The sequence below is a fragment of the Falco peregrinus genome, chromosome 6 (assembly GCF_023634155.1).
Source record: "Falco peregrinus isolate bFalPer1 chromosome 6, bFalPer1.pri, whole genome shotgun sequence".
Classification (NCBI taxonomy): Eukaryota; Metazoa; Chordata; class Aves; order Falconiformes; family Falconidae; genus Falco; species Falco peregrinus.
In genome coordinates this window covers 41,300,477-41,444,655 of record NC_073726.1, presented here as the reverse complement: position 1 = coordinate 41,444,655, position 144,179 = coordinate 41,300,477, and the positions used below count along the sequence as shown (strand labels likewise).

Below are 144,179 nucleotides of genomic sequence, written 5' to 3'. Positions count from 1 at the left end.
TCCAGGACCCAGTGCCTTTGTCTTGTGCACTGACATGAAAACCCAACATGGGGAGGAGGAAAAGCAACAACAAACCAGGTGACTGAAATCAAATTTGAGCCTTGGAGATATGTTCTAATAACCATGATACTGCTTTTTCATCACATCCCTCCACTCTCTCCCTGCTACCCCAGGATACTTTTAAAGCCTACAGTGAGATGCCAGACTGCAGTTTAGGCATTTTAGGGACCTAACTGCAAACAGATGCTGTGTGGCTGCAAGCTGGCTCCCCATGCTGGCTGCAGCATCTCTGGTGTCACAAGGGCTGCCAGCGCATGGGGTGTGCTGCCGGGCACATCACCCTGCCCTTTGCCTCTCCCCAGGGCCCTGGTTCTACTTTTTGTATTTGTTTGGTTTTAGTCACTTTCCTTGCATGAAGATCAAGGCCTTAAAAGGGAAACTGAGAGCAGCCTACAACTTTTTTTATTCCCCCTCACACCCTGCCTTAGTGTTTTGGGGAAAACAGAGCTGAAACAAACTATAATGTTTGGGAACCAGCTAAAATTACTACTTCTCATGAATGATGACACTCTCACCAAAGAGTGAATTAGTTAAAGTTTTGGGGGTTTTCCCCATAAGGCCTGCTTCTTCCTCGTGGTGCACAGTACTTTGTTGTGCGGCTGGAAAAAAGGTGTCCAAGTCACCTGCTTCCAGCCACGGCAGAGAGTTGGCTGCTGCTTCATTACAGGAATTAAAAAGGGAGTCAGCAACACAACAAACACATTTATCAAGTGAGTTTTACTCTTTACTTTCCCGGACTTTTTCTGCAAACACTGCTGGTATGAGATCCCTGCGAGGCCATGGGAACCTGCATCATGGTCCCTGCAGGATTTAGCTGGAGGGACCAGAGATGTTGTGGTCCCACCATGGGCTTGCCAGCAACAGCTCTGCTGTGCTGCGGCAAGGTCAGTGCCCATGGGAACAGCCTGTTCCTCTGACAGCAAATAAAACTTCAGACAGGGATGGCTGCTTGTGTCAAGCCATGTTGTTGTTTCAAGGTTTCATGAGCCTAAAGAAAAAGCGTAGTTGAAGGGAAGGAGGTGCCCTTTACGTATCTATTAAATAAACTGAGTTTGAGGGAGCTCTGCTATTGTGTCCTGAAGAAAAGAGGGCTGTTATGGAGAAAAGGAGCTGAAGTGTCTGCCAAAGTGTCTAATACGGTGAAAAGTCTTTAGACTTTACATAAAGAAACTGCACAGCTCAATTAAGTAGGCCGGTTAAAGCCAAGCAGCCTCTTGCACTTTAAACAAAAAACAGATAAAAGCTTCTCCCTGCCACGTGGCTGGGAATAATGGTGCTGCCTCCAGACTCCTTGAGCCTGACCTGGGGTGCACTAATTTATCTGTCTCAACTGGGCTGAACTGAAGAGCCCTTCCTGACTTTAGTAAATACAGTCATTATGAAAAATGCAGCTCTTGCTTGCACTACAGTAGAAAATGACAACGTGCTTAAAGAATACCTGACTCTGAGTTGACAAGTTTTGGAGAGCATCAATGCCAATCAAGTCTTAAAAAATCAACAAAAATATGCCATGGGAAAAAAGTAATGCTCTGTTAGGTAAAGTGTCTAAGTGTTTAAAAAGTGGTGTTTACTATATCGACAGTGGAAGAAATGGTGATACTGGCTGTATTTCTTCATTTTAACATGCTTTAACAAATAAGAAGTATTTTCAGATCTGGAATTCAGACACTGAGGTGGGTCTGTGTGGCCAGGGCCTGATTCCTTGCAAGTGGGACTGGACTGGGGTGCCAGGGGACCCATCCTGTGGCTCTGTAGGAAGGCCTTCTGATGCTGTTTTCCATCAAAATATTAAAAATGAAAAGTCTACTCACTTAAAATAGGGTATTTTGTTCATAGATGAGAAGCTGTGTGTGGGGGGGGCTGAGCTCATAATTTCCTCCAATCAGTTGTGTGTCAGGTAGAGTCAAGAAGTTCATAACATGCCCACTACACAGTGAAGCTCGACTGAAGCAGTGGCTGGGTAGAGAATGGCTCCTCCTGAGACAGCTGCTGGCATTAAAGCTGCCCTTTGCCTTTATGTCAGATAGTATCCTGGGCAGAACCATTGCTGGGCTGCAAAATTCACGTGCTTCTTTCATGACCCCATTTGTACATACATACCCTGCTTTTTCTGTTTTTTTTTTTCAGGGTGTTTTCCAAGCAATAACTCCAGTTTCTATTGCAGGGTGATAGATCTACAGAGGATGGGATGATTTCCCACTGGCATTTGTCAAATTAATGTAAAATTTCACTTTAAGCATACATTTGTTTAATACAGTTATGGAGTCTTATTTTAAAACATGCCTGGTTTTGTTTAGTAGCAAACTTAGTGGTTAGGAAGTAATGCTTATTACTGCTATTAAGTCAAAGCTTTGGAGTATGAATGGGTGAAAATAGAAGAAACCTCACATCCTAGCATGTCTTCGTCCCATGGCAGGGATTTTTTTCTTAAATCATGCTTGGAAATTGCATGTTTGTTTGTGTGTGCTGCTTCAGTGCATTTTAAAAAGGCTGGTTTTATTGCCTGCATCATTGGCTTTATCTTGGAAGTGAATGACATCAGTGTGAGTAAAATATGTGTGTGCCTGCTCTAGATACAGCTTGTTGGGGTGAAGGCATTTTTACAAGGGTGCCTAGGTATTTTTCCATCTTTCCAACTACCAAAATCTGTCTGCCCAAGAACAGAGGACCTGGTGTGGGAGATGCAGCAGGGCAGCGTTCTGCAGACCTGCCTGCTGATGTGGTGGGGAACCTGATTCTGTCTGCATGAGGGGTATGGACTCTGTGGGGACATAACACAGGGACTAAGAGATCTCCTTGCTCTGCTTGCCTTGTTTTCCCACTGGGTCTAGAGTTCGGTGCCCACAGTGTGTACAGATGCATGTACATAAAATAAGACAGAAGTTTCCCCTCTGTTCTGGGGACAGGGAAAGGAGGAAGCCCCTGGGTTAGGATCAGTGGGGATTTTGTAACTGTGAGTCTGGTCACTGTGAATCTATACATTGAAAAATGTTTTTGGAAAGCTTTTTATGTGGTGTGAAGCCTTTCTCCAAAGTAATTACAGGATTTATTATAAAATTTTACAAGACTACTTGATATGAAGGGAGTCTCATATATAGCAGGGACAAAAGAGGAGAGGTTCATTGGCGGGAGTCGTTAATAAACTCAAAGGGGAAGAGACTGTCAGAAAAAGGAAATCCTCTGGCACAGCAGAATGGCAGGTAATTAATAATTACTGCAATTACAGTAAATAATAACTAGTGTACATTCAAACTGTTCATCAGTGGCTTGCCAGGCTTCATTACTTGCAGATTCTTTCTGGTAAAAAAAAAAAAAAAGAAAAAAAAAGAAAACCAAGTAAATCTCATCACATTTTGGTACAAGTTCAGCTCTTCATGAAATCTAGAAGGTGATGTTTGATATTGAGCCAAAACAACTCTATTTTCTCAATTAAGGGAGAGGAGTCCTGCTGAAGGCTTCTACACAGCTTCACAGGGCTGTCACCAGGACTGTCAAAACCTGGGGTCCTGCTGCTGAGCCCACAGGCAGCACTTCCAGGGGTGAGGGAGCGCGACTTCTCCTTGGACCCACCAAGCCTGGAAACACCGAATGTATTTGCTTTCCTGAAAGACAACATGGCTCAGTTCTTCAGATTCCAGCACATCAGGATGGTCTCAGAAGACGAAACCTGCAAGGAAATGATTTGCACTTCCAAAGCATTAAGATAGGGAAAAACACAGGAGCTGAAGTCTGTTGTTGGAGGAGAGTCCTGTCTTGCAGCAAAAAGTAGATGCCTGGTATGCCTAATGGGTTAGTACTGCTGTTAAAAATGGTTAGGCTTTCAGGAATGTTTGCATCATATACAAGTTGCGTAAATGATTCTTGGGAAAACTGTCTTCAGGAAGCCAATAACTCTACAGAGACATTGCTTATATTGGGGAGTCAAAGCTGTTCAGAGGAAATACCATAAAGGGAAGTGAATATCCATACTCTAAGAGGCATAAGAACAGGAAAGCAACTCTGTGGAAAGACCTCCAATTTAAAAACAAATTGTGGAATAAGGGTGTAGTGATTAAAAAATCAGAGCTTTACGTAATGTTTAAAATGAGAAGCTCAAGTTGTTATGAGCAAAATAAATGCTATCATAGAATAGTGATCTCTGAGAACCATTAACTGTGTGGGGAGAATGACTTATTTATTTACATTCATGAAAACCAGAAAAATGGCTCTACATGTAGTGATCTAACGGTAGGGGTGAGAATGGATCGATCAGTTGGCTTTTGTGGGAGTCCAATGAAAAAGTGCCCAAAGATTTCCTAGCTAGGATGGGAGATACCTCAAAGAAATTAAGATATTTCTTGACCAGGAAAATACCAGCTACATTATCATAGCCACAGTGAAATGAGCTTGGAGGCTGCTATTGGGACAGTATGCACTGATAAGGAGGAATGTGCAGCTTTAGCAAATTAGATGTTTTGGGTGGGTACCTTAGAATAATTTATTTCTCTGACTAAGAATATCCACAGTACCCTGAATTATGTGCCTTTTATTTGGCTGTGTATAACTACTGTAGCATTGAAAAAGATGTCATTTTCAGTGACAGTCTTGTTTGAGCCAAGGCTGTGTTCAGTGTGTGATTGCTGTTGTGATGTGTGCTGTTTTCAGGTAACTGAGCACTGATGACCCAGGATAGAAACAGATTCCTTGACTGTTGTACAATGGATGTTGATACTTTTTGTAAAAAAGCCTTAATGATAAAGGATGACTTCTGGATACATGAAGAAATGCGGCATGTCTAATAGAAAATTTAAGGCTGAAAAAGTGCTTCAGATTATGAGACCAGAATAGCTATGTTTAGTTTGTAGCCCACACAGCAGTGATGCAAATATTATTCACTAATGGGTGTTGGAAAGAAGAGGATGCAGAATTCACAGGTGAGGAGGTGAACGTCAGAGGAAGATGCGAAGCCTTAAGCAGAACTTGTCACCTTGCTTGGCACTGTCTCTGGAGCTATGTGGACCTAAGGGAGGCCAGCAGTAATCCAGGCTTCTAGGCAGGAGTTTAAAAAATTATGCTATTTTGTAAATGATTATACAGCTGTTGATAAACCCAGAGGTTTTGGATATGAGGGATGCCATTTCCACATGAAAGCGTGCACAGCCCCATTGAGAAGTATCTGGTCATTGCTGTTACCATATTTTTTTCAGAAAAAGGAACTTTATAATTAGACCAATGTGGGGTCATGAATATGAAAAAGTAGATGAAGATCCCCAGCCTTTCATCAGAACAGAACTGGCTCAGCGAGAGTGTCAAATACTGCAACAGAACTCTGCCACTGAGCAACTGAAGGCAGAGGAACAGTGTCTTCCCCTCCCACAACTACATGTAACCAGCACCATTGAATGTGTTCCTGGCTTCCCCAGGTCCATCACGGTGCTTCTGGAAGTGCTTTGGGCTTGTGAACATGTGGAAGGGGGGAGCTTCTTTCAGAGAAGGAGGATGTCTGCCAGCTCCTCAGTGCTTTGCATATTCAAAATCACAACCAGCCTGTTGCATGTGGCAGCAAGAAGAGGCTCAATACTGACATTTGGCCCGTGGAAAACTTTTATGTGCCTTTTAAGAAGGGGCCTGTGTTTGCCAAAACTGTGTCGTTTGTGTGGTATTTTTCTCAGAAGGCCAGACAAGCTGCCTTCCTTAAATTACCCACTTGGCCCAAGCAAGTGCTATCAGGGTTTCTGTTGCGGTGGTTTGAAATGGGGAGAATAAATCCAGCATGTTATTGGTTGTTAACCAAGACAGAGGGATGAGGCTTCTGAGAGTTTGGTGTGGATGCTGAGCCCTTTCCAGGGCTGGAGAAACAAAACTGAAGGATGCAAGCTAGTTGGCATGGGAATAGAATAAAAACAAAAGGATGCCTTTAACATGGTGAGAACTAAAGGTCATCTTTGCATGGTCTCCTATAAAGTTATCTTGTGACAACATTTATAGGCACTGCAGAAGGCTTTAAAAAACCATCTTACTGCTTGTAAACTGGATAGCCTCTCCAAAGGTTTCAGTTGTTCTCATGGGATTAGGTGTCACAGGAGAAGTGTCTGCTGGTGAGGCACAAGCTAGAGGTTTTTATATTTTGGACATAATGAAGCAGGATGTCTCTTCTCTGACTCCTTTCTTGAATGTAGTCAGACTTCCCCATGTACTATTGACAGTGACTTGTAAAGCCCTTGGAAAACATACTGTCACTCTTAGGTTCCTGGTCTAAACCTGATGGTTGCTGAATCCCTCACCAGGAGCCACTGAAATGATACCAAGCTCCAAGGACTGCTTGTAAAGTCTCTGCAAGAACCCATTTACCAGCTGCTCAGAGGCAGGGAATTAATGCTTAAAGTTGAAAGCATTGCTAAAATCATTGCTTGTGAAGACACTGTGTGCACTTTTCCCCATGTCATTCTTTAGATATTTTGCTTTGGTGGCTACCATGTACCCAGTACAGGTTTGTCCCCCTGCCCATCTTTCTAAAGTGGTATTTGTGTGGGGAGCTGGCTGTTTTCAGATGTCCTTTTCCAAATACAGCTGTACTTCTCATGAAATTCGTGCTTATGGATGTCCATCATGTCTCCTGCAGTTCTTCCCACTGGACAGTTATGCAGCAGGTTGTGACCAGCCTGTGAACTGTGAGATGGCAACCTCCACCAAAGAGGACTAACAAAGTGCTGCAGAGATGGGATGCAGAGGGCAGTCATGTCTTGCTGCTGTCTGGCTGCTGAGCCTGAGAAGGTGATGTTTCACTAGGTCATCCTCCAGTCAGCAGAGACCCTGTAAGCCAGGAGCTGAGATACTCCAGGTCAATCTCCTTCCATCCTCAGTTGGAGCTTTATCAGCACAGTAAAAGTTTGTCATATTTGCCATTACCTTTTTTGACATTGGGAGGTTTTATTTCTTTTTTTTTCTTGTTATTTTTTTTTCTTTCTTTTTTCTCCTTCTACTCTTTCTGGTAAAACTCCCATAGTAATTCTCTCCCCCATCACCTTTTAAGTTGCATGCAAGCCTCTATGTCTTGATGATGGTTATATCCAGAAGGTTTATACTGTTTTAAAAAGCAATTTAAAAGCCTGCTTAAAATTCTTTTCTTTGTTTAATCTGTATTTTTTCAAAATAGTTTAAAAGGCCTTGGGGATTTCACTGACCATCTTGTCCTTTTAGGCTTAAGGCCCAGGCATTTTTTTGATAGGCTGTTTGTCTCACTGCATATGTACTTTGAAGCACAGTTTTATTTGGAGAGGTGCTGCATACCTTCACCCTGGAATCTCCCAATGTGCATCTGTAGCTGACCCCTCCCACTGTGTCTTATAAAACTTAGTTTTGCTGGTTTAGGGAAAATGTAAGCAGTCTACAGTTAGAAAGCTGTGTTTCTACCTGCCTTTGAATTATGATTTCTGGCTGCTGCAGAAGATTTAAGCCCTTTCAAGCCCAGAACTTCACTGGGGCTGCGATAAATCTTGAGATCATTCACTGTAGACATGTCTAGTAGCTGTACTGTCACCTGCTAATGTCAGGATGGAGATCTTGCTCACACAACAAACACTGGCATCACGATAAAGCACGTTTTTATTAAGCACTTGGTGAAAGATAACATTTCACAGCAGTCCCAGAACTAGAGACACCTGTGCTGTTAGAAAGTTAAAGGCAGAGTCACTTAAAGCTGCACTTATTTAACATGCCCTCTTAAAACAGCCATGGCACAGGTGGGGACAAAAGTAGCTGCTAAATGAGTAAATACATGTATGGATTTAAAACACCTCCAATTAAGTTTTACATTCAATGTGAAAAGATTAAAAAAAAAAATGAGGCTAGTGAGCCACAGTATTGGGTTTGGACATGGCCAGGATCATTTCCCAGCTGTCTGCATTTGCTCCTGGATGCTTTTTTTTTTCCTGCAGAACCAGAACCCTGTAGTTCAAAACACAGACTGAGTGGTCCCAGCGTGGGCTGCCAGCCTGTCCTCTGTGCTCATTTGTTGTTAGCTCATTAGCTAATGAGCCACTGCCCTCTCCTTCCCCTGCTCATATCCTTGCTGCTGCTGCTCTCCTGCAGTCAGATCCAGCTCCCTTTGTTCCAAGGTGTCCCTGGACAGCTGCTATTGGTCTCACAGCTCAGTGTTTGAGTATGTGCTTGCATCCCACTGAAGACTTCTGCAGAAGATCAGCACCAGGACACTGCTTTCTGCAGCCACCCCAAACTTATTTCCTGAAGGAAGAAGGGTTGTGGTAGAGACTGCAAAGGCAGGATCTTGAATGTACTTGGCCTGTACCATATTACTAGAGCACATTGGTTAGCACGAGGCTAGGAGGTGTATAATCTGCTGAGGTGTTTATATACATCAGACCAGGCATACTCTCTTATTCCGTAGTAAGTTGGGTTCCAGTCTTGTACTCTCAAAGCTACACTGAACTCAACTGCAAGCTGGTACACATCTGTGGACCCTCTTAATAGATACTGCTAGGAATGAGCCTGTCTGCAGATGAATGAGGCTACCTGGGGCGTCAGAAGGGCTGTAACCTTGGAATTAATGATCCTTGATAGAAAAAAACCTTGCAATATGATTTGAGAAGGGGGAAGGAAATCATGGTTGGTGGCTGAATTTATGGTGCAGCCAAATAGTACAATGTCACAGCCATAGATAACTTTTATTTCTACATGCAAGTTCCCCTTGGAATAAAAATAAAACAGGATATATTTATTTTTTGTTCATTTCAATCTTTTGGCGTGTTTGAGGACATATTAAACACCTATAGTTCAGTTCTTCCAGGTTGTTTTCTGGTTCTTTAGTTTTGGAGCTATGACAAACAACACCAGTTGGAACTTGTTATGCTTTAGCCCACCAGTGTTTCCAAATGGTACAACACAGTTAGAAAGGTAGCCCACTGCAAGGACTTTGAAACTAAAAGGTTGGATTACTTATTTGTAACCAGAGCCACTGTTCAAGCCTATTCTCCACAACATACTTCCACAAAGAGTAATTAAAAAAACCTAACTTATTTGAGACTTTTATAATATCTTTAACATACACTCTAATAATATATCTGATGGTCGTGTCTGAAAGCTTGACTATAAATCAGCTGGGATTTTCACAACTTATTTCATTAACATAAATTCTGGGACAAGCGGTGAATGAATAATCCTCCTAATTTCAAGCTGGTGTTTTTGATTACAAAAGCTCATCCCATAACTGTATACTTCTGAATCTCTCTTAAAATCTGCTGCTCATGGCTTCTGAATATGCATGTAACTGAGATTGTAATTGTGCTGCAGCATTGTAAGACTGTTCAGTTTGGGAGTCTTTGAAGTCTTGTACATCTCTATTTTCTAAAACAAAAATGAAATCAGAACATAAATTTTTTTCCATCAAAATAGCCTGTTCCAGTTAGCATACTTTTAAACAAGTGTTGGAATAGGATATCAATATGCTAGTGCTATTTGAAACTGGTTGTATTTGCTTTTCTATTATGAGCTTGCAATAATTGAAATTAGGCAGAGGGTGAATACAAGCAGGTGTCCTAATTTCAATTCATTTTTTTAAAATAAGCCAGAAATGAATACTAAAAAATGTGTACATTTGTGCTTCTAGGAAGATGTTTGGTATATTTGATACAACTGTTACCTTTTAGAAGTTGTGAAACTTATTTTTGGCTGCCAGTTATCCCTATTTCAGGTATGTGAATAACAGAAGAAAATTAAGAAGTGAAAGTGTTTTGATAAAATGAAATGTCCTTTATATGTTAATGTTATTTTCAGAAGTTTTGTGCAGTTTGAATGTAATACTTACTGGGCAACTGCTGTTACTGAAATGGGCTGCAATAACAAGAGCTTAATAGTTAGCTTTGGTACAGAGAGACTTGCAGGAGCCAGGAACTTCCTGAGAGCACAAGTCAAAGGGGCAACTTTTTAGATTTTTCTCCTAAATATAGCTCTTTCGAGCAATCCCAGAAGTTAAACAAGCATTAGATGTTGTCGTTACAGTCGCTGGAGTGAGACTTGAGGTATGCGAGCGACTCCACCTTGAGCTCCCCTGGACCTCAGGGCCAGAGAGCAGAGGTGAGGGGTGGGTGTGGTGGGGGGTGCACACACATAGAATGGAGTAATGCAGTTTGAATAACTTAGCAGGAGTCTGTCTTGATACAATCCTGAGGGATGGGGATGGAGAGGTGAAATAAAGTATGAGTTACGTCAATATGGGATTTATCTAGACTCCTTCCAGGCTCTTGATTTTGGCCGTGCGTCACAAGGATGTGCAGCCCCTCCTGTCTCATGCTGTGATTTAGAGCTGTATTCTTTCCTCTTGGTGACTGTGAGGATTTTGACATAAGCAAGTTTTCCAGAAACTTATTTCTTAAAGTCTCCCTCTTTGTCTGTGTTTGAAAAAATAAATCACTGTTGCTTGTCTTAAAATCCATTTGGATATTAAAACAAACTGGATTTTGGGTTTTTTTCTCATCAAATAGTTTGTGGTCTGCAAATAAGATTGCAGCTTAACAGTGGGTGCCTATGGATTGGGGACAAATTTGGCAACAATATGGATGAAGAGAATAGGGAAGAACTTAGAATTGTATGAATGATTTGGTTTGATGTTTCAGAAATAAAGCAAATCTGCTACATAGAAAGCATTCAAAAAAGAAGCCAAGACCTTAGGGGTTAACTGGTGGAGTCAACCTTTTTTATTCCCTCTCCCATCAAACATCCTATAGTCTTCTGGCTGGGATGCTTCCTGAGACGGTGGTTTGCAACCCTTCTCTGAACTGGACCTGTTCCCCCACTGTGAGCTTGTCCTACCTGCTGGGAAATAGGGAATTTGGAGGAAGGTCTCCTTAAGCTTCTGCGGTGACTGTGTTGTCTAGTGGCATAGAAAACACATTAACTGAGTAAATATTAATGCTTTTCAGCAATTAAAATATTTTAAATTAATTTCTTCTTCCATTCTGCTGTTCTCAGTGTACCTCAACTCCTGTCCATCATGAGAGAGGCTGTAGGTAGCTGCTGAGGAGAACAGTTCTGTTCCCATGCTCCTACTGCCCTTCCCTATGGCAAGTTTTAGTAGTTGGAGATGTTTACCAATAGCAATATTTAGTGCAATGACTGCTGTACTGTGCTTAATGGTGAAGAACAGGAACTGGCTCTGTCCTAATGTATTTGTTCAAAGAAGGAGAAGGTACAGAAGTGTCATAAAGGACCTTCTATTTCCAAAAACAGCTCTGAGGCACTCTGTGCCCACCACAGTGCTATGAATTCTCCCACAAACTCAGCATGGGTTTTCAAATGAGGTCCCAAGCAGACAATCCTCCCTCCCATTTGTAGCACTACCAGCATAGCTACACTGTGGTGTGGTGGCCGTACCCTCCTACATGCACATGTGTTTATCCCTTTCCACTGGCAGGGCCCGTGTCATGCTTTTTTTGATGGAGAACCTTTCTATTCTCCTCTCCCAGAGATGGTGGTGCTGCCTTGGTGTCATTAATGAGGTGATTTAATTTTGGTGATGGGTCTCAGCAGGCTCCTGACCACGTGCCTTGCCAAGGTTTTGCCTGGAGCTGGCCTCAGCCTACCCTTGAGGGCACCCATCCCTTGCAGACCAGAGCTAGGCTGTGTCTGCGCTGAGAAGGGAGAGCTGTTGGGAAAGATGCAGCAAGGTAGCAAGTTCATGAAGAGAATCTTGGAAAGCCACAGATCCCCATTCTAAGGGGATCTGTGGGCAAGCAGGGTTTTTTCCTGCAGCAGGGTCATGGTTCATTGTGATAGCTGCTAACTCACCTGCCTCACCTTCACTTGGCATTAGCAGCTACACTAGCTATCTTGAGAAAGGCCAGGTAACAAGGAAGCCTGGTCCATTTTGCTCACCTCAAGTAGTCTTCTGCCTGCTCTGCCTACATCAGGAACCAGCCCTGCTTCTGATACACCCTTGTGCTGGTGTTGGCATTTGGTGCAGACCCTTCCAACTAGACACCCCCAAGAAGTTCCCTGGATCCAGCTCCTCACTCATGAATGGTGATACTTGTCACAGTCCAACAGCTGTGGCAAAGGTAGCTGGTCCCTTCTGGGAGCCTGCATGGACAGTTATGGTTTGCTGCCTACCATTAAAGACATTCTGCATAACAAAGAATGACTTATGTGTCTGAAGTACTTGGACTTCTCAGACGCTGGTTTTAAAACAGCAGAAACGCATCTACATGCTGTCATCCTGTACTCAGCACTCCCCTCATGCCCATGAGTAGATGAAATTTTGTACAAGCTGATGAGACTTTGTTCTCTTGAAGACCAAGTCACAACTTGCCTAGGGCAGACTTCATGACTCTGTCAGCCTCATGAGCCTAAAAGAGCCTTTGCAGCCCTTTCTCTCCAGCTCCTTCTGCAAGCTTGATCTTTACCCTTTGATCTCCGGATCTACAGCCTTAGAAAAACAACAGTTTCACTGGGGTTGGGGCAGAGCCGTCACATCTTCCAGGCTGTAAATCTAACTATTGTGTTTGAGCATTGCCTGTGATGCTTCTTATCGAGATCATTGTTCCACCCTTTCCTGTTTGGTTTCTTTCACAATTCTTTTTGAATGGGCTCCCTAGTAAAAAGCCCATAATAAACAAACACATCAAGCTTTGCACAATGCAAACCAACATTGATTTCCCAGTTTTGCTCCCCCGCGGCACAAAAAATGCACCCCAAATATAAAATGAAAGAATCCCAAAGGGATGGAAAACATCTAAGAAAGTCAGAGCTTCGAGTGGCAAACCGCCGCTGGAGCAGCTGAGAACCCTCCATCCAGTCTCCAGCTTTCCCAGGGTTTTCATAAATGGGAGATGGCAACGGTGTGGGCCCAGAGAGCCCCCCGCCCAGCACCCCCTGTCCAGCCCTCCAGGAAGGTCTCATGTTGATTCAGTGTCCTCTAGTGGCAAACCTGCGGCACAGGCACGACAGCAGTGGGAAATAAGGACCCCTCTCTGCCTGGCTTCAGGAGAACCGGCAGGATGTGGCCTTGGAGGGCTGTTACAGATGTTGTCTAAGCCACGGGTATAATGTGTAGCACTCATATGTATTAGCCAAGTCAGATGGTCACTGCCATCTGCTTGGGACATTGATGTTAGACGTGCCAAAAAGGCTTCTGGAGAGTGCTGTTATTGCAATACTTCAACATATTCTTACAGGTGAGCAAACTGTCCAAAAATTTTCAGGGTTGTTCACTGTGAATGACTGAGATACTTTCTTAAGAGTAAAATCTACAGTTTCACTTGGATGAAGGTAAAAAAGCTAAGCTGCAATAGCGAGGCGGAGCCCTCTCCATCCCTGCAGCTGGCCTGGAGCCAGGTGCATTGCGCAGCATCAGCATTGGTGCTCAGGTGGGCTAACGGACTGGCCCTGAAACCCCTCTCCCATGAACACTGGGAATAGAGAAGCCGTTCTGGGTGTTTTCAGCATGTTGGCACGTTATTCTTGTCACATTCAGTAGCCTTTGATTACTTAAGCTATCATAACAAATCTGCATTTGAAGTTTGTAATTGATCTTTTCTAAGCTCTGTTGCAATTTCTTGCTCTTGGTTCCCCCCCCCAACTCCCCTTCTAATTCCCATCCTCCCAAATTCTTCCAGACTTTGCTGCTGGATGCTGTTTCATGTCCTATGGTTTAGTGATTTCAAATCCCTTCAGACTCTGGGTATGTTTTCTGTCTGGAGATGAACTCTGGCTAAGCTTATTTCTAGTGGTGACATGAAGGCATGACTTGTTATTTTGGCATGCAACACAAAGTCGATAGAGAAATCAGAAGAGCAAATGGATCTCTGCATTAGGCTAGCTTCCTGGAAAAGATGATGCACTTTTAGTTGTTATCAACACAAGCTCCCAATTAAAAATATGTCATAACACTATCATTGAGGAATAATGATTCAGCTTCTCAGATAATGGAGTGTTTATCTGCACCAGAACACATCATTTTAGTGGCTGCAAAACCTCCCAGAATATCGTTCTGTGTTGCAAAAACACATATTGAACCTTTGGCTGTAATCATTCTCCCACAAATGTGAAATCAAGCAATATCTAATGTTTTCCTTAAACAGATGTAGAAAAGCTTCTCCCTGCCACCCCGTACTTTTGCTGTCCCTAAAGGGGGCAAGGAAAACTCTTCCTTCAAAATCTCTGAGGTTTTTCAGATGACACTGGTTGGTGGGTTTTATTCACTGTATTGGGAGAAATCAAGACTGCAAAATTACTTTATTTCTACTTCTGTTTGCACAATGTTTTGCATCAAACAAATTGCTTTTGATCATTTCCAACAGATTTTTTTCTTTAACAATCCATACTGTTTTGATAAAATGCAAAGCTGGTTCTTGGAGGTGGTACAGGAGCCCAGACCTTCCCCCTGCCTTGCTAAGTGCTGAGAAGCTACAAAGTCCACCGAGGAGATCATCCCTCTCTGGTCTCAGTGAAGTTTCCCTGCAAAGTGGAACTACTTCAGAAAACATTCTTAAGAACATCAAAGTGAAAGGCTACTCTCTGGATGCAGCTAGAAGGGAAGCAGCAGTTGCTGTCTTCTGGGAGAAACCCAGACCTGGCTTTACATCCAGGTGAGGCAGGCACTGTCTGAGGACAGCAGATCCCTAGGATGGTAAAACGCCTCTGGTCTTATTGCCTGCCTGGACCATGCCACAGTCAGCTTTGGAAAGACAGGTTTGCTGCTTTCTGTCACTGAGTGATGTGTTGGGATAGATGCTGAGCTTGTATCTGGCCATTGCCAGTGACAGCAGTCACCCCATCACTGCTCCATCACAGTGGGCTGTAGAAGTGGACAGCCTGGCTCTTCTGCCCCATGCCATCTCTTCCTCATCTTCTCGCATCAGGAACATGCCCTCAAACACAATGTGGACAAACCCAACTTTGCCCTTGTGACTAAAAGCCTGGAGCTGGTTCAGATGTGTCCACCATGTTACTCCTGCTCAAGGAATGTGTGGAAAAGGCAGGACTCACACTGGGAGAAGACAGTGTGGTTGGTTTAGGGTTCTGCTGGAAGTTTTGTCTAATTGGAAGTATTTTGATTCAGATGCTCGTAGCTCCTGCTTGACATGGCAGCCCAGGGGAGCTGGGAGTAGCTGCCTCTGTGCTAATTGGGTTGGGCTTCTCCTCTATGTCTGCAGAAATAATATTCCTTGTAGCTCTTGGCAATCTTCCCTCCCCCCCCCCCCCCCCCCCCCCCCCATGTTCCTTAAACCTATCTATAGCACCCTATCCTTTCCCCTAAATGCTAGCTGGGCAAGAGGCAAGACATTTTGTGTCTGGCTGGAGATATGCTCAAATGGCCAAACAGGCCAGAGGAAGAAGTCTCAGTTTGTAACCTTTCCCCTGGCAAAGGCCCTGGTTTGGATCTCTCTAGATGCTGATTTTCATGCAACTCCTGAAAACATTGATTTCTTCAGAGCTGCAAGGTTCTGTCAGATTGCACCAAAACGGGCCAAAAGTCAGTCCAGACAACAGCAGGAAGAGCTAACAGAAACACAGTGAAAGAGAAATTGCATAATCTTCATTTCCATGGGAACCCAAGCTAACGTGAAGATCTTTATCCTATCAGTCCACTCTGAGCAGTGAAAATAGATAAAAGATAATATGATTTGTGGACCTGCAGGCTACAACTTCCAGCATGTCTTTATGCCCTCACACCTCGCCATCTGCTGCTTATGACAGCCCCACCCGGCCCTCACCCCCGTGCCAGCAAAGCGCTTCCTGTGGCCTCGCAGGGGACCAGCCTGCGGAGCAGCAGTTCTCTGGTCATCCCTCTCTCCAACTCACTTTGTGTATGGCAGGGTAAGTGGAAGGTCGACAGAGATGTGAACAAATGTGTTATGTGACTGAAGTGTCTAGATCCTACTTTTATGTGCCCAAATCCTTTAGTTGTTGGACTGGAAGACAAAAGCTGCTGAGAAACTTTCCAATGGATCCTATGTGAGAAATTCTCTGAGTTGAGGCACCCTTTCACAAATAGTACTGATGGACCATGGTTTTCATTTGATGTGATCTTTTGCTTCAGACTATTTAAAAAGTTTACGTGTTTATGTTCTAAATAGTTATTATATAAGACAACCTAAATGATCATTTTTTGTTTTATCCTTCCAACCACCTCTTTTTTCTGTACGCTAAAGGAGGTGAACAACAATTTGATACCCAGGAAGTTTCTGCACTATTCTGCTAGCGTCGTGTCACCTTTCTTCTTAGAGAGACAAGGTGATGTAGTGATAGTGCATATGTCTTCCCCTGAACAGGGGTTTTGACAAAAGTCCCCACAATTAGCTATTCAGTAAAGAAGTGGATAAAAGTCAGGCCTGACTGTGGGACTGGTTAGATAACAGGAGAAACTGACTTGATAATACCTAATCTGTCTTGCCTGATGTTTCAAAAAAATTCTGAAGCTGGTGGAAGAGGGAGTGAAGAAGATCAGACATAAATCTTGCAGGTAATGGTTTATCTAGGTTAATAAAAGTACTGTGTGACTCGCTAATCAGAGGGGCCAAACTAAGCCACGCTACACAATGATAGCATATTAAATACTGCATATGCATGTGGGAAGAGAAGTTTGAGCTGGAAATGATTTGTAGTCACTTAGGAAATCAGATGTCATTGTGGATAGCTCAGTGAAAACATCTGGTACAGAGGATCAAAGGCAAATGCTATTTTGGGTTGGCGTAGAGTGCTATTGAAAGTAATATGATAACATAATGCTTCAATCGATAGTGTTTGGTAGGCTGTGTTCAGTTTCAAACATAGAAGTACAGCTAAAGAAGCACATTGGAAAGGATTAGATTTTCAGAAGTGGTGGTGTTGAAGAGAGGTGGACGCTGGGGCAACAAAGCAGCTGGGCTCTCCTCCTGATACTACTGTTGGATTATGGGACACATATCAAGGCATCATTTACTTATCTGCTATAATGCAGGCGTCCTTGGAATTGCTTGCTTGTGGCAGTGGTAAATACTCCAGCATGAGAAATCTTTACCTCAGGGCTTGATTTTTGTCCCCACAAGAGTTCAGGGAGCCTTCTGATCTGTGCTTTTGTGAGGTGAAGGTAGATAGTGGTCCTTAGCCTTTAAATACATCAGTTATGATGGAGTAAGGGGGGAAAGAGAACTTCAGGAGAAAATGAGTGACAGTTTACAGATGACATAAAAATTCTAGAAACACATTTGAAGTAGAGGAAGCAGCATGTAGATTAATTTCTTAATGAGGAATACCATTGAACTGTAACAGACCCAGAAGAATACCTGTGTTCCTAGTTCATCCACACTGGTGTACCTGGATTATCCAGGTTTAAAATCTTCAAATCTAAAATCTTTTGATTATGTCTTAAAACTTCTCCTTGTCCTAGGAAGAAATACCTCCTTGTGTGCCAAAACAACCCCTGGTTTCTTTTTTTTTTTTTCCCTTGATGAGTCTGTAAAGAATAAGAAGAGGCTGAAATATTCCGTGTGTTGGGGTTTTTTTTCCAGACTTCATTTTCTGTTGCAGTTTTACCCATGAGGGGCTCAGTGCATGGACTAGAACAGCAAACATTTTGATAAATTAGTTCTTTTAGCAGGGGCTGATGAACTTTATCACAAGGTACTGGAGAAATGCAAGGCCTAAGCAATCTAAGAGGGTGGGGGATTACTGTGGAGAGCAGGAGAACGCCAAATTAAATCAGCTGGGGAAGTGTCATTATTAAACTTAATCGGATTGATTTCATTTCAAGTAAAAAGTTCTGTGTCTAGTGAGGCAAAATCAAATGCAGAATTACTAATAATGTGCAAGCATTTAGGCAGCAGCAAAGCAAAAAAAGGAATCTGGGTGTTATAATGGAGCACAAACTAAATAGCAGTCAGCCACATGCAGAGACAGAGTAGGAAGCATGGGGAGGCATTGCCCTTCCTCTCTGCCTGCTGTAACCTAACTTGAGCATTGAGACAGACTGCTTACCTATTCTCCCATTCTGTGGACTTGCTGTATAAAGCTTATTCTGCTATTGCAAAGATTGCACATGTGATTCTGGAGCATATGAGCAAGATTTGGAATAGAAAATGCAGACAAATTAGGTGAATAGCAGAGGCAGGCAAAAGAGAAACTCCTGAAGGCTTAGAAAACAGCCCCTGTGAAAAAGACTGAGGAGAATACATGATTCTTTGGTCTGAATGTTCTGTTTAAGACAGCTGAGAGAGAAAACAAGTAACACAGTGGACATTTTAATAAACCATGCTGAATATTTAGCTTGGGTAGAGCGTGCCTCAGATTTTCTTGTTGCAAAACCTGCTTCGTGTTTGATGTCATGTGGCTGTCTAGGGCATGTGTTTCAGAAGGGCATACCACCTTGAAATAAAATATTGGAAGGAGGACAACTTTGCTGCTGTTGATGGTATGATCCCTGTGTTTGCTCTGGGGTTCTGGGTTTCAGATCTTGGATGGGGATGAGCAGGGCAGGTCCTGTGGCCCCTGACAGCACATTGCACCTAGTACTCATGACAAGGAAATAAAAAAGTGAATTTCATAGTGTTGTGCCATATTACTGCATCAGTAAATGGAGACTCTTTGGCAAGGGTTTCCTCCCAAGGCTGTGTCATTACATACTTGGTAAACAGAGGCCATGGCTAACCCATGGGATATTATCTTCAAAGGCTCTTCCTAGCCTCCTTTGTGCAGTGAAGTCTAGTAATTCACAAGAAAGACATGTAAAATCTAAAGGGGTTGTCTTGGTAATTACATGCTGTTTGAAGACTGTTTAGCAATAGCCTGCTCTGGAGTAACCAACATTTCATGGTCTGGAAACCATGGAACGGAAAGCCTGGAAACAGAAAAAATGGGTGGCACTAAAGGGCAATGGGTCTTGAAGTGCTCAGTTTATGATTTCATGGATGTTATGAGTATACCCCATGCTATTCGCTTGATCTTTCTTCAACTCTTTTTTAAATGTTTGCATATATCTGCAAAATCCTGTTCTTACAGCAAGCTTATCAGTTCTAGTTATCCAGAGGCAGAACTACAAAGTGAAGGCATCTAGGATTAGTTTCTCTGTGACTGTTTTGTGCTACCCTGCACCACTCATAAGGCTGAAGCTCGGCACTCGTGACACATACCGCTAACCCCCAGGTTCTGCAGCCTCTCCTTGAAGTTCTGAGACCCTTCATCTTTGTTTTCAAGTACACAAATAGCAAAAGGCTTATTTTAGAAGTTCCCAGCTGCTGTAAGCCACAGTTTCCACTGCTCTCCAGCCTGAAAGAATAATCCCTAGATACCCAGCCAAATACAAATGCAGTGCAGAACAGTGCACACTCAGATGGCTTTCTGTGAGGCTGACCACTGCCAAGGTGCAGCACAACTGCAGGTTGCAGCAGAGGCGACAGGAGTTATGAGGCAGCAGAAGCATGCTTTCCCTCAGGACTCCGCCAGGTATTTGTGGTCAGAGGGACCAAGTGGCCAAGCAAAGTCAACTCTAGAACTTCAGTGCCTCAGATTGTGCCTTTCGGTGGGTAAAACATGGCCAAACCAGGCAGGCTTGTAATAGGTGGTACTGTGGAGAGGATGCACAATTTTTTTCTAGTCACATTGGGGATGTGCCAGTCCAAGCATCTGAGGAACGTGACTGAACAAGTTCAATATGGGGGCAACAGTCAGCAAATAATAATAAAAAAGCCCCATGTGTTGCAGTGGTTGAATTTACAACTTTATTACCCACAGTGAGCAAAGCCAGTGTGAAACCAATGGTGCGGACACAGTGGGCTGTTATCAGGCTTTTTAAAAGCAGTTGCTGCTGCACTCAGGAATATGTTGTAAAGATGGTTGAAATTTCCCCCCATTCTGCAAATGCCTGTTTATACACGGGGAGTGATGGACCTCTGTGTTCAGCAGCAAGGCATACAGCTCTGAAGAATGAGATGTAGAAGTCTGCACAGACCGAGGCTTTCACTTATTTTTCTCAGATTTGGTCCCTATTTCAGAATGAAAGGTGTTGAGCTGTCAGTGACCATGCTGCCTGTTGGAACAGCCCTCACCTGGGAACATCTCCCTCTGTGCCCCTGTTTCCTGGCTTAAAGGACCAGTGAGTCACCTTTCAGCTAAGTAAAATGCCAGTGATCTTGGGCTTTGGGCTACAGGCTGAACTGGAGCCTTGAGCTTCAGAGAAAGTCATCAGTGTGGTACTTAGCCTAGTGGAGCCCAAGCTCGCTGGAGCCTTTTAGCACAGCAGCAGTACAAATGTTAACAATAAATCAGTGAATGGCTGAGAGATTTGCCCTAAAAGGAAGTCTCTCCAGCTCTATTCTTTCCAGCTATGTTGTTTCTGGGAGGTTGGTGTGCTGTTTTCCTACAAAAAGAGGCCTTTTTTTTAGCTTGATGCAAGATGCCAAATCTTGAGGTCCCACTGCTCTGAATAATTAAGAACACAAAGTCCTTTCCTACAATGTGACTTAGGACTTGTGATCTGCTATGATCTTCTCATTTCTGATTCTGACTTTAAATGACCAGATTTTGAATTCTATATGAGGGTGAATAAGTCATTACTCATATGTGCAACCTGATTTCATTGAACGGATCTAGCTGAGCATGACTGCTTAGCTGCTGGCGTATGACTTCATGACCTGCCTGAAGTGACCGTATGGTAATTTTTAGCAACAGCACTTTTTCCTTCCTTTTTGGACTTTGAGCAAGTATGTTCCTGGACACAGGAAAGAAACACAGTGTGTGAGGTCCCTTGTGAAACAGAGGAACTGACTGAACAAAAAGAGGGTGAAGAGTTCTCAGCTGAGCATGTCAAACCCATGAATCAAGTTGTATTATTACCTTTTGTGGTTTTTTTTAGCCAGCTTGCTAACACAGTGAGTCAAGTGGATCTTAGGAGGCAGGGGAGGGCAGTCTGACCTCTTTAGCCCCTGAGGGATGGCATGGCACTTATTCCAAAGCAGCAGGTGTTAATTCCAGAGCCCATGCAAAATGTGAGCCCTGGATTAGAGCCACCGTTCTTGAGCAACTACTACTGAATTGGTAAAAGCTTTTCTTCAGTAAAAACTGGATGCATACCATAGACAGTCTCAAGATCCGACCATGGAAATTTTACCTATAATTCTTTCTGTTTACAGTTGAAAAATCTGTTTTGTGGATGTTTTCCTGCCTGTAGTTTTGTTGTTGTGTAGTTCTGTGTTTCAGTCCAGAAATGGTAACATTTACTAGTGGCCGAAATACCTCATCTGTTACCTCATTGGTTAAAGAGGTGTTAGAAAGTGATACCTTGTCAAAGAGCAATTCAGGACACTTTGGGTTTCATATGAAGATATTTTTGTAGACGTTAAGCCTGTTGATCAGGCTTACTTCTGTGGGCCTGATTTGATTGTAGAAGTAAGTTATGAACAATCAGAAGGTATGGAAGGTAATGCACTCATTGTGCAGAACCCTGTGAGAGACGGGGAGGGAGACAGCCTGACAGAGACAAAACAGGACAGAAGTATCTGGGAGTTACTTGGTATAAATTCCCTCTATTATTACATTTCCCTGTAGCCTTCACAACCAGAAGAAATCTCTCTATCTATAGAAAAGCTTATGGACAGCTGCCAGTAGATGATGCCTGGAAATCAGGAACAGGACAGCTGGTGCCTGACCTTGCTTTACATGATCCTGATTTATAAAGAAGGCTGAAAATCTCAGGGCTCCCATGACTCTGGTGGGAATCAACCTTTCCCTGTGGAACAGCCTTCTCAACAAGATCTGTAAGTCACAAATGAAATTTTCCATATCCCCTGGAGCCTTCCCCTGGCTAGCCATTGATTCACACCCCCAGTGGGAGTTTCAAAGATGTTTATTGGCTGTGGTTGAATTTTTTTTCCAAAACTCTCATTGGAATTCTGGAAGAAGCCATGTAATTTCAGCTTGAGAAAATCTACCTAATAACCATGCAACAGATTCAGAAAATTGCATGCACATGAGAGTTAAAAAATCTTGGCATATAGCCTGAGTGGCGTGAGAGTTTTCAGAGGTCCATTGATAATTAAAATAATAAACATGCCACACTGACTAAAACTTGGATGAAAGAGAATGAGTTATATAGAGACTCCCCAATGCTTTAATCCAGGGCTAAGAACCAAACAAAAAAATTCTAACACCCTCTGTCATCTTCTTTGTCCCCTGCTCTTGTGGTCTGTCTCCTCAGCCTAGCAAAAGTAGCTCAGAAAAATGTAACGCTTCACAATTTCCAGAATTCTTGAGCCTTCCAGTAGAGGGAAGTATTGTTTCATTTCCTTTGGCTTTGAAAGGTTTTGCCAGGGAAATAAGGCAAAAGTACAAAGAGTTGATCAATATTATACAAACAAGGAGATGGAAACAGTCACTTAGGCCTTAGTCCCGCAAGCACACGTAATGCCGCACCTTCTTGCAGGAGCAGACACTCAAAGTAAGTGAATGCAAGAAAGTTTCAGGATCAGGCCCTATATAATTTCGTATGCACATGAAGGACAAAGAAACTGTACCAAACAGAAGTCCTGCAATGGAAGCTAAAAGTGCAAAATAAAGTTTTGTTTGTGCTGTTATAAGTGCTTTCCTGGATGACAGTCTGTAGCCTAAGCTTTTGCTTGGTTCCTTACTGCTGTTTTAGCCTGTCAGCTGTTATCCAAGGGAAAGCAGGGCTGGAAGACCTGAGTAATACAGGTACTATGACTATGGCTTCCCAAGGTGGCCTCGCATAAAGCCAGCTTGAATTTCTGCATCATGCTGCCAGGTGCACTCATTCAAGGAGGGCTTCCCAGCTCACGCATGCTGCTGTGTGGGTGCTGGAAGCCAGCTTAGGTGGGATCAGAGGCATTGATCCTGAGCTCCTGGAGCAGGGAGCCGGAGGGAGCCAGGTATGGAGGTCCAGAGCAGCACAGGTTTACCAGCTCCTGGTACTGTGCTCTGGGGTTGTGGACATGCTGCTTCTAGCTGGCTTGTGCCTGACACAGATGAACTTGATTTGGATACCACAGCCATACTTGGACAGTGGGCCTTTGTTGTTCACACACTTCTTAGTATGATTTTCCCCTGTGCCAATTAACTCTCCTGCAGACCAAGATGGACAGGGACAGTTTGGAGAGCATGGGCTGGGGACAGCGTGCACATGCTTGGGGATGGAAGCGTATTTGTCCATGTGGATATGAGCTATATGGTGCTACTCAGATGCATTTTCTGTGCTAGCGGAGCCATAGCCACACTATGAGTCATGCCCTGAGTACAGCCAGCTTTGGTATTTCTGTTCTGGGAGGCATTACCCACAGAAGAAATAATCTGCTGACTTGTAATGGATTGCAGACTGAATGGATGGTGCTGCTGAGTATAAACCTGGTTGCAGAGACACTCTGCTCTACAGCATGACTTCAGCTTATGAGGCTTCATCTTTTCTGGTGCTGGTATCGGTGTAAGCCCCAGCAGCACAGGCTGCAGCACTGGCCTGGTGCCCTGGGTAGGCATTCAGGGGGGTGAACTGCTCAGGCATCCCTTCCGCTGCTGCTCCATCTGTGTGGCTCTTAGTATCCCCCTCCAAGCTTACCCTAGGATGCAGCTCATGGAAGGTCTTAGCATTGTCTGAGTGAATCCTCTCTCCTGAGAGACAAATGAGATGATGATCCTGCTTTGGTTTTTAGTAATATGGTTACTGTGATGAGCTTAGCCTTGGTTCCTTAGCAATTCAGTGCCATTTGCAATGCTTTTTTTTCCCAGTCAGCTCAGTGCTGCCATTTTTCCCAGTGAAGGCAAAGACAGGATTTTAGTGCACTTGAATGTGATTGCTTCATGCTCTGTTATCTTTCTTTCTACTCAGGGCAGCAGTAACTAAAACTATATTGACAGAAATTTTGAACTTACGGACCATCAATCTGTGGTTCTTTTCTACCTATATAACCCACCTAGAGTTTTTTTGTTCTGGTTGTTGTTGTTGTTGTTGTTGTTTTGGAAATAGTCAGACAAAAGCTGTCTTGTCTCTATAAAGTCAAGATAGCCACACCTGCTCCCTCCCAGTTCAACAGTATATTAGCCTAGGGACTAGCCTGGCATTTCCTCACTTATAATTGGGGAAACCTCGTTTTTTTCCTTCTAGCACCTATTGTGGGAAATTTTTCATTTTAAAGTCAGCTTTGTTTCTGCCACCCCAGCTCTGCTGACTGTCTGATGCCTCAGGAATTATGTGAAGTTATCCTGGATGCAGCAGTTCATGGCATCTTCCTCAAAACCTGAGTCAAAGGGTTGGACAGACAGCACCCACTGTTCTCTGCAAGGTGGCATAGAGCAGCATTGACTGTGTATGATCTGTCACCATACCAGGTTCTTATTCAATCAGTTGGAAGGTGATGTTTTAGAGGACAGGAGTGGGTAAAGCAGGAATTCCTCCTCAGCTTGTTTGTGGTAGTTGTGAGGATTAGTATGTCATGCTCTGCAGGAACTAAAGAACTGGTTACACTCTTTACACAGGCATGAGTAATCAGGAAACAACGACGTGTAGATTATTCCAAAATGCTCATTTCTTTTGTTCACATTGTGTGTTACTGAGTGCAGAGCTGTATGATGTTGCCAAAAACATCAAAGAGAAATTTACTTTCCTCATATGGAGAAGCAAGTGCAAATGGAAGCAGTTTTGTTAATTACAATAGACAGATTAGCTCAGAGAACAGGTATCGTTGATTTATTTTAACATCAGCTTTACTTATAACCTGGAAGTTAAAGAGTATCAGGCACCTGCCTTCAGCGACCCTGCATACGATGATGGACAGGCACACATTCACTGGAGAAAGGGTTTCAGCATTTGAAATATCACTTGCCTCCTGTGATGTTGCTGCCCTTTGTTGGAAATGCAGTCCCCACAGCAGAGCTGCTGGAAGGGACATGTGAGCAACCTTCTGTAGTTTCAGAGCACAACCAGCCTGCTGCATTCATTTCAGTGAGCTCTGGAAAGGATATCTGGGTGCTGCTAGGTGCAATGCTGGGGTTGGCGATCCTGACGGCGAGCAAGCAGCTGTGCCTGCTGTGGCTAGGTTTCCCCTCGTGTAGAAAGATTTAATGTCTGACTGTTAGCAGTTCATATTTTTTTGGTAGTGCTGAAAACTTGTCAAAGATACGGGTCTGGATGCTTCCTCCAGGCAGAAGTGCCAGTGCAATTGTCCACAGGCACCGGTCGGGACAAGTATCTGGCTGTTTCTGATTCCTGAGTAAAGGCAGTTGCTGAGGTTAACAGTTCATGGAGGCATGCCAGTGAGCAGTGCCAATTAGGAAAGGGCATTTAACACACAAAAAAGATCTAATTGGTGCCTAATAAACAAAGACATCTTGCCTTGTATCAACAATACACTGTGTACATGACTACAACTTCCTCCAGCCCTGTGACCTCTATGATATGTAGCTTTGTCCAACAATGTTTAAAATAGCTACCCACATAGATTGGTTGTCTTAAAAATGACATTGTTTTAGGCTGAGGCTCATCAGTGCAATGAGAGGCACTGAAAAAGAAAATGCAAAATACAATTCCTTATATTGCAGAAATCTCAGGACTGGATTCATGAGCTTTTTGCTGTCAGGTTGCATCCCTGCCTTCCTTCTGCCTGTCCTTAGAAAAGGGTATAACCACGCACAGATATGACAGAGGGTAGCTGCCAGAGATGCTTTCTGAAGATGGGACAAAATTTCAGCAGCTACTACTGCTACTATTACTACTGCTGCTGCTGCTACTACTACTACTGCTACTTTACATTTTTCGTTTCTGATTGGGATTTGATGTCACTGAGGTTAAAATCTATTTGAACTTTGGATGTAACTGAGCAGAATGCTTTCAAAGGACACATTAATATTATCAGTAGGTCAGTGGAAAGTGAATCTAAATGTATTGTTTGACATTCAACTCAATTCTCTGTGTGCAGGATACATGTAAATTTAAGGTGGTTTTAACTCAGAAGTTAGAAATATTGCACGTTTTGTTCTGTATGTCAGGTGCTTGACATGTCATGTTTTGTGTTCCTGATTTCAATGAATATCAGAGAACAATGACTCCCCAGGAAAAAAGCCCAGAGGATTATGCTGTAACTGGTATCTTATGCAGGGGTGAGAGACATGATGAAATGAAGTGCACACTTAGAGTTAACCTGTATTAGTGTTTGCATGATTTTCTTCCATTAAAATATAGTATATGGGGATCCTTAAAACAAAAGAAGGGAAAGTATTTCAGGAACATATTTAATATGTTCCTTCTTGTGATCTGGTTGCCACTTTTCTTTGGGTGCATGTGAATTTTTCTACTTAGTTTTACTGGAGTATCTTCATGCCAGCCGGTACTAGATATATGGTGTATCAAGTTTGTATACCTTACCAGAGGTGATTTAACTCTTCAGGGGAAGCCGTGAACTCCATATTTAATGATTGCTGTGCATTGTCATAGGAAGACCTGGATTTTTATGAATACAATTGTTATCTAGTTAGTTCTGATTGGTTTTACTCAGATGCTGGATTTCTTCACAAACTATTTCCCATCACTTGTTTTAGCTCCAAGTGATCAGTAATTCATGCAATACATGATGTGCTGGCCATCTCCATCTCACAGGACTGCTCATGCTCTCTCACTGGCAAGCTGTAAATTTGCATGAAGACTCAAATGAGTCCCTTGGGCTTGGACCTTTGTGCAAATGTGTATTAGTGTGAGTGTTGCCATAGCAACATGTGTTTGTGTATTATCCATCACAGATTTTGAGTCTCCCCAAAGTGGCAGCAATCATTCTGGTGAACTCATTTGCACATCAGTGCTCTGCACTTCATCTCCTTACATGAGAATTTTCATGAGCAATGTATTTTTGTGTTCAGGAATGAGGAGAGCAGAGCACATGGGTGATATTTAAGCAGATGCTGGAGAAAGGTTTGTGTTTTCCTAGTTTGCCACCTTCTGCACTCCCAACTGAGGAGAGAGAGGTTTTCCTGTCTCCCATCTGAAGTGAGGGTCAGATGGTGGAACCTGTCATTCTGGTGAATGTTTGTCCCTTGTCTTCTGTTCACCACCTTCAACATGGCTATATACCAATGTGAATGTACTGGTAAATTTGCCAGAGCAAATTAAAAAGTTTTTCTTCATTGTTCCTTAAGGGGACAGATATAACCAGTGATTTTTTAATCCCTGGTGATTTTTGCAATAGATGCTAAAATACAATGTTTAGATAGACCTCCAATGTGGACACTAGCAAATATCAAAGGATGACGATAGAATAAAAGAATCAGAGAAGATGATGGAGTAGTTTCTAGTGCTCAGATGAAACTGGGAGCACAAACACCACAGGTCTTTTTATGTGCTGAACATTGTATTGCAAAGGCTAAAAGTGGCTGTCTCCTCTCTCCTCCCCAGTCACTCAGTAATAATGTTTTAAAACTCTGAAGTTCTCTCCATTTCACTGTCCTTTGCTGGTTTTCTCCCCAAGCAGGTTTGTGGGAAAGCTATTTTTAGCTTTTGGGAAGGGAATCTGTACTACAATGAGAAATTTCTAGTTGGAGCTCCCAGAGAGATAAAGCCATTCCTGGGAGTTGCTGCTGAGGCTGGAGTGTGTGACACAGCCTTCTGTGACAGGCAGGGTGGGCTTGGGCATTTGGGATGACTGACTAGCTACTGGTTTCAAATGCTTGCTTGTGCGACTCATTGTTTTTTGCGTCCAACAGGGCAAAAAAGTTGTCTGTCTCACTGTTTGCTAATTAAAGAAGAGAAACTGCTCCGTGGTGCCAGATGGCAATGCTCAGCAGGCCCTGCAGGCCCTCTTCTCCTGGGATTCATATTTTATTGCTAGTACCCATACACTGCTTAGTTCATACTATTCACTGATTGTGGGGCACATGGTTAAAAGAAAAACTGAAAGTGAAACTGAAAAAAAATTAAATATCTCCTTTGGCATGGAAACAATCCAGTTTGACTGTAGGAGACTTTTCTTATTCTCATTCTAGTAGCTTCCTGGTGTTTACCATAATAGCCAATCAAAATGTTCTATCTGGTTGTACTAAGTACTAAGCTGTGAGGTCTTTCTTTGATTTGACCTCTGATTTGAATCTGGAAGATGCTGGCTAAGGACTTTGGCACTTAGTTGACCCCGGTGTCCTAGCAAACCTTCCCTTCTACTGAATAAATAACCTGGCCTTCATGGTAGCTGTTGTGCTTCAAAGCGGCTGGGGCACAGACTAAGCTGGTGTCAACTGCATGCTCTCAGCTTTTGAAGTTAAGGATGTTATCCCTTTGCTTCTGATGGCACAGTGTCTATGGGAGGGAAACAGTTTTGGTCCCATGGAGAGGATGCTAGTGATACCCTCTTTTTTTTTTTCAGAAATATCGATCTTGTCCCTGTCTTTCTTTTGTACTTGAAGCCAGGCAAAATATTCCCATTTGACTAAAATATCTCTTCATGGCTCTGGCAGTGTATATGAGCGTATATAAAGAAATGAGTTATCCCTGACTAGGTTGCCAGACTCACCCCACCATGAATGTTGTTAGAATGTATGCAATTTGATGTATTTCACATAGTATTGTGAGATCTTGGGCACTGGAGACAATTTCAGGGAAATTTGCTTTCTAAGTAATCTTGTCTTTGATTTCCCAATAGCTTCTAGGAGCATAGTTGCTTTAATTGTGTACTACTGTGTTAGCTGCATGTTGTACGGGTGGCTGCATAGCTTGCTGTGGGTGAGGTTAGTAGCAGCATTCAGTGTCTTGCAGATTCTTGATGAGCACTATAAGGAACCACATTTCCTGCAACAGCCTAGGGTTTGACAAAAGATTTCCTGGAAAAAATAACGGAGAACATAACTTTCTTTAGAACCTGTACCTGCCCAGTTACAGATGTAAAAGCAGGGGTAATTCAAATGTGCATTTTCTTTGAGGTTGGATTAAAGAAAAGGTCTGAATGGCATTTTGCAGAAGGTTTATAAAATTAACCGTAGCATGCTAAAGCATTAAGAGCAAAAAGATATATTAAGATAGTCCAGGCCCCATTGGAAGATTTAAATCAGTTCATTGCAGGTTTCACATGTATGTAATTTATATCACTCTGCAGCTGAAGGAGGGGAACAGGTGGCTCCTAACCCCTGCAATGGGCCTTTGAGGACATAAGCAGGGCACCTATTTCTGTCCACTGGGGATATATTAGGCTGAAGTGCCTCTGAGTGGTGAGGAGATATTGTTGGACCACCAAGTGACCTGTAGGAAACAGTAAATAAAGCAGGGTATGTGAAAAGATGTCTGCCTCAGCAGCTGTTTCTTCCTGGGGAAGTTCAGAAGTGTTCTGTGCTAAGCCATCTAAGTTTGCTCAGCATGGACCAAGTTAAATGTGGGGATTCAAAGGAAGAGTGTCAGTCCTAGTATGGGCACTTGTATTAACTCATGCACGTGAAGCTGGTTGTTGGGTTAATTTGACTGTGGCAATCTGGAAACTGGGTCAGTTGCTTGAGCTGTTCCTGTGAAGGTTAAACCCAGCCGTCTCAGAAAGAAAGGGTGTGAAGGGTCAGATGCTCTGCGGTGAAAAAGGCAGAAGTTTCACCTCAGTTAGAGAGGGAAACGGAGGCTGACATTGATGGCATGCAGCCATTGTTTCCTGCCGTCAGCAAGCTTCCCCGTGAAAAGAGGTAGGGACTCCCCTTTTGGGAATAAACAGCTAGGTAGTAATTTATGTGTATCTGTTACTGAGGGCAGGGTAACTTTCCCAAGCCTTAAGATAAATGTGGAGAGGTGCATGGTACATGTAAGGATAAATGAATGCTGTGAACACTTCCCGTTTGAGGATGTGAAACTTGAAACACCTGCTTCAAAGTGTCCCAGAGAGCTGTGGCTAAGCAAGCATCCTTTTTTATTCAGTTTTGCTTCTGCTGAGTGATAAACATCTGTTTCACTGTTAGTAATAAGGTCTCCATCTCATTTTATGTAGAAAAATTACAACAGTGTATTGATTTCCAAAGCTATTTATCATTATACAATGCATTTGGTTTAGAACTTGGCTCACCAGGTGGGCAGGGGGACTTAGGCTCCGCATGACATAACTCCTTTCAGTGTTATGCTTTGCTGGTGAAGGCGGCAGCTCTGCAGCGCATCAGATGTCTCTCAGCACCTCAGCATCCAGAGGGTACTGAGCTATCAGAGGTGTCTCCGGTGTAGCTGGAAACAGCAGCTCTTTGCAGGCTTTAGCAATTGTAAGACCAGTTAACACAGCAATTTCTTTTTTTTTTCCTGAACTTTACTAAATGTCTGAAATGAGCAGGTGGAGCCAATGTTGTTGCCTTCAAACACCAACCTAAGACTGTTATCTAACCTAGGGGTGGAATAGGAGGTTGCTTGAGATCCCTTCCAGCTTGATATCTCCCATGCTCTTATGAAAACAGTCTTTATCACCCAGGTTCAGCACAAGCTGTAAAGTGTTTTCTGTAAGTGATGATTTAATTAACTAAAAACATTCTCCAGGCAGGGTTCTTCTTTTTAGGATGCTACTGAACAGCACAATATACCATGGAAATATTGACAGGATTGCCACCATAGCACTGAGGCCAAGCTCCATGGGAGGAAACTCTGCGACCCGGAGCTCACCCTGACCCTCCAGCCAAAGCAGCTGGGCTGGGTGTCAGCAGGCTGGCCTTACAGTAGGGGAACCCAGCTTCCAGGGGAGGTGGAAGCCAGGAGTCGTAACCCCTGGGAGCCCCCAACACCTTGCCAAGCATGCTAATGGAAAAACAGGGTTCACCACAGTTTCATTGCAATAGCACATTTTCAATAAACTTCCATTGAAATTTAAAGTCAGATGAATGGAAATTTTCCACATACAGCATCAACTAGACCTCTCAGCAAGTAATTGCTGACTAGCTCTGATTACTATTATGTCAGCCATTGAGAGCTAGCCAGGCATGCCAGGCTTTATTGAAAATTAACACCAGAGCCAGCTGCTTTGTGGCTTATCTAGGCCTGCTGCCTTTCTTTCAGATAGGTGTTGTTTAACATCATCTTTGATTTTTTTATGGACTAGAGAGGACTTTGCCCTCTAGTGAGTGTCCCTTGTTCTGCCTCTTTCCAAATCCAGAGCTAAAATATTTATTCATTACTTCTGTTTTTTTCTATATCATTTCTGTCGTTCTTGTCACGTCCAGCTAACGACACACCTCTATGACTACCACAATTTCTAATAAATTTTCATTTCTTGCTATTTTGTCCTTGAAGACATACCTTTTTCTTTTCTTTAACTCCCCTCATTCACTTGCCATGATTTTAATTGTTTAATTAAAACAACCTCCTGCCACAAGTAATTTATAGCTTAAGAACCATCAATACAGAACAAAGGAGATGCTGCAGGGAATTAAGGATACCTAACCACAAGGGAAGGAGAAAATTGGAGAAGATGTTCATGTTGCAAGTGTTGAGCAAGCATCTGGGTCTGCAGTGCCTCCCTCATTAGGGGGCAGGTTGCAAATGCTGGCTGGCCGGGTCTGTGAGCATGGTTCTCACATGAGCTCACTGGTGCTGGAGTGGTGCGTAGACCAGTATATTTTGGGCTGATTATACATCGGACAAATATGTAACATCAGGAAAACCTACAGCTGCAATGATAGGAAGTATTTATATAGAGCAGTACCATCTGGTATGCACTCCTAATAGTGACTATACTTAGCTACTATACTGTGTATCCCAGCTAATCCCATGCTCCAAAGAACGAGGCGTACAGTATCTCACAGATCCCACTTCTAACACCAGACATTCTCTACCCAGTGATGTCTATGCAGCTCCATGAATAGAGACATGTAAACAGGGTACACAAAAGGGTTATTATATGAAGGGGCTGCCATCTTGCTCATTTGCAGATACATGGATATGCAAATTTCTCTCTTCAAAGGGAATGCAGTTTTAGTGATGCTTGTGTTAAGGATACCAGTTTGACTCTGATTGATTAAAAAAACCCCTTTCTCCTGCTAGCTTGAAAAAGAAGAAAAAAATATCTAGTCTTTGAAAAATTCATTTATTATACATCCATGGAGGGTTTTGTAATAAAAGTCCTCACAAGTCCTATTGTCGACATTACAAATGTTCAAGAAATGTTCCAGCATCCACCATTCCCAGCAGTGAGTGCTAATAAGTTAGTGTGCAATACCACTCTGGCTCCCAGTGTGTGCAGCAGCTGCATATCGCTGTCACCGACATATTTCAACTTGAAAAACTGACAGTTTACAGACTCTCTACCCTCTATTTTGGACACCGACAGTTTTGTGTTGTGAAAAGGCAGTGACTTATGCTGTTTTTCCATAGGTTTTCTGTTGCTTTTCTTGAGGTCATCTATATTTTAGGTGGGCTACATGAATTCCTGAGTCTCTACATGCAGCTGCAGTCACTGTCTGTGCTTTTGCTCTGAAGCAAAATGCAGTTACGTTTCAGTTCTTCCATGCGTGTAACTCTCCGTAATGGTAACAGGAAGAGAGGTGTGTGGGTGTGTTACTACTAACTCTAGTTCATGTTAAAGGCCTCTTCAGTAATAATTCAGCGTTATTTGTACTAATCTGCTTAAAACAGGTCAAAAGATTATTGACAACTTTTTTCTTTAAAACATGCAAGGACAGACTTATTCATGGGCAATTGTGCCCCTGTATATAAGGTTACAGTACTCAAGTGAGCATAAATACTGCTCAGAAAGGTAGCAGTTGACATGGAATAAGTATTTGATATGCTTTTCCAGTTAACCTGTAAGTATACACACATTGATATACACATACAGAATTTTGCGCAAAGCTGAGGGGTGAGCAGAGACAACTTTTGGGTGCTTTATGGTTTTCTGAGTTTACAGGTGGGTATTCAACTGATTTCTAAGTTGAAAAATGAAAACTCCAATTACATGAGCCTGGATTTGTGTAAGCATGTTAAAACCAACACTTGCACATTCCCACTCATTCCCTCTGCTATGGAGTTAATGTGACTTCTCTGACTATTTTTCCCTGGGGTGTGCAGAGATCATATATAGTGGGTACTCCATAGCACAGCTAAAATCACAGTCTGGAGGGTATTGAGTGTTAATTAAGCATCCATATAACATGGAACTTAACTTTTTTTTTTTTTTTCTGTCTTGCACAGCTGCATAGCCCGATACACTTGAGATTATTGACAATGTATTTTTCTTTGCATACCTTAATTATGTATGCTAGCATATGCATAGACAAGCAGCAGAGCAACTTACCAAAGTTTGTGGTGTACAACAGTAATACAGAACTTTGAGGTACCTATTAAAAATTCTTAAGAGGAAAACATCTTGCAATTTATTGTAATGTAAGTAGTAAACATCTGAATGTATTTTTACACAGGTAACAGGGTTTGCTACATGTATATTTCAAACACTGATGAATAAAAATGAACCTTTTACAAACCCACCAATCCAGTATGTTTTCTTCAAAACAATATTAAATGTGTGGCTATGAAAACAGTGACACATAAAAAAATTTTCAAAAATCATTTACCACAGGGTAACTTTTTTATACCTACAAGAAAACAAAAAATTATGTACATAAATACATATATTTTTATATATAGCAAATTACAGTTTTCTGCACTGAACATTTATCAAATACACAAGTACTGAACAATGTGCTTGGCCACACCTTGTGGTCTCCTTATATTCCTGTGAGAATGGAAGACAAGTTTCTATGGAGGATACAAATTGTTCAGTGATGCAAGCTCACACAAGAATTAAAGAAGTAAAGAAAACCAAAAAAACCCACAGCAGAAATGCTTGATGTTTCCAGCACAGGCAACTTTAAGAACAAAATGCAAATGCTTAACTGTTCTTCAAGCATACGCCCCAGCACAAGGTCTGTGCCAGAGAGCTTTATACTGTAGGACAGCCGTCACATGCCAAGGGCAATGAATTTGGGCAAAAAATCTGATGCTCAGCTTTGTCGACTGGCTTGTCAAAGCCATCATCTTTCTGATAGACAGGTTGTAGGGAGTGGTCACCTTTCAGATCCCTTACAGAAACCGTACCCTTTCTCTGGGACCTGGCCAGCCACTCCCACAAGCTTCAGATAGAAAACAAGGCACTAGCTGGTTTTCTGGCCATTATCTTTCCAAAGCTCTGTGGTTATTAGCATGATGGGAGAGTTTGAAAAGGGTGACACAAAGCTATTTTTGAGGACTATGTACACAGTTATTTTGGTTTTGAAAACAGAAAGCATTCACACCACACATTTCATTTCACCTGGCCAGAAATGCTAAGCTCAGGTTGCTAATGCATAAATAACGATCCTTAGTGAAAAGTATGGTGTAGACTCCACTGGGTTGTAGTGACCTTACCAGAAACTGTCTTCAAAATACTGCAGTTACTAGCTAGGAATAACAGTCCCTTTTAGGTGTCCTTTGGAGCACACGATACAAATATTTATGTTATAAAAAGCACTTGGTTGTCTCCACAGGTTAGTGATGTCCGGAACTTGAAGGATTGTAAATCCAGTCCATTACAATAAGAGTCATACTCACAAACATGAAGATTATGCCAAGTATGAGAAAAAGTACAGCCTGCAATTGGAAAATGAAATATTATTAATAAAGCACGTGACTGAGCAGACTGTAGTTCACAGACTGTCCCACTGGAACCGCATTTATTTAACACCCAAGGCCCAGGTTTGGGTCATTGGCTGTGACTAAAGCCCAAGTAATGTCATACAGGGCTACATGAATCAAAGTTAGCCCTATGTAAATTTCAGTCCAGGAGAGCTGGGCTTTACAAGACTAGGTCTGGACACCCCCCCCACCCCCCCCCCACCCCCCCCCGCTATGTTACTATGAACAATAATGCAAAACATGTAACAGAGAAACAGTTTTTTTCTTTAAAAACTGACCCATTTTCAATGAATGATCATTGTCTCTGATATCAAGAACAGCTTCAGTGTTAATCCTTTTCAGCCTTATTAGACAAACTGGTAAGCCCATCTCTCTTCTCTGAAGACATTTCTGCATATATTCAAGTGATTCAGGTGCTTATAGTCACCCTTTGCTTTAGTGGGGCTTTAGTTTACCATAACCCATCCACACTTAACAATATTCTGCCTCGCAACACAATGGTGAATAGTGTATGATCTCAGTGCAGGCTGTGAAATTTTAGATGTGACAGCAACATGAAGAATGAACAGACAGACATGAACAAATATGCAAAATCTCTCTATAATAACAGCTTCAAAAGTCATAATCAGAAATAATTTTATAACAAACCTTTTTCTTTGTACTTGCAGTATGTGTCAGTTGAATTTCCACTTCCTTGTTGTGAACATGCATATAAATGTATAAATGTACATCTGTTTACATTATGTGCCTGCATATATATTTCATTAACAACTTTTCTGATTAAATTTCCAAAGTACATCTCCTTGGTGATACTGTTAAATGTGCAGGTAGCTATTGATGTTCAGGATGAAAGGTGCTGCTGCTGCAACACTCCAGCATGACATAAACACATGCTGTGTATAAATGATAGACCTTCGTGTATGTCTCCTGTAGGTGTATGGATCTATGTCAGAGGGGAACTCAATTATCTCTGCAGTACAACTTTCTTCTTAACCTTGACCTCAAATCTTCCTGTTACTCCACAGCTGGCCTTCTAGCATGAACCAACACCTCCTTATAGTCTTGGTGGTATTTATGCAAGTGCAGGTGTCAACTAGAGCTTAGATTGGATTAAATAAATGCCTTTTTCTAGTTATTTAAGGCACACTTTAACCTAGACATTTACTGTTGCGAATCAGTAGCAGCAGTGGGCTAAAGGCTTTGGCTAGTTGAAGCCTGGCTTTCCATGCTAGGGTGAATCACACTACCTGACCTGTTTTGAGTGAGACACTACCATTTATAAGCAAGTGCCAGATACTGCAAGTCAAAGGTCTGAGTATTTGTGACCCCACACCCTCCCATCCTTCCTTTTAAAATTGCTGCCAGCTTCCTTACCCCGATCTTCTGGGGAGACCTCAGGGGCTCCTTCTCAACGAGCCGCAGGTAGAAGGCAGCAGGGAGGATGAAAATTAGCATGGTAGCAGAAGAAGCACCTGGAAGAGAAAGCAAAGCTGAATACCCTGCTGTCTGACACATAAGCAACGTGGTGCACATGCAAAAGACGGCGTGTGGGGAGGCAGCTGCTCATCCAAGCGAAGCTGCAGAAAGGGCTTTCTCTGAGGCAGCATTTGTGCAGAGCTGTAGATGTCCAAACACTTATTTGATGCTTGGGGCCCAAAGAAGCACTCGTTACTGAGAGGATTTGCTCAGACCAGCGTGGCTGCCTGTGATACAGATGTCTGCATGTGAGCTGGTGAAGCAAGGACAAACAGGCATTCCCGGAGCATGTGACAGCCCTGGAAAGCTGGTGTCAAAAAGGGTGGATGGAAAAAGCAGAGGGTGGATGACCTGTGCCCTGGAAGTGCCTACTCGTCTCCTCTCTGAAGAGCCCAGCATGGTGGCCCCGGTGTAAAAGGCAGCAAGGAGCAAACTGCCTGCCTGCATGGACCATAACATATAAAAAAGGCAGAAACCCCTTTGAGTGTCTTTCTCAAGGGCATCTGCATCCCTGAGTCCACAAGTAGCTCAGGGCATGGAGGCTTTTCATGAACCTCTTTGGTTAGAGGCCAAAACTGAGCAAAAGAAAGAGGTAGGGAGAGAACTGTGAATGTCAAAAGAATGTGTCACTTTTCTGCTTTTTCCAACATCACAGTTTGGAAGTCAGTACATTGTGTCCAGTCTACAGATGCTTGAAAACCAAGGATGATTTTCCTCTCCTCCACATGCACTAAGTGCCCTTTTTTGTCAAATGGGATTATTATTTTTTTTTTTTTTTACTGGGATTACTTGTGCTTCAGGCAAGGTGGCAACAAAGTTGGGTACTGTTTAGCTTTGTCTGTCAGCTGTTTGGGAATTTTTATTTCCATTTTCACTTTTATCTGTGTTTATATTACTCTATTGTAAGAGCCAAACTGAGACTGCCATTCAGTCCATGAATGTGAATTCGTTGTGGAAAGGATTAACAGAGTAAACAAAAAGTATTTATGAAACCTACCAATAAATCCGAAGATGTCTTTAATAGTCGGGACAAAAATGACAAGCAGGTTATTAGAAGCAAGAATTACTGCTGCAATCAGGAAATGTCTTATCCAGCTGAATGGCCTTTTGGGAAACAGCAATGTATAGATAGAAGAACGGATCTGTAAGATGAAAACCAGCAGGGAAAATAAAAGAGCAATTAATTTATCTTTGCTTTTCACTTTTTAAAATGATCTATGCTAGTTACTTCTGCTGTGACAAATTCTGTCTGAAGAAATGTGTTTTCAGTCTTTGATTCCCTTAATGTAATCTCACTCTGATGTACGTTTTTGAGATCTGTGTTCACAGTTTAATGCAGAAACTAAAATATTTGCAGTGTAGAAGAAATTCAGGTAAATAGGGTGTAAAATAAGGGACATTAAATCTGTTCAACTGAAAGATGCTAACATCAGAAAAAAAAAAAAAACCCACAAAGAAACCCCCACTATGAATACTAATAAGCAGGCAAAAAGTGCACGGGTGAAATATGAGTTGCTGTATTCCTGAACCTGATCCCTCTGAAAATCCCACAGGAGTTCTGTCATTTACTTCAGTGAGAGAAAAAGCAAGCTGTTGTTTCACTTTCATTAAATATACATATATATGTATCTCTATCTCAAAATAAAAGCATATTTTTCAATTCCATTTGGAAATTATAATCCTAAAAGCTATTTCAGAGGATCCTTTTTGCTCTGCTGCCTTTCTCACACAACACAGAGAGAGTTTTTTTGCTTTTTCATCAGCAAAGATGGTAAGTAGGGAAAAGGTCAAGAGCAAATCCCTTTGATGGCTGGAGATAACATTACTCTGAATTACCGTGATTGACTTAAAAGATTTGAAATCTAGAAGTTGAATAAAGATGTTTTTACAGTGAAAAAATCTCAAACCCCACTTCTGTTTGGTTGTTTTAACATAACAGACAACGGTTTCTGGATGAGTTTGGCAATTCTGTAAATGTATGGGGTTCTGTCAGACTTGAAGCCCATCATTGGAAACCACAGCATGAATTTTGCATTTGATGTTTTTCAGGTTGATGTGAGCCAATATTAGGGAGAGGGAGGCAGATTTCAAAAATTTTGTTCAGCCCCTGAGTTGGTGTGAAACAGCTTTATTCCACCAAAGAACTGCTGCCTGCATTCCTGTTCACTTATTGTCAGCATCTTGTGCATTTCTCCTGCAGTGACGTAGTCCTTAAAATAAAACTATGGAGTTTTATATCTTGGAATCATATGTACACTATGACTAGTGGTACATAGACCTATACTTATTTTTTTTAGCGATGCATTTATTTCCTTTTTTTTTTAAAGAATAAACTAATAAATCTGACTAAGAAAATACAAATGTGGTAGTTCATAGAAAATTAGTTGATAGAGCTATACTGTTTATTTGGAGTAATTAGATCTGCTAAGTTGGTTGTCCTGATATGCTGTATAAAACTGTTTGATATGCTGGCTTACAAGCAAATGATATTTTCATGGGAGTTCTTTCAATAAAGCAATTAGTGCTGTGGCATGTAACTGCTATGCCTTTGGACAGTATTCATATATAAAAATGATTATACCAAAAGCTAAACATGCAAAATGCTACATCTGACAGAGGCTTTTGCAATGCTCTTGTTTTCCCATAAAGAGTGATCAGTTAGTTAAGACTAATTTAAACATTTAGTCACTGGTTTAAACACGGCATTTAAGGCAGAGCACCAGAGTGCACCAGGCTAGACGGACTGATCACCCTGGATGCTTTATACCAGAATTTTTTTTTTTTTTTTTAGACAACCTTGAATAGTGATTGCTGCTCTTAGGTGTTTGTCAGCAAGCCTGGAAACTATACAGAGCTTGTGTTTGCATCCAGGACAATGCAGCCAGAGGACCCCAAGGTTACTGCTCTTATCGCATGTGAACACTATGGTGTGATGTGGATTGCTGGCGTCCGCCAGCAGCGTAACATGCCATACAAATGGCAAAACAGCCTCTCAAAACTTAATGACCAGGATCAACTATTTTCTTCCCTGCTGTGTAGCAGCTCGGAGAATGTACGAGGGACAGTCCTGTACATTCAGGAGCATGGAGGTCTGTTCTTCAGGTGGGGATTGATCCCTGAGGAGGGTCACTCCCTCTGCAGACCAGTGCTTTTAGCTAAGTGTCTTTCTGTTCCTGCTACTGTGGATAGTGTGTTTTTCCCTGTGAACATTACCTGGAAGCTCCAAACTTTGCTCAGACATCTGATTATGTGGCTGACTTGACTGCCTCTGTTTTCTAGCACTTAGCTTCCTCCCCTGTCCATAGACTCAAGCACCTAAGATGTGCACAGGGCCTTTGGTTCTCTACCTTGGCAGCCAAGCCTGGCAGTCCTGCACAGCGCATGGCCTGAGTTGCACATGTCTGTCTTGAATTTGGATGCTATAGTAGGTGCCTGTATTAGGAAATCTCGTAAGTGATTTCAGTATACTCTCAAGTCTTTGGTACTTACGCTGCTGCTCTGATAAATATAGCACAGAGAGAGCCAGAGCGAGCCAGGGCAGTTGTTCCTGACTTACTTATATTTATAAAGAATAATTTATTTCAGTCTTTCAGAGTTTGCAATTGTAGCTACCTAAGGTCCTTGCTCTGGTCCAACTGCATGTGAGAAAACAGGCCCTCCAAAATAAAAACACAGGCTTACTTTTCTTCAATGTTAAAGTATGTCTGTGCTGAGTACATACAGTGAGTGGATATGGGCTAGCCCTGATTTCAGCTTCAACAGCTGTGCTACTTACAGGGAAAAGGACAAGGGGCACAGTCAGGGTTACAGCCACCAGCACTGCCAGGCGAACTGACAGCAAGAGGGTGTCAAAGGTGTACACTTTGATGTATGTATGAAGTAGCTCATCTTCAACTTCTCCTACAAAAGGAAACAGAAGGGAATTAAATCACTTAAGCAATATCTGCACTGCAAAAAGATCTTTATACTGCAGCTAGATAAGATTAGCTTTGGCCCAGCTGCTGTCATCAGATACAAGTTATGGGCTAGGCACAAAATAGTTATTTTCCCCGTACAACAGGTACAAGTTCATTGTTCAGAGACAATGAGGGTAGTAATGGTCTGAGGTGATGCTTTGTACTCCAGTGTCTCAAACGACTTTCTCAAAGTCATTAAGTGGATGTCGAACCTAAGGTAAAAATAACTTCTCTGATATGAAATAGGAGACAGCTCACTGAACTAGGAACACCTCTCTTCTACCTCCACGCAGGTGTCCCAGCTCTCAGACCCTCTGGCCCCAGCAGTAGAGAGCAGATTGTGCTGTGTCATTCACTTCTCTGCTGTAATGGAAGAACTAACGAGGTAAAAAGAGGTGGTGTCTGCATAAAAGTGTGCTAATACAGGGGCTGCTCTGTTTACCTACTGATTAGTCTAGCTCATCCATATTTTTTTTACACTAGAATGATTTGCACCTGTTTTTCAGCATAGGTGAAGCTTAATTAGTGGTAGAGCCAGGGTGGGTAGCACTTAATAATGTCATGTAAAACTGTTGAGCACTAGCGTATTTTTAGTACGGTCACTCTAGGCCTTTGCCAAGAGCCAAGTTTGCAGCAGCTTGTTGTCCAAGTTCAGAAAACCAAAAGATACGCAACTGGTCCTCCTAGAAGGTGCCTCTGAGCCTCTCATGGTAAGGAACTTGTGGCCTGACAGCTGGATAAGTCTCACTGCTTATTCAGGAGATTACATATACTGCATATTTTGTTTGAATAATGCTTACACCTGGATTCAGACCCACAGAAAATATGTTAATACTTGAGGTTTAATGTGATACAACCATCTCACCTGCTTTAAAATGAGAGGGAAAATTCTACAGAGAACAGGGCTTTGACCTACCATAGAAAGTAAGGTATCCAAAGAGGGCAGCCAGAAGATACATGATAAGCATGCCAGTGATGGAGATGTTTGAGACATTCTGCATCCGCTTTCGGGAAGGACTGGAGTATGAGAGAAAGACAGTAACAGGGCTATTCTTAGAAAGTCTCTATTTGTACAAGAAGTAGTCTGAAGAGTCATAGTTCTACTGACATTCCTTCACTGGCTAGTAAGTTCATAGCAACTATACTGGTTACACAGAGCTCTTGAAGCTTTGCAGCTCTGTGCAGAACAGCACAGACGTATAAAAGTATGTTGAAACTCCATTTCTACTACTTACTTAGTGCCAACATATAAATGTGTCATGTTATTTTGTACATCATTATTTATATACAATGAATCTCAAATGGTATATTTTAAATAAAAAATGGAGTGGCTAAAATTACAGAGTTGGCTATAATAATAGACAAGAGATTTCAGTAAGCTCTACGTGAACATACCCCTATAGCTACATAGGGGTGTTCTGGAGGTTCAAGAACCTCTTGCAGGTCAAATCCTTACTTTAAAAATCCTTTGCTTAAAGATTTAGTGTGAGAAAATCTTCAGCTTATAGGACCTGGAAGCATGGTCCCATGTTATCTGAGAATTTTTATTTCTTCTGGGATTAAACCTGCTGAAATAGGAGGTAATGGGTCTTGGCCTTCTTGAGTTTTGCAACACAACCTCCTGTAATGTAATTCTTGCTGTTGAACAAATGCATTTTCTTAGCCCTTCCCAACTGTCAACTCTGTGCTGATTTAAGCAATTGTATTTGATTTTTGATATTTGATAAGCAAAACAGGCTAGATGAAAAGTTTATGTAAGATTCCCAAGCAGATGGCATCCCAAGAAACCTTAAGAATAAGCAGCAGCTGACCCAGACACAGAACTCATTAAGATGTTATTGGAAACCAGAATTATCTGTTTCAGTGCAAACAATTTCCCCAGTATATTTCACATCCTTCAAAGGACTGTCTGGATTTCTCCTTTCCCAACTAAATATCAATCAAGGTGGTTATCCGAACAGAGGTTCTCTGTCATCAATATCTGACTATTATGTCAAAGCAAAGCCATTATCTGCTTAATATGGAAAGCAATAAATCATTAGCAGGTGGGTGTCCACACACCAGCAATCAAGGCAGAACACGTAGAAAGTGATCTCTAGCTATAGTTAACTGGAAGGATGGGACAAAATTTAAGAACCTTACTCTTTCAGTTCACTGTATATTGGTAGCACCTCAGGGTGGCATACGAATGCAAATGCCAGGATGGGTATTGCATAGGCAGTCTGTAAAATAAAGCTCCCATTAGTAAGAATGGTCACTGCTGTACCTCTGACTTTTGGCAGGCAGCAGTTTAGCTGTGGTATGAATGGCTAAAGACATATTCTACAGAATCTCACTTACCCGTGAGTTGAACACAAAGTATTTTGGCTGACACATGTCACTACTGTCGCTGTGTGCTTCATATTCTACACCACTTTTGGGGGAGGTATCTTTTGGCTCGTCAAGGACCGGCAAGTGTTCAGCTGTGTTGTCCATCATGAAATTCACTCCAGAACTGAGAGACTCGTTTGGTAACATGACCATGTGCATTGGCACTGTGCTGTTGGTGGCGGTCCAGTTTTCAACCCCATGGTCCATGATGGGGAGAGGACAGGGTATTTGGGATTTCTTGAAGATTACCTACAAAAGAGTAGACAGTGTCATCAGAAAAGTACCACCATAGGAGATTACACTTAAATCCAGGGTATGTCAACGGAAATATAAACACAGGCACACAGAAGAGAGAAGGAGAGGGAGTAAGAAATCAGGTGCTACCACTTCTGTTTCTCCTACAAGTATTTGTTGCTACTTTGCCTCTGCTGTTGTCCTGCTTTATTCTTTGCTCTCAAGTGTTGTTTTTTAGGCTGATCTTTTTTATTCTGGCTTCATTCAGCAATAGTCTTGTTGATTTCATTCACTTGCAGGTGCTATTCTAACATCCACATTAAATTGTCATGGTAAGAAATATAACAGCATTGCACAGTTTACAGGCTTTGTATTTGCTTAGAGACAATACCCAAACGGTCACCTACCACACTAACAAAGAAAACCATACAGGTCAGCGAAAAACCACTCGTATAACCAAGATAACCTGTGCAGCAAGAAAAAAAAAACACAAAACAAACAGTTCAGCTACATATAAATTCACAGTCCTAATAGAAATAAAAAATAAAGTGGGGCATTAAGCTTACCTAAGCTCTTTAGAAGGGAGAGGGGAAGAATAACCCCAACTGTTACAAGTATGACGAGGTAGTTTCCATTTAGGTACCATTCTCTAAAGTGGAGGAATAAAAGGTAACAGTCATTATTACTGACATCAAAGTGAAAAATTTTCATCTGAGGTTCAGGTTGGGCAAAGGTACCTACCCAGAACTCTCCTCAAGTTTCATAAATGCTCTGATCACTTCAGGAAGTTCATATTTAATAATAAAGAGGTAGCTTGACATCGCTGAAAAAACCAAAAAACACCTTCAGAGAAAACAGTGTAGTTCCAACAAAAAGAATTTGTGTTAAAACCCCTTAATTCTGCATGAAAAACATATTGTTTGAGAAACCATTTTTTGCTAAAATAGAGAAATGAGTTTTGTTCAAATAACAGTGTGACTAAATAGATGGTATGTTCCCTTGACATTGTTATAAGCATGTCCGGAATGCCATCTAACATTCAGTATTAGAATACCATACAGTTATTACTGGTTTAACAACATGCTTTTAACACTGTTCTAATTTACACTCAACTTTTCCTTTTGCTTTTCTGTTGTAAATGTGGTGGCTTTTCCCAATGGACACTGTCCATCCACATTCTGTAGTAACTTGTTACTGCCTCTAAACCTCTTCATCTGTCTTATCCCTTCTATTTTCAGCTTCTTTCTTTCAATACTCTACTTCATATCTATAAAAAACCCCAACTAGTTGTCAAGATTCCTGATGGAAGGGTGGACTTTTATATATCTCATTTAAAGTTACTGCCAGAAGGCATGCTTTTTTCGTTATTTTATGTTCTCCACAGAGAGGTCTCTGGAGGCCTATGGATCAATCTAGACAAAAGGACTAGAAGAACAGCTATTCCTCTCTAACAGAGAAGCGTAATTCCTTCCTGAATTCAACCACATTTGATATCCAGGCTTAAGGAAGGGAAGGAAGACCATGGAACAGGACCTTTTATGAACAAAATCAAAAAGTCTTTTGCAGTAGAGAGACGCAAACCACCCCTGTCTGGGTAGCAAAGTTGTCTAGAAAGGTGGTAATGTTCTGTTGATGGAGATTTGCAAAGTATACCAAATTCCAAGACAGAGATCACAAAAAAGTCTACATACATTTAATTGACCAATGATGCATTTAATTTATATTTTAACTACATATGCTTAAGAAATCTGGAAAAAACTACAAACTCCCCTGAGCTTTCAGATAGAGTGTTCCCCAGTCTCCTAAAAAGCTTTTTCCAGGGTAGCAAAAGGAAATAAAATTGTTGCATGAATGTACAATCCTACCCCTACTACTTACGATGTAAGTAGTCTCCTGTTCTGAGAGGATGGAGGTTACTTGATAGGTATTTCACATGAAGTATCTTTGTGCATGAATACTTTCAGCAGTCACTATTAAACACTCAGCATCTTAAAAAGATCACAACCCAACTGTCATTTCAAGTAGAGAATTCAGCTGGAAAATGCACTACTTTGATGGAGAAGTCAGATCCATGTGCTGTTCCTTTTAGGGTGGATTAATCTTTTCTGAGTTGAAACATCTGATATCTAGTCTGAGCTGTACTCAATGAAAAGAAATGTTCAACTCCTTGAGGACAGTCAGCCAAGCCATTTTAGCCATTATTGAAGGCTTTTCAATGGTCATGGAGACTAATGCAACTAACTAGCTTTCACCAGAACCAGATACTGAAGTGTCAGATAGCTGAAACAAGGAAAGATTAATTCCTCCTGTCCTTCCTTACTACACTGTAGTGTATAATGTACCTGGCTCATCTCTGATGCCATTTAGCCAGACAGAGGGGAGAAAGCACTTCTGTTCTGCAGAATAGTGTCAGAAATTAGAATTTTTGCCCCTTACCTCCAAAGTTCTGCATTGTAACTGACACGAAAACACCACACTTCCCAGGCCAGCCAAATGCCTTTTCTCCCAGTTTTTCATATACTAGTGATCCTGCAAAAACAAAAAAAACCCAAAACAAAAAAAAACAACCAAAAACAACCAACAAAAAACAAACAAAAAACCCCCAAAAAACAAACCAAAAAAGAAATATGGGCCACTGCATTAGACACACTTGAATTGCATTCCAAGGTGAAACATATGCATGCAGTAGGGACTCAGCCAGTCACAGCCTGATCCTCATACCTCCTTCTTTTGATGTCTTCAGTAAGAGATGGACAGAGTAGAGTGACAGTATTGCTACGCTGAGCAGCAGAACTCTGCAAGGCAAGGCAGAAATCAGAATGCCAAGCAAGACATCAGAGACATTCATTGGATTTGAACGTACACTTGCTCATAGTCATGAAGTTCAATGTGTAGTTTTCAGCAAGTTTGTGCTTTGGACTCCCAGTGCAAAAGCAGAAATAAATTTCAACTGTAGCTTGCTTGCGCGTACAGTTGCACTTTACACACCCCAAAACCCCTTCAAAGCTTAAGCCCAAGTAAGTGCCAGCTCTGTGTTATTCCAGAAGGACAGAATCCCAAATGTTAACAAGACTTTACTAATGTAAATGGATTTACACACAAGAGTCAGGTCTTTGATCTCTTACCTGCTCACTGACCTCTAATTTTAATTTCTTCTTATTCAGAGCTATATAAAAAAGCAACACTCGCACCATGACTGTGACTACTTCACTGCCAGCTCCTGGCTAGTCACTAATTTTGACTTCTGCCATGTCATCAAGAATTTGTGGAGTTTAGCTTGAGATGCCTGCTTTGCAAAGTATATTAGAAATCTTGCATAATGCTAAAGCATGGCATGACACTGGAAAACCTGCTTTTGCAACACTGGCAGCATACTCTTGTGGCCTAGTATGCTTGAAGGCACTGGGGGCCTGAATTAATTAATCCTGATTACTGCTATATTTCTTCCATGCAACATTCGTATCCTGTGTGATATCAGCTGTCTGCCTCTTGTGAACTGCTGGTGAAAAATGTAGCTTTGTATGACATTTTCAGGGTACAGTGCTATGGGCAGCATCTCTTATCACCATAACTGCCTGGTTATCAGCCTGCACAAGTGTTGGTGCAGAAGGGGATGCAAAGATAATGTGACAGAGCTAGGAAATACAGATGTGCCTTACTCCATGCCTGAACAGGAGGTTGTGCCCACACCTTCCACTCCACTGAACAAATCCCTTGGTACAGATATGGGAGACAATGACAGCCAGGTTCATAAATGGGTTACAGTCTAAGAGGAGACATAGGCCCTGGGGCCAGATGATGGCCACCAGACTCTCAAAATTTTCTTTGAAATTTCTTTCTCCAATAAAGACAGACAATGCTTCATGTGAACAGTGTCATCTCTCATGCTGTGGGTTCATGCAATATGGGTCTGGGGTCTCAGTGTAGCCTGCCAAGATGGCATCCTTCTTGGTCAGGGGCACACGTGCAGCTGCTATTCAGAGGCATGGTCTCTGTGTCCTGACGCATGAGGTGTAGTAAACCAAAGCCATCCAGGCTGGAACTTGCTAAATCATGCCAGGCTACAGAACTGATATCCCAGTGTGTGCTCTGTGCCATTGCAAACCTCCCCTGTGGGAGAGGAGGATGTAATGAGAACTTTTGGAAAGTTTCTGAGTTTTAGGACCTTTCCTTTTGCCTTCACCCTGTAGAATATCTTCCAGCAGGAGAGCTACTGGGCAACATGAGAACAGTAAATTACAAAAATGTAGACGATGCTGGCAGCATTGTCTAAATTAGAATTAATGTCCAGCAGTTTCCATTTAGTAGATGGGATTTTTCTGTCCTGCTAACAGTAACGTCATGATCTGTGAAAACAGAGGAACCTCTAGCAAGTGGATGCATGCCATGAGGGTAACAATATCCCCAAACAGTTTTATACTTTTAAATCAAAGTCCTTCTCCTACCAGAAGGGAGAATGTTCTCATGCGGAAAGTATGGAAACAAGACAGGAAAGAAAACGAGCTGTGGGTGGATATGTCCTTTGTTTTTGCAGTTTACGACTCCACAAAGTTGCTTTAGCATTACTCCCTGCTTTAGCACTGCCAACAAAGCTAATGTCATTAGGCTCATATTAGATGTTTTTAGCCACCTGTGTGAATGAACAGCCTTAAAAATAAAGATATTGCAAAGGCAATTTTTTTTTCCTCTAGTGAGGCTTGATGTATCACAGTTTTCTTTTCAGTGATAATTTGTGGCTATACTAGTTAGCAAAAGTGCTCAGAGAAAGTTGGAGGAAAAAATCCTACATTTTTCAGACTAATGCAGTTCATTTCAGAACCAGCTTTTATACTTGTATCTGCAAATACTATATCTAAATCATTTGAGTGCAGGTGCTGGGAAGTACTTATCCAGGGCAACATTCGCATCTACAATTAATTTTCAGTTAAAAATTCTACTGGCAAAACAGGAGGTGTTTCTTAGCAACTGGAAACTACACGTAGCATTTCAAATGCTGTTGCTGTCGTAGTTACAATCTCCAGAAGAAAGAAGTCATATAACGATAGCCATGCAACTTGATTTAAAGGCTTGTTAGATTCCAGTAATGTAAAACAATGGCCTATTGTCATACGGTACTGTCATGCTTTATCCCGCCCTCATGCGGGATTAAAATTAAGGCTTCAGTTACAATTAAACTCAGTTATTAAAAAGAAAATCAAGTTTGGGTTTTTTGTTGTAGTCTGTCTCATTTTACAGGGTTAGCCATAGATTAAAAAACTTCACATGGCTATCTGTTACTGTCTATCAAAATCCATTTTGTATAGATACTGTATGTCAGCCACATACCATTGCTGTCATCTGTGCACACAGAGTACAAATAGCTTTGAGGGAGCAACGTTAAATCTGAATAAATCTGTGAATACCTCTACATTCTTAGCATGCTGCTATTTCAGACTTGAATCAAATATTCTTCCATTTCTACATAGTGATTACATAGTCGGGATAAGGTAAATATATACTTTGTGGGTGATTTATTTCCCTTGTTGAATTCCCATACTGAACCAGCAAGATTGCTGTTGTTATTTTAGGACCAGTATACTGTTCTTCCCCTCTGGTTTTTGACTGCACAGTATCAATTCACAGTTTTGTTCCTGATACAAAACAGGGCTGAAATAAAAACCATAATGGTTTGTCAGCAGCGGATGGCTCCTTGTGGTGCAGCTAAAATGTTTTCATTACAAATGAGCCCACAAAACTTTTCAGCTAACAAAACAAGCTTAATGTACCTCTCTAACCACAAAAACTTTAGCTCCAGCTCACTGCTTATATTCTATTTGCTTTTCTTTCTATGTACTTACATGAAAAGGATAATTCCGGTGTTGGCCATGGCATAGGAAAGCCCTAAGATGCCGCTGCCCATAATGGCATTGCTGAGGTTGAATGAGGACATTCCAAAGGAAGCTCTACCCTGGTGCTGTTAGAGCGAGAATAGAAAATGGCAATTAATTTAAGTTTTACTGAGCACAACAGCCTAATTATCCTCATTGATGGTTTTCCCTGTATTGTCCCCTTGATTCTTAGAGGTGGAGGTTTGTCAAGGTTCCTGCGCCCACAGTCTCTTTTACTGCCAAAGCCAGCTGTGCTGGTAGGTGTTTGCCTCTCACATTCTCCCCTTGTCTCCGGGGGGAGGAGGGCTACATCCCTGAGAGGTGACGGGGGTGACAGCCACAACTGGTTACGCTGGTCAGCCTCTGTAGGAATGCATGCTGTTATCTAACAGATTTCCCAATTGTTGATTTAAAAAAGTCAGATGATTTTTTAAAATTAATCCAACTGGTTATTGAGGTTTTCTCCAAGCAGGTTGTGCACCTTTGGGGAACTAAAAGTGTGTCTGGGGAAGGAAAGAAGGAAGCGTTGTGTAGCTTGGGCTGGCGGCAGGGGAGTGGAAGAGAACAAAAAGCTGGTGGGAGGGGGGATAATGTGTGAGGGAGTCACATCTGCCACCAAGTGGAAAAGAAAGGGGGTGATTATGGCTCTTAATTTTAGCTTGCAATCACAACTAATATTTTTTGGTTTTATTTGATCAATCCTAATAAAACCTGTAACATGACCAATAAAATTACTTTCTTTGCACCAAGTTCATCAAAACTTTGAATAAGGTTACAAATCTGAGCAGAGGTACCCACATGCACACCCCAGGAACCAGTGCTCTGCTTCCATTTGATTATGGATTTGTCTAAAGAGCTGGAAGCATGCTGAGCGTGTGATGTTCTGCATTGTAAAGCCAAACATGAATGTCCTTTCTTTAAAGCAACGCGGTTGGATGTGGATTCATTTACACTGATGCTGGAAACAACCAATACAAGCACACACCCAGTTCTACCTTGGTACAGGAACACCAAAGTTCCCCTGAACCAAATCTCCTGTTAGAAAAATAGGTGCAGACCCACCCTGACTGGACATCTCAGGTGAGGTGACATAGATGCTAATGAAGTCCAAGGTCTGAGGAATTCTTCTGACTACTTGTGAAGGAGAGACCCAGTTTAACTTGCAAGGCAATAGAAAGGGTTTGCTGTACTAACAGTTAGAAAATGTGTTTACTCTTCTGAAGCCAAGATTATGCTGATCAAGCTCCAGAGTAACTTTGTTTGCTGCAACTTTTGGAAAAAGATTCAGCTTAACAAGATTTACTTTGCGATTACTCTTAAAAATTAACAAAACTTACATATTCTTCATTATATTCTTCCAATTTCTTTTTACCCAGATATCCGTTTGTAAGGAACTTCTGACTTTCTGCATCGTCACTAGCAAATGGACTGAACATGAAGAAAAATAAGAAATATTAGGTAAGGCTTATGTCACACATTATGTTCAAGTAGCGCCTTTTGCCATTAGTGGAAGCTTTCCTTCAACATTGCAATAAGTATTTTAAAATCCTTCAGAAAAAACTTCTTTTTTCTCCTGCAAGATTCTCATATCCAATGGCATGTTTAATAGAACTTTGCTTTGCCTTGGAATTTAGTTTTAAACCCAGTAATCTTCAAATTATTTCTGATTGCAGATGTTGGAAAGTAACAATTCTTTACTGCTAACACTTTGTTAAAGCTAGGCATGTACTTCACATTCGAGGAATAAAGCGTCTTGCAGCTGCCCTGTTGGAGATACGTGCCACAGGGTTTAGCAAGCTGAGAGCTGGAGGCTGATGGCTGGTTTTGAGATTCTTTTTCAGGCCACCCAGGTGTTGGTGTTACAGCTGGTCCTGCTGGAGATGCCTGAGGGTAGGCTGTCCCAGTGGGAGCACTGAGCTGCTGCCCTCCATACCTTGCCCTGGAAAGCATTCCCCCTCTCAGCTTGCTCAGATTGCACTTCCCTGCCAGCATATTAATTACATGGGTACTATCTGACCAGAGTGGATGGAAATTGCCAAGGGGGAGCTCAGGGCTGGGAGCCTGCAGAGGTCACTCCAGGTGGTGGCCAGCAAGGGGGTACCTGGGCTGCTCCTGCTGTGCTGGGCACTCCATCCTCTGGGATGCAGAGCAGGGAGAGTCAGTGCTGTGGGAAAACTCCAGCTAGACAACCACATTAATGTCAATGTATTGCCTGGGAAATGTTTTGTGTCCCAGATGCCATTAGTGAAATTTGGTTTTGATTACTGCTTTCTAGCCTTAACAGAGCCTTCCCGTTTAAACGCTTACCTCCTAATTGCAGCCTTTTCTGAATCAACCAGCTCTGTGTAGTTGTCTTCAAGGCTTTCCCCACTGTTGCTCTGATCATCAAGTTCGATGTTGACTTTTTGCAGCTCCATGCGATCCATTAGAGCGGTCAGCGCTTTCCAGCACACGCAGTTGCTTCTTCAGGGTAAACAGCACCGTGCCGTCTGCTTGCGGGTCCTCTCTACCATGCGGGGCCTGCCAGAACACTCTGTTCTGCAAACAAAACACAATAGAACTCATTAGAGTTTTCCTCACATTAGATGAACCACTATGAATTGTTGGGTTTGTGTTTGTTCTTTGTAATAGCGTTAGGAAGGGAAGCCATTGCAAACTGGGAAAACTCAGGGCAAGCGTTATGTCCCTTTATATGCCGGCACTTGGCCCTTCTGTCTTCCTTCAAATGACGGAGTGCAGGGGCCAACGGATGCACAGTAGATGTCCAGCATCTGGCAAAATTACAAAGCCAGCAGAAGATAATTTCTTGAACTGCTGCTTTTGAATTTCTAGGTGATGGTGATGCAGAAGTGCTTGCTGTTAGAAGCGAAGGGAGTATAACAGGGTTTTCCTACCACTGTGTCAAAACCTGCACACTCTTAAGGGAAGTGCCTAGTGTTCCGAATAACGTTTTGTAAGATTAATGTTGTCACAGATTTAAATTTTTTGAAGATTTGTCCCTTTTACTGGGATCCGGCGGAGGTGAGCATCTCGACGTGATGACGACTTTGATAATTAGGAGGTGCAATTCTGATATAGCAGTTTCTGGTTTTCAGTATATCTGTGTTTAATTTTTACTTGTCCTACAACTAGAAGCTGTGTCTCACACTGGATTCTCACATGGATATGACTGACTATCTTTACACGTGTTAGAAAAATTCCTGCCTTTTACAAATCATACGAATAAATACTCAACTCTCTATTTCTATATGGACTAAAGGAAACTGTACAAACTGAAGTTACAAAGAGGATTTCACCTCTTGGATTTCAGCAGCTTTATGTTATAGTCTCATATGCAGATACACATTTGCATTCATTTGCTCATATCCAAATTCAAGAGGAAAACTGTGCAAGAAATATTGCAGTTTTACAATACTTCTCCATTCCCAAAGATATTCCTTGATGCATTTTACATTTCCATTCCACAGCTATGGAGACAAAGGCGCACCACGGTGAAGGGAAAGAGCATAGACCAGATAACACATTGTTGGCACACCTGGGGCCAGAATTGCAGAATCCTGGCACTCTACCTGCAACCTTGCAAACAGGCACACTGGCTGGATCTGTTACTTTTTTCATAAATATCACACGCTAAATGCAGCCCAGAACTGTGTAACAACAATATCAGAAAACACCACAAGAAATAACTTTTGTGTCAAAACCCCCTGCATTTATTTGATAGCCTTTTTCATAGTTTTGCATTTATGGATGTATAGGTCCTTGCTTGACGATCAGACCTTCACTATCCTCTGTTACCGATCACACGATGCTCTTAATTAAGAACGTCTACAAATGTATTTGTAATGGCCAAATGTTAGAGTACATGTAATTAAAACATAAATATAAACTTTACATACCAATCTTGGAGGCTAAAACTGACCCTGGGAGAGAAATTAAAGTCGTCTTCCTTGCTTTTTACTAAAAAGATTCACCCAGACAAAACAACTGAAAAGGAAAAGCAGTATCACAGTACATTAGATTTCCTACCAGAGAGGGTGGCTGTGTTTACTCCTTTCTGCTGCCGTGCAGGGTGTGTGTGTGAGGGGACAAGTGACTTGGCCATCAGGGCAGAGCTTCCAGCACTTGCATTCCAGTGGCCGGGGGGGTCTGCCCGCTCGGATATGAATAACTCCGGGACGTGAAAAAATAATAACCCCCCACCAACAGAGCCCTCCTAAATGCAGTTTCATTCACAAAACTGTCTTCAAATGCAGACATTGCCCTGTCTGGGAAAGTAAGTCCTTCCAATTCCTGATGCTTATTTTTAATCTGTCACGTAAAAGTCAGGCTGACAAATCTGACTGCGTTTAGTCCTGTCGTGGTAAAGGGTAAAACCTCCCCCGTGAGCACTGCCTAATGGAGGAACATCTTTTCCAGCAGTAGCAGTCCAAAAAATACAGATCTTCAAAGAGTTGGGAAACAGAGGAAAAGTAAGCAAAAAAGGTTGCCAGGAGTTAAGTTACACAGAGATTAGACTGAGGAGGAAAGTCTGCGCAGCACAGCAAACACAGTTTGGAAAGGGGAACAAAAATTGACTGGAAGTACATGTTACAGCATAAGAATCATCTGGACATTGTCCTGTCAAACATTTACACAAGTAATCTGATTTATGGGTGTCATGTCAAAAGGCTGTGGAATTACTGGGTAAAGCAGTGGTTTTCTACTTTTTATTAATCTGTGAATTCCTAAAAGTCTTCTGCAAAATTGCAAAGCCTCAGGTGGCAAAATTAAATCTGCTGAGAACCTGGATTCTTGCAGTTGTCACTTTTTAGGGAGTGCTTGGTAGAGATCAAGGGGTCTGCAAGCCATGAGCTGAAAACCATTGGCATAAATGTGGGCAGGATGAGGCTCATGAAACAGGCTCGGTATTAGATTTGAATCCTGCAAACACTGTAACGGTAATTGCAAGCAATGGTGCCTTTGAACTTCAGCAGAACTTGGCAGAGCTGGACCTTAGTTGGTGGAAATCCCTAACTTCAGGTTCCTTACTCTGCAGGTACTGAAGGGTGTGGGAGGACGCTGAGGTACTGGTAGCACATGCTCCCCATGAGTAACGTTGAAGGGGCAGAGCTGCCACCCCTTCACCAGGGGGAAATGGGGTAGCCCTGTGCCTCTTGGGTCACTGCTTGACCTGCGAGATATTATTTAGAAAAAGGGGGATGCACTAGGTGGCTCACTTTAAAGTAAAATGGTGGTTACAGCTGCATGCAGTGTCATGCCCAAGCCCACTGCCAGGGCTGGTAGCCACGTGCTCGGCTGCGCCCGTGCAGGGGTTTGTGCTGGCTGGATCGCTGCTCCTGGGCCATGGCCAGGCACCAGGGCGGTGATGGCGTGACAGATCGCAGCAACCAAGGTCGGGCAGGCCTGGGCCCTGCCAGAAGCTAAGCACATCATATCGGAGGAGAAACACCAAAGTTCAGCTGCTTTAGCTTCCCTGGGACTTAATGCTTTCTGCTTCAAAGTTCTGAATTTGGTGCCTAAACATACAAGAAAAATCTCTTAGCTCTACGGTGTTCCTTAAACTTGGATTCAATACGGCGATGGTTTTGCTGCCTCCTGTGGTATTTGGCTGAAAGGAAAAGATTTTTCCTAAAGTATGGTGTTAAAATGGAAAAACTGTTTGCAAAAGAGATTCACCTATTATTAGAGGGAAGTTATTTATCCCTGTAGAACTATTTCTCTCTTCAAGTATAGGGTACTGTTCTGCATAACTTATTAAGTAACAGTTTTCAGCAGTGATTCAGAAAATTACAAAACATTTGGTATCTGATTTCACGTTATTGATTTCTGTCCTGTCTTCAGTTAGGACATTAAATGAGTGGTCAAATTATGCCGGGTCACATATATGACTAATATTTGCATGGGTTTTGCAGTATTAAGGTTTGTAAACTGAGCCATGGTATCTAATTTAGCAGATTTTTGCCAGATTCTTCATCTTCATGACAGTGATTTTATATTATTATTGTCTAAACAGCTATTTCAAAATGAAATAAGTAGTGTTGCTGTGAAATAACCAATTAGAATGCAAAGCCTGCTTTCAAAAATTCATTTATTTACAGAAATGTGAGCCAAGTAAATCAAGAGCCTCAAAAAAAATTCTCAGAAGTTAGCCAAGGGCTACAAAGGAAAGACAGCATTCATTTCTTAATTGCCTGGTCAATTTAAACATTTTTTGATGCTTCTCTGGTTGCTTAGGTTTTGATTTAGTACTTAAAAAAAAAAAAAGACTGAATTTAATTCCTGAAAAAATACCAAAGATATTTGCCAACATAAATTACCATGTCAGTAAATCTTAAGAACCCCATCCTTCACATTGCACTTATATTTACAGATTAATTACATTTCTAATTCTCAATTTTTAAAGATATGGCTAGTGTCTAAAATACATTGATTGAACATTGTAAAGAAAAAAAGTTTTAGGTTTACCTCTGAGTCAAGCAGGTTCTCTTGCTTGCTTGCTAAGCAGGTTCTGTCTTTTAGGAATTGCACCTGTAATGAAAAGCTTGCTCATGTGCAACCTAGAGCAGTTGGACAGTGATTTAAAGACAAATGGGAGTGTAGGAGATGAACCAATCAACAGCTGCTACAGCCCAACTCCCTTTGACAAACTTGCGTCAGCTCTTTGTAAAAAAAAGGGGCAAAAAAAAGAAGGTAAATCAGTTTATTGGAGCACACTGAGGGCAAACATCTCCGTTACTGGAGCTATTTGCTTTCTGAGCTTAGCACTATTACAAAATGCATAACCGCAGAACGCTTCACCCAGGCTTGGTCATGCTTTCATTTGATAGTCTTGGGTTTTGAATAATGCGTGTGCAGTAAACTGGTAGTAGCACGATAGTAACAAGCCTGGAACGTAGCATCTGGGAGAAAAAGCTAAGGGCTCCCACACTGCTCTTATCTCTGTGACTACAAAGCTGCATCTTGCTACCGCAGTGAGGTGTGCACGGCAGGATTTGGCCAGAAGTGTATGCTTTCAGATGGGCTGGTTGACCTGTGTCTTAGTTTCCCATTTGAAATATTTACTGTAATTGAAATTGTGGAGGTATACATCAAATGACAAATGTTATTCACTCAACAGCAACATAGACTTCTGGAGAAGTATTTAATTACCTGTGATGTGCCTTTAATACTGTAGAATTTGCAACCTTTTATCCCATTACATAATGACCATAATTAACACCCCCCCACACCAAACAGCCCTCCCTCCCGTGTAGGCTTTGTGATTAAAGCCCTTGGACTGGCCTGACTGCGAAGGCAGGAAGGCAGGTGAGGGGAGGTAATTTTAAATTTTTAGAGTTTCCTGCGGAGCACTTCAGACTGCTTTAGCTCAGGCTGGGTGAGAACCTGCAGGAACCCAACCCTGCTTTGCCAAGAGCAAGGCTTCTGCCTGCTTGCTGCTGGCACTAGCTGTGGTGTGCTGTTTCACCATCCACCCCCACCTAAAAAATCCTAGTTCCAATATAAACTCAGACAAATAGTTGAACAAAAATAAGCTCTGTCTCCCTCAGTTCTGCATTCCCATGAAAATGCGACTGATTGTAAAGCCTGCCATACCATTTTTGTCAAAAGTAGCACAGGCCAAAGATTAAGAGGTGCAAGGTTCAGAGCTAGAGGTTCTATCTTGCTTTAAACCTATCACATAGTTGGAAAAATTAACAAATTTGGGGGCTTAGAATGGTTGAAGGGTCTTTGAGTTTGAAAGCTGCCTGTATTTTTCATTGCATCAGCTGGTCTAATGAGGGAAACAGGCTCTCCCTCCTAAAGCGTACAGCAAAGAGTAGGTGTCCTGAACGAAGTAAAGCAGTTCTCAGCTGCGGTTTGGCACCAAACTGTTCTATGCCACTGTCAGGGCAAGAGAAGCAGAGCTGCAGGAGGGGCTGGGGAAGGCAGCCTAGCACCGTTTGCACCTGTTTGCTTTGCACACTTGACAGGACTGTAGGTATAGGCAATTTCCTCACTGCGCTGTTGTTCATGTGCATGTCTCATGTAACGACAGGGGAGAGAAAAACATTTCTTTAAACAAATGAAAATAAGATTGTAAACCATAAAGCAAACAGCAGGGAGATTTGGGGACAGATGTACTAACAAATCAGCAACAGCTGTGAAAATTACTTCTAATACGTATTTTGAACCTGATTGAAAGAATAATAATCAAGACTAGAGTCCCTTTCCTTTTCAAAAACCAGAGATATTGATGTCTATGGCTGATACCCATCAAGCCAAAGCAGCGTGGCACAATTCTCTGTGTAGCCGCATCAGGGTACTCATGTGGATCTTTCCTTAGTGCACGGAGGGATGGAGCTGTCAGGACCGATGGTGCTCAGTAGTGCCCCTGCCCCAGCACCTGATGCCCCAAAGACACCAGGCAGCATAAGGTCATTGGGCCGGTGGGCTGGCAGAAACTGTACATATGCTTATAGGCAATTTTGCCTGCAGAAGAGGAGCCATCTGTATTAACATGGTGTTTCTTGATGTTGCCAGTTCTTTCTGCCTATCCCTAACTGGAAAAGTGCTGCTTAATTTTCACTAGGAAAGACTTCTTTCAGCAGAACAAATGGTGGTGTCCAATCCTCAGACTGAAGTTACACATCGTAACTCTAGCACTGCAGAGCCTTTCTATCCTGTCTCCAGCATGACTGTATGTGATGTCACTGTTTCTAAAGAAAACTTTGTATTTTCTAGGATTACTAGAGCTCATGCAAGACTTTAAAGAAGAAAATATATTTTCTTGTTTTCTGTCGAAGAATAAGATTAAATTCTTCATTATAATGTCAGAAACAACAGGACAGCACAACCCTGTGATATTCATCACACCCATGCCTGTTTGTAGCTGGCACTACCTTTCTGTGAGACATGTCTCTGCCACAGGTACCCTGCAGCCAGGGTAGCTTCTCCTACATTCGAAGAAAGGACAAGTGTACTACTTTTGACCAACATCCCTGCCCCAAAAGCTGCTAAAGAAATCTCTTCTTTCTCTGTTAATTTGTGGGCTATTACTACAAGCTCTGATAGTCACCTTAGTGCCTACGGAGCACCCTGCAGCTCAGCAAGGAGTGTTTCCCTTGCAGTGCCTAGACCTGTGTTTGCCCTTTCTTTGAGGAAGCCAGGTCAACTTCAGCTAGAGCTATGATATTTGGTAGATGTATTATACTTTCCTCTTCTGGTGTCTTTTGGCTAGTTACCAGTTTGTAGACACAACACATGACACAGTCATACCTGCCACCATTTACAGGAGAAATTTGCAGACATGACAAATCTGAGGACTGAGGGTGCATTTCCTGCACAAAGCAGGTCTCCCCTAAACAATCTGTTATAGCTGGGAGAGTGTTTCCAGAGCAGAGGTTTTCAGCAGGGGCTGGAGCCAGCAGTGCTGGTGATGCCATTAGAAAGGGCTCAGTGGTCCCTGTGCTGCAGGCACAACCTCCCACATTTGCCACATCAGCAGGTCCCATTTTCTGAAAACCATAATTCTCCTTAGAGAGCAAAACCTACTAGCCATTGCTTAATGCCCTTGTCTGAGGCAAAGAGCAATCAAGAGCTGGTCTGGCTGTGTGAACTGGAGGTACTGGCCCAGAGCTTGGTACTTCAGGTCCCCCAAACATGGGGAGCACTGCGGCGCTGATGGGGGAAGTCCGGTGTCCTCTGTAGCCTGCCTCTGCCCCAGCTGCTGTCCCACACGCCTGGGCTGCAGTGGCCAGCCTCCAGGATCTGGGCTTAGGCAAAGCAGGTTAGAGCTGCTCTGCTGTCCCTGTAGCTGCTTACTGTGCTGTGCCTGGAGCCTAGGTTGGCAAAAAGGCTTTATAGAGTGAAATTAGGTTGGTATTGAAGGTGTAGGAGATTATTTTACCAAAATACTAAGCACATTTTTCTGCATTTTGGCATTGTTTTTTGGAATGGGAGGTTTTGTTAAACATTTGATTAACATTTTTCCTGTTTTCTACAAACAGGAAATCCTATACTCACCTGTAAACTAAAAGAAATTATGTTAGTATGCCTGTTTTGAAGTAACAGCTGCTCTCTGACTCGTGCTACCTTCCACTTGGTACAAGAACCTTGTGCCTGTCTGTGTTTGCTTCTTGCTCAAATACTATCTTCTGTAGTTGCAGGAGACTTTGTTGGGGCTCTGAGTTTAGTTTTCAGTCTGTACTCGTTGTCATCACTGAGGCAGCCAGTCTGTAGAGGAAAGCAAAGTGTATTGTGCTATTTCATTGTGGCTGTCTGCTCTTCACCAGTACACTAGAAGTCAAAGTAATTCTGGTGGTGATAAACCCAGGTGCATTCAAAGCATGTGACCCTACACACATGTTTACACACAGATCTAAATCTACACTTTAAAAGGGTTAAGATGCTTCTTGCAAGGATCATTTCAGTGTTAGCTGACCCTTACTATGCCTTTTCCTTAGAAATACACGTGAAAAAGAAACAGTTTTTATTTCACAGTTCTTGAAGTTTAAGGCCAAGAGAGGTAATGTCATCTCTTGCATCTCAAACACCTTGAGTTCTCACCCAGATCCTGAAAATCCAAGGAGCCAAGTGGCTTCAGCCATGACTACATTTGTATTTTTCAGAATAGAAAAGGTTAGGAAAGCAGGGCTTAGTTAACCTGGCAGAGGGTAAGCTGAGGTGGGGTGGGTGGCTTGAGAAAAAGCTATAGCTACTTGAAGGGTAGTTACAAAGACAACAGAGACAGACTCTTTTCATTAGTGCCAGGGAGCCCTGACGTGGGGCAGGAGCCACATACTGCAGTGTGGGAGGTTCAGGCTGGACATTAGGAGAGTGTTAGTGCAACTCGGAAACATGTTGCTCAAGAAGCAGAGGCTGCAGAGTCACTTTCCTTGAAGGTTTTTGCGACTTTGCAAGGCAAAGCTGTGTCTGAGCTGACCTCATGTTCGTAGCAGCCCTGCTTCATGAAGGAGGCTGGACCAGCTGTCCTCCACAGGTCTGTTCCAGCCAGTGTTCTGATGAGTCTGTGAAACTGCTTAGTGCCACAAGCAAGAACACAAAGATATTAAAGATGCCCTCAAAACTACTGATAGCAGGAATGCAATTAGGTGAGACACGGCCAGACATAAGGCAAACAATGCCTCATCTGTCAGAAGCAAGCTAAAAAAAGGACTTAGTGAGGAATTCAATAGTTCATTTTTTTCCTGAGGAGATCTGCCAGAGAAAGAGAAGCAGGTTCTGGCTTAAAAAATATTTTTGCCTTCACATATACAGTGTAAATACGCAACTACCCATGAAAGAGCTCAAAGTGCTCTTTTGAAATATTAATATTCACAAATGTTGCAAAACAAAACTGAGGATAGTTGGTAAATGTATTAAATTTTCTGTAGTAGAATAACTGGTATGTTCTGAAAAAAGGCTTCAACATCTTGTGTTTCCCTTCCAAAACCAGAATTTCTTCTTATCTTTAAGTCTATTTCAGTCTTTCTGGCAATAATGAGCTTCACAGGGCAAGTATGAAAAGCTGCATTTGCAATTGACTACAGTGAACTGAGGAAGAGCTAAAATAGAATATTAAATAAAACTCACGTGATTCATTTCAAGAAACAGGAAACCTTATAATAAACACAAGTTTCAGAATCAAGGCTGTAAATTACAATATAATAATTGTTTTACTACTGTGCTTTTTGACTTAGTGTGCTTATAACATTAAGTATGGCTTAGATGCCTTTGTGACATTACCACAACTCCCTATCATAATGATTCCTGCCAGTGCAGAGTGTAAGTATTTATTGTTGCTCAGTGTTTTTAAGAAGAAGGGAAAGACAGAGAAGTTCAGGTTCATAATAACTAACAAAAAGCACTTCACTGCAATGACTAGGAAAGGAGACAATTTGCCTTAGGGTCTGTGTAATCTCAGTGGAGGGAGATGGGAACATCTCATAAAATGATTCAGCCCACCTAGAAGCCGTGTATGGTACCCAGCCAGCTTCTTTAATGCACTTTGGTGAGTGCTTAAAGGTTGATGGTATGAGTCTGGGCTTTGAGAAGGGTGTATGTGTTATTTATACTATTTAGAAGAAGGACTTACCATGCAAAATTTGGTTTGGCTTCTTTCTATTTGAATGGACAAACCCCTCCCCTCCAGATTTTTACCACAGGCCTTCTGCTGTTGTTCCACACTCACACATAAAAAAGATCACTTCAGTGGTGTCAGTCCCCCCTCCATTATTTTTAGAACACATTTGGGAACATCTCGCACTGTCAGGACAACTATTCCTGCCTTCAGATCTTGCCTGAGTGAAGGCAGGGGCTACCTGGAGACTTTCACTGCCAGCCTGTGTCTATTGTTTGCTCTGAAAGTGCCACGTGTGCTAGACAGAACGTATTGTCCATGGTCTGCATGGAATGAGACTGAGCAAACAAAGCTGCAGGGCAAAGGAATGAATTCACTGGGCAGTGAATAGCCACTGCTGGATAACATGCAGTATAATATCATGGTTTTATATGTATTTAAATATAATAGCTCACTGAGGAATATTGAGGTGCTAGTTCACTTTAGTCCCTTTCTATACTGATATATATAAGAAGTCCTAACATCCCTGATTGTTTGGAGCTATATATTGCAATATATCCAATCTCTTCACACTGCGCCACTGGCTAAATGTGGAGAGCTGCCCTTTCAGGTGACTAACAGAGTGCCTGTAATTTCTCATAGCTGCTGCCATGTTCTGCCCAAATGTGAGTGAGTGATTTCAGGCTCTTGAATGTACCACTGGTTTGACACCCATGACTTGAGCAGGAGCAGTGAGTGGTGCTGAGACTCAAGAGCCCTGGGAGCATCCAGAGTGGCAAATTAGGCATGTCTTTGGGACCTCTGCTTTTTTTTAAAGATCTGTAAATCTTACAGGTCTAGATCTGCTGAATGAAAAAGAGTCAAAACTAATCTGATGTTTTGATCTCCATCCTCATTTGAGGAGGCTGATTTTTGCATCAGCCCATCTCAGATCTAACCTGCTGGAACATTTCATCCAGGCGGTCCCCATTTCTGCTGCCACCTTTTGCAGGGGCCCTTCAGATGTGAGTAAGGAAAGGTTTCCAGCAGGATTACTTGCTAGGCTAGCCTGCTTGTGGCTCTCTCTTCCCTGTGGCCCGATGCCTGTCCCATTGCGTGACCAGATGTGTGTCCACCGTGGCATGTGTCCATAGTTATCCACCATGAGATAAATACACTTCCAGTCACACAGGCTAGGGAGAGCTCACCATGCACCATTTAATAGGGAACACATACATACATTTTTGTACGTCTAGTCAGCCAGAGAAGCCTATATTTAGTAGTGTACAGCTTTCAAATGCCTCCATATGTGCCAGCATGACATGCTGGGGTGGATGAGCTGACTACCATTGCTCCTCATCTCAGGGTCACAGAGAGAAGGCCTGGAAGAACTCTTATGAAACCATCTGGATTGTATTAGCTGGAGCTCAGCCAGCAGGTCAGAGGCAGGGAAGAGATTATTCCCCTGCATCCAGCATTTTTGAGTTTTGCCTTCCCCACCCGCAAGAAAGAGTACAGCAAGATGGTGGTGGAATGCAAGGCATACAAGGAGAGGTTGAGGGAGCTGGGCTTGGTCAGCCTGCAGAAAAGAAGGATAAAGAGAGATATTATTGCTGTGTACAACAACCTAATGGGGATATGAGAAGAGAAAGCCAGGCTCTCCTTGGAGGCAGAGAGGCACTGAACAGTCAGCCCACAGCAGGTTTAACAACACTTGGATCTTTCTCGATTGAGAGCACAAGCATAGCTGTAGCTCCTGTGGTGAGCTGAGGAAAAGAGGTGGGCGAGGGGATAGGGCACCACTTTTACCAGAGCACTGACCTAGCTGGAAAAGGTGGGCAAGCTCTTGTTAACAGGCATGTGTCCAGTCTGTCCTTGGTCATGTTTGCATTAACCATGATTTGGCCATTGTTGTATTAGGATTCTACAAGGTTTTATAAAACATGAAAAAAGCCACTGATAACTTAGTTTGACCAGTAATCTTTAGGGTTCCGTGGCTACACCTCTGTTTTTAAAATTACCAACATATTGATATAAACTAGATGTGATTAAAATCAGCCTGTGAAAACCATCAGATTCCTCTTTAGTTAGCAGACTGTGGGAGAGCAATGCTGTTATTTGTGCTGTCTGAGCAGTGTATAATACTTTGCAACACTTAACAGCATTACTTAGACCCTGAGAGCTGAGCCAGCTCTTCAGAAGGAATCAGGATGAGGTACCACTCTTAAAAACGTTTAGATTTACACGAGGGGAAAAGCATGCCTTCAGAGACCTATGGGTGTTGACAGCTTCCAAGGATTTCTCATTTATAAAAATGAACGAAAAAGAGGTGAAACCAAGACATTCCTGGTCCAGGTGAGCCCGTTACTCTCTTCTGGCAGTGAAAGGGAGATGCTGTACCCTAGTCCTTCTCTTCCCTAGAGCCCTGCAGTTAGTCCAGGGCATAAAAATGAATTCCTGGTTCTCCTGCAGACTTTTCCTGCCGTATTGAATGCACCCCTAAGGTAACATTCATGGAGAGCTTAGGCATGAGAATGGCAGTCAGAGCTCACATCGACTTATGGGGCACTGACACTTTCCCCTGGGGAGGTCCTCAAGGTGCACAGAGCCCTGTCTGGCATGGCCACCACCTGGGCAGAGCTGAGCAGCTCGGGACCTGGGCAACTCAGGCTCTAAAAAGTCAAAGCTTCTTCACTGTTCAGTCTGCCCAGTCTGTTCAAAATACATTAAGCATACACTTACTGGTGTGAAACATGGCAGGCCTAACAAAGCTCCAGTTCTCCTCTGCTGTCGTCCCAAGGGTTCCATGGGTAGGTCTGACATTGAGCATCGGCAGTGTCAGTGCATGTCTGCCCAAAACACACCTTGTAGACAAACAGCAGCTCAGAATAAGATGTTTCAATGTCCCTAGTGGGTCTAATCCACACTCCCCAGTCCTCCATCCAGGAATGTAGTACATCCCTATTTCACTTGGACATCACAGGGATAAGTACATTCAAGGCTAAGCAGTAAAGAAGCATGCAGGTCCTCAAGGAAAACTGGCTGCCATTTATCAGCTATTTAATGAATGAACAGTATAGAAAAGATGCATAAGAAAAGACAAGATGCAGAAAGGGTTAAAAAACCCAAAAACATATTCTGTGCGAAACGTTCTTACTTTTCTTATATTGAAACTTCATATTTAGAAAAGCTTTGTCTCTGTCAGTTCCACATACTTCTCTTGATAGTCTTCCTTACCCCAATGTAGTGACTTTTTGTAATGCTTTATTAGTTTCTAAAAAAAATAATAATAAAAAATTCACCAGATGATTTATAACAATGATTCATGTTATTGTTATTGCTCATTATTATCATTTGTCATATGAGACAATGCCTGGCTGTGCATTTTTCCTCTTTTAAAAGAGAAATCTGGCTCAGCTCTGAAGGCTCCAAATTTTGTTTATTATACTAGCTGAAACATGTTTATTACACTGTCATGTTTTTATATCCCTCCTGCTACCTTGTTCAAAACATACTTTTGCTCTGACCGAACTGTGAAAATTCTGCAAGGTTTTGCCCCCTCTGATCAAGCCATTGATCCACTGAGTTCAACAGCCTCACATGATGGTAGCCGGTATCTGACCCAGCAGATTGTCCTCCACCTCTCAGTACCACACCTAATCCTGAGAGGCACTCCATGGGGAAGATGCCTTCATAAATTCCAGTCCTAATTAATGAGATTTCCGCAGTTTTAAGCTCTAGTCTTTTCTAAAAAATGTGAGTTAGAAACGGTCGTGTACTGCCTGTCTGTATGGTTGTTAGTGTAACAGCATTTGATCAAGAGGAGAAGCTGCAGGAGACATATGTAATGGCTAAAAATAACAATGATAAAGCAACAGTAATGACAACCCTATTTTCATGTTGCAGCTGTAATGAATTTATGCAGAACCTTGGCCAAGAGGCTTTCCAGGCACTTAATGGAGCCTTTTGGACCCCTGAGCCACAGTGACTCCACAACGATGGCAAAAAGTCTACCAAGTGACTTTCTGAACACAAATTGCAATCAAAGAAAGTCACCTTATGGGAACGCAGTCACCATTGATATCTTCATGATTGTAGGCTGTATCTGAAAGACTAACAAGCTCTACCTCTTGGATCTGATGTGCGAATGTTCCCTCCTGAATTCTGCCACTGGATCTAATGAATTACCTTCTCCTACAAATCTTGCTCCATCAGGATTGTCTGTGATCCAATAACCAATGACATGTTGCTAGAAACACACTAAAGTTTCATTGTGGCATGAAAACCTCCCAGACAGTTTGCTTGGCTTTGCAGCGATGTCAATATTTATTGTCACTGTCACAGACCCAGAAAGATTACACAGACATGGCCAGGATGCTGCACTTGCAGTTCATATAGGGTTACATACAGCACTGTCCCTCTGCTTTTGAATTTAAGAGACATTACATCAGAACTGGTGCCAATGAGATGGATTTTTCAATCAGTCCAAACACTGTTGGGAAAGGAAGGGAACCAGTGATTAACATATCTGGGCTCCTGCTTCTTGCTCCACAGACCCTGGCTGGATTTGAACCCTGGAGGAGTGATGCTAACACCATAGTCCCACAACTCCCTTAAGTCAACATAAGCAAATGCTGATGCTAAAAGAGGCAGTGCCAACTTCCCACTGGCCCAATCACTGTTTTCACTCTCCTTGCTTCCCTAGTGACTGCAAATAGTTATAAATATATAAATACATACGGGACAAAAAAAAAAAAAAAAAGAAAGGCTAATTTTCACCCAGACCATCGCTCTGTTCCCGCTCACCATGTGGCTGCATGAACATCTGGCAGAAGGGAGAGAGATATAGAGATATGCAAATGGAAATAATCAAGCAGAGGACTAGAAGGTGAGCCAGGACTGCTTATTCCAGTTTAAACTGATTGTGGAGCTGGCGAGTAACCTGCAGCACTTGTACAATGTTCCTTCTTTCAGGGCTAAGGAGGAATGGAGGGTGGGTGTGAAGAAGTGAGAAGCACGCTTCCCTGGTCCATTATATCTGGATTAGGATGAGATAAAATCCATTTTCTGACTCTGAAAAAATGCCATCAGAAATGTTTAAGCTTGTCTAAATGTAGCTAAAGTACCCTTCATCTACAAAGTGCTTCGCATTATCCATGGTGACATCCAACATCAAGTACTGATAATTTCTATTGAAACATATCCTAGTCAAGTTGCTCCTTTAAATCAAAACCGTTGTCTCATCTTTTTTGAAATGAAAATCACTTGCCTCATAAAAAGTTTTTGTTTCAGAAAATTGTATTGAGAATAATGTTTCTTAATAATGACTTTTATAATAGCATTACTTAAAACAATTAAATCAATTAGTTCAATAAAATTCTTCAGCTGAACTGCAATATTTTGGCACTGTGACTGATTGAGTTTACTGCCTTTCCAATTAATGAAAGATTGGTTCCTTTAGCAATTACACTCTGATTAGTCTGCAGCAAGAACATTTTCCATTACTCATCCCCCACTGCTATCAAAAGGCCTTTATTGATGGCTTTTCATTCTCTCTTTAATCCTAAATTAACAGAATTTATCACAATCCTTGTCCACTAAAACTCCTGGAGAAAAATTGATTTTGAATTTTATCCATGCTAAAACTTCATTGACATAGGAAAATCCAAGAAGTAACATTACTAGACACTGAAGCATCATGCCAGCCACAACCACCTAATAATTTTGGCTTAATTTAAAAAAATGTATCTGTTTCTGTTCAGGGACAAGTAAGAGTTAATGTCAAAAAGTGGGATAAAAAAGTAACTTTATCGTAATATAGCATAAAGGATATTTTCATAGCCCAAGTAATCAAGTTTCTGACAAGTTAAGATAATTGTCAATCAAGCACTCAGTTCAAACACAGCTGCTAGAAATCACAGACAAATGAAGCCAGACACTTCACTGCAATTTGAGCACCTAACTCAGAAGTGAGTACAGAGTCTTGGTAGTAGCTGAGACTCTGTTGTAAATCCATACAGTTGTAAAAGCACTCAGAAAAGAAGTCCAGATTGCAGAGTTTTGGTTTTTCTGAAGCTGAAAACAAATGCATTTATCATGCTGCTTAAAATGATATTTAATGAGAAAAATTTGCTAGTATATCAGTTTTTTCAAAATTATTTTTAAGTATTAAAGAAAAAGTGGTTCTTAACTTTCCATAGGCAATTAGTATTTCTTTTAATCAAATCCTATTAGTAAAAGCTTTTTCCTGGCTCAGCAGGCTGAATGAACATGCCAGAGACGATTGTGAGCACACTGCAATGATCAGTCACCATTCCTGCAAAGACTCATGCTTCCTTAGTTTGCTCTTGCCTGTTGAAAGTAATCAGAAATTGCATATACAAGTGTTGCTAAAACAGAGCTGTGTTTATATTTTGCCACTATTAGTTTCCATGCCTTTTTTCCCCCCTCAAATGTTAAAAATTATTTAACAGTATAAGTTTTGTCACTTACTCTACTTGACTCTGTTAAGTACAGTTTGAAGTAAAAACTGGAAATCAACAAATCTCACAAGAATTTAACATTTTACTTTTACGTGCTGCACATTCATATACTACTATTGTTTATTATACTATTGTGTAATTTTGCACAAATACTGATCAGTAATTTCGTAAGTCTGAAAACCACAATTCCCAGGTGATGACCATGACCCTAGAAAAAGTCTAGAGAAAACAACCTCATTATGAGACATACCTTGCAATAGATGTTTGCTTAACTGGAAATCCGCAAGAGCAGCTGCCCAGTGCAACGGTACATATTTGCTTCTGAATCCTTTCTCAAAGGCACTATTTAAACATGTTGATGAACTGAGCTGGATTTCTCCCCACCTCCATTCCAGCAAAACAAGGAGACTCAGAAGATAAAACTTGTTTTGTTATTGCAAGTAGTGCTATGTGGTAAGTGAGAAATTTACTTTCTATAGTTTATTAAATATGAAGGGGAAGCTTCCATATTCCTGTACAAATGCAATGCCTGTGTGTACTGCTCAGTGACATTTCTATCTGAAAATGAATATACTTCTATTTCTAGAACTGTTTGTGTATAGAGCTCCTTCTTGTCCATATTTGGCTGGATATTAAAAATCTGGCTACTCTAGCTTCACCACTCTGGCAAGAGGGAAACAGGAATTACTGTATAGAGAATATCAGTCCAATTCTAGATATACAACTTGTTTCAGATCTGGTTCTGATCTATGTTAAACTTAAACAACTGAGGATGATAAGGGTTTTACGATGTGTGCAGCTGGACTAGCTATCACTAAGTTTCACACAGAATCCTGAATGGCAACAGTGATAACAGAGATTTTCAGTCACCCCCATTCCAGGCTAAGTTCGATGCTTTGACCTAGAGGGGAAAGTTTGTGTCTCCTGAGCCAGCCACACTTCACACTTCCTTTCTGGGCTCCGTTTTAGCCTTTCTTCTGCCAATTTCTGGAAGGAAATCCCTTCAGACTGTCAACGCCTAACTTTAATTAGCTGAAGAGATTTCTCAAAGTGCTCTTTCTCACTTGGAGCTGTTTCTGTAAGCATTCTAGCTCAAAAAAAAAAAAAAAAAAAAAAAAAAAAAGAAAGGATTCAGGAGTGACACAAGACAGGTCATCATCAATGGACCATGGCTGAGGTGGCATCACTCCTTCTCCTTCACCATTGGCCAATGATGTAAATTGTCAGAAAGGACTTGATCAAATGTCCCTTCTACTCCTGTGGGCAGCATTTATGCATGTGATCAACTTCACTCTTGCATGGAGGAAGGTTTGACCTAATTTAATGGTATGGTAAGTGTCACAAAACCAAACATTTTCAGAGCAGGAATGATGTTTTCCATAGTAAAATAGAAACAACAAGTAGACTGATGCTTTTCAGATGTGTGAGAGTTTTGTGATATCTATTTCAAACAAAACTAAAAATGTCCATCAGGCTCTTTCATTCGCTTTGTGTCTTCACTTGCATTGGTGTTCTGTAGGCAATAATCCGTAAAGTAGAAACATGGATTGAATCCTGAGATACTTATTCAGGCTAAACTCTTATTACTGGCCAAGGAAGATCCGAGTAATCTTATCATCTCCTAATGTTTTTCACTGTAAAAAGGAAAAATACTAAAAAATCATATTCCTGAAACAGCCAGCAGTTTTGCTCCTCTCAGTTTCAATAATCAAAACATTGCTCACTAAGCTGGTTCAAAAGCAGAAGGGCAAAACCATGCTTCCTAATAAGACTGGTGGGGGAGCAAAGACTTGTTCCTTTATTTTCAACCTTTGATTTCATAGTGGAATTTTCTGATTCTTGTTAACTTAACTTGTATTTTCTCCACCTCTGCAATTTCTTTAACATTAATTTCTAAAATACGACTTTTAAATTTTCAGATCTAATTGATGGATAAATTAAAGAAAAAAAAATGAGAAAAATATTCTATATTAGGTATCAAGTGTTCTGTAAATTAGGGTCATGAATTGCTAGAAAAATGGGAGGATGTCATACTTTTTGTTGCAATGTTATGAAATTTTGTTTTTACTTTGAAGCAAACTTTACCTTGAAGCCAAATAGGTTAACTCTACCATTCTGTCTGTAATGGTTATGAAATCCAAATCATCAAATGAATCATCAAGACTAGATGGCAATCTTTACTACTACTACTTGCAAAACTCATCAGTGGTAGAGACATATGACATGTTTGCAAAGTCCTAATATTCAGTTCTGATGAGAGGAAAAGTGTGATAATTATTTCCTTCCTATTTTACAAAAATCAGTTAGTGCTTGCGGAATGTTTTGATCGGCTAAAATGCTGCATGAGGGCTCATCTTTTAATTGGACACCAGACCTTAATATGTTATTCTTAAATGTTCTTAATATATTTCTCAATAACATAATTCTTAAATTTTTTAATTACTTCCTTCAAACACTGAACTTGTTAGCTACGATATGGTCTAGAATCTGCTATTTTACACAAGGCTGTGCCATGATTTGAAAGTGAAATTCAAAATATTGACAAGATGATGAATCTTCCCCTTCTCTGAACTTGACACACTTGGATAATACTATGGATTTTTTAGTGATGAAAATTATCATACTGTGGTTCTGAATTTTTGCTTTTTGGTGAATAGTTTACAGCAACAGAATAAAACCATGTCAAAGTATGCATCAAGGGTGTCTGTTGCAGGACTTTCAAGATCAGGAATCTATGGCTCACTGGTGGTCCATAAGACTTTTGGTAAAGATGTGACACACAAGATCATATTTCCAGATTTACCTGATAAATTTTCTATCATAAGAATAAAGAAGGTAATAACAAGAAGTCTTAGCCACCAGTAAGTTTCAGTGCTAGAGCAAGAAGTGCTAGATTTATCAAAACAAAAGCAATGAAAAAGTATAGTTAACTTCAAAACAATCCATTGTGCCTCAGAGAAGTGGTACATACAATAAATCACACTGGTGTCACACTGGTACTAGTTTTTAAACATAGACCAAGATTTTTTGTAGGTCTTTTAATCTGTACATTTGTCATCTCAAGGTTATTGAATGCATTCTGATTGGTATTGTCCATAAGGAAACCAGAGGAGTGTCAACTGCTTCAACAGGTAGACACTGACTTCTTAAGGGATGGTTGGAGGTTGCTTTTAGCACATTGCCCTGGTATATCACAGTTATCTGCTGCTTTTTCAAGATAGGTCAGATGCTAATCGCTGGGATCCACTTACTTGAAAAACTCATTTGTGTTTTATCATGGACGAGATTGGCAGAGCTGTCATGCTTTACCCTGCTGATTACAGGAGTATATTACATGAGTATTCACCCTTGGGGTCTGAAAACTTTTCCAGTGAAGCCCCTTAAATGTAGAACTTGGTCTTCTCCTTCCAGTCCTTGCTCCAATTTTTTTGTGCGCAGGTAAAGGAAAGAGATAGAAAGAAAGAATACACTGACTTGTTGTCTTAGAAGGATTTCTTTGCACATTGATGAATACAACTAAAGATAACTGGAAAAGATGAATATAGGACCTTAGTGGAAAAAAGAGATGATTTGCTAGTACTTCATGGTGATAGTTCTTTTGAAAAGTGGATAGGCTGGTGCTTTAGTCATATTCTACTTGTAGGTGGGTGCCACAAGATGTTTAGAATTCATAATCTATTATTCCTTTGTTTATATTACTGCACAGTATGTTCTAAAATTTTTAGTGTTGCAGCTTTTGACCCTAATACTGCAATGTCAGATACTGGCTTGTATTTGGAGACAAGGCCTTACAGCAGAAGGTGGAAGTTGCATGACCTATTTCTCATCTTCTAGTACTGTAATGATTTTGTGGATCTTGAGATCTGTCCTATCATGTGGTGCTGCAGAAACCAAACAACAGGTTAGGCAGTAGCTTTCAAATTCTGTAGCACTTAAAAATTGGAGTAACCTCCCAAAACACCATCAAAATTATTTCAAGGATCTCTATGACTCCATTTAACATGAAGGGCCTTAATTCACGCTGTGTAAAAAACCCAGCTTCTATAGTTTATGTCAGGGCAGCATCTGAAACACATTGCATCTCTCTCTTTTTGACTATGGGAGTAAATTCTCAAAAAATAGCCTTCCCTTCTTATTACTAGCTAATGATGTACATTTATGGTCTGTTTGAGCTTCTCCATCCAACCGTGTTCTTCCTGACTTACAGGAAAGATGTGTTTGTTCAGCCACACTGTTCAGCCAATTCAGTAATGAGTATCCACTCTTGGTGGCTGACATGAAGCACAGAAGAAACTGTTCCACTTAAAAGTATAGTCTTCACAAGATCAACAGGCAAGCACATATGCAAGTTCCAGTAGAATAATCAGGCCTTACGGGCAGACTGGAAAAGCCTGTTTGTTTTTTTACTGTAAATTTTGACTTTTCCACTCGGGTTCTTAAAACTCAAAATTTTGAGTAAAAATATATGTATTTAGAAATACTTTTGTAGCAGTTGTGTTTCAAAAATATTATTATCTGTATAAAGGATTTTGCCAAACATAGACAATTCCTACAGAAGTTATTTTAGTTTAAAAAAATAACAAAAGGAAAGCATTTTATCTGTTCAGCCTACAAATATATACAAGCACATAATGCAAGAGTTATCCTGGCATACACAAGAGGGCTCATAGAGAAAAATATTCTTAGAAAATTACCCACTCTTTTTCAAAATAAATTATTAGAAGAATAAATAGGTGCCCAAAAGATAAAAGTATGTGTTTATTTCCTTTCTTATGTGTAATCCTGGAGAGTGACTCAAATAATTGCTCAAAAAGGATGCAGCGGAGCCTACAAGTTAAATTTCTAATGCCATTTTAGTTAAATTGAGTCATTAAATACAGGAACTAAGGTCCTGGTTCTCCTCTACACAGAAGTGTCTTTATCCCACTTGGCAGCACAGAAGGGCTGTAAAACAAATAATGCAATTAATGCCTCACTGAATGCCCACTAGCACTGCCTGGAACAGGGAAATGCAGGCTAAGTCCCAAATTTTTCTGAAGACTTTTCTAAATGAAAAGTCCCATAACTGTCATCCAAATCACTAGCTACTGAAGAATAGAAACAAATCCACTGAATTTTTATTTCATTTTTATAACGGAGGACTTCAGAAAGTGATTGAAACTCTGAAAAAAAATACACTAGAAGAGTGTAAAAACTTCTGTGGATTTGGTCTAGGAATAGTTTTCTTTGTCTTTTGGCGAAGTTGCAACAGGAAACAAGTAGTTTTGATAGAAATGCTGACATAACTTTACTAATAGCACCTCTAACAGAGATTGTTACAATGTGTATTTACTCAGGTACAGGATTAAATAAAACATGTGAACTCACCATAGTAACCCCTACATCACATTGCAGATATGCTGCTTCTAAGATACGGCAAACGTTTCTGAAGAAATACACATGAATATTAGGTAAACATCTATCAGTTCTAAACTGTGTTTCAAAAATACTTTGCCTTGCAATATAACAAAAAGCAGCATAACTTGATGCTCTGTAAATTATTAATTTATTACTGGACTTTATTTTCATTGTTTCATGAGGATTGCCTCAAAATGTAAGTTTAGATAACTCCCCAACTCACTATGGCAAAAATACTGACAAACACATTGAGCTCCTCCACAATGATGTTGTGAATCCTTACACTCCCTTCTAATCAAGAGACTCACCTGTCCTTTTTGGACTGCCTTCTGCTGATGGCCTGAGATTTTCCAAAAATACTACAGTTCACCATAAGGTATTCACCAGAATACCACTAAGGTTGGCAGTTGGTTTGCTTCTGAACAGTCTTGTAGCCCACTTTAAGGTGTATGACTGTTTCCTCTTCATTATTCTTCTGCTCTTAATACATGTTCCTTCAAATTATCTTTATTCAGGTTGCCTTTCCTTCTTTTGCATGGACAAAATGACATTGTATTTACAAAGTTACTGCTTGGTTTTTTAGCTGAAGCATTTTCATCTTTTCAGTCCTCCTCTGATTCATGTAAGCATTTTCTGTGTTGAATTTAATTTTAGCATTTTTTCTTTGTAGGCCTGATCCTTAATATTACTAAAAAGCTTTTGGGTTGATGTACCATTGACTCCGACTTGACCAAAATCCTTGGCAGGTTGCCTGTTCATATGCATCAACTTTAAATCACTTATTCAGTGCCTAAAGCAAGTTTCTGATGATATCCAGTGGGTTGCTATGCTTCCTGCAATCAAGCTTTTGCTGCTGGCTCTTTCTTATACTTGACCCAACAATTCATGGCAGAATTTACTCCTGGAAGGAGAAGTAAATGATCACATCTGCTTTGGCCTTTTCTTGATATTAAGCAACCGTATTGCCTCTTCCCAGGTCTCACTTGTAGAGGGGAACACCCATTTTCTCACGTTACCTGAGAAGGCTGATAAAGAAGTCAACCAGCATTCTGTTTTGCCACATAAAGTCGTCTCCATAAGTTCTTTCCTCACTGTTAACCAGCTTTCTTGGGAGTCACATGCCAAAGTTTTTGATCTGGTGGTTATGTGCTGTAGCTTTAGCACAGGAGCATCGTGTGAGCAACTTGGGAACTATGCACAGCTCCAGGTCTACAAGCTTCCCTCCTCTCCATATCTAGTCCATTGTGACCACCTGGAGGAGGAAGAGATGGAGACAAGGCTGCTAGTTCTACTAAATTATGAGTATGCAGTACGGTTATCTTTTCTTGCTCTTTCCTCCAAGTCTACTTTAGCCTATTTGGACTGAGCAACTACCTGATTTGCCAGTGAACTGGATATTCTAAGATGTTCACTATTTTCTGAAGAAAAGAGGAGTTTACTCTGGGTGTTCTTCAAAACAGCAGCTCACCTGGATGCAAACTGATATATACCTTTGTGACTGTCTAGAACCAGTTTGCTAAGATGAACTGTGATGCACCTGGATGCCCACTGTCTATGGAAACAGTGGGACTTTATGCCTGCAGATTTCTTGTACAGGATATCACAAAACCAGCAAAACTTAATATCATTATGTGATCACCACAGAATCAGCTGTCTGCAAAACCTCTGAAGTGTTATCCAGTTTAATTATCAATAGCAATTACTTGCTACACTTCACAGCAGAAAGCTCAGCACTTTGTAGAAAATATGAGCAACACTTGCTAGTTCTTTTATATCTCAGCAGCGCCTCTCCTGAAACATCAATGTCAGCCAACAGAGAGGTGCTTCCCTTCAGATGACTTTGCTGCTCTCTAACACCTGTTTTTATGAGAGACTAGACACTGCATCTTGGGCTAGCTCAATAGACCTATGTCCACAACTATGTTAAAAAAACAATTTAATACTGTTATTTTTCTAAAATAATGGCAAACATTATTTTTAATCTTAGGGAAACTGTAGGGCTTCACTTACCACTCTAATTTGCATTGTCATCATATTTCAAGCCTTCTAAATTTCAGCAGAATAAATTGCATGAAGAGTGCAGCCACCTGAAAAAAAAAAAACAGTAAATGAATCAAATCCATGGAATTAATAAGAAGAGAAAATAAGATGTCACTGCAAAATATTCATGTGTCTTCAATATATGACATTTCTCTGAAATGCTGAGATACAGGCAAGCAGGAGAAATTATAATATCCATCAGTTGTTTCAGATGTATTCCAGATTGATATCCTTCCATTCAATATTCTGACTTATGTGTTAGAAATATTACATTCTTCAGGTATGAAGAAGGAAAAATCCTGAGCTATATGAAAACAAATTAATCTGTAAAAATGTCAACTAAGAATTATGAAAATGCCTGTGTTTTTGTCAGAAAAAGAATGTGAAAGCCAAGAACTATTGTAGTGCTCAGAAACAGTTCCAATGGCATACATGTAAATAAAGAAATATCAGAAAAATTAATGCAGCTATTAAAATTAAAAATTCTATATTCCATAATAATTATTAGAATGAGTCCTAGTAAACTGTATAACCTATTTTTGTAGTATCTTCAAAATATATGGATGTGCTTTAAAGAAATCAGGATCTTCCTAAATAGAGAAGACATGAAAAGATTTGTTTGGAACAGGCTTAGACAAATTATTGTCTAGGGCTTCTCATTTGTCAGAGGTGAGGTGGAGTGAATTAACAGGACTAGCAGTATGTCCCTGGCTACACTGTCCTTACTATTACTGAGAAATACATGCCAACAGACAAAGATCGGGATTAAAATGGTATTGTCACCAAATTGCTGAAATTTCTGTCTTCAAATGTATGTTGTCTTTCATGCTCAAATAATGCAATTTATCCTTTGATACACAAAAAGTGGTGTTCTTTCAACTCTGAAAACTCACAGAATTGTGTGGATTTTCAGACCTACATGGCTGAATTTGGAGAACAGAAATCATAATGTCAAGAAGTATAGCTTCAGTAAGTTCTGCATGGCTAAAATTTATTTTCACCTTGCTAATGGGGGATGCCAATGTACAAAGCCCTAAGCAGTTTCTGACTCTTCCTTTCCCTTTTCCTCTCTCCCCAAACCTGTCCCACCTGCTGTTGCAAAACCAACCTCATTCACTTTGTGGCTTTAACAGAACCCAAACCGTTATCAATCATCTTTTGATAAGTACATGTTATGTAGTTAATACCAAAAGACAGAGGGAAATATGCCAAAGCATTATAAAATAGGTGCAGTTTAGTGAAAAGCTGTTCTTCAGGTGCTCAAACTCCCCTGTTGTAGTAAGTTTGTTCTTTGTTGGTTTTTGACCTGCAAAAAGTGATGTTCATTCTGCTGCATTGTTTCACGCCACAGATGACTCATCTACTGCCTTCCCTGCCTTTGGATGTTGGAGTGGCTCCAGTCAACCAACAGGATTTGGGGCATAAATCTTTCAAAGGGTATTCTTACACTATAAACACAATACACCTCCCTAAACACATGACCATAAGTCTGATGATGATGCCAAGCTGTGTGGTGCTGGTGACATGCTGGAGGGACAGAATGCCACCGAGAGGGACCTTGACAGGCTTTAGAGGTGGGCCCATGTGAGCCACATGAAGGTCAAGAAAGCCAGGTGCAAGGCCCTGCATATGGGTTGGGGCCATTGCCAGCATAAATACAGGCTGCATGGAGAATGGATTGAGAGCAGATCAATCTGCTGAGGACCTGAGGAGAAAGGCTGGAGAGTGTTGGTTGATAAGAATCTCAATGTGACCCAGCAATCTGCGTTTGCAGCCAGAAAGTCAACCATACCCTGGGCTGCGTCAAAAGAAGAGTGGCCAACAGGTCGAGGGAGGTTATTCACCCCCTTTACTGAGCTCCTGTGAGACACCGCCTGAGTACTACATTCAGCTCTGGAGCCCCCTATGTAAAAAAGACAAGTTGGAATGAATCCGGAGGAGGACCACAAAGATGATCAGAGGGCTGGAGCACCTCTCCTCTGAAGACAGGCTGAGAGAGTTGAAGTCGTTCAGCCTGCAGTAGAGAAGGCTCCAGGAGACTTTATAGCAGCCTTCCAGTACCTAAAGGGGGCCTACAGGAAAGCTGGAGAGGGACTTTTCACAAGGGCATGTAGTGATAGGACAAGCAGAATGGCTTTAAACTAAAAGAGGCTAGAATTAGATTTGGTATTAGGAAGAAATTCTTCACTATGGGAGTGGTGAGGCACTGGAGCAGGTTGCCCAGAGAAGCTGTGGATGCCCCATCCCTGGAAGTGTTCAGGGCCAGGCTGGATGGGGCTTTGAGCAACCTGGTCTAGTGGAAGGTGCCCCTGCCCATGGCAGGGGGTTGGAACAAGGTGATCTCTAAAGTCCTTTCCAATGCAAACCGTTCTATGATTCTAGGATTCCATGATTCCATGATTCCATGATTCCATGATCACATGAATGTATTCAGGGTTGTTAAGCACATTAATTTACTAAAAATCTAAACTTGATTAATTAATAATGTACCTTATAGGTCTTCTTCAGCCTTAAACTGGTCAATCTGGGTGTATGTCCTGTTGTTCTTATGGTTTTCATAGTAGTTTTGTTGACCCAACTGGTTTAAAAATGTGTACGTAGATCCTAAAGACTTATCAGAAATACAGAAGTTTATGTTTAGAATGGCTGTGGAAATCCAGGCTAATGGGATGCTGAGTACAAAAGATCAATGAGTGCAGACCTGAGTAATATCACACGTACCATTTTTGCAGTCATCATTCAGGACAAGTGAGTTGTTTTGTGGGTTTTTTTTTTTTTCAGCAGAAATAATCAACAACTTTTAGAATAAAAATAAATATGTGTTGACCCTGCTATGGTTTAAATCTTTATGTTATGTTTTGATTTTACTTGTTTTAAACTGCACTATTTGTTCTGGAAGTTACATGAATGAGTTTTATTTCTTCTGCTTTACCTGATTTGGTCACTTTTATTACTGCTTTATCATACCAACAGCTTTCAGCTATTTTAAATTTACAGACTTCTAATGAATTTTGAATGAATAAGTATTCTTTGCTTAGTCGATTTTTAATTTTGATCCTACTGACAAAAGCCTTGTTTTTATTAGGTATCTCTCATGGGCTTTCAGAAATTGCAAACTCCAGTAAAGTTAAAAGGTTAAAACTCTTGCTGTATTGTATAAAATTGTGGATAACTGACTAGCTGAAAAGGGTCACATAGACATAGTCCAGCTGGCTGGACAAAAATGCACATTGCTCTCAGCTTATCTGAAGTAAAGCAAAAATAACTGTCTTTGGCTGTTCTTGTTACACAATAACAGGAAGATTTTGGTGGGAAAAGAATGTTGCAGGTGGGAACAGATAACTACAGAAGAGAAACTAGGGGCGGGCTTGGTATTTAGGCAACTAACCAATAATGAGCTTAACTTTTGTAATATGTATGAGCTAATTATAACAAGGCATAAAAGGTGACTGTAAGGGACAATAAACGAAGTCTGCTGATCACTCATATTGAGCGACTGTGTCTTCCCTCCGTCGCAACATAAAATCTCTGCTGCCATGCTGGAGTCCTCAAATTCTTCCTCTTCGCTAAGCAGTGAATGATTTATTAAATTGGCATGCTCCTTCATTGGTCCCAAGAATTTATGCTATTCCAAAATTAGATGGTTCAAGAAGGTCTGTCTTTGGTACAGAAGTGCAAAAAACCTTAGATATATTGTGAATAATTTTAGTAGCAGAGATTCAGTTAAAGCCTTGAGGTATTTCAGAAAGCTCAAAAACCTCATCATCAATCAGCATGTCTCCATTTCATCAGAAGGAAGTGGGTTTTTTCCTACAAGCTAACATGTTTTTTCACTGAAGATTTTTAAAAATCTGATGTAGAAACCTACTGACGAAGTGCATCCACATTAGATGTAATCTATTTTTGTTACAGCACCATTTCCCCACTGGTTTTCTATTTCCTTGCTTTCTTGGAGGGTTATTTATATTTGGGATAAGGGATGATGCACAGTGACAGATGGGATAGTCCACAGCATTGCTGTGCATTGGTAAGATGCCCTGTCCCAGGTACCCCTGGCTGTGGTGGGGCTCATGGGCACATCTTTTCCCTGCCTTGGGGTCTGCATACTGCTGGGTGAAGCCCCCACCCTGGCTTTGTGGCCCCCAGGATGGGTGCCCTCCTCCTGGTGGGGGCTTCAGGGGCGTTCAAACCAGACATGTTGCACCAGGATGCATTTAATCTGCTTTTTATTCTTTTGCCAGCCTGCCATTGGTGCAAAATGTGCTTCTGCTTCAGTGAGAAGGGATGATTCAGCCAGCGCTGGTGAAACACCACCAAAGATTGCCTGCCTCAAAAGTTGTGTGACAATTTACACTTTCATTATCATTTGAAAGTTTCTTTTAGCTGGTCGGTATGTTCAGTTCTGGCTGCCCCTTCACTCAGCGTAGGGATAATGTGAACTGCTCAGCGTAGGGATAATGTGAACTGTGACCCTATGGTGGCACAGTTTGCCATAGGGTACATGAGCTGTTCTGTGGCTTCCTGACATCTCCAGCCTTCCTTCCCAAACACTGATGTCTCTATGGTTCTGTTCGTGTGGTTGTTGTTTTTCTTTTTTTTTTTTTTTTTTTTTTCCGGAGAGGTGCTCTTTGTTTTCTTTTCCGTTTTGGTACCAGTTGGACTTGGTTTTTGCCTGACTGATTGAGCCAATGTATATCCACCACCAGTTTGTCAGCTCCCAAAACTAGGAATTGCTGATTGTGGTCTTCAGATGACTAACTTCATAATATGGCCAAAACTTATTATGAAACAATAAAAATCTAGGTTGCTTTTCGAGGCCTAGGTTTATACATTTACTTTAAGTGATGGAAGTAGTCTAGCCACCTTGGCTTTGATTTTCTTATATTAGCTTGAGACCCTTGTAATTAACTATCACAGGGATGTATCTGCAACATCACTTGTCCTTGCTAATGTAAATCCAGGTCACTAAACCCTCCACAATCTGCATCAAAATCAGTCAAAGATCTGCCTATGCGTCCCTCCAAACTGTAAGTAGTAGCAGCCAGTGGTGTGATGTGGCCAGCATCACATTCAGCTGCCTTTGAGTCGCTGGCTTCATCAGGCAAGTTTCTATTTGTAACTAGATTTATTGAAAATGGCCTTTGGCATGAGTACAGACCAGAGCTTGGACGCTAGTCTCTGGATCCAAGGGGCAGAGCCCTGTCAGTCTCCCACCACGTCTCTTCCCCACACAGAATGTCAGCCACATTAGGGAGCCATGGAAATAGCTCATGGCAACCTGCTATACATGTTGCTGTAGATATTCGTTGGATGGATCCATTCATTAAAAACCAAATCACATCCCCTTGCTTCATTGATCTTGTAATCACAATGTATTTCTTCTTTACTTTTCCTCCACCTGCCTTACTCCTGATGGAAACGATCTGTTCCATGTATTGCAACCCGACATTATAAATGTTTTATAGTGCTTAATGTTTTATTTTTCTTTAAACCTAATTTCTTATTTTCTTTCTGGAAAAAAAAAAAAGTTCACTTCAGCTTTGTAAAAATTAAATGTCAGCATTTACGTGGCTCAGAGAAGTACCACAAATCTTCCATTGTTGCCAACTCAGACTTCTGGACAGAGTGATATATATTTTTCTGTATTTGTGTCTTTACACGGTACCTTCATTTACAATATTTGAAAAAGAATGTTTTTTTCTATTTTGCAGTGAACATTTCTGTTTGACATCACATAGTAATTCCTCATCAATGGTGTTTGAAATAAATGAATATTAAAGATTGGTATAATATTATATGGCTTATTGCTGAATATGCACTGCACACCAGCCAAGGGAATGGGACACCCTGGGTATTGAACAGATTTAGAAGATGACTGAGCCTCTCTCCCAGACTTATTGGTACAAATGGCCCCTTTTTAGCATTGCACTCCAAAGTCAATTCCATCAATTTACATTTCTTCCCTTATTTATTTTTGTTTAAAATTTATTTTTTCAGCTTTTTGATTTAAGGGAACAAAGAGAATCCTCAATTTTTTTTTCTTACTGGAAATGCTTTGCGTAAGTTCTTTCACTATTCGTTTCCCTGCCACTGCAGTAACTTTTCCATAGATTATCATTACAGATATATTTTACGATAAAGTAGTGAGTAACACAACACAAACACATCCATTCTCTTAATTAAATGAGCTACAGCTTTTGGGCTGAAACAAACAATAATATTATTTATAACTCAAATTACATTATATAAACTATACTCTCATCTATAAAGAGAGTATAAATGGCATAGTAGGGTTCCACGTTTGCTTTTTTCTTTTTTTTCCCCAATGATTTTCCTCTTGACCTCTCTTTTAATTTACAAATAAACCCATGACTTTCTTGACCACCAGCAATGAAAATTCACCCTGGGATCTGAGATCAAGCTGTGCTCTTTCTACTTTATGCCAAAATAGACTCCGGTTCACCTCCTCAGTGCTGAGGTGGCTCTGCAGGGCTGGCAGGAATGAAAAGCAATAACAGTACTTTTGCCAGTAAAAAGATGAACAAATTCTCTCAGAAGTAGGAAGATACCAATTTTCAAGTCATCTTTATAGAAAACAGCTGTTATTTGAAAGAGATGCTCATAGCAGAGCTGGGGTGGGATGTCTCATTGCTTGATGTTCCTCTGCAACCTTCCTTCACTTCTCCCTTTCAGTCTTTCTAGCTCAGTGTGTAGATCAATCAAGCTGAGGCGCTTGTGGCTGCGGTTGAACAACCTCTTTCCCTGGCAGCAGTGCTGGACTCAGGTGTTTCTGCCCTCTTCTGATTGTTTGCACCCCTACGCTTGTGTTGGTACTGGGGCTGCTCTGTGTGTTGGGTGGAGTGGATTTTTGTGGAGCCCCCAGGCTCATCTCTTTGGACCCAGGTCCTACCACAGCTCTGCTAACAGTTGTGCTGCCAGGAATATGTGCTCACCCTCCTGCTTCTGTGTTTGTGGGGCATCAGATGAAATCCAGGCAAGGGAGTTTACTAATTCTTTTTTCCTAAACTGGTCAAAGGTGAACATTTAGCCAGTTCTTTGCACTTAACTGTAAAACATTCCAAAAATATGGTTTTGGTAGTCAGTCTTCCTTTTCATAGTTGGAAAACATATCTTTGCAGTGAAAGTTTGATGGATAAACAATCCTTTGGGACAAAGCATGAAGACGTAACGCTGGGGTGCCCAGCCTCCTTTGGGAACCGGGTGCCTCTGTGGGGCTCAGGCACCTGCATGCACTCAAACACAGGGATATAGAGCTCCTGCTGTGGAGCTCATCGTAGGAGAAAGGCATTTACACAGGGCAGAGACGTGGGCAGAGCACAGGGAAGGCAGTGCCTGACAACAGTCCAAAAAGATGCAAACAGGGACTGCTGTAGTGGTTTTCAGAGGCTGCAATTATTCCCATTGCCAACCAGGAGGACTGGGGCACTTGACAGGTGAGTGATACTCTCAGGAAGATGGTAGCATGTGAGGCCAGGCAAAGGCAGAATTGGATCCAATGGTGCATGTGACACCCCCTTCCCTGGCTGCAGCGAGTCTCGGTACTCTTGGCAGAACTCATGTTCAGCTGCTTAATTCTTTAATTTACTGTGGTTTATTTCTCATTTATTAAACAGGGTAGAGAAAAGGTAATGGTGCCTAACAGACTGCTGTCCCTGGAGCTCTTTCAGGCTGTGGATCACAAAATCACAAATTCAAACTTTGGGAAGCATTTGGCTGGCTAAGGTTCTGTTGGTTCTTAAGGAGTTACGCAGAAGGCAGGAAAATGACTGTGCGAAGTTCATGGTGAGCTGCTGATGCCTGGATTGTCAGCTGCCCAGCACTGCCCTCTTCTCCTGCTGGCTGTCCCCTGTGAGCCCATGTGCTACCAGTCCCTCTGAGAGCACTGAGCTGGTTGCCCAGTGCTGTGCAATCCTTCTGGAGAGCCTGACAAGCCTTGAGAAGCAAAGCTGAACAGCTATATGCACTTTCTAACAAGGCAGATTTAACAGGAGAAGAAACACTGATCTGTGGGCAATGTGTGCTGGCATTTACAGTTCCTTCTGCTGGCATGTCCCCTGTGAAATGTGATTCTCTGCACTCCTTGGGTTTAAGGAAACAAATTTAGTGGAAGCTGATTTTTGATCTTATCTGTAATTCAGCCCACTGGATATGAACTGACATGTAGACTAAGAGAAAAGGAAGACAATTACAAAAGCAGATTAAAACAGGTTCCAAACAAACCAGAGATTCATGCAAAATTTGTTCTAGCAGAAAAAAGTCTTGTGCTTGCTTTGGCTGGTATGATGCACTTCATTTTTTATTTTTTATTTTAAAATGCAGTTTTGTAGGCTACTTCTGCAAGTATGTGATTGAGACTTCATTTTAATAATCACGGCAATTTGAGTACGGACTTTCTGCCTAAGGGATAAACATCTGCCTGCACATAGTAGAAAACATATCTGTGACAGTGAATTTCTGTAAAGCTCTGATTTCTCACCAGCCACCACCAAAAAGGTAATTCTATTTTAGGAGTAAACCCAAATGCACGGAAGTAAAGACATTCACAGTTAAGACATCAACTCTTTTTTCGTCCTGGCTCCACACAATTTGTTTATGTATTACAGCATCTGCTCCAGGTTATGTAAAATCTGTTGCAAGAACTTGTGATATCCGATGAATAAAGGACAAAGTCTGAGTTTAGTTTGGAATTTTCAGGGTTTAGTGAATTCTGCTGTACCCTGTCCCAGGTCTTGCTGCTCCAATTGGTTCAATTGCCATTTATCTCTTTCCATGATTAATGACAAAGCTACTGCCGCTGAGTGCCTTGAGCTCACCACGCTGTGTGTTAGGTACCGTATAATTGTAATGAAAAGACATCCTTTGGGTCAAAGTGCTAGAGTGCACATAGTAGTTAGCAGACAAATGTCTTTTTAAATTGGATGGACTGCTAGATTACATTATCAGAAGCAACCTTTGCATTTTATGAGTTGTTGGTTGTTTAAATGAGAAGAATGATCCTCAGAATCAAAATTCTGTCTTTAGCTCAATTTTTTAATATTCAGACTGCATGGACATCCATTTTGACATCACACAAACTAGTTAGCAATCAGAAAGCTTAACCCTATTCATTTCATTCAGATGAGTGGTCTCACTGGGGTTAACCGAAGTGCTTATAAAATTCCTATAAACATGGCTACTTAATTCTTGCTTAGATAATGTTAAATCATTTGATTAAATCCCTCTTTTCCCCTCAAGGCCACCAACAAGGCAAGTTAACAGAGACTCACAAATATCCAGTTATGATCTAGTCCAAACCATATGTATTCGCAAGGAGAAAAATAAAATTAAGAAGTTTCTTTTAACATGAGAAGCTTTTTTTTTTAATGTCAGAGTGAAGACAGAGCAATACTACTGGATTACCATAATTAATTAGGTCAACTTTAAAAAGAAAACAGCTATACATACAAATCGCATTCAGAAATTAATGGGATTCTTCATAAGAATTACATATTTTGCTTTCATTACTTGTAAATGTACACTTTTCCCAAGGACAAATAAGTGTGTTCGCATTTCATTAAATTATATCGCATACTATTATGTACCTGAGAACGTGCAGAATGACAGATTAAAGGACACATGGACAAACCATTTATGGCACTTCTTGACTTCTCAGATCTTGATTTGGCAAGTAAAACACTATGTCTGTCACACAGGTGCAGTGCACTTTGGGGAGACAGGCAATACATACTGAATTACTGCTCCATATTCCATGGTTATATAATCTAGATGGGGTAAGTGTTTTTAATCAGTACGAATACATATTGCAAACAGCAAACTGCATCTAAGAAATGCTGAGATTTGTGGAGTGATCTCTCGACACTGAAGAACATTTTTTGCAAGGATGACACCTGTAAGTGTGACCATTGTGATAATCCCTACTCACAATCACATTGTGTTGTTTAACAGCTAACAAAGAGTTAAACAAAGGTAAAGTCCTATATTCTATATTGAATTCTCAATTTTATACATATATATTAAACTCCATAAAGTCCTATATTCTCTTGCTTCAGTAAGAGACTGGCATGTCAGTACAGAAAATGTTGACCTGTCCCGTGGACAAAGCTGGGCTACTGCTCCAGGCAGTGCAGTGGGAGGGGACCGTTTCTGAACAGGTGTGACATGTGGCTTCTGCTTGAGCTGTGCAGCTAGCTCAGTAAACATGAGGTAGGGAACTGCATCGTTTATTTTGACCAAATAACCAATAGCTATGGCTAAAAAAAAAATTCATTGAATAAAGGCTATGCTTGCAACCTTTGGCATTTTCTGCCTCATGATTTCTTAATTGGGTAAATAGCTATTACACTTTGCTAATTTAAGTAGTATTTCCAGGTTTACTTTTGTGTTTATTTCTTTAAAATACAAAATTGTATAAAACCAAGTCAATAGGAAGAGTTTAAGTCTTTTGGCACTTTATTTTCAGGAAAGCATGGTTTCATTACACTCATTCCACATAAAAAGCTACCACTTTTTTTTGCTCAAACCTTCCCGGGTATTTCATCTTCAGTCAGAGCCCAAATGGAAAAATGTGTTCAAGTGGCTATGTCATCACCCTTGCACTTGGAAAATCAGCGTGCATTTTTTCTTCAGGAGTCTCTTGGCTCCTTTCTTCTTTCTGTCCTCAGTCCTTCCTTTCAGCACTCTTGTGTTTTTCTCTGCAAAAATATGTTACCTAGAGGACAAGTGAGAAGGTGGCATGACTTAGTGGGCAAAGGAAAAGACATGGGTAGACAGAACCAGAGAAAAATTGCAGGAAGAGAATGGTGGAGCAGAGTGTGGAAGACAGCTGGTATGTAGTTCAAGCTGCTACTGGGATGAGACAAAAATAGAGTATTTAATGTATGCCTGTGGCAATTATCAATATTAATATGACTATAGAATAGCTGTTAGAAACATAAAACTAGGAGAATAAAAATTGATCACAGAATTTATACAAACCATTATGATAATTTAAATCCTTATTATCAGTGTTTACTCATGTCTTAGGGTAGAATAATGAACCTTTAATTGCAGGCAAGCAATTCTATGTCAGAATAAATCAGAACTTGGGTGCAGTGATAACATGTATCCAACAATGCCGTTGATTTTGGCACTCATTCAGCATTCTTTATATTAAGTTTTAATGCAAAACATCTGAAGAACACTGTTAAAAAAGCTGTTAGATACAACCCATATACAATGAAATGTTCCCTATTCTCTCTCCTTTTTTTCCTCCTGACCTACACAGGCCTTATTTTTACAGTAAAGATTCACTTTTTGATCTCTAAACTAAGGGAAACAATGAGCCAAATAAAATAAAACACACATGCAGCAAGCACAGTTGATTTCTGAGGCTGGAAGGGTGAAATGCGGAATGACTCCTTGTTCCAGGAATGTTTTGTTAAGCATTCAGAAATATTGCTTTCTGAAGGAACTATACACATTAAATGGTCTGGAACAATGTCATATCAAAAGACTGATGACTGTGGTTTAAAACCAGGAGATTTTAATCTTAGTCTAGAAGAGAGTAAGAAGTATCTGTTAATTTATTCTAGTTTCTAGTTATTCTAGTGTGTTAAAGATATGACCTGTTGCAAACTTGAGACTCATTTGAGAAGTAATATAAAATGTTATTAAAGGGCAGACATGCTAATAGGACAGCAAAAAACCCACTTGTGTCAATACTCAGACTACTAAATGTCTCAGGCACCCTCGCCAAAGGTCCCTAGCCAGCAAACTCCCCTTCATATATTGCCAGAAGACTGTGTCAAGCACCTAAACTGGTCTGAACTGGAGACCTGAGAAGGGGCTTTACTGCTTTTGTGGTTTTTGCAATGCGCTGGTGTGTTCTGGGGAGCTGTGCTAGCCAGTGAGATGCGGCTGGGGCGACCCTGGTGTAGGGAGGCAGGTCTGCTGAACCTCTGTTAAAATCTCTACCATAATTATTAATGCTTCCTTCAGTGAGTAGGTGGAAAGCCATAAGATAAATGACAACGTTATTGGTGTTACAAATCAAGGGAAGGCAATTATCATGACCTTCCAGAAAACAGCAATCTAAAGAGAATGAAGTATTTCTAGCTTCTGTATGAGCATGGGAAATAAATCAGAGGAAAATTAGGCAACGTTATCTAAAAACAATTCTCAGATTTGGGTGACCAGCATTTTATAATGGACAAAACCCCAAACTCAACCACCTAGCCCCCACCCCACCCCTCTAAAAGTTACGTAGATTTTGCAAATAAATTGGAAATTCTCTGGCAAAAATTGAGTACCAAAAGCATAAACAGGGTCTAAACAGGTTATGTCTACTTTTCTCATCTGTCTCAGCTACTTATCTTGCCACCTACTATGCTTTATTACATTTTTTGTTTTATAAATTAGAGTTTAAAAACAGGTAGAAGCTCAGATAAAAATCATGAAGTGAAAACAAGAATGTAACATTCCTGTTCCAGGTTGAACAAAGATTCACTGTGTCACCAGTGTACTGGCACTGGCAGGAACTGGAGGTGAGTATAGAAAGAATCAGAACGAACCCCAGAAAGTTCAGAACATTATCAGAGCATTATCTTTCTTCAAATACACACACATATATATGAATATACAAATGTTATTTTAAAATTTCAAATGCCAATAGTAATAATGCTGTATTTCATATTTTAACCATTGTTAAACTAGCTCTAATACAAATGGAGTATTACAAAGTCTAAGCAAGAACTAAATTTGAGTTGAGTTATATTTAGGGGAAATGCAGTAGTAAACACTTCAAGTTAAAAGCATTTCTTCACAAAGTAAAATGGAGTCTTTGCAGGACTTCATGATTAAAAGCGAAATTATTTGTTGTTGCTTATAATTGGGCTAATTAGTGGCTGGACTCAGCACAAGTCTATTTTTTCTAGGGAAAGATTTGTTGTACCATATTTTAACTAAGCAATATTATTTTGTATATGTTTAATACTTATTTCTAGTGAAAAGGCTGTGAAATTAAGCAAGAATCTTATTTTGCACAACCTATTTCACAATTAAGCCTTTCTGAAACTAAGGCAACTAAATGAGCAGAATCATTTTGCTTGTTTTGCTCATACAACTTTTATATAATCCACTTACTGCTGATATTTCTTGAGTTCTGCAGCCTTATATTCTTGATCTCTCTTTAAAGATTCTAATTAATACTGAAATACACATACCAAGCTACTCACAGAGGCCTCCCTTAACAGAATTTTAAGGCTCTGAGTTCAAGTACTCGAAGGATATAGAAATGCAAGAATCAAGATTGCCAGTGAATTCTCAGGTTCTGTCCCTTTTACGAGTATGCGTAATCTTTAATGATCTTTCTGCCTTCTCTGTTGCTATGCTCACTAAGATTTTTTCAGAAGTTTTTGTTTGGCCAGCTCTGGAAGGTAGCTCCTCTGCCTCAAGAAGCCACTGCCAAAGCTCACGTTGTATTTTTTCTCAATATTGAACATTAATTAGCAGTTGAAACATGGAAGTTATGTGTAGGCATACAAAGTGTTTGCCTTATCTTGTTATCCATCATGGAAAAATCCAGCCCAAATAAAACTGGGCAAGGTTATAAGGCACTTACATCACAGATCAATAGTGGGAAGTATTGGACAGCCTGATGTTAGTGGGGGCTGGGACTGGCTAGTTCTGCCTGAAGTGCAGTCCATAAGGAATGTAAGTAAAAAGAGAGCCCAAATTCATTATTGGTTTAGTAGGCTTTTCATTTGTTTCTTTTCAAAACTCCGTTTTCAACAGCATGGCATGTCCATGTTCTCCCCTGTCATGGACAGCTCTGGAAATACAACACAGGGGATGAAGCACAGGAGAAGGAAAGGTTAGATGTAACCCCTGGTGTGGCTTTCTAGCTGTTTTCACTTCTGGGAAGCAGCCTACAGCTCTTAAAGGAGATTGTAGTCCTCCTCTGAGTCCACAGACAAATCAGTATTTAATCCAGCACAATTAGAGGGTGCCTTATGAGATGAGGTGAAACTAATCTTAAGCTGAGGTCCGGTTTGGCAAACACTTTGAGCCTAAAAATACCCAGCAAAAAGCAGTATTAGAAAATGACAAAGCAAATTTCTGCAACTTTTTACTTTGAAACAAGTAATTTAAAAAATTGACCATTGTTACAGCAATGTCAAGGAAGGGTTAAATAACTTGAGAATGAAATGGTACCACACAATGCCAATATCTAGTCCAGCTGAATTGCCACAGACTATGCTATGCAGAAAGCACTAAAAGGCCAGAGTCTCCATCTACCAGATAGGGAAAAAAGGAATCTATTTAGTGAGATTTTAAGACTATTTCTACTTTTGCTTTCTCTGAGTTGAGCCTGGTACCAGCTTCATTGCAATCAATCTGCCTTGGCTTGCTAAAGAACAAAATGCAAACAGGTTCAGAAGCAAAGGACATGACCTCATGGACTTAATACCTGCCCTACCTTGTGGCTGTTATTAACTTATAGCCGTTGACCAAAGGGATAATAAAAGTTTTGTTACAATTTATGACTGATACTGAATTTTAAAATCCAGAGACACATCTGTTAAATTACTAAGCAACAGTTACCCTGACCATGGTTATTCAGGCTTTATTTTATTGTGAAATATGAGATCACCTCTTTTGCCTGTCAATGTTGAAATAATGATGTTCAGAGTGGGAAGAAATTAAAATACTTAAAACAGTTAACTTGTAATTATTCCTACTTATTGCAGTTAAAGAAACCTTCAGTATTTTGGAGCTGAGAAAGCTGATTCAGGCATTGAGTCTGAAAAGAAATTAAACATTCAATTTATATGTGGAGTTCAGATTTTAGCTTGCAGTTCAAAAATATCTATGTTTGGGAAAGTATGTAAAGATATACTTGATTAGCACTTTCTTGCATCAGGGGCATGGTACAGTACAAATAATGCCAACTTTTAAAATATACTTTTATTATTTTAATATATAATACATAATAATATATATTTTATTATTAATATAAAATATGTAAAATAGCATTAAGGATATACCCTATAGGAAAAGGAAATTAGAAGCTGACATCGAAGGAATTGAGGATATTTCAAGAAAGTTCCAATTTCTCATTATACTAAAGTGTTACGTTATAAGTTGCATAAGAAAAAGAAAAGTTACCTGAAACCTGACTCAACACATGCAAAATTTTACCAAAGTAGATTTATTTCTTTATAGATCTATGTAAAGTCTTCATTGCTTGCAGTGTAATTAGTGAAATTAGTTTATTTGCAGTTTGTGATTTTTTTATAATTTACTAGTTTGTTTAAAAATTATTTTCTCATCACTTTTTAAGATCCCATTTTATCAGTGATTATTTTAAAAACTGTATGTTGTTAACATCTGAAATTGCAGAGAAAATATCAATTGCTGTCACTTAAAAGAGACTTCAACGAGGTATAAGCAGAATTCTAATGCTGATTAAAGTTGAAACTTATGAAGTGTTTCCACATAAAACATTTTGTTTCATTGGAAAAAAAAATAATTCTTTATTCCTTACCATAAAATGTGTCCAAAATATTCTGCATGTGGCTGTTGCTATGAAGAAATCATAGAATCATAGACTGGTTTGGGTTGGAAGGGACCTTTAAAGGACCTTAAACTTCAGCCACATTTCCAAAAGGAAAGAAATGTGAGTGAGCAAATGCAAGCTACCAACTTCACAGCAGATAAAACAGCATAGACAGCATTTCAAGGCCCAGCATTGTAAAGTGCCAGAAAAATGCAAATATGGAGACCTGGTAACTTAGTTCCTTAGGGACCTCATGGCTGTGACTTAACTGCTGCAAAATGTTGGTGTGTTATAAAGCCACTGATTTCAAAATGATATAACAAAGGAATTTACTTCTTTCAGTACCTGTACAGTAGCTTCATACTTTCAGGTTCAAAGTGCCAGGTGCCAAACATGTTCTGCTGAGGAAATGTTAAATGTGTTGTTCTTTTCAATTCTCCCCCCATGCTCACTAGCATATATATGGATCAGCATTAGTTTTATCTTTTGGACTCCTGTGCCTTGCTGTAAGGGGTGTGGGCATCAGGGTGCCCACAAGAAGAGGAAGAAGGAGCTTTAGCAAATGGGATACATACTGCCACTGGTGGGTTATGCATGTTGCTTGCATTGTGACTACTTGAAATTACTTAACATCTTATCTAGATCCTGTTTTGTAATCAGTTAGCATTTGAGATGTACGCTTACTTCTTAACATCGAGTCATGAGGTAGAAAGAGTGCAATATGGTTTTAAAGTTTTGTGCCCCATCTGTTTTTAAATTATATCAGCTATTTCAAATTTTCTGTTTGTATTCCTCAAAAAGTGACTTGCCCTTTAGTCAAGCTTTCATTATGCTCCTTCTTTCTTTAGCTTGCTAAATCCACTCTCTTTTGTGGCTCAGATAAATTCTTAAACTTTCAGAATTTGCAGTGGAGCTATTTTTAGAAAATCCGTATAACCTGATGGAGAAGATAATAATTCAGTAAGTATGTTTAGCCCTGCGGCCAGATGAGCTTACAGAGCTTCCTTTGTTCATATAAAGGATACATTTTTCAAATTTCTATTAATGTAAGTTATGAAGCCAATGATTTTTTAACAGAAAGCAATAAATATGAGCATATGTCTAAGTGGTCTTCTGCAGGCAGATACTCCCTTGCTTTGCTCATGCCATGAGTCCAGCAGCAGCTGTGTGGCCCAAGCTAATTAACTATCAAGCTTGAGCAATGTCCATTAAATGCACCCACACAGCTTTCATTTTGTTCACAACATGTGAACAGCAAACTGAGGTCCACCTCCAGAAGACCTTGTAAATATTGCTGAGGATGTTATCTTGAGCCTATCTGCATTAAGTAATTAATTGAACAAATAGTACAGTATTGTGTTGCCACATACAAATAGACTTGAAATACTGTAGTTTCTCTATGTAGATGCTGAGAGGGAGGGAGTCAAGCCTGGATTGTCCTGAAAAGTGTCTGCTTTTGCCTTGAGTTTACTTAGAAACATTTAAAGCAAACGACGGGTTTTGGAAAACTCAGCTATCATTAACTTTGCAAAAGAAATCAAGTGTAGAGGCTCTCCGTGTCATCATATTTGGCCTTTAGATACCACGGGCTGAGCGTTGACAGCTACTCCTTTTTATGGTCTCACTTGTCTCCTTGCATTGAGCCTTATCGCCGGTTAGGCTCATAGGCTTCCCAGAAGCAAGGATGCATGGGAGATCTTCCCTGTCCTGGGGGACAGAGGACCTACCCTGACTTAAATTTCCCTTCCCATAACTTGTTTCTTTATTTTAGCTGATGATAGTTTAAAGCAGAATGCAGAAATGGTGCTGGGAGTCAGAACAGGAATTCAAAATCTGTTCCTTTCAGACTAAGTGCCAAACTACAGAGTCATGTGTCCTTTTCAGCTCGTTTGCCATGGTAAATCACAGGGTTAGAGGCAGACATCAGCTTCTCACATGTCTCTAATGCTTGGCTAAATATCACCTTGCCCCTACATCAAGCAGTCCTGTATCACCAAGATACTGAAGCATGCATCTATCTTATGCACACATTTAAGAGGATAATTTAACACAATTTTGAAAACAAACACTAGACCAAGAAAAGCTCTTAGTCTTGGGAGACAGACAGAAAATTAATTTCAGATGTGTCTGGTTTATTCCATTGGCTTGGAAGAAACTGAACATGGACTTCTGCGCCCTCTCATATGTGGTCTCATCCAGCTTGCCTGCGCAGGAACAGTTAATTACAGAGGTGCAAAAAAGGCATGTAGTGAACTGAGATGATTTAAGGAGAGCCTCCTGGTTAAACCAGATAAAAAAGCAAAGGCCAGTTTGGTGTAAATAGTATAGATCAACATGAATGTCCTATGTTCCTACCATCTTTTTATACCAAAGAGGTTTTAACACTTCCTAGTTCAAACTATCAGGAAATACTCAGCACTCAATATTTTTCCTCCAAAATGTTGTTATCCCACTCTGACGCTGAGGAAAAAGATGCTAGTTTAAACAGCCCAAAGGCAGCAAGAAAGGGGACAGATCCATATTCAGGAACAGTTGCTGCAGCTGGAAGGCAGCCCCTTGCTGCAGGCAGCAGAGCCCTGGGAACGCTGCTCAGTGCAGCTCCGGGGCTCTGGCTCGCTGGGAGTGATGCCATCTCTCTCTGGAGGTTCCCCATCGCTCTGATCAGTGATCCAACTCTCACTTGCGATTCCTGCAAGATAAATCTTTTAAAGGCCAAGGTATTTTATAATTCTTCTGTAACACCAGTGATACTCTTAGAGAGAATAGGTTTCCTTCCTTTTGTAGATGTGCTTACATCTCATTTTTAAAGAAATACTTAAAACATTGAATTGGTAAGACAATTAGAAAATAAGCTATTGTTTTCGATAAAGTAAATCTCATATGTAGCCAGCAGGGCAGCTAGCAGGAAATCTGAACCCTGATGGTATATTTTAAAGTTCAGAAACACAGATGTTAAGTGGAGATTCAGTTTCTCTGTTTCAGGGTCCAGCTACAGTAGAAGGATAACCTTCTACAAAATAGGAAAATCTCACGTGTGTTAAGATGGCCCCACAGGCATCACCTCCTTCACCCAAAAGTGGGGGGAGAGGTGAAAACTCTTAAGTGGAATAGAAGCTTTTGGAAACAGTGGGCAGGTGCTGCTGGTGGGCCTAGTGAAGATTGAGGATGGCAGTCAGAGGTGTCACAAAACAATGGAAAAGGAGCCAGGAGTTTCACATTAGGTATATTCTTCATTTAGCACAAAGAGAGCTTTGCATCTGACCAAAACACATTGCATTTTTGATGCAGAAACAGACATTTTTATGTTGCTTAATCAAACATAATTTATGGCGTATGTTTACCATGCAACTGCAGTTTTGGTTTCTAAAAACCTTTGGAATTTGGTACAACTCTAGCAAATGTTTCCATACATTCAAGTTATCTTTTTTAAAGGCAAAACTATTCCCAGTATTTCTTTGCCACTGGATTTAGTACATGACCATGTGGGAGAGGTTATGCACATGCCATGTACAGGAACTGGTAGTGCCTGGCTAAAGTAGCTTGGCATAGGCAAGTGTGATCTGGCAAAGAACAGATCCTTTGCTAATGAATCAGCATGAGCAGCTCAGTTTGGACAGAAACAAACTGTAAAATGCCTGATCAGCAGGAGCACTTCCTCGAATACATCAAAGCTGCTCCTTTCTACATGGCACAGCTGAGTTCTTTCCAAGAATTTGTAGGCCAGTATTCTTGCTTTTCAAAGTGTCTTTAAATCGGTACAAATCCTCTCTCCTGAATGTCATGAAACAAACAGAAAGGTATGCAAAAAATTAGAAGCATTAAAATATTTAAATAATCATTCATGCAAAGCATAAGCACAGCTGGAAGCAGTGTCCCCTTGAGTTCTTGCTTATATTCTGACTATATTTGAAATATATGTGTTGCTGTTATTTCTGGGGAAGCATATACATTAAATATTCTTGTTTTCTCTGTCTGAGTACTTACAATAGTTGGGTTTTTTTCATTATGTTTAATTTCCTCTATAACTAAGCACTAAAGTAGTACCTACATTACTGGCATGGGATATACTGCATCAGTAACTGAGGGGCAGTTTTGCCTGTTTCAGCAGAATGTGACAGAAGAATCAGAATTAATATCAGAAGTAACATGATAGCCAAGTTATAACATCTTCCAGCATTTCTGAGGCTATGGACCAATTCTGTGGCCATCATGCACAAAAAGTAAAAAACAGCAAGTCAATGTATTATTCATTACAAAAGCGCGGTTGTGGTGTTGAGACTGTCTCCCAGGTCCCAAGGCAGGGAAGTGGCAATGAGTTGAGAGCTGTGAACTCATCTCTTCCCTTGTGAGGGACAGCCTCAGCACACACACAGGGACATTGTGACACTGAGCATCTGCATCAGCCCTACGGCCTCAGCTGGCTGCAGGGCAGGAGTGGGGAGTGCTCTCAGCCACAGGCTACTCCCTAGCTCGGTCAGTAGGTAGAGGAGACCTGGAGATAATACCGCTCTCATAGGTCTTCATGGTTTGTTTCGCATTTTTTGGACAAATGGTGGCACTGGCTACCTAGTGAAAAAGACAGGGATGGTTGTGATGGGGACTTCAGGTTCATGGGGAATGGCTTGCAGGTTGTTGGTCTCTCGCTGCATGTTTTGGTGCAGAAGTAGGAGATGGCAGAGCTGAGCACAGTTTCTGGCCAAGCCAGGCTGGTTTTTTTTAATCTAAATCCCTCTAATCTAAAGCAGTGTTGGTCCTGTGTCTTAACTTCAGCAGAATTTAGGTGTACTGCATCAAACCCGTGCATGGTATGGATTAGTGATCTTCTGCAAAGTTTTGTATTTTTTCGTAAGAATCAGAAGTATGCACTTGTAAGTAGAAAGGAAAACTTGGACATGTTAATGACTGGGATGAGGTTGGTCCATCTGATAAGCTAAGTAGTGTACCAAGATTTTCTGGTTTTGCTGTTGATGCGTAACAGTACAGGTGCAGTGGCTCCATCAGACCTAGGGGAGGGGGATGACATAACCAGGCTCCCTGCAGAGAGCTTGGTGAAAAGGGAGAAGCTCTTTGGCATATTTCAGGAGTGGTCAAGCATCCAAGATTGGCAGCTGTTGCTGCTGACTGCCTAAGAACTGCTGTCAGAGCACCACCTGTGGCTTCAGACTGAATTTTACAGGGGACACATCACTCCTGTGTGCGAGAGGGATCCTCTGGCAGCTCCTGGGAATAAACCAGCTCCTGCTGTTTCTGAGTGAGCAAAACAAGCAGTTTGCGAGACATGGAGGGCTTGTCCCGGCATTACAACTGTTTCTGCTGAGACCGCGTCAGCTAACCTTGCTGTGCCAGAAAGATCCAGATGATGGTCTGGAAGATGGTCTGCACAAAGTTGTTGTAGAATATATATGAATATATGGACCAAAACAGGGCATAGCAGGATGGAGGGGAAAACAAGGCGCTAGGAGTCAGAAAGCTCTGTGAGGTACTAAGAATGGGGCACACAGGGAGAGAATTATTAAAAAAAAAAAAAAGTTACACCATAAAATATGCAGCAGTAGGGCAGAGATGCAGCTGAGAGTATCAGAGCAAGACTGAAGCAGAGGGATTAAAGAACAGAGAAGTCAGCAGGAGATGGGGTAAATATTAAGCACATTAAAATGCACAGGGCAGGAAGTACATTTAGAAATGCACAAAGGGAAGACAGTTAGTCTTGGGACTGCTCTAACCCTGCCTTATTATGTGACTCTTACCAAGAGTCCCACTCCTCCCTTGCATGGAAAGCATGAAAGATTTTATTGGTGTTTGTAAAGTTGTTACCAAGACCATAAAGAATTGTTAGCAGGTTGCTAAGCATGGGATAAATTCACTATCACTTACACTCAGTTTTGATACTCCTAACTCTGATTACTCAGCTGAGGTGTGAAATTTGGTGTCCAAGGGCTTCTTCTGTGGTCAAATAGGTGGATATTTCTGCAGAGTGTTTCAGGTCTAAGGTTTCTTTCCTTAGAGAGAACACCTTTGCTCAAAAGGCAAGAGCTTGAGGTAGGTGGCTAATGCAAGCTGGGTTGGATAGAGGACATCACGTGTTCAGAACAGTGCTGTGGGCTTCCTAAACCACTCACTCCAGCTACCTACAAATTTCTGATCTCAGGGCAGGAATCACTGGATGATTTGCTCATGTATCAGAGGTCAAAACGATGAGCATAATACTCTCTTCTGATGACAAAACTTTTGACTTGTGTGGAGTTCACTGATGCTCATAATTAGAAGTATCTGCAAATTTTTTTTCAAAATGGGTACTTAGCAAAACCTGTTCTTTTCCCACTGATTTTTTTCTCACTCAGGATAAAAGTTACTGAAAGAGTTTCCACTGATAAACCTGAGGCAGACTAATTCTATTTGTTATACTAGTGCTAGTTTTCTTTGATGGTTTCAATGGTGTGTGGCAGCTGCAGCTCAAGCTCCTGATCTGAAGCTCAGGCCCTTTTCAAAAGAAGCAGGAGATGTTCTACTCTGACCAAGCTGCACAGGGCATTGCGTGAGTCACATGGCTGAAGGAGAACTGCAAAACATATGGGCTGGCCAGGAAAGGGGAGCATCAGGTTTTCAAACTGTAATTTCCAAAGCTGCTGGTTTTTGTGGTTTATGATTAGTTTCTGAGTCAATCCAACAAAATATTTTTTGTTTCTGAACTGAATCAATGCTCATTTTTAATACTTCAACAACTCCTGTTGTTTGGAAAAAAAAATTTTGGAATTCCCCATAAGACAGATTCTACAGTTTCCATTTGCATAACACTTGCATTGAAGATACTATTAAAGTTCAAGGTATTGCTTAATGAAGGAATGACAAGGAAGATACCTTTCAATGTTTTCTGATATCTTAAATAAACAAAAAAAACTTTCCACGTTTAAAGGGAACATAATTATAGACAATCCTTTAATAAAAAGCACTGTGAATGTGCTTCAAGATGCATGATTAAGTCCAATTCAGGATGTAAGAGACGGAAGTGGGACTGTCTACATGCAGAACGTGGTTCAGATTCTTCACCCAGTCTTAGGGACTTTCAATTTCAGTAGGAGCCTCCTGTGTGGTTTGGATGTTTGGATGTCAATAGCCCTCTTCCTGGGTGCACCCATAATTTTCTATGCAGACTAATTCAGCACCTACCCCTTTTCTGAGAGCACTTGGGGTCCAGAAATGGAGTGAGCTTCCCTGTAAGTAACTCTCAAACTTACTCTGCCTGTCAAAACCAAGCTTCCTTCAAAATTAAATAAGTCCAAGTATTGATGGAGGTGACAGCTGTTTTTTGTTGTTGTTGTAATAACTTGAAAAGGAATGAGAAGTTTGAGTTCAGATGTCTACTTATCTGGCTCTCTACTGAGCTGTGATCAGTCCAAACCCCAATCCCTTACTGCCCCAAAGGCTTATTCTGATGGCTGGGTATAAATCATTATAAAAGCAGTCGAAGGGCATAGAAGATCTGAACAAAATCTGTTGAAGCAGTGACGACTTGCAGCAAAGGATGGCTCTTCACAGGCCCAAGAGGAGAGAAATCCAAAGAGCTTGACTTGGGATTATTACAAAAGCAGTGCTTAGAGCCGTAACATTCACACCCTCATTTTCTTAAAATAGGCACCTAAATAGGCATTTAGAGTAAATCTGATTTCAGTCCTTCAATGAATTAATTCTCCAAGTACAAGGATAGGGACAATAATAGCTGTCTTTTCGTAGGGAGGACATGAAAATAAATTCTTGAATGTGTATGAAGCTCGCAGGTACTATTCTGAATTTTTCCATAGTGATAGTTGGGAGGAAATGGATCAATCTGTCTTTAGATAAGCATTGAATAAGTGGGCAGCTGGTAAGGATAAAACAAAACATTAAAGAACTGCTCATAGCTTTGCAGCAATCTGTTATTAAAAAGCAGTCTAAGTGATAATACTGTGACAGAGTGTGATATGTGATATGATGAAAGTCTTTACTAGATAGAATGCACTATTGTCTTTAGCAGTTCATGCCTCCAAACAGATGAATGAGCTAAATTCTGATTTTCTGAAAGGACTGCTTAAGGATTCCTCTGTTAAAGTATGCTCCACTGTTGATATTTAAAACCAGACAAATCCTGAAAATCCAAAAATATGTGTTCATATCAAAGAAGGTTGGTTTGCACAATCTTGTCAATGTGTTTTTCTGATAAACTGCTCCTGTAAAGTGACAGGCAAGAAATTACAGTATCCCTGCAAGCAGATGGAGGGTGCATCTTTTTCAGTATGAAGTCATGTGACTGCATGTGCCTGCATTCTCATGCACCCTCACTGCCGTGTGGCATATATTTATGTGACATAATTATTTTATCTACTTTTAGACTAGAGTGGTCAGATGAGAGGTAATATTTAAAGATGTAGAGGGTCTTGTGACAGATGGGATGACAGATAAGAATAAAAGGCACACAAAGGAGCTACTGAATGGTCAGAAGCTCCTTTTAAGAAAGAGTAGGACAACATTGCTGACAGAACCACCTACTTCCAATTTGCTCAGCATTTCATGAATGGCCTTATTTATAGAAGTACTCGAAAAATTTTGACCAGTCTCACTTGTTTGCACACAAAATACAGCTTTACATTCATAAACTCTGTTTTTTGAAAGGTCCCTTTAGACGTTACCCAGAACGCTTGTGTATATCTGTATACTGATAAGTACTTTTTAGTAGCCCGAAACAACTTCAGGAAGCAAACAGTAAACTGAGATTTAATCAAAGTTTGCATTCAATAAATTAGGTGATTCCCCTGTTATAGTCCAGCGAGATTCTGTTTTCATTGGCATATTTATATTCATTTATATTCATCGAGAACTATCAGCAACACCTGGTAGACTTTGAGATCTCTTCGTTTGAAGGACCCAGTGGCCACTGGTTGCCCAAGAACATCTGTCCTCTTTTCCCTGGGAGGTCCCAGAGGAAGGGGCATCAGGTGGAAGTGCTCCGCAGGGTTTAGCTTCTGGCTGCTGCTTGCCTTCACGTGAAATGACTGGAGAGGTCAAAATGGCTTGGGATACAATCCATCACTACTTGGATAATAAGCACCTCTGCCCCTATTTTAATGCTGCCCCCCGCTCCTCCCGCCCCCCTCCAGCTGACATATGATGCAGTGTATTTGTTTCCCCAGTGTCTGAATGAGGTAAATGTCTGATGAGAAAGGGCTGACTGGAGTCTTGTCCAGATAGGGTAGAAAAGATACTGATGGATAGGGAAAAGAAATGTCTTTGGATATCAGGATATGCTGCAAGACAGTACCCTCTACATACTATGCATTTGTTTTGTCGTCCTCAGTGGCTTTCAGATTCCTAGACATCTTCAGTGGCTAAAAGCCTTTTTTTTTTACTCACCTGTTAGTTTTTACAAAAAATTCAATCTGACATGAAGCTCACCTCTGTGTATGTGCTGTCAGGCTGTTATGCTGTGCTCAGTTGGGAGCTAATCCCACCTGTCTCTGAGCTAAGCAAAGGGTCACCTATCTGCTGTTGAAAGTTTCTTCTGGCTGGCAGGGATTTCAAAGAGTAAAGAATTGCACCAGTTATAGAGCCAATATACTTCAATCCAGCTCTCATTCTGTCATTGCTGGAGTGGTAACACAGAACAGCTGAAGTGTTTTTGTTAATACTTTTTATATCTGAAGTCTAGATATGGGATATTTATGGTAGACAGCTCGTGTGATTTCACTTTACTTGCGGAGCCACCGGAATTTCCTCATCTTCAGAATGTGATATAGAGCTCATCGTATCCCTTGGGGTTATGCATAAGAGCATCTGGCATGCATGAAAAAAGTGTTGAAATGGGTAGGAAATTCAGTCGTCTTCTTTTCTTCTGTTTGGAAAAGAGCCAGCCACTATTTAGGATGAGAGAAAACACCTTGGGAGAGCAGTGCACAGGTAAAGGCAGGAGAGAACTGTAATCCTGCACTGGAGTATCCTGCAAAGAAAAGGTGATGCAACTGATTTCAGCTGTATGGTGTAAAGGGTGATTTTCTTTGTTATTATAAAAGGTGGAGATCAAAGCACTGTTAATTCACCTGAGAATTTGTTTTCTTTCCTAATGTTTCTCTGCATTCATGAAAAGCATGTAGCTCTTCTCAGGTATCATAATGTCTCTAATTCTGCATGAGAAATTGAAGTTTCTAACTGACAGAGGATCAGCCAGTAGCAGCAAGGCAGCTCAGCAGTATTTCTTTTCCTCTCTTTTGAGAAAGGGGATTCGTTACCTTTGTTTGTCTTGATTTTTAACCGCTTTCTCCCTCAACAATTTTTCCACCACTTAATTCTGGTTTGACATTTCTGTGCTGACAGAGAAGTTAAGACTGATGACCTTTTATGTTCTTCTGGTCAGAGAAGATGAATCAAAGTAAATTGTTTTACTAGTTAATAAAAACAGCTTTTTTTTTTCTTTTTTTTTTTTCAAAATAGCATAGAGCAAAGGAGTTCAGGGAGCAAAGATCGTGGAATGACAGGGGTGGCAGCTGGGTGTAATCTGGTGGTGGTGTTTGCTAAAAACTGAAGGTGGCTCTGGGCATCTTGCCAGTTTGTTCAGGCTAAGACTTGGCTCTCAGCTCAGGAGGAACTATCTGAGTCTTCTAAGTTCATAATGTAAACAGATGTCAGTTTGGTTTTGTAACCAGAACTAATAAGATTTTAAATAGCCAAGCTATTTTTACTTCTATAATTGACCCTGAGTATACTTGTCCTCTTCCATTCAATGTCAGTAAAGGAACTGTTGGTAAAGAACCTTGGAGACCAAGCTATAGTTGTAGATTATAAAGCCATTAAGCTTGCCATTTTTTGGTTTTGATGGGATATGCTTCAGAATAAAACCACATATTCCTATGTATTGGTATAAAAATTGTTTCTATTTTGGGAGAAATCCTGGCTGAAATATTCCTGTGTGGAGCAGTTTTACTGAGGATGATTTGCTGCAGACATCAGAATGCTGCAGGATTTAAAAGATCCCACCACAGATACTGGAAAGAGGGATCCGGGACTCTATCACGAGTAGTGTGTTCTTGTATGTCTAATAGCTGTGACAGCGGTCAAAACCCTAAGGAATTTCATTGTGCTTTGTGCTGGCAGGAAATGTCCAAGCAGTCATGGCGTATTCTTAATTTTCTTTTTGGTCTTTTTCAGGAGCTGAATTTTTTTCCAGGGCTTGGAAAGCAGCATGTTAATGTATGCTGCATGTCCTCCGGAAGGAATCTAGCATCCATTGACCTCAGAGTGGCGGTGACCAGGCCGGGAGGATGCTGTTCTATTCCCATATCGTCAGGTAGTCCAGCATGCAGCAAAAACCTATCCATACAGGTGTGGTCCCTTGCTAGCTAGGAGTACTCATGTGGAAGTGATACTTCAGATGTGCTAAGTTTTTTTAAATAGAAATATATCTGTGTTTCCAAGCAGAGCTTTTGATGAGTTTCTTCACAGTCTGAGCGTATGCGTTTTGAGGACAGTAAAGCAAGGTCTGATTAAAGTCCATGTGAAGATTCAAGTTCTGGATTAGTGCTGACATCTGCTGTTTGTTCTTAACACGTACATGAGACACAGGGCAGGGAATTGCTGCCTGTGTGCTTTTTGCTGTCTCGATTCTATGTTTTATTTGACACAAAGTAGCATTAATAGAAATCACAAGATACAGTAAAACCTCCATAGGTCAACAGCTATTCTCCTGGGAGTTTAAGACATGAAATAGGCAGCTGACAACAAAGATCGAACTGAATTTTTATCCTTTCAAATGACTGTCGATGCTTTTAAGTGGGGAAAGGGCTTGAGATAGCTGGCCTAAGGGGTGAAGCTGTCTGCATACAGGGTATTTAGCCTGAAAGCTCTTTAGGGCAGGGATCACTTTTCTGTTACTATTTCTACAGGAGCCCCTAAAATACTGGGGTCCTAATCCACAGCTGGCATAGCCGGCTGCTACCACAGGATGAAGGGGTTATGACAACAGTACGAGGGCACTGTGTCTTCATCCTCCTTGCCTGCTGCAAGTCGCGGACGCAGCAGCACCAGTCCAAGAAGTGTCAGCTGCCAGCCTGGCTTTGAGCATGGGTATCACTCTGAGTCACCTGGGCAGGTGTCACCACTCAGTGTCACTGGGTTCCTGCAAGAAAGACCTGCTGGGAGACACCAGGTGCTTTCATATAGGTTATTAAACAGCTGTCATGGCCATGGAGTCATTGCTGAGCTGGGCTGGATCAACAGTAACGTGCTTTGTATTGTCAGGGTACTTTGACTCTTTCTGCTCGTGCCAGTCATCCTCCCTTCTAACTCAGCCCAAACAAGCGTATGGCAGAAAGCAGTTTTAGATAACAAGATTGTCTTTGTGTTAAGGTCATCAGTATAACAGACATCAGGGAGAAGATAAACATGGGAGGTTCTGTAGAAATCCCTGATTTATCCCATTAGCACAGCACACGACAACGCTTTATGTTTCCACTCCCAAAAGAAAGGTAAATCCTTCACGTAAATGAAGTGGTCACGTGTACTGATCCAAATACAGCTATGGCAGCTCTCAACTGCATGCTCTTTTCAAGGCATTGGAATTAAGCACACAAATATTCCCAATTTTAGGATTTGTTCTCTATGTTAAGTATCATGAGTCAGAGTGATGCAAAAATTTTAGGTTGGTTTTAAAATTAGGGAGGCTTTAAAATAACATTTGAATAATTTTGATCTGTGCTGTGGTATTTCAGTCCACTATAGTTTCCATTTTCCAAACTTTTCTCCACAACTATTATTCTTGTCATTCCTTTTTTTTTTCCTTGTAAAGTGCTTCATTCCTTGTCCCATGAATGGAACAAGTTGCCCAGAGAAGTCGTGGATGCCCCATAACTTGAAGTGTTCAAGGCCAGGTTGGATGGGGCTTTGAGAAACCTGGTGTAGCAGAAGATGTCTCTGACTGGTGCAGGGAGGGTGGACTAGATGATATTCAAAGGTCCCTTCCAAGCCAAATAATTCCACGATTCTATGATTCTATAATGACTTCCAGTGGCGCTGGCTAAAGTTGGTAGGGTTCCCTCAGAAGAAAGGATATCAACAGGGTAAAACATTGAAAAAAGTTTAGGTCAAAAATGGAAGGTAAAGCCAAAACATTAATCCCAAAAAGCCTGCAAATTCCAACATGCTTTGCACTGTAGGAGTAGGAATTGTATTCAAATTCTCAGTTAACTTAGTGTGATAAAAAGAGAATAATATGCCTGACACTGAAAATATTAAACATTTTTGCATATGAATTAGGTTAACAAGTACAGTCGGTCTCAGAATTATTATTATGTAAAAGTAGTAGTAGCAAAATTTAGAAAACTTTCTTAAGGTGACTTTACTACTGTGAATTAGAAATAAGTAGATGACAGATTATGCTAATTGCTTTGGACTGGAAGAGATCTGGGCCTTTAAATTACAATCCCAGTGAGTACAAATAATCTCTTGGAAATCACTGAGGTTTTCATTAGCCCAGAGCTGTGGCTGGCACCATGCTTCCTTCCCAGGCCCATGCTGGGACCTGGCCCAAGCTCTCTACACCCCTGAGACCACAGGGGACTGGACAGATTTCCAGATGCCCACGAGCCCCCCCTTGAGAGGTTTGTATGTACCTGGTGTGCTGCAGGGCATGGAGTTATCAGCTTTGCTTATGCAATGGAGGTTTCTCTGGGCACGCACTACCACAGCGCACTCAGGTTCCTTCCCTGTGGATCCCAGGGGTGGTGTGAGCAACGGGAAGAAGCAGATCCACCAGCAGCACTCTGTGGAGGAGGTGATTACTCCTTTCTAGCAGTATGTGAACATACTGTTCCCTCCTGAAGCAGGGATGACATTAAGTAAGTTCCTGCATGAAGGCATTTCCACTCCATTTTAATTACATGCAGCTTCAGCAAGTTGCATGGGTGGTTTTAGTTTTAATGACATCGTGTAATTCGCTTCATGAGAACTGAGAAAGCTACTGAGAGCATGAGGGTAGATTACAAATCATACCTGGGGGGTCAGGGGTATTTTGGGTCTTCAGTGCTAGAGAGTCTTTGCTATATTAAAAACTGTGATTTTTTTTTTCCAAATAATCTTGGTTAAACATCCCCTGTCATATCCCCAAACATTTTTCTCATTTAGTACTAAAAAAATTTACATCTTCTGCCAATTAAACATTTTTTAGGTCGAATTCACCTTTGGCTGAATTACTAGTTCTCCACAAGGTGCTTGGATATGACTACACTATTTTGACGTGGCTGTGGGGCACGGTGCTCTCTAAACGTACCTTTGGTGTGACTTTGATCCTTGAAATGGGACTTGACATTTGTGGTCAATTAGAGTATTTGATGTGCTACAAGAACAACCTAGAGAAGTGTGCTACAAGAACAGTCAATGACGTTAACCTGCTCTGATGCCTCTGCATTATTCAGAAGCAGCCAGGGATAAGGAAAATAGAGCAGAGGCTTCAATGTTTATCTGATGCAACTGTATTGTAATCTGAGGTGGCTGCAGTACTAAACTGTGAACCAATAAATAAAATAATTTTCATTACCTATTTTAAATATTAGTTTGGCTTGACCTCCTATTAGTTTAACAGGATTTGACTGAAAAAGATCTTCCTAAAAGTGTTCACTTGCCAGTGCTTGTAACATATCTGGCCTGCATAAATGCCTTCCCAAAAGCTGAGCCTCAGAAAGGTCTCCTGTAACCATGCTCCCAATGCTGAGGAGTGCTCAAAGACTGTTTCCTTGTGGGAAACCTCATGAGTTGCAACATTCTCATGGGAACAAGGATTAATCTTAGCTCTGTTTCCACGTGTCTCAGTATGCTGACTGCTGTGTAAATTATCAGGGGGAGATTCCCATTACCCTGATTTAGACAGCTGGTTAGCTCTTCTCTCTGTATCCTGTTTTTACTGACAAAGCCTCACATGCAATCTCCTCTTCTTGCCATTGCATAGATTGAGGAAATGATTCTTATTAATACTAATGAGGGATTACAGTGAGGAGCAATGTGCGGATTACAGTGAGGAGCAATGTGCAGAGGCAGGGTTGCAGTGAGGAAGGGAACAATCTGTTCTCTGTTTCTGCTGCTTTAGGACAAGTAGTGGGCATGTACTACAGCAAGAAAGACTCGAGTTAGACATAAGGAGTGAAAAAAAATTTATAAGGGCAAGGATAGGGGAGAGCTGGAACAGATGGCCTTGAGAGATGGTGGTGCCTGTGGAAGACCACGAAGTCAAGCTACTCACGTACTGTCAGGACTGGTGTGGGCAGTGTTGGTCCTGCTGAGCTGCAGGAAAAGGGTTGTAATTTGTAACTTTTCTGGGTCCTCTCCACAGAGGAGTTACTTTGCCACACAGTGCTTGGTTTTGGGTGGGCACACTGCCATTACTTCTGTGTGAACTTTGATACCTCTTGTGTTACTGAGATTGGGCCTGGCACTCACAAGCACCAGGTGGATGTCAACTTAACACTTTTCTCCTCCTCTGTCTCTTTACACAGCACAGTGCTACAGCAGCAGGTTACCAAAGGCCGTTGCATGCACCATGTTTAACACTTTTCTCCTCTCTACAGCAAAGAGTGTTTTAACATGTTCCAACAGTATGAAAGCAGGAGGAACCAAGCTCTAGGAAGGAGGCAGGAGGAATGATTGATTAGGAAGGCAGCCAGTAGCTTGTCTAATCTTGGTTGAACTGTTATGCTTTTTTAAACATGATGTTTTGCAAGCTCTCTCTTTTCCTCTTATAAACTCTCTTATTTGTTTTTTCCGTAGTTCATACAACAACAACGCTCTAAGGAATTAGTGTATTCCTGTAGAAAGTTATAGTGCAAGTGAGCATCCATGGATATATTACACCTCTGTTCTGTCCCACTATAATAAGAAACCTTCTAAAAGTGTGAAGAGCTGCTCCCTCCCTTTTTATGTTTGCTCAGCTAGGCAGTGGCTTTTAGCATGTATATCAAACAAAGCAAACAGAAGCACACAGTAAGCATAGTCTACGTATGACATAGTTTCTACCTGCCTTTTCAGGTTCGAACATTAATGTGCACAGCCAGGGAGGAGTATGAATATACAGACAGGGAAAACTACCACTGAGTTATTATGCAAGCTACTTAACACCTAGAGTCATTGCGTTTTTCAAAGAGACTTTTAAAATACTGCATCAATACAAGTGACAGAATACACCCAGGATGGAAGAGGGGCTTCATATGTATCATTTGGCAATGATGTATAATAGGTGTAATATTTGTAACAGCTGTTAGGTGCTCTGAAGCTACACTACATTTATGGAATTTTCCACTGAGCTCTAAATATTCAGGTCACATACACAGTTAAATTTCCAGCAGTGGCACTACAGATAAAAGCACTCCAACCGTATGCCATAATTGTGCTCTATTTAGAGAGCGCAGCAACTCAGGCATTTTCACAGCAGTCATCTTAGATACGGTATACATTCTGCTTTATAAATGCCAATTCATTAGCGCATGTAACACATAGCATGCTGCTCTTAAAAAAAAAACGGAGAGTGCTATGTTTCAGTGAGGAATAAACATACAGAAAAAACCTCTTAGAAGAAGGGAAAAAAATGGAGAGGAATGCCAAATTCAGTTTCATCTTTTACACAAAGATCTGTAGAATATCAAATTCCATTTTGTAAAAGGTTTCAAATAAGTTGCAGCCATATGAGTATCCATAAATTAATATTAAAAAGACTTAATTGATTGGAAATTTCCACTTCAGGATATTGAATTGCAATAAATGATTTCTGCCACAGAAAGAATATATCATGGACAGGACATGGTTTTATAACACAGTGAACAAGCATGCGTATTTTTTTAATTATTTGTAGCGATGCTAAGCTAGCTACAATTTCAGACTGCAAGAAAGGCAGAAACATAATTTTAATACTCTATGGTAAAGGGGTTTTACATTCAGCAAGTACCAAGCCAGCAAGTCTGACCAAAACCAGATACTAAAAATAAAGGAAAAATGATTCTTTTACTGCACTGAGTTCAAATAAACCACAAAGAAGAAAATACTGGAGCTAAAACCCGTGCATTAGCTCACTACTCATGGCCAGAAAGGCATGTTCACCTGTTGTACTATCAGTTTTGAGACAACCAGCATGGCTGTGTGAGATCAGGTATTCATGAAAAGTAGGTCAGTGCGGTCAATGGGATTGAGTTCCCAGTTTGCTAGACTTACGAATAAAATATTTTGTACCTTTTCCTACAACAGTGCTCCATCTTGAACAGCAGATATATTAGTCTGTTTTAAGATTTATTACGATTGCAACATATCTCCATGACCAAATTGTGGACCGCTGAACTCTGTAAGTCATCCTTTTGTGGCCTTTCTTTTGTAAATTACACATTAGAGGAAGGTGGTGAAATACATTGACCTTGCACCTGCTTTGTGCTAGAAGCCCAAAGGAAATGGGGAAACCTTTTGCTCTCTCCTTTGCCCTTGTCCTGTCCTTTGCTCCTTTAGTAGCTGGGTAATTTGTCACATCAAGAAGTTTAGTCGTGCTCACCTAGGGAAACCTCAAGGAGGTCTTTGCAGAGATGAAGATCCCCTGTGCAGGGATCAAGGCCACAGCTGGAACATACCCACAACCCTTGGTTACTGAATACGTTTTCTAGAGAGAAGAAAGCTCGTTACAAAACAATAGTGATGGCTCTGGCAGGTCTGGAAAAGGTGCCTTACAACGTTACCACCCCACTGGCCTCTTTTTTTCCTCTCTTGTGTGAGTTTAAAGCCCCTTACAGCCCCTTTGCCACAGCTGGGAGAAGGGAACATCTGCTTCACCTTCCCCAGTCCAGCTCATACCAGGGTGTACAGATACATGTTCCCTCCACTCTGTTTGGCTTTGGGTCCAGTCAGCTGGGCAGAGAAATGGGAGCTAATGTGCTAAGTTTGCCCTGCTCTGCTCAGCGGGAACCAGGCTGTGTGCTGGCTGTGAGCCCTGGGGTGGGTCACGCCGGGACATGGGGTGGGCAGAAAGGGCCAGGGTTTTCCAAGGCTTCTGGAGGAAAAACACAGCTGTTGTGTGGGCTGCTTTCCACACCTCTGCACCTCAGGCTGTTGACTGCTGTAGTTCAGGTTTCTTCTCCTCACCGTGAACACCTGGCTCATGTTTCTGGCAGGGAAATGGGGCAGGAGAATTCTGTGGCATCTGAAAGGGGGCAGAGACTGATTATTCAGCAGCTCCCAGAACCCCTGACTTTTTTCTTCTCTGCCTTTGACATCCAGATTTACTGAATTGCCAGCCACATTAGAAGGAGATGTTTCTGCTGGGTGACACCTACTTAAAGCATTGCTGTAATTAGAGCCAAGTAAGGGCAGGAGAAAGTGAAAGACAGAGAGCCTAGTCCTCTTTCTGCCTGATAACAACGTCTTACAAAGCAATTACAGTAACTTACTCCTAGCTTCAAGACACGGAGCCGATTCTTGCCATCCTAACAGCATTTTGGTTGTTAAAAGGAAGTATCAGTTTTCTTTTACACAGTGCAGAGCATGAACCTTTCATGGAAGAGTATCCAGACTCTGTTGGAGGTCTCCTTCCAGCCACCTGCCCTCAGAAGACCCCCAGACAAGCATGAATTTCCAGGCTCGTTTAACTGGCTCAGGCTGTTAGAAGAATCAAACAAAATCTTCACCATTGGTAGTATCTGGACAGCAAACACTGTGATGAAATGGCTTTCCACAGTTTCTACCCCCGAACCTTTGACTTAAAATGGTCTGATCCATCTCAACAGTATTTCTGGATGTACTGGACTAATAGTTCTGTTTCTTCACTTTCATGCATTGCTTTGGGCTTATTATACAAATGTATAACCTGGGTGCCACAGGTGTGGAGAAAAACTGCAGGCACGTAAAGATGTAATCATGGAATAACAGCGAGACATTTTTAATAGGATTCATGCAATGCTTTATAATAGTGTGGCTCAAAAGAAACAAACACCAAAAGTTATTTTCTTCATCTGTCTTAACAAAATTGCAAATACATTTGAATTTGCCAAGATTTTTTGATTTATGGATGATAAATATGAAACAGGCAATAGAAGCTGCAAACAGGGCTTGATCATCCATCAAACAGACAAACCTGATGACCTGAGAAGGCTGCTGATTTCATCAGGGTTGTGTTTGTCTGCTTCTCCTAGTTTTCTTTCTTTCTGTGTGCAGTCACTTCTATTTTCAACCATTTGTGCAGCCTGTCTTGCAGTTAAAACTGGCAGAAACAGTTTCTGTAAAATCAGTGAAGGAATCAACAACGCAGCTCTCACTGACCTCTTTAATTTAATTTTGCCATGTACTTCTGCCTACAGCCTGCAGCATAAAATAAAAACATTTAAAGTTGATCAGTCTGGGTACGCTCTCACAGCATGTAGGTCACCCTATCAGTTATCCGGCAGGCCCTGACACATAAGCTTCTCAGTTAATAAACCTTGGGACTGTGTGGATCAATTTCAGCATCCAAAGCCAATGGAAATAAATCTTCAGCTATTTTTATTTAAAATTTTATTTTTTGCACCCTTTTCTCCACAGAGAAAGATTATAGAAAGAATTCATCACAAAAGTACAGAGAAAAACTCAAAATACTGGCTCCCTTTAAGCAGCTGAAGAACTGTATGGAACTAACCTTCATCTCCTTCTAAGCCAAGACTCTCTAATCTTTCAAATCCAGTTCAACCTTATTATCAACTCACTTGGCAGAATTAATATACTAACATGGGCGCTTTGCCAAGGGTTTTTTTACATTCAGCTTCTGTTATGCCAATTCAATTACAAATTATTTCTTTACAAAGCTTAATCATATATAATGAATTAATATAAGCAAAAAGACCAAAGAAGATATGGTTGACTGCATTACAGACTAAAGGGGTAATTAGTCTTATAAACCCGAGAGAAGAATATTAGTCACCTATATTTATGCTGTGATAGATTCAAATCTAGATGGCACATAGAAAATGAAACAATGAAACTCATCCCAATCTACTGCAAGTGAAGATTGTTTCATTTTCACACTGAAATACTGAAAGTAAATGGTGCTAAATGGAAATCTCTTAGTTCTGATTTGGATAATAAAACATTTAACCACTTCACCTGCTTAGCCTGGAACACGAAACGGGTTGTAACTTCCCCATTTAACACCAACTTCCCCATTTAACACCAAAATAAAAATAACTTGGTTATCTAATGCTAAATCACTGCTATTCTCAGCACAGCTTCTAATAGAACTGCTTTGGCTACACTGGGAGGAGTAACATTTGTAAACTGTTGTGCTAGTAATGTCCTAATGACCTGAGTTCAGAGCAAAGACGTAAGCACATCTGCTGTCCAGGAACCTGTTTACACCAAAAATATTGTTACTATACATAGGGGTGTGAAGAATGCTCTGATTACTTGTGTGAGGGTAATAGGATTTCTGTGCACTTTTCAAAATCTAGGATGTGACCATTATGATCAGCTATTTGAAAACTATCAGTAGACTTACTTCTTCAGATTAGGCCATACCATTACAAGTTGAGTACAAACAACATTCTCAAAATCCTTGTTTGCAAGAGGTGAAGATGTGCCTTTAATACCATATGAATGGAGAATTCCAGTTCTATTCACCTAAACACTCATTAGAACTAAAACATACTGCACATGAGCCAAGACTAAGGGACTCATGTTGTAAAAGGATGCAATAATCACTGCTCTGAATGCAGAATAAAGTTTTACTGACAAAACGAGCCTTGAGATTTGATGCCATTTATAATGATGCTATTATTTCACTAGGCAGCTAGTGATGCTTCTGCTCTACTTGCTTTTTTGTAAAATGGTTATTGAAAAGCACCCACATTTGTTACTAGACTTTTCACAAGCTCCCAGTGATCTCATGAGGAAACACTATCTCGGCTTAAGACAAGCTATGCTTGATCAGCATAAGTAAGTTGGACTTCTCGTTTTCTGCTGAGGTATCCTCAGTTCCTTCCTGCTCCCTGGCATTATTTATGAGAGAAACCAAATAGGTTTGTGGTTTCCATGAGATCAGTCCTTCAATCATTAAAATAAAAACTTGCACTATGTACAGATAGGTAGAATCATGGGACAACTATCATTGCTATGTCCTGTGGAATGGTAATGGTCTGGGACGGTGACCAAGCATGCTAAGGAAACACAGCTTAGATGGATCTACATCCACTTATTTCCATTGTGGTTCACAAACCCTGGCATGGGTTTGTATGATGCAGCAGTCACTTCCCTGAATAATGTATGTGTGTCTGGTACTTTCATTATGTTTCCTCCCATCCAAAGATGTAAAGAATATGAAAATCCAGAAGATTATTTCAAAATTTTTCCTTCTGGTATTGTGATTTTAATAATAGGCTCAAGCAGTGATGTAAGACTCAAGTAGTGAGGGAAGAAGGAAAGCCTGGAAGGTCAAGCCCAGAACTGTCCTCAGAGCTGAAAAGGTTTGCAAAACAGTGAAAAGGGGCACCACTCCTTCAGAGAATCACTATTCTGATTTTATCTCAGCCACCAGCTTCCTGTCAACCAAAGCCCATCACCTGACTTTATGCCTTACTCCTGAAACGGTGGTAATGTTGAGCTTTTAGTTAAATTCTTTCCAGTTAAAGACCACAAGACATCAAGATGTGCCCAGGCTGTGTGATGCTGACAGTGAGCTGGTTTGAGTACCAAACTCCTATGCTTAGCTCTGCTGAGTCCCCAGATGAAGTGCTGAGCCATGTTCCAGACCTGTGCCAGGTAATTAAACACTTTTTCATGCATGGCACAGCCCTGTGCTGCCCGTGGAGACTGCTGATTACCAGGGCGAGAGGTGCACATAGATTGATGAACACAGGAACATGCCCAGATGCTTGGTGCACTTGGCATTTTTGGTCCATCCCTAAGAAAAAACAACTTTTTTTTTTTTTTTTTTTTTTAAATTTATGGAGGGGTTTGTGGTCTCATGCAAGAACAGTTATGAATTGAAGTTATGATCACTTTTTTTTCATGTGAATGTTTAACAGAAGGACTCTAGAAAATAACAATGGCAACCAACCACTGGTTCTTCTGGCAGTTTTTCTTGGCTGGTTTTTCATTCTAATTAGTACAATAATTTAATTAGCATAACTGTTCATGATATTTTTGTGCATCTATTTTGCATACTCACCTCTCCTTCTGTTGCTGACCTCATTTGGATTGCTCACAGTGCATACACATTCCTTTTAGCAGATTTAACCACAATGTGTCATGTGCCAGTGGGAAGAAAATTCTGTCTCAGAATTCTCAATATTTAACAAAAAAAATTTGAAATAACAATAAACCACACATGCTGCAAAAGCAGAAAAGAGCAGGGCTCAGCAGACTGGAAGTTCTGTCTGCAGTCTGGATTGAGTGAGCTTGAGAAATCTTCACAGACTGTGCTTGAGTTAGTGCCTGAACTAAAAATTGACTGTTCTGTTCCACCAGTTTATCTTATAAATTGGTATTTTGTTTATTAAAGCAAATTGCAGGTCTTCCAAAGACAAGTTTTTCACTGTCACGACTTAGAAATACGTTAAATGATGCAATCTTCAGTGCATAATGCAAAAACTGCCAGAAATGACCATTTCACAGTCTTATCATTTCTGAAACATATTTTCTTCAGATTTGCCTTGATTCTTCAGGTCCAGTTGAGGTCTACAGAACAAGCCAAAGTCCACACCAGAAGTCAGTCGCAGAAGGCCCAGTGCTAACATTAAAATTTCTCTCTCCAGCTCTTTTCAAATGGTTTGAGCATGACCTTTCTGATGAGAGCACATTTAGCCAGCTACTTGCTCCATGGGGAATGGGGATCTCCAGCTTAATGGAAATGCTTAAATCCAGCCTGTGCGTGTGTGGGGAGATGCTTGAGTGTTTCCAAGGAGCCAGCCCAGATGGAGCATGGTGGGCACTGCCCCATGGTGTGGAGCAGCAGCTTGGCCAGAGCTGTGGGATGCCCCACGCCATGGGCTGTGAGGGGTCACTGCTGTGGGTAGCTGTGCATGCCAGGAGTCACCCAGATGGGATCATACGGATATGGCCACCCTGCACTGAATCTGCTTGGAGCAGGAAAGATAAGGCATTGGTGAGAGTTCACTGATAAGCCCATGGGGTGGGGAAGTGGGATCTAGCTGAGCTTCTGCAGGATGTTTATCAGTCTGTGGTACATAAAAGCAGTCAAATTGCTTCCAGATCTAAGCCAGATACGGAAACAAGTCAGGTGCTTTTTGCGTGGTGCTGCATTTATAGGAGCAATTCAGCAGCTTCAGCTTGGTGCTGCCTCTGCAGTGGGTGATGACCTGCCAGGGTCTTTGCTGGTTTTGCAGCAGGTCATTCCCCTGCCTGGCCACTGGCTGCCCACCGCCACCGGTGAGCTGATTCCAAGCCCCTCTTCCATCTGGATGCCTCTTGTAATGGATGCTTTCCAATTAGAAAGATGCAAACATGCTAGTGTGCTGTATCAAGTATAAAAGAGAGCTACCTGAAAGAAATTATACACTCCCTGCCACCTTTTCCATTTCTGTCATTATAAAACACAGACAGTTATTCACATCATAAAAAGGAGGAAAATATAACCAATAGTATTGCAGCACAAGATTACACTTTGCTTTTAAGACGAAATTTTATTTTCATTTTACTGTGGACGGTGGGGTTCCGTATTAATGTTATGGGTGAATTTTTTCACATACCTAAAGCATAGCTAAACTGTGGTACTCATTCCAATAGGAACTTACAGAAACCACAAATAAAAATGACTTAGTAATGACAAATTTGTGACTAAGAGGCTCATCAGTGAGCCTGATCCAAATGTAAGCTGCAGCTAAGCATGTTCCTAAACTTGAAACTACTAGAAAGGGAGTTGTTCCTGTGAAAGAAACATTGTGTAATTGCTTTGCTTTTACTTAGCTTTTCTTAAGCTGACATTTCAGATACCAGACTAGATGGAGCCTCATTCCGAGTGTGTAGAATTTTAAATATTTGACCTTCCTTTCACATAACAGCTTTACTCTTTCTAAATGGAGATCTTGTCACATAACCATGCCAGCAATGTTCAGTATGTACTTCCAGGTGATGCTGAGAAGGATTTGCTGAAGGAGCACCTTTACTCATGTCATGCTTTCAAAGGGATTTTAGTGAGATGTCTGTGGGGACTGAATTTGGTAAGCACTGTTCAGAAGTTTGGTCACCGATTTTTTTTCTCATTTGTCCAGGAAAAAGACTGAACTCATGCTAGCTAAGAGCACTACCCTTCTGAAAGTGCTGCCTGAGACCTTGTGCTATGAGGAGATACAGAGACTGCACCACCTAGCTCTGGAAAAGCGTAGCTGGGATTTGAGAAGATCTTGCAGAAGACAATGGAAAAACAGACTTCAGTTGCCCTAAACTTGTGCTTGCTCCTACATGGAAATCAAGACTTCAGTGACAAAGTCCTGGAGGAGGGCTCTTCCTGCCCCACCATGGGGAGGCCGAGGGGCTCTTCGTCTGCCGATATATTTGTTAGGTGTGACAAAGGGGACAGTGACATGCTCTGGCATGACAACTGTATTGCTTATGTGCAGCCGCAAAGGGACTGAAGGATGTTTTGAAGATATACATGTGTATAGAGAAATTAATCAATGTTTATAAACATAGGAAAAGATTTTGGCTAGGTATTTCTAATAAATCTGGAATTGTTTTAACAGGTTTACATTGTTATTCATAATATAAGGGGAAAAGAACTTAGATGTAAAACGATTTAGACAAAACTGTCATTCATGGGTCTAAGGTTCAACCATTCATCTAACAGACAGCTACAATGGACACTATACCAAAGGACAAATGCGCGGTGCTGCCCCTGGGAAGGAGACACCCCTGCAGCAGCCCATGCTGGGAGCTGCTCTCCGGGGCCCTGGTGGGCAGCTGAGCATGGGGCAGCCCTGTGCCCTGGCAGCAAGCATGGCCAGCAGCCTCCTGGGCTGCACAAACAGTGGCACAGCCAGCAGGTTGAGAGATGTGACTTATCAGACCACATCTAGAATACTGGATCCAGTTATCTCATGCTCTAACCCTGCACAAGAAGGACCTCAATAAGCTGGATGGAGTTATGTGGAAGAGGCCCAGGCTGGTTAGGAACTGAAGCACTTGCACTGTGAGGAGAGGATAACTGTACACGAATGGAGAAATATCCATACATGAAATGCTCCCACCTCACCCCATGTTCATGTTACACAGTTTTATTGGCATAGCCTGTGGAGGAAGTCCCTCTACTCACTCTTTCCCATGTCACACCTGTTTGCTCTAGTGATGACCAAAGCCATTTCTGCTTAGCTGAGTTGCAGGTTACCTACTGGTTATCTAGATTTGTGAAGGCCATGAAAAGTTTATTTTTGATTAAAAACAAACTACACTGTTGCAGCACTATCAAAACTAGCCGGCTGCAACAAGGCTTTTACCATTGGTCGGATGCTACTGTCTGTGCTGTTTCTTCATCCTCTTCAGGCAAGTCCACTCTGCATCTTGCCTCTCCTACATCCGGGGCTTTCTCTCTCTCTCTCTCTCTCAACGGGGCACCAGTTCTCACAACACTATCAAAACCAGCTGGCTGCAACACTAGACCTTTAACCTTTAACAGAAAACTGCTTATCTGAAGCAACACAATTTTCCTTTGAGCTATTTTCCTTCCAGAGGTTGTGGTCAGCTTACAGACTGACAGGTCCTCTGACTGGGACTTCTGGCTCCTCTTGGCTTTAAGCAAAATCATCCCTTAACCTGCCCGTGTGTTGCATTCTTATTTCAAAAGCAATGACAACCCGTACAACTAAGCTTTCAAGTTTTGCCACCCCTGTGAAAGCGGCACAGAGGAGGCTAAAATAATTCGAAGGGGAGAAGACAACTGAATGAGATATCTCTTAGCTGCAAGGTCTAATTACTGAATTCTTGCATCATCTGCTCAGTTTTGGAAAGAAATTTCTTAGTTCCTGCTTTCAGTCAAAAAAACTCAGATTGACTTACTTCAGTCAAAACAGTTGAAATCTCAGCCCGTCTCTGACCACAGCCTGATATAACCCATTTCTGTCCCTCCCTGTGTGGTGGGGGTGTCCCTCTGCCGTGCGCCCGGTGCTCTGGCAGTGCTGTGCTCAGAGCCTTGACCTCCATGGGAAGGACCCCAGGCCTGGTGGCTCCCTGCTACCACTTTCCTTTCTATAAAGAGGTGATAAAGGACAATGTAGTCCTGTCCAGCAGTCCAAAGAGGCTGCATCTGATTCCTCCGCCATCTTCAGTCTGCTAACTAGGTGACCGCAAGGCAGATTTGCTGACTTGGCCTTGCTTGCAGCCCCAGGGGACAGCTTTGTTGAACTGCTGCATGCAGAGGTACCCAGCTGCATCCAGACCTTCTCTTTGAGGCCTGAGTGCCTCAAGGAATGCACCATTATCACCACGATGTGTAATCTGCCAGGACTTGTGACCTGTTCTGGTTATAGACCAAAGCCATGCTACTCCTGAAAGATAGCAGCCTTCAGCATTTTATGGGTACAGACCCTAAAGTTTGTATCAGAAGAACGAACCAGAAAAATTGCTAGAGGTGGAATAACACATCTATGTCTAATTAGTAATGAACTTTACTGAATTTTTAAATAACTTGGTACTTTTTGATTATTAGTACTCCATATTCTACAGGTATTCAGAGGCTGTGGTTTGCCTATTAATACTTTTCTGCTGTCAAGCCAGCAATAAAAGCCATTAGTTTCATATTATGATCTACTTCTATAAAATCTGTATTGAAGCTGAATGATCTTGTAATGAGCTGGTACTGCTGCACCCTTTGGTGAAGCATTGTGCATTACCTACATCACTTAAATCTAATGTGCCTCATAGTCTTAGCAGCCCTAATCAGACTGTGAGATGATGCAGCTGATAGGTTTGCATTCTGAATGGATATTTAAGAAACAAAATTACCACCAAATAAGTTTTTGGAGAATTAGGGTTTCTGAAGGAAAATGTAAGGAATGGACAGCTAGATGCCATTTTAGAAGCGCACACTTTCTAATTCTAAGCACTTTTTGTGCAGGCCAGTATGGAAATTTAGAGTTTTTTATTTTTCAGGCTCCAGAATGAGAAAAGAATTGCTAAGTTTCTTGTCAATACTACCAAGACTGGTGGAAGACAGCACACAATGCACTTTGATTTCACTGAGCCTAAAACAAACTCTTACACATGACATCTTAAAAAAAACAGTGCTAGGAAGGACCCCTCTGGAGATCATCTCTTTAGTTACTAGCATATGAAAGAAGAGGTCAAGTTTATTCTTGTGAATCTAAAACTAACAGTTTTATTAGAGGGAAAGGCAACATTAAAATTGTTCAGACATTTACAGTACTAGTCAGATGGATGTATGCAATCTTCTGTGGTACGGCAGTTCAGCAAACATCACTGAGGTACTGGTTTAAAGGAACCCTATCTCCACACTCAAGCACTTGTGGCTGGCGCACAAGCTGGTGTCCATCAACTCACAAGAATGTATAACTAACACAGTAATTTACTCTGTGTCCAAAAGGACTGAATGATGCATTATTTTATCTAAGTTACTTTCTTCCAGTTTTTCATTATGCTTTAGATATCACGTCATAGCCATAGTTTTCTGTCTTCTTTTACCTTGCCAGGCTGCAACACCACAGAGCTGGAGGAGGCTTGGATCTGACTTGGCAAGCAAGTGGTCAGTCCCTTCCTTTCCTCAGCGGTTCTGCCAAGCCCTGTTCTGCTCTCTGTGCAAGGCCACGGTGATGTTTTTGAGGGTGATCCAAGCCCTCCTCGTGTCTTAAATTTATTTTGCCAATGATGCAGTGAGAAGATCAAAAGTCCTTGGACCCCCTTCCCATCAGTAACTGAAACTGCTGAAAATCCCATCTCATTTTCCTCAGTTCTGAGCTGAGGTGCTCCACAGTCACTTGATGCAAACAAGTCAATGCTTACATGCCAGTTAATCCATCCTGGGTGGAAAACACTGCCTTTTCTGTGTGCTGTGCTCTAGTACCCATTTGCATGTGCAGCAAAGATTGCTATGGCTGCATTCTATATTTCTGAGCATGCAGAACGGCTCCTCCGAGGTGGGGTTTTCTTGTGTAAATTTTCCTGGCCCTCTGAAAATGCGGAAGGATTTGCAATACTCATGGGGCTAAGTATGTCTCATCCTTCTTTATGCCCTTCCTACTTCATACTTCTTATATGAAGTGCCTTCAATTTTTGCTATTTGAATTTTAGCTTGTAATCTTTACTGGACTAGACAATGTAGTTAAAACGTCCCTGTAGCTGAGTTAAGGGTTGCTGTATAGTGACAACATATGACCAAGAGGCAGTGCTTCAGTTGTATGCCAATTAAATTTTACAGTGACTGCAGGGTCACAGAAACCAGTTTTCTTTCAAAAATGAAGCCAAGACTAGCATAGCATGGGTAACATATATTCATTTTTTATATCCACAATGATTAATACAAAATTAGTAAAAAGTAAAGAAACAGAATGAAATTTGTAATAACACAAGAAACAAGAATGACACTGTCAGGGGTTGTCTCCTTTGACACCACTTAGTGTTTTGGTTTACACTGGTGTTTCATAGCAAATGTCTTACCCGTGGCAAAGACACAGATACTGTGTTAAAGGAACGACCTCTCAGTTCTGTGTTCTGTCCCAGAAGGGTGGAAGAGTGCCTGACACCATGTGAGCTTCAAAATAAAAGTAATAACACTAACACACATAACAGTGTTATCAGTGTGGAGCTGTGATTACATAGCACTGCTGAATCTGGGATCAACAATTGCTCTGCTTTTGATTCTTACAGGTACAACTAAGCAAGCAAGCAAGCAAAGAGGTGAGTTGCAATTTGATTCTTCTTTTTCCTGTCTCCTTGAATGACATAGTATCAAAGAGTGATCTGTTTGTGTGGCATTGCTGAGATTCCCTCCTTTCTTTTTTTCAGGAGAAATAGGACTTGGTAATAGCAATAGGTACGCCAAAAAGGAGGTGAGGGAGCAGATGTGCAGAGCAAATCAATGGGCAAAAATCTCCCCCTTGGGCTACTAAACATACTGTATATGAACTCTGCATAAGAGCTCTGTATCCCTTGGCTCTCTGATAGCAATTATGATCAACCTGCAACCAAGCAGCTTAAAAGACTGCTCAGCAGCTGCATTTGCTCAGAGTTCCCAGAGGCAGCTGTGAGTCAGTGGAAACAAACCCAGACTGTGTGACTTTGCACAGCCTTCTGCTCACAATTACAATCAAGATGGATGGGAGACACTTCTGACATATTTTCCCCCCCACACACAAGGACCCTCTGGAGACCACACATGCACCGTTGCAATTACACTACAGCACGTCAATAGCAGGAGAGAAGACAGTGGTTAATGAACGATCCAAGATTACCACCAGTCAATGTAGTACCTTTTAAAAAAAGATGCAGGACTAAGTCTGGAATTGTCTGAAAAATATTGTCCAGAAGGCTCTATTTCCACATAAATGTCCCCTTTTCACCCCTTTTCCCTTACATCCCAGACAAAATGTGTGCTACAAATGTCTGTGTGTCTCCATATTTAACTCCAACACCAAACACAATGACCATAAAAGGAAGTTAACACCAAACAATGTAGTAATGCAACTAAGATTTGCATGTAACTTTAGATTGCACTACCAATACATGTAAACAGCAGCCACAGGACTGACTGCAGTACCCTGGCATAGGTATAATGCTAGTTTGAACCAGGCCGAGTAGCCACAGCAGGCTGGCAAGGCTTGTTTAGTCAGCTTATGTTGTAGCGTTGTCCTCTAAGTTTTGCACTGCTGCTACTGGGCTGGCATCATGATCAGGAGCTAGGCAGGTAAAGGCCAATGTGGGTCAAGATTAACATAGCAATGCTGATTTAGGGCAAGAGAGATTCTGACCTCTAAGTCTCTTTGTCTTGTCACACTGGTACAAACAGAAATTAAGATATGTTTTGCCAAATTAGCATCCACAGGAAAAGAACTGGACTTGCAGTGTCTGTGTCTTGTCACACTGCTTTTGAACAAGAGTTCAGCAGGCAGTGGAACCAGTTTCCAGTGGAAATCAAGTCCAGCATCAACTACCATTGCTCCATCCTATCTTATCCCCTCTACATAGCTCAGACCTGGGTCCCTTGTCCAAGGACTGCAGTGCAGTGTACATCTGACAGCTCCACCACTCACCATGTCCATTTAAGGTCTACTTTCCATCCTGCTGTGTATGCTTTCCTGTCATGAAGTAAATATGTCCAGGTTCAGCGAAACTCAGCTGTTACGGGGGACTGAAGAACAACCGAAGAAGTGGTCCAGCTGTTACAGATTTTGTCCTGGATGTACTTCATGACAGTAAGGACATCAGGGAATAAGGCATCTGTAGCCCACACAGATGAGGGAGAAGCAAAGGACACTAAAAGGATCTATGATGAGAGAAGTTCCACCTCATCATGTTTTCCCAACACAGCATGACTCCAGAGGAAAATGAGTGTGGGGTTCATGTGCCAACATGGGGCAAAAAATATGTGCCAAATTACTTGGGTATGGGCTGGTCACCCTGTGTTGCCCTAATAATCCCCTCCAGGACTATAGTAAAGCAACAGCGTGTGCCAGTGATCAGTACAGTTTTCAAGATACCATAAACTGTCCCACAGCTACTAATGACACCAGAGCTACATCACATGGGGACCACAGTGATGCTGGCTTGAAGAGTTCCTGCCTGCCCTCTCCATGACAACCCAAAGCTGGGTTCTTGCTTGCTACCTTGCCATGGTGCACCATATTTTCAGCTGCATCATTTGTTGGCTACCTTGTTCCATGGGGTTTCTACTGGAACAATTCCCTTCGGTTAGCTGGATAAGCTGCCCAACAGCAGTGCTGTGTCCACATGCTAATATTGCCAGAAAGTGGATTTCAGCCAAGACAACTAACTGTTATGGGTGACTTTGGGAAGACAGTGTAGGGGTAAAATTAATCATTCTTAGTGCAGATAGACAATCACTGCTGGCAGCAAAAGTGCTGCTGAACTTGCTGCAGTGCAATTGCTCAGGCCTGCCAGAGTCAAGGATCCCCGGTAAGACTCAGTACGTGACTTCAAATGAGTCAGCAGGACTGCAGCCACTGGAAGGCTGTGATGGCAGGGCCTGCAGTCAGACCTGGGACGGCTTTCATTTTGCTGCTGCTGAAAGCAACTGAAGTAGTGGACCATAAGCTTCCAGCCAGACTGGAAATCTTGCAGGATGCTGTATGCATAGGCCACACAGCAAGCCTGGCTAGTAGCATTGCTACAGGCACCTGAATGGATGAGAACGGTCTGTTTGTGCTGCAGTCACATACCAATCTAGTGGCAGAGAGGCTTACCCCTAAATCTGCCTATGCTCCAGATCACAAATGCATCTTTTCTTTCCTGGTCTTTTTGGTGTCAGTTAGGAGAAATCAGGCTGCCTGGACATTAAATTCTTTGAGGCACCCAGAAGGGTGCAGTGTTTATAGTGCATATGCTCATTAAGTACCCAGCAGCAACCTGTTTTAGTTGAGAGCTTTAGATATTAAACAGCAGCATCCCTAAATAGCTGCCAAAGGGGAGGCTGCTCTTCTCACCCCTGCAGCGTGTCTGAACTCAGCTTCCGTCTGGTTCGCCCTCCTGCTGGCTTCTCCGCTTTTGCAGTCTCAGCTGGGCAGTGGCCCGGTTTCCATGGCAAGAAGAGAGAGCTCCTCTGCAGTCTAGCCTGGAAAATCTAGTCTGGAAATTCAGATGGATGGGCTGTATAAACTGCTGTCCTAGTATTACTGCATTGGATAATTACTGCTAATGCATGTCTTCCTATAGCACAGTGACACCTACAGTCCATGTTTAAAATGAGGATAATACTTTACTAAAGTCATATTGTTATGCACTTTAGGTCTATTCTGCTTAAAAAGAAATGCTGGCATTGCCTGTGATAGGTATGCCCATGCTGTCTTGCAAGGTGCTGCCAACAGTGTGTACTCAGGTTCTGGATGAGCTGCAGCCTCAAAGCTCCATCCTGAGCCTGTCTTGCGATTATGCTATCCACAACAAACACGCGAGGCCTCTGTAGGCCTGACTCAAGCAGGCCCTTCTCTTCTGTGTGAATGCACTAATGCTTAGCTCTTGTTACTCTCTGTAACGTGTCTCAGGCATTTAGCCATCACTTCCACCCCCTGCTCTTTGGACATTTTGTCCTGTAGTGCTTACAGGTTGTTGGCTGAGGCAGCCCAATTAGATGTATTTTCCTGGGATACTTCCCTATTCCAAGGCAACTTTTTTCCTTCCAGTGCTCCTGGAAGCACAACCCCTCTTTGCATATCTTCCTGTACAAGCTTTTCCTCCCCTCTTTCATCCGTCTGAACTTAACTTCTTGTCTTGTTTATTAAGCCTTAACCTGTCAGGCTGAGCTTTTCCCCATGTTCTGAGCCATCTGTCATGCTTTTTGCTGTATGTCATCTATGTAAACTTAGGCTGTTTAAATACAGAGAAATCTTGTGGTTTTGGGTGAAACACCTGGAGCTGAACCAGCTCAGACCGTGGCCTGCGGCACAGACAGTGGCTACATCAAAACAGATGTGGGAGATATTTGAAGACCTTTGGTCTGGGTGCACTTTCCAGCTTTGTTCTTACCTCATATCAAATTGAGGACCTAGGAGAGTCAACATTTTCCTCTCTGCCTTCCATAGCTTCGTTTCTCGCAGGTCTCCAGTCTTAACAGCAGGGAAATAGATAGAGGGATCAGGAATTTCCACAGACTGCGTTTGCTATTCGAGACGCAGACAGTGTCTCCCAAAGGAGGTGCAGTAAGAAAACAAGTATGATCTATTATTTTCTTAACCCACCTGTTAAACCCATGCTGATGCCTTAGGCATGGAAAAAACATGGACATTGATCATCTGTCCTGGAATTCCTGTCTTTGTTGAAAGCTGAAAATGTTCCCTTTTTGTGTATTTGATCAGGCCTAATTCCAGTAATTGACTAGGCAGAGTTTAGATGCTTTTGTCCAAAATCTGTAAGGCTGCTGCTCAGCTGCTGCCTGGCTTCTTGGGGTGAGTAATTTCCAAGAGCACCTTACGTTTTGTCTGGACAGCCTAGAATAAAACCTTTTTGCGTTTCTGAATTATCTTCCTGAATGGTCTGAACAATTTGACATCTAAGTGAAATCTAAGCTCAATCAGGAGCCAGAAAGTAGGCGCTCCTCTGCCTCTGTTTTTGACATGCTTAGTCCTGCTGCAGTTCTCAAAATGCATTGAAAGAAATTGCCAAGAATGGGCTTAATGCTCCATGAAGTTGTAGATGTCTTCTTTTAAAACAATGAATTAGCCTGGATGCCTATCAAAGATGGGAGATACTGTGGGCATTCAACTTTTTGGGCTACCCAAGGTAGCTACCTTAGCTATAAACCAGAGTACTCAGCAGCCTTTGTTCAGTTCTTTGGTCAGTAAAGGAGTTCCCTTTGGGTGGCAATTCACTTAAGACAGTGTAAATATCCCTCCTCTTTTCCTCCATGCTGTGATATCCCAAAGCAAGGATCTCTGCAGCTTGCCTTAAAGCTTCAGGGTGCGGAGCACTTGCTGGGAGATGCAAACAGTCTTTTCCAGATCTATTCTAGGGAGAGCTTTGCTGCACTCTACAAGGCATTACAGACTCTTCCTTAGCCTGGTTAGTCATGTCCTCTTTTCCAGCTCTTGCCTTTGGAGGGAATGAGAACTTCTGATCCATTCTAAACCAGTTATGGGGTGCTTTTGTTTTCTATGGCATTCCAATGAATCACACTTTTAAGATATGAACGTTTCACTGATCTTTCAGTGTTAAAATGACTGGTCCTTGTGCTATGCTGCCTTGAACATGTTAAATGAACACATGGTTCATTTGCTTTCAGTGCATTGACACATTACTCTGCTTTCAGCTCTTGTTGGTTAGGGTCCGATCTTAGGGAGACTTCAGCAGTCTTACTGTTTGGATCTTCTTCTCCATGCTATGCATGTTGAAATGGTATTTACATCTCTTGCAAAGCTGATAATTCATTCCGGTTCTTGCATCACCTTCCAACATCTCTGTCTTGACTTGCAGAGCTTATTGTAGAACATCTGCTCTTGTGGACTGTGATTTTGAGACGGAGGGATTTTTCCTCTCTTTTTTTTTTTTTTTTTTTTTTTTTTTTACTTGGGCTTATTTTTATGTTCTCTTGAATGGCAAATAAGAAACTTTTGACAAGCCCAGATGTTATTTTTTTAGAACCTGAGGATTTTATCGCTGGGACTTAGTCCCCTTCCAAATGATAAAGTTGGCTTTTTTATCGTGGAACATTTCCAAACTGTGGTTTCAATTTCTTTTTCTGTTTGTGCTTTATATACATGAATGCTTTGTTCTGCTGTGGGAGACATAGCTTCTCCTGCTGCCTTCTGCCACCTCATTCCCATGCAGCACAGTGTGGGCATCTCTTCAGCACTGCCCCCAGACTCCTGGTGCTGCATGGATCAGATGTGTGTGGGCTCTTCCTCACCTGCCACATCCAGTCCCTCCTCCCAGAGCACCAGGGCTGCTGCAGCTGCTGGTACTGCTGCAGCTGGTCCATGCTTTGCTGTGTTTTCACTTCTCTTCTGCCTATAAATGTTACTTGTAGTTGGGCCAGGCAAATTACTACATTAACAATTTTGGACAGTGCCAACAGTTTCACTATGCTGTTTTCTTACTTTTAGAAATTAATCACTGAGAAAAAATGTAGAATATGTTAAGAAGCTTTTAGAGACTTGATATTTGAGGAGTTTCCTAGAACATTAAAATAAGTCCCCCCTTGAAAGGGGGGGGTGGGGCTTTTTTTCCTTCTTTTCTTCAAAGGTTTATGTTCTGCTGTACCACCTGAAACAGCTGTGCCCTGTTGGTCACATCATAAACCATGCTGTACAACTCTCCTTATGGCTGCTCAGAAAGGCATTGAGAATACCTCTAGCACAATTTAAGGGATACGGAATTCTTAGTGTAAAAATTGTAAGCAATAATACTTATATTTTTTGCAAAAATCTTCAATATTAATTTTAATAAACACAAAATATGGTGGGGAGGAAAAAAGGAGGTTTAATCACAAGAGATACTTACAGAGTTGTATCACTGGACTGCTTCTGCAAGGTTGTTATAAAGTGTGGTGGACCTTAAATGTTTCCAAGAAACCACCTTGTCCAGTCTTTCTTATTATCTGAGTAGTTAAGATTCTGGAGGGAGATGATTTGAGGACAGTCATTCATAAAAATCAAGGTACTGCAGAAATTTCAAAGTCCTGAGAAGATGCCTTAAATGCTATAGCTGTTGCAATTTGTTTGTTTAATTACAAATCATACAATATCAAAGGCATGATAAAATAAAGCAGACTGAAGGAGAGCTTTGCTTCATCTGTAAAGAAGAAGAAACATTAAAACCAAAAAGCCAGAAGCCTCCTTAAGCAGAGTAAACATGTTGCTGCAATACAGGAGTCCTGAAAATCCTGGAGGTTATACTCATGCTCTTCACATTCATTTTCATGAATTTGTGCCAGATGTAGGGTTGGGTGTGGTTTGAACCTTGGAGGATAAAATTATCAAAACCTTGGAGGCCACAGGTTTCTAAATAGTGTGAGTACCAGCCATAAAATGGAGTTATTAAAAATTTAGTAAGACAGCCTGCACCTCCCTCTCTGTTGGCCTAACTGTGCAAAGCCTCATTGAGGTTAATGTGTGCCATTTGCCTTAGGAGAGAAGTTGTCCCACTGTCTATGTGATTTTTTCACACTTTAGTTCAAGGATTTGGCAGTAGGAAGTCAGACTATTTCTAGCTGGCGCTATAGAAAAGTTAATCTTTTCTCACCAATAGTATCAGATTAAAACTAACATTTTTGCAGATTCCCCAGCCAAAGCTAGTGGCGTGTGTTCTGGCCTTTATTAGTTTGTACCATTCACTATCATTTCTATTACTTCCCCAAGGAAATTTTACAGTGAAATACAGCTATTAAAATGTCAATTACATCTTGCTCTTCCTAGAAATCTGCTCAGAGTCGAGAGTGGCAAAGGAGCAGAGAGAAGCTGAGGATGCACAGGCTTGTGTCTGAAACAGTTGCTTGGTCTCTACTGACAGTAGACTATCTATTCTGCAAATCCAGAATTATATGGGAGAATATTAGAGAGAAGAGCCTTGTTCCTAGGTCTCTTAGACCTAAAGATTGTCTTGTCTGACTTGGTGTGGCATGCCAGAGCGTGAAGGAGGATAGCTGCTCCTATTCCAAAGCCTTTGTATGGTAAGGAGGAGACTATGGAGGTTAAGAAATCTGATTAAGGAAGAGTGAATAAAGAAAGGTTGTTCAAATTCTGCATGTAAAATGTTAAGGGAAGTTTTTCAAAGTCAGCAGATGTTGAGGTAAAGCTTACTAAAGGACTGCATGCACCTAAATCACTTCAGAAGACCTGTCTGCAAAAATAACTTTCCAACAGTATGCACACTTTCTTTTTCTTGAAGATAGATACTAACTAATCCTTTGAAACACAACTGTACAATAATATAAAATATATTTTCCATCCCTAAATTCAATATGGCGTGATATTTTAATGTAGTTAAGCTTGAAGTATTTTCTTTTTTACTGTCCTTGTGGAACAGCTAATCAGATAGAGGGGGAGAAGGTGAAACAAGTCAGACTGACAGGAGAGGTCAGAAATCTCTGGTTTTATCCAAATAAGACATGATGCATTGATGGTGTTCTACAAAATTCCCCATGATAAACCAGCAGCTCTCATCATACCTTTTTCTCAGAATTTGCTTTATCACTGTTCTAAACTGGACACAGAATCAGTAGGTGGGTTTATGTTTGCTTCATGATAGTTCTCCTTTAGCTTACCTATTTTTTGACTTTTTTTTTCTGTTATCCCATAAGTTCATGAACTTGTCTGTTTAAAGAATCTTACTTGAATGCTGAAAAAGTTGATTGTTTTCTTTGGGGAGCTGTAATAAAATGAGAGCCTAGGCTGTTACTTAATATACAGTTCAACCATCACGTTTTGCTCTGTAAATGACAATTTAGACTTAGAAGATGATCTACTGACTTGGCACTCCTACAGACCAATGCAAGCAAGAAATCAGTTACTTCATTCTCTGCAAGAATTGTTTAGGACTGCGAAATGGGTTTTGCAATTGTCTTTTTCTTCTGTTCTCACTATCCTTTTAAAAAACATATTTTTGTGAAGCATCATTTCTCATCTGGAGTTACAAAATATCTAAATATCATTAAATGTGCTGATAGCAGAAAATTAATCAGATTTTTTTCTTTTTTGATTTTAAATTCTGTATTTTTAAAACTAAGTTTTATTTTTTTCAATTTGAACCAAAAGTGTGGTTCAAAAGATCCCTGAAATCTGCTAATAGGTATGTGAAAGGAGTAAGTTGAATTTCAGGAATAAAGCTTGCTATAAAATGTTAATGAAGGGTTTTGGGTTTTTTTTTTTTTGTTTTCATATATAAATCTAAATGAAATAAGAATATTTGAACAAGTGCTGGGTTTTTAATTTGCCTCATTTAAAAATTTTCAAAAATATGAGCAAATTTTTAGCTAGTTCTTAAGCCTGAAGTTTGGTTTTGGCTTAGTTGAAAGATTGGTGCTCCTGAGAATGCAGCACTGCCAGCCTAATCTGTACAGTTATGACAGCTTCCAGATGAAGGGTATCCACATTCATAAATCATTTTAAATTAAGAAACCAAATCAGCTGTCTCTCATAGTTACTTAAGGTGGGGGGGAACGTGTTGTCATGTTATACTTTAGACTTAAATTTTGAATTGAGACAAATTTCTAACTGTGAACAAAAGATATATAAGAAGCAAGTAATCAAACTTTTTATAAGTCATGTCAATTGCAAGGAAGGAGAAGTTAGCAAGAGATTAATTTAAGAGCTCTTATGTAAACATGACTCATCACTAATTAATGATTACTTTAAAAATAGTTTATTAATAAAGATGATACATGATGAATGTAAAGCAGAACACTGTCTTATTGATAGGAGGAGTGGAATAGAAGCTGTACAACACAAAGAGAAGACAATTTCCACTGTGATTTTCTGATACAATCTATGATTTCTTTCTCTCTTTCCAGTTGTGCTGATGCTCTGGAGTTTCTTTGTCCTCTGGTGGATGTGGATTGTGACAGCAGTGTTGTTTTCCAGCTTTCATCTTCCCAACAACAACAAGGCAGTCAGGCTCCTTTTCTTTTGGAGGTGTTGTTAAAGTTTGCCCTCTTCAGAACTAGAGATTATAATAATTGTAAATCTTTCTAAAAAGTGCTTAATATTTTGTGATAAACCAATATTTTAGTTTCCTCACTAATTAAAATTACAAATAGAAAGTACTACATTTTAGCATAACAGGAAAGATTTTGACAAATCAAAGTAAGCAACTGTTGAACCATATGCAGTCAAGTGCCTGACCTTCTTTTTACACACCCAGTAAAACCTCAAGGATTTACCTGTTGTGTAAGAGATTTTATGTGCAATTTTTCAGAGCATGTCTGCATTTGCCCTAAAGTAACATCTGACCCACTGGCTGAAGTATTTTCTTTCCCTCAGCTGACATGGATATGCACCAAACAAATATAGCCAGAATATTTTGCCAGAGAATTGTTTGTCTTGAGCCATGCTGCTGAAGATTTTGCTTCACAGTAGCTGTAATAACTTTTGAATATCATGGTGCTGTGATACCATGACTCTCCAACTCTTCACTTTTGTGAAATGAGAGAGCAGAATTTCTCACCAGCCTGGGTTCTTACCCATGACTGCCACAATTTTTTAAGGCAAAAGTGCAAAATTCTGAGGTCAAACAGTTATAACTTCTAACAATACATTTGGTGCCAGCTGTGAAAACTGTTTTGACTTCAATTTTCTCCCAATCAAGTCAGAAAAAAAAAAAAAAAGTAATGCAGAACTGAAATAGTAGGGCACTTCTGGAACCATAGGTGCAAACTGAACACTTTGAAAATTTCCCTGTATGAACAAGAGAAACTGATTAGGTCTAGCAGGAGTGAAGATGGTTTGTAACTGAAAATAGAAAACGCTTCCAAAAATACTTTAGTAAAAGGTGTCAATTTTACACATATTTGGCCAAATATTGAAAATTCTTTTACCAGCAAAAAATGACAGTGTGATGAATTTTCTTTCTAATATTTGAGTGGAAAAATGAAGATGGGTGATCTGAAAAAGAAACAGAGAACTATGGGTTTGCCTTTCGATGGATTTCTCTGGTAAGGTTGGGCGCTTAACCACTAAATTCAAGATGCTCTACAAAAAAATGCTGAGTAAGAGGTAACTGGCAGGAGTGCACTTTGTTCTTGGGAGCTCAGGGCAAATTTTAGTGTTAAAATACATGTGTGTTTGGGCACAGGTCTTGGGATTAAAACATTGAAGGTGTGTGGTCATAGGCTTGGGGCAACTGTAAGATCAACCTTAACTACAAGTACGATATAGACCAGATGACCAAAATGAACTTGGTATTGAAACATATGTAAAAGTATAGCACCAACACCTAACCTTGCTCTTGCAATCCAAGAGTAGGCTTACAGTGTGCCCACTAAAGATACATAGACACTTGTTTTCCTGTCTTTGAAATTTCTAAGGGTCATTTCTAGACCAAAAAAATAAATATGACCCTGAAATAGATAGATTATTATTTTTTTTAATTTAGACCAAACAATTTTAAATACTGTGTTTTCCCTAATTCTGTGCTTTTTAGACAGACTCTTTGGCATCTTCAGCATCCATACCAAAAGTAAATGCCACTAGGTGAAGATCTTGCTTTGTATCTGTGGACTTCATTTTGAGCTGGAACTCTGAAGCAATGTTTAAAGGGTAGGCATGGCACAACTGGAAAACATCTGTAAAAAAATAAATGAATTGACAGTCTTGTTAATACATGGTGAGATCCAGCTTAATGACTTAGTTTCACACAATAATTTTCCATGCATGGCCAGTTTTAGAAACTTTAACTGACTCAGGTTTCTTCTTGAAGGCTTGCTGAAATAGGTATGACTGCTTAAGACTATTAAGTGTGAATGAAGGTATCAGAGTTTAAGTTCTGAGTTGGGAAAATGGGGGTGTGGAAGGATAAAATAAATTTATTGCAGAGAACTGTATTTGGCTCAGTAAGTGTGGTTAAAGTAAGAAGGTTTTTTCCTGTTAAGTGAAGTTAGGGTTTTCAAGAGCAGGTTTGCTAAAGAAAAGGTAGTTGGATTCCCCTTCCCTCTTTGTTATTTTTGACGGTAAGACTTATGTGTTAGTAGGTAATATAACCATGAAGCTTAGCTTTTCCATTCAAATCTGAAGAACAAGCCCTTTCAATTGATTATTTTAAACTCTCTTTCTTCCCCTTCCCTTCCAAACAGATATTTTTGCACTGGTGTGCCAAAAGGACAAGTAGAAAAAACCAGAAGTCTGAATATCGTAAGAAAGCATGACTCACTTGAGCTGAGAATTAGCATCTGAATTTTATTCCTGCTCACATGGTTAGTGAGAGTGAGAAGAGTAAATAACAGTCATTAGGGCTAAAGCATTTTGTTTTGTCACTAATGCAGACATTCCTCAAATCTGAGTAATGAGTCAGTCTATCTCTGCTTGTCTACTCTCGTTTGAACCCAATTGCAGTGTAAGATGACTCAAAAGCAACACCGGCTTCAGAGAATTCATATGATTTAAATACAAGGAAGTAGAACTCTGTTCATACAGTTAGGCAAGAAAGGTGTTTCTGCACTGTCTATAGTAAAGACATGGAGTATGAGATCATATAGCTGTATCCTGTAGCCTGAATGGGTTGACTTGCTGTATCCTTTCTTTTGCTGGAAGCACCATTGCACCATATTTTGAGGAGGAAATGGCTGCAGATACTCAGTGAGGGCCACTTCTCTGCTGTGTTCCTTCAGGCACTCCTGAATCAAGGGAAGAAGACCATCTTGGCCCTGCCTTGTCCTCTGCCTGGTTCCCAGCTTGGAGGAGGGTGAGGCTGAGAACGACACAGGAGCTTAGTACCCAAGCAGCCTTTGCGCTGATCACCACAATGCCAGGGTGTTTTAAAGTCACTAGGAAGAATAGAACCCCGTGCTAAAAAAGGTTGTTCAGCAATGGTTCTAGTCTGCTAAGTCTTTGGTTTAAGTTACAGAAATAATGATCTCTGCTGTCCTAATTCCCTCATAGCCTTAACATCTTACTGTCAGTGTTAAACAGCCATTTTGTGTTAAGGCACAAGCTCCTTGAATACCAGTTCTTACACCCGATTTATGCAATATTCTTTTTTGCTGCACAACCCTGTGCTGAATTTCAAGTTAAAAATATTTCACCCATTTATTTTGCACTGCTGTGATTTTCCTGCATGAAGATACAGACTTTGTGTGAAAAAAAAATAAATAATAATAAAAAAGGTGATGATTGATGGGAACATCCTTCTACCTTTCATGTTCTGTGAATGTTCTTTAGTTTCATCCAGAGCATCTCAAAAAATTTCGGCCAGAAAATTTCTCTTGAAGTCTTGATTATTTTAGGTAGCCACCTTTGCCAATGAGTTTTCAGTTTCTGGCCTTTTGCTCAGCACCCTGGAAACCTGTGATCTGAACTGGGAAACACTGCCCATGGCACACTGTTGGAACTGATGATGAAACTGTATAAATATTTTCTTGTGCTCCTGGACTTTTACTGAGCTTTTGGTTTTGTTTCTTCGTGACCTGTAAAGTTTGTCCATGCCTTTGTGATAATGGTGGGGGGTGGGGGAGGTCAAAGTTGTCTTTTGGGTCTTTGGTGGTTCTTGTGACAACAACTGTGGATCTTTGTACAGATTTTCAGACAAAGCAGTCATGTTTGAATAAAAGGGGATGTGTTCCAGATCAGCACTTAATATGCATTTCCAAAAATTATAAAATCTGGATGCCATGTTGAGACTCCATATGACCCAGGTAAGATGCTGCCTTACTTATTGTATGTACTTTGCCATGTACTCTGCAAGCCTCAAGAACAAATTCAGTACAGGGCAACATTTACTGGCTTTTAAAAGGAGTCTGATTAATGGCAAAACCTTGTGAATAAACCTTTTTTGATGTCTTTTCTGTCTTGTTTATTAAGATTGCTGCCAAAGTCATTACTGCTGTCCTGACAATAGAATCATAGAATCGTTTAAGTTGGAAAAGGCTTTTAAGATCAAGTCCAACAATTAACCTAGCACTGCCACTACTTTAACCTAGTAAATCCTCCACTAAACCGTGTCCCCAAGCACCACATCTACACAGCTTTTAAATACCTCCAGGGATGGTGACTCAGCCACTTCCCGGGGCAGCCTGTGCCAATGCTTAGCAACCCTTTTGGTGAAGAAATTTTTCTTAATATCCAATGTAAACCTCCCCTGGTACAATGGGAGGCCATTTCCTCTTGTCCTATTGCTTGTTAATTGGGAGAAGAGACCGACCCCCACCTGCTCACAGCCTCCCTTCAGGTAGTTGTAGAGAGTGGTAGGGTACCCCCTGAGCGTCCTTTTCTCTGGACTAAACAACCCCAGGTCCCTCAGCTGCTCCTCATCAGACTTGTGCTCCAGACCCTTCAGCAGCCTCATTGCCCTTCTCTGGACACGCTCCAGCACCTCAATGTCTGTCTTGTAGTGAGGGGCCCAAAACTGAGCACAGGATTCAAGGTGTGGCCGCAGCAGGGGGAGAATACTGATGAGGCAGACTGAAGTAAGATTTTAAACAACCACAGGGAAAACTCTTTGATAAGCAAGTCAAGCAATGAAAAAGCATTTTTCAGGCTCCAGGAAAAAGTCAGCAAAAATAATTCAAGATGCTGTAGCCTTCAGTTCTAGAAAATGAGGAAAAGTTTATGTTGCCAATCAGAAATATAAAAAGAAGGATAAATGAGACGTACCATTCTTGTTCCTGTTTTAATGAGTTTTTTGCCTTTGTCTAGAAGTTCAACCAACTAGGAATTAGCATGTAGCCCAAATGTGCTCTGATTCACTATAGTAAAGATTATTTTCCTGTTTTCAATAGTGATCTTTAAAATTTACCATTTAGAGGAAAACTAATGATTTTGGGGTTGTTTATGGTTTTTTAATCTTTTTTTTTTTTTTTTGAGGGGTGGGGTGAGTAGGGTTTGGTGGCCGGATGGCATACCCAAAGTACTTACTCTTTCTTTTGCTATCATTAGCTGTTTGCATTGTGGTGTCAGTGGTGTAGCATTGTGGCACTGCAGGAAGCAGAAAGCTCTTCAGGGATACCCATGGTAACTCACTAGCTGAAAGCAAAAAAGGGTGTATTTTCTGTCTGGTATGAGGTGAATCAGCTTTTTCTATATGAAATCCAGTTTGCCTGCTGTATCCTGCAAAGTATTTGAAGAGATGATGAAAGACTAAGAGAGAACATGTTTCCCATGTGATAGCCATATTCCAGCTCTTCTCCCTGAAATCTTTTTCATGTCATATTGTGAGATGCATCTTGTAAAGCTAGAAGTGAAGAACAGGAAGAATAATTGTCATTCTGGCCTAGAAGGCTCTCACTGCTTTTTGAATGATCCAGTCAGGTAAGCACTGTGTTGTTATCTGGGACTATGATCTTGAGCCTAAAATCTCACTGAGGGGTCAAAAAATTTCCAAAGTAATGATGATGCTTCCTTTGAAACAATAGATCAAACCGCTGAAATGGGGTGGGAAGAAGTAGATGAACAAATTCTCATTCATATTTACTTAGCTCAGGGTTTTTCCCAATCAGATTTTGATTCATACCTTCTAGCAAAGATATACCAGCTTCCTATTTCTATGGCACTTCTGATCTCATCCTGCATGATGTACAGTAGCTTCTACTTCTTGCCTTTCCACAAGTGAAATATAAATCTCTCTATTGAAAATCTGTGCCTTGCAATAGCTGCATGGATGCCCTACCAAGCTGTCAGCAGAAAATGCAGAGTTTAACACAGTAGTAACCAAAGTAGTGCAAAACATTGAATATAGTATGTATTTTAAATGTAGTCAGACTTTTCTCCTATTTCTTGAGTAGAGCTTCCTGAACATCTTGGGAGAACGTCCAGGTCTAAAAAGAGTCTGCAGAAAAAAATGGGAACTGGGACACTTTCTTTCTTCAAACTATATTCAACACATTAAACACTCTTCCACTATGAGAGGGACTGTTATACACCCTGAAGTTCAAACAACTGAGTTCTTTCATAAAAATGTTGCTCAGTATCATGCTAAAATGATTACAGAGCTTGGTCACCACAAGTCACATCCTTCATAGGTGGCATGAATAACCACATTAAAAAGGGATATTTGGTCTAGACTTATTTATCTCTTTCCAGCCTTCCTGACTTCTTAAAAATCTTATTAAACACTTGATATAATGTACTCAGACTAATTGCCATCTCCAAAACAGTAGAGAATGTCTGTTTCAGATAAAAGAGAACATATTAGCTTTTCTCATGGTTTTTTTTCTTTTCTTTTCCTACTCTGACTTTTTCTAGCTTCTTACTTGAAAAAAAATCCCTTATTCTGATTTTAGTTGTAATTATTAACAAAGGGACTGGAATATATATTATTTTATTCCACGGGGGAAACAACTCTACTATCCCAATTTCAAAACTTACCATTTCTGTTATTATAGGAAAGTACATTGTATATTAGCATGATTGTCTATCATGTCTTGAAGCATCTCTTATTCTTAATTCTGTGTCTGAGTTAGCTTTGATATCTGGTCTCCTTTAATACTAGAACAATATAATAAAATATTTTTGCAATTAGTTGCTTGTGATTTGGCATAGGGGCAACCTGGAAAATGTGTTGTGTTTTTTCAGTTATTTCTGCTAGTCTGCCTGGCAGGGAACGAAGAAAGGCCAGGGTCTGTGGCTCTGGACTGTTCTGTGATGGAGGTGAGGGTTTTCCCAAGGCTCACCAACAGGCAGCTTGGGAGCCTGGAGACCTGTTGCAGAGCCAGAAGTGGGAAACTCCTTGGAAGCTGCATTTGTCAGAGCCTCATGTCTCAGTTTCGCAGCAGGGAGACTAAGTGCACTTCCAGGTCTTGCTTTCTGGCTCCTTGTTTGCTAGGGGGTGAGAACTCCAAGGAGATATAATCCAGCAGAGCTAAACCTGGTAACCCACAAAGACCTCGTTAAAACCAGTGCCTGAAAACTGAGACAAAGACAAATTAATGTTAGGGTTATAATGTCATGAAACCACAGGATAATTCAGACTGGAAGGGTCCTTGGGATGTCACTAATCCAACCTCCTACTCAAAGCAGTGACATGTCTAAGCTCAGACCAGGTTGTTCAGGGCTTTATCCAGTCAGGTCTTAAAAACCTGCAAGGATGGAGAGCACAACTGCCCTGGGCAACTTGTTCCAATTCTGTCCTCATAGGGAAAATTTTCTCCCTGTATCCAGTAAGAACCTTACATGGCAGTCACATATTTATATTGTTGATGACTACTGAGATTGACCTGCCATAGGAAGCTGTAGATTTCCCGTTACTTTCATGACTGGATAGTTTTCTGTGAAACATGTGTTTTATCAAAAATAAGTTACTTTCTGTATATCCAACAGTTCCTTGTGGCCTTAATTTAACAAACTGCATGAAAAGACATGGTATCACCTAGTTGGAGGAGCTGAATGAGGTGCTTTTGACAATAAAGGAACTGTTACTTTTTCAAAATATCTTTTAATTTAAATATCTAAAATTATAGTAATGGAATTTACATGAAATGAAAACTTGGTTTGAGAAACTGTTGCTTTTTCTAACCTTTCTATGTCTTTTTTACTTCAATACTTCTGAGACATTCCTATATCATTTAATAAACAAGTGACTTAGAAAAGTATATTCTCAGAAACATGTGAATAACCTAGTTGGTACTTGTACAAAGCCATTAGAAAACTCAGTGCTTAAAAAAAAAAGCACCAAAAAAAGCAGCAGTCTGCTGCCTTTCATGTGGTACTAAAACCTGGTTTCCTGCCTGGGAGCGGGGAAAGTAAAAAAAAAAAAGATATTTCAAAAACTTTATTTGCTGAGTGTTACACTTCACTGATACATTGGTTGTGAGGCTACAGTTGCATACTGAGCACCAGAACAGCAGCCGAGTACTAGGGGGTCACACAGGGACACAGGGGTGGCCTTTGGGCTCTTCTAATATTTCCTTTCCTGCTGCTGCTGTTATAGCATGCAGTAGGGGATCTATGATCAGAACATGATCATGGAAAAGGCCTATTGCTGGGACACATCATTATTATAGGGACACATTTTAGGCTTTTTTTACCCGCTGTTACTCTCAGGTTTCTGAGAGGTTCCATCTCAAAAGAGAAAATACAGCAAAATCAAGTAAATTGAATGGACTTACTAGTCCATTCTGTACCAACCCCCAAACCATGAATATAGTGACATATGATGGATCAAACTCAGCTTCCTGCTATACAGAGGTGGACAGTGAAAATGTGCAATCTTTGGATGATCCAAACTAGAAATGGTTAATCCCTGCTTACCTTCTTTTACCTGGGACTGCATATCTTACTCAGCAGATCCAGGGCAATGTTGGTTATTTATCTAAAGCTATTTATCTAATTCAGGGGGCATATGCATTGAAGACCTAAGGTGTAATTGTGGTCTGATTGTCCATAAGCGATGGTAGTAGCATCCTGCTCTTGCTTTTGGGGGTGAGGGAATTATACTCTGAGTTTGTCTGAAGTGCAGATGCTGCCTAATTATACAATACAAAGAGATTTGACTTGAGTGATTTTTTTTAAAAAAGGGAACTTGTGTAATGCCTGCACAATTATAAAAAGGCTTTGTCTACAGAAAAAAAAAAAAAAAACACACCAAAAACAACCCAGTGAAAAGAGAAGCTTGAATCTGAATTCTGTCCAAGGATTGTCTCTGTGAAAGAGCTGAATGAGTCTTAGGGTGGAGATAAAAATACAGATAAAGAGAAAACAAATAATTGTTCGTGGTAGAATGGAGAGATAAGGATCCATTTAGCATGTGCTTGTGTGGGCAACTACAACTTGGCAGCTGCACTGGTGGTGTTTCCAAGAGTGGGAGTCTACCCAGGAGCTCTGCAGCCCTTCTTCCCAGGGCCACATCTCTTGCTCTGCTGCCTCTGAGGTCCTAACAATTCCTTCTAGTAGTCCATCAGGAGGTGTGCAACACCTGCCACGTGGTGTGTCAACAATGACCACACACATAAACATGTGATTGGTAGCAAAAGTGGACAAAACTGGGAGAAGTTTGGTATTTCTTAACAAGGGCTGACCTGTGAATAGGATTCAGTATGAAACAGGAAAATAGCTTTTAACTAATTGCTAAGGATGATCAAAGTTGATCTTTATTCATTTTTTGCTATGCTTTCTGTATTTGCATTACTCCTTCAATGAAAAACAGTACAATTATGATTTTCTTCTGTTGAAAAAATACTTTCTTTCTTAAAACTGTAAAAATAATTCAAAAATATAAAAAAGTAATATTTTTTCAATAACATTTTCAGTGGTAAGTTTTGACTTTGTTGAAAGTTGAAAGATACTAATATTAAATAAATATTAAATAAATAAAACTAGGCACACCAAAACATAATCTCTAGTTTTAGTAAAAGTTGAAGATAATAATGCTGAATAAGAAATATCCTGGGGGTGTGTGGGGTGGTGGAAATCACTCAGGAATTCATTTTTCGTATAATTTTTGATAAATACGTTTTTCCTATGATTTTCTCTTTGTAAGCCCTGCTACAGGTTAGGCTAAGCTACACTGGTGTGAGCAGACAGCAACAGTTGTGGTTGTGCCTTCCCCATGCTCCACGGCAGCCAGGCACCAGAAATGCAGTGAGCTGCGGGACTGAGCTGAAGGCTTCAACCTGGGAGCTGGACAAGGCAGCGACACGGAGCTGCCTGAGCCGGCTCTTGCTCAAATGCAGTCAGGTGTGTTTGCACATGGACAACATAGCACCAAACAAAAGGGTGAAGAGCCACCAGAAGTATAAAAGGGTTGTGTGATGTGTTAAAGAGGATGTCAGTAACTGTGTTTAAAAATCTACTGACAATGAAATAAACATTTATTTCCACAGGCAGCAAGAGTTCCCATGATCTGTTTCAAAGCATCTATTTTAGCAGTAAAATTCAGTATTTTGGCAACACAAGCAAATTTACCACCTAATGCTGACCTGTTGGAAGGTTTGGAAAATTTTTTAAGAATACTTTTTATGTGTCTTTTGCAGTCATATCAGATGGTGATCAGATTTTGAAGATTAACCAGACAGAGTAATGATCCTCTGTTTTAAACAAGGCTGTAAAATCTTAGTGCTCCCTGGTATGGGAAAAGGTTTTCAATCTTTTTGGCCAGAACTGAAACACATAATTGAAGAAGATTAAGTTTGTATCCTTGTGGTTGTTAAAGTAATGGCATCTATTTTATGATCCTGGTGCAAATTTCCTGAGTTATAAACTGACTAGGAAGGGTTTTTTACATAAACAGCTTTAGGTGAAACTGTGGTGCTGCGGGACTCCTTTCATGCTATTTTAAAGTATGAAAATACCAAAGATTGAGCACTAAAAGGAGCTAGGCATTTATGTTAAAATCCCATTTACCCCAGGAAGCATTAGGAGAGTTAGAATGTGTTATTTTCTTGTTTCCAGAAAAGATGAAGGGAAACACAAGAAAAGGCCTCATATGAATCTTACATGAAGATTCACTGTTATCAGCCAGTCTTATCTGAAATGAACTTTCCTGTCATTCTGCCAAGCCCAAATTTATCCCATGGCTGTCCTTTTCTAGCCTTGATGTTATTTTATGCATGGTAATATATATAAACCATGAAGTCCAGTGCCCTTTACAGTCACAATAAAACTTTTGTAGAGACGGAAAATAAAGGATACGACAACACTGTATCTCTAGCCTTGCAATGGATGTTGATGTAGCAGTGTGTATCCTAAAGTGTTGTATAGAAATTCTGCAAACATCAAGGTCTTTTGAAGGCTTTCTGTGATGTAGCTTTGCGTGAAGATTTATCATTTTAACGTAAGGATAGAAACTAAAGATAAACTGGTCTACCAAATTCTGTAAGAACATTAAATAGGTAATTTGGGACAGCCAGATGTCCTGTGGAAGTTCAGCCACGCCACAGACTAATTTGTATTTGCTTTGGAAGTTTCCAGATTTTAATCTGAATGCTGTGGATTCAAGTTTGTTCTTCTTCTAAGAAAGCATGAATGAAGGTACTTTATCTAGCTGTTTTATGTAATTTTGAGGCCATTTCGGGTCTTTTTAACTTTTAAAAAGGATCTGATTAAATACAGTGGTGAGAAATACCCAACATTCACTAAAACCCTTCTAAAATGGTCCAGCCTTCTGCAAATGCAAGAGAACCCCTATGGTTCATCATAGTGGGTACTGTTTCTCTAGCAATGGAAGGTTCAGGGAAGAAGTTATGGCTCATACTGGTTCTTCTCAGTGTTGATGAAAGCTGTTGATGAAAGCTGTTGATGAAAGCTCACTCTGCTGTTCTTTTTGCCTAGGCAACAGCTGAGTTCAGGGCTACAGAGGTCTGGGGCTCTGGTTTGGTAGATACAATGCTGATAAACTGAACAAAGATTACTCCTGTTTCAAAGACCTTTTCCCACCTTCAGCCTCATGAAGCCAATCTCCTTACCCTCCATCCATGCTCTGGGCAAGCCCAGTTTAGGGCTCCAGAAGGGACTGTAATTTACACATTTTGACTTGGTCTCTATAGAAATCTACCTCCTTCTGCTGGCTTTGAGTTTCCTCTGGAGCTAAAATTAACCTCAGAGAACACCCTTGTGCATATGCAGTCTGGTGAAGAAAAGTCAGTTTGCAGAAAGGTAGGATGTAAGAAGTGCTCCAGATGGAAGCTGTCATCCCATGCCCCATGCCATGCCCCAAGCACACCACGGCATGGGAAACCCCCACAGCTTTCCACTCTTGTACCATATAGTCATCATAGCACAGAACAGCATTTTTCTTCTCAGAAAGTGAGGCAGAATGAGGGCCTTTCCATCTCAAGGAGTGTGACTACACAGGAGGCATGAAAATTGTCATACTGCAGCTTTCAAGTGTTCAGCTCATCAGAAGTTTGAAGCAGAACAGTATGAATTTGTGACTTGGTGTTAATAACAAAAAAAATCTGAAAAGCTGCTGAAAAACCTGACATTTTTGTATTGGATTGTAAGTCTTCCCACACTCTAGAGTAAGTGGGTTCCTGAAGTTTCTGGAAGCTAGGACATTCATCATGGGATTCATGTTAATTAACTTTGGATGCCCATGATGATGGTTGTGAGCTGCTTATCCAGACTCCTTTTATAGTCATTAAAACATGAATAAGTATTTCTAGGATACAGTTCTTCTAATCTTAATGTAAATGTTCAATGTAGGAGAACCAACTCATCCTCCAGAAGTGCCCAGTTCTCCCCAGTAAGTATAACATGAGTTTAGACACCTAATTTCAAGGCCTGATATTAGGTGATATAATTTCCACTCAGAAATTATCAGGTTTTCTTTTAACTTCATCCTACCTCACTATGGGAGATGGAGATAGTACTCCCTTCATTGCCATATTTCTGCCTTTGAAAGATGTTAAGCATTGAACAGAGGAAATAGGAATGATTTTTAATGCAAACTCATCCAGGAAGCCTTCACATTATGGGGTAAAAAATAGATTAATAATATTCCTGAAAGAGGGAAATATCATTAAAATATCTGTTCAGTTGAAGAAAAAGTTGATGGTATACCAGAGAATGAATCAGTGGAGAAAAAAATTGGTAAAGAAGGAATGCTATCACTACTCAAATCTGTTCATTGAAAGCGGTGTTTGTATTCATAGACCAAATGACTCTGCAACAAAAGTCCTTTGGCTGTACTGAGAAATGAAGCAGGTAAGTGACCAGGTACATCACTTTGCACAGTCCCTGTGTCCTAGTTTTCAGAGGAACCCCCAATTTGGTGAACAGTTGCCCATCCTCCTTCCCTTGCAGCTTTTGAACCCGTATACTCAGGTCTGGGTGCCTGGACTGGCCCACCTGGGCTTGAAACAGGAGCATGTTACACACCTAGAGTGAGAGACTTCACAAATGTCTGCATTTGTAAAAGAAAGAAAAAACAGCAATAGAAAGACGCTGGCATGAACATTTTGGAGAAACACCTTTTACTTTGACACAGCTGTTACATGGGTATGGTGGCACCTGGAAGTCCTGCCAAGACCCCAACTCAGAGGCCTACAGCAGGCTGACATGCTGCCCCAAGAACATTTTTGTCTGAACACAAAAATAGGCTTGGGGAAAGGAAGACATATGCCCATATAGCTGGTATGGAACTGAGGCCACAATAAATCAGAGAATGTCCCCAGAGCTTGGTGACCTGAGTCACCAAGGGCTGCTTCCATTCTCAGCAGTTTACAGGAATATTTCAGCTGATATTTCTTTCTGTTACTCACAGATCTGCATCAAGATCATAATTTTAAGAATTCTGAGAGAAAACTAGGCAAAACTGTTCTTATAATTTTATTTTTAATAAAAATAACTTTTCTCAGGCCTTATCCACTCAGCTTGTTCCAAGGTCTTACTCTGTTTTCATAACTTCACTCATGAAATTTTTACTAGTACTTGAACTAAGCTAAGTTATAGTGGTACTCTTACTGCATCCTAGATTACAGTTATATGGAATTAACTTAATCAGATTAAATGAGCAAAGGAAGAATCTGTGGTGCCAAACCACCTCTCTTGAACTTTTGTGTATTTGTGCAGTTAATCTCTTAATTGGATTTTTATGAGGAATGTTTGCATATTTATTGAGCTTCATTGTTTTCTGCTATAGTTATGTCCCCTGTTTTCTCTGTACATGTCTAGAGCTCTGTTGAACACTATATATAGTTCTGTAATTGTAAAACATGTAGACAAAAAAACCCTATGGAAAACAACAATATACAGAACATACCGTGTGACAAACTGTGTTACATTAGTACACGGGTCATTACTATCTGACAAAACTGCTTCTGTGAATAGCTGCATTTTTCATTCTTCATTCATTGCACAGGGAAAGAATGACTGAAAACGCTACTGGCAGGGCTGGATTCCCTCCAGCCAGCGAGGCCATTGTTTGCAAAACCTTACCAGGCACAGCACAGGGTAGCATCTGACCAAAGCAAGGAACTTGTAGGATTTATGCAAGGATGTGGAATTTTCCACTGGCCAAGACAGGTTTGCAAACCTACAAAGGCATACTTTGGTAAGGGACCATAAAAATAACATTGTGATGGGTTCAGTAACATTCAACTAAAGGTTAACATAATTACCAGGAAAATCCCTCTGCTAATTACAGACTGTCCTGTCTTTTAAAGCAGTTATAATCACATTGCTTTCAGAAATGCAGCTGAAGCTCAGTCAGTGCAGTCTGTTATTTGTGTGTGCGTGACAACTTGAGTCAGCTTGAATGCTCTCTGAAAAATACATAAACCAATGATTTCACTGCCTCAAAGGTGAGGGACAGGAGCCTGGAGGGGCCTAAGGTGCTTCTGCTACTGCAAAGAAAGGGACAGGAGCAAAACTGGGGGCTGGGAACAGGTGCAAAATGGAGAAAGCAAAGATTGCTGCAGACACTGCTTCTGCTGGCTGGGGGTGGAGGTGGGCTATGGCACTGGCTCCCTAACCTCTGCCCATTGCTCCAGGTACCCTCAACCCTCTCAGCTTCCCAGGGCTTGGGCTTAGGTAAAATAGGCAGAGGAAACAGCCCCCAACAGCCTTGGATACCTGCCTAATTCAACTCTTTAGGTACTGGTTAAACACAACATAGGGCCTAGTTCATAAAAAAAGCATTTATTCTGCAGTGTAAGACCTAGTCTCAATGAATTAAGACTTAAATACACAGGCTAAGCATAAAAAAATGCATCGCAAGCAAATGCTGTGGCTTACTTCTGAGCAGTTTTCATGTAGTCCAAACACTGCAATAAACAAAAAAAAAGAAGCATGTACCCAAAACTTGTGTACATGTCTATTGCTTTTCCCTTGATCCTCTAGATGTGAATAATAAGAAAACAAATAAGCACTTCCAAGACTGATAATAATACTAATAATTATATCAACAAAAATAACACAATATTTTAGAATTTTGCTGTTATGAAGAAAGCCATAGGGCAATTTCTGAATGTGGGGATCTTTTGTCCAAGACAAACAGGAAGCCTGCTCAAACCCTGTTCTGCAAAAGGACGTCTTGATTCAATGTGTTTGGTGACAGCTGAAATAATGGAAATTATTTCAGTCCTTAAAACCAGCACTGTACAAAAGCCTGGACAAATGCTGAGACATGTGGGCACTGGGGTGCCTGCGGGAGCTTGTAACTAAATTAATAGTTGGGGATTAACTGCTGTGTCTGTGAACTGGTGTCAGGCAGAGAGCCCAAAAGGATTAGTTCATAGCTATGGCCCTGAGAGAGCTCGGGAAGCATTTGGGCCTGCTGCTTGTAAAAAAGGCAGGCTGAGAGCTGTGGCAAGAGGATTGCTCTCTGGGTTTTGACTCTCTCTGGTGCACAGGAAGGCAAAGCTTCTCTGTCTGTACTTTGCAGGTCCTTGCTTGTGTCTAAGGACATACCTGATTCCATCATCATCTTCTTCTGACATAACCCAAATGCAAGGGACTAAATATATACAAACAAGTCAAGTGCCTTGCTTCTCTCCCAGCATATGCTTCTGTTTGGTCCTTGAGTCACTATGTGGTTGCATTTTGGATTGAGCAAGCACATTCTCTCTTCCCAATTTTCCATATATTTTAGTAGTGTTATGGAGCATTCTGCATTTCTAGTGCTTATTCTGTAACTTAGAGATTTTTTGAGCTGTAAAACCAACTGTTAGCAATTATACTCTTAGCTGCCTTCATTTTAGCAATGGTGGAAGTGACTGACTGGGAGCTCTTGGGAGACTTTTTGGTGCCTTCCCCCTCTTTTTAGTGGGCTTTTTCTAATTGCTTTGTCCCTGCAGACCTCCCCAGGGAAGTGGCCGCAGCAGCAGCAGCTTTCAGAGCAGCAGCCTGCAAAATATGTCATGCTTGTCCCCATAGCTGCCCTTGCTCTCAAATGCACGTGGGGCTGCGGCCTCTTCGGCTCTGTTATGGTCC

General features: G+C 41.0%; 1 protein-coding gene and 2 long non-coding RNA genes across 4 annotated transcripts; 2 read left to right on the top strand and 1 right to left on the bottom strand.

Annotated features, from left to right (window-relative positions):
- Positions 1 to 32,017: 32,017 nt before the first annotated feature.
- Positions 32,018 to 55,095, bottom strand: SLC38A4 (solute carrier family 38 member 4). The gene is made up of 16 exons (XM_005242087.4): positions 54,987 to 55,095; positions 50,829 to 51,059; positions 49,859 to 49,949; positions 48,492 to 48,607; positions 45,376 to 45,449; positions 45,091 to 45,183; positions 43,396 to 43,477; positions 43,221 to 43,303; positions 43,062 to 43,120; positions 42,391 to 42,669; positions 42,193 to 42,272; positions 40,967 to 41,067; positions 39,870 to 39,994; positions 37,092 to 37,236; positions 35,993 to 36,090; positions 32,018 to 34,573 (listed from the first exon to the last, which is right to left on the bottom strand). The coding sequence occupies exons 2-16, from the start codon at positions 50,945 to 50,947 to the stop codon at positions 34,472 to 34,474; spliced, it is 1,647 nt and encodes a 548-aa protein (XP_005242144.1). The 5' UTR covers positions 50,948 to 51,059; positions 54,987 to 55,095; the 3' UTR covers positions 32,018 to 34,471.
- Positions 55,096 to 67,296: 12,201 nt separating this feature from the next.
- LOC114013466 (uncharacterized) lies at positions 67,297 to 110,196 on the top strand. Of its 2 annotated transcripts, XR_008747880.1 has the most exons (5): positions 67,297 to 67,493; positions 84,191 to 84,268; positions 99,909 to 100,013; positions 101,206 to 101,344; positions 108,548 to 110,196. It is a non-coding gene; the product is annotated as an uncharacterized LOC114013466 (long non-coding RNA). The 2 variants fall into 2 exon arrangements; XR_008747879.1 differs by lacking the exons at positions 84,191 to 84,268; positions 99,909 to 100,013; positions 101,206 to 101,344.
- A 4-nt stretch (positions 110,197 to 110,200) lies between these two features.
- LOC129784793 (uncharacterized) lies at positions 110,201 to 114,789 on the top strand. Its single transcript, XR_008747881.1, has 2 exons — positions 110,201 to 111,795; positions 114,267 to 114,789. It is a non-coding gene; the product is annotated as an uncharacterized LOC129784793 (long non-coding RNA).
- Positions 114,790 to 144,179: the final 29,390 nt, after the last annotated feature.

What these genes read in the sequence shown, in the direction of transcription:
- SLC38A4 (XM_005242087.4), bottom strand. Translation starts at nt 50,947, where the DNA reads ATGGATCGCATGGAGCTGCAAAAAGTCAACATCGAACTTGATGATCAG. An exon ending in AAGAATATAATGAAGAATAT is followed by an intron (nt 48,608 to 49,858) that starts GTAAGTTTTGTT and finishes TCGCTCTAACAG; the next exon opens with CACCAGGGTAGAGCTTCCTT. An exon ending in TACAATGCAGAACTTTGGAG is followed by an intron (nt 43,478 to 45,090) that starts GTAAGGGGCAAA and finishes TGGTTTTTTCAG; the next exon opens with CGATGTCAAGCTACCTCTTT.